At 39.6% G+C, this 108,326-nt stretch overlaps 3 protein-coding genes and 1 pseudogene across 4 annotated transcripts; 3 read left to right on the plus strand and 1 right to left on the minus strand.

The window, feature by feature from the left end:
- Positions 1-236: 236 nt before the first annotated feature.
- RPL37 (ribosomal protein L37) lies at positions 237-2,989 on the minus strand. The gene is made up of 4 exons (XM_082382577.1): positions 2,832-2,989; positions 1,956-2,091; positions 1,627-1,711; positions 237-354 (listed from the first exon to the last, which is right to left on the minus strand). Exons 1-4 carry the CDS (start codon positions 2,832-2,834, stop codon positions 285-287), a joined length of 294 nt encoding a protein of 97 aa, XP_082238703.1. The 5' UTR covers positions 2,835-2,989; the 3' UTR covers positions 237-284.
- A 2,111-nt stretch (positions 2,990-5,100) lies between these two features.
- Positions 5,101-32,415, plus strand: CARD6 (caspase recruitment domain family member 6; the record flags this gene model as incomplete). The annotated part of the gene is given in 12 exon segments (XM_082379622.1): positions 5,101-5,158; positions 10,945-11,195; positions 11,199-11,445; positions 13,153-13,214; positions 13,216-13,718; positions 19,108-19,481; positions 19,484-19,597; positions 19,600-19,881; positions 19,884-20,356; positions 20,360-20,603; positions 20,606-22,470; positions 28,202-32,415. Coding segments are annotated over 11 exon segments (2,928 nt in total). The 3' UTR covers positions 20,926-22,470; positions 28,202-32,415.
- A 533-nt stretch (positions 32,416-32,948) lies between these two features.
- On the plus strand, positions 32,949-33,892 carry LOC309623980 (large ribosomal subunit protein eL21 pseudogene; annotated as a pseudogene). Its single transcript has one exon. The product of its transcript is annotated as a large ribosomal subunit protein eL21 pseudogene (transcript).
- Positions 33,893-41,631: 7,739 nt separating this feature from the next.
- C7 (complement C7) lies at positions 41,632-97,934 on the plus strand. Its single transcript, XM_082382252.1, has 18 exons — positions 41,632-46,323; positions 51,713-51,768; positions 53,567-53,642; positions 56,607-56,748; positions 58,629-58,776; positions 59,778-59,916; positions 66,295-66,465; positions 67,752-67,995; positions 70,059-70,169; positions 73,276-73,442; positions 75,744-75,972; positions 78,564-78,735; positions 81,852-81,939; positions 84,148-84,280; positions 87,802-87,993; positions 92,276-92,366; positions 95,046-95,230; positions 96,710-97,934. The coding sequence occupies exons 1-18, from the start codon at positions 46,318-46,320 to the stop codon at positions 96,889-96,891; spliced, it is 2,532 nt and encodes an 843-aa protein (XP_082238378.1). The 5' UTR covers positions 41,632-46,317; the 3' UTR covers positions 96,892-97,934.
- Positions 97,935-108,326: the final 10,392 nt, after the last annotated feature.

A 108,326-nucleotide genomic window follows, 5' to 3' on the forward strand; every position in this document is an offset into this window, starting at 1 on the left:
AATTGTACTACGTAAATTCACTATATTCTTCACATCATCTGCCAGTGTTGTCTGCTTGAAGGAATCCTGGAATTCTGCTTGTTCCTTGTCCTCTTAAGCAGTATCACAACCCAGTTCAAAAGTTACTGTTCCAAAACAGCCACTTAACAAGTAAATCTGATTTTAAGCTGTCCCATTCGCAAACCTATATAAATCATCGATACAAGCCTATTAAAAATACCTTAGCACACCAGACACTCTTTTTAAAACCGGAACATTTATTGCGTGACTAATAACTGAAATCCTTAAGATGAACTGGATGCTGCAACAGCTGCCCTCTTGGGTTTAGGTGTTGTTCCTTCACGGAATCCATGCCTGCACCGTGTTAAAAACAAGAACAGTTACTTCAGCAATGCCAACACATACATTTTAATTTTCGCTAAAACAGATTTTTATGAGCTTATCTCAGTTAAATCTGAAATCAATATTGAATTCATATGTTCAGACATTTATTTTTACAACATCACTGATAAGCTGCAGTATTTACTTCCTTCTGCTTCAAGATAGCCATTTCAGGAATACAGATAACTTTAATTGGGAAAAAAAAAAAAAAAAGGGCAACATATTTGGTTGTACTGATCACTGGGCCAGCATTTCCCCACCCCTTAAGATTCCTAAGGCATTTGTGAAAACGGGTTCTTAAATTACGAGCCAGAGATCCTACTTTCCTTTAGCCAAGGAAAAACAATGTGTTTAATGGTAGACATTTTCTCAACTGCTTAACTACTCTATATCCTAACTCATTTAATATTAACACCTACTTGAAGTGTACCGTTATCCCTCTTTTGAGGGACAGACAGGTTAAAGTTGGCTTCAATTCATGCTCTTAACTCTTACATTGAACAAGCAGACCGCTGAATCCTAAGCCTATACTACTGTATAACAGTCTTATACATTAGGAAGTGCAAAGCGCAAAGAAAGGTCACTTCAGCACATGAACACAAGCACATCTAAAGGTGTTGTATTTACAAACGCCCAAACTGTCTTGAGGTCTTTTAACATTTGAAAACCTGGAATTGAGCGGTAGAGATCAGAAATTCTGCTAAATATCCTACACTGCACAGGACAACCGCCCTCCCCAACAAAGAAATCACCTCAGCTGAGACCTTACATGGGTTAACCCCTCAAAAGCTACCACTAAAATGCAGTTTCTCTGTTTAGTCTAGATGGGGGCTGAAATTAAAACTCTAAGGCCTGTCTTTAAGTAATAAAAGATATAAAATTTCTTTCTACACAAACGCAATAGCAACTGACAGTTTTCTAAGGCAGACTTGCCCAAAGCCACAAAACCCGAAAGTCTCCTTTATGCACGATTATCTTGACAAATTTTGGTAGGAAGGTGAAATGTAGGTATGCTAACAAATGTCATCACATTTTCTGGAGTCTAGCTCCAACTAAGCCCCAGCATGTATAGCTCATACTACTGTTTACTGAGAGATTCACAAGATCTAAACTAACTGATCTGAAGGTTATGGTGGCAGAAGAGAAAAGTTCCTTGCTAATACCTCATCCCACCAACCAGGGAAGTTGAGAGGATAATTATGCAAGCTCACAGAACCAACTACAACTGAAACATAAAAACTGTACCTGAATCTGCGGTATACAATTTTTAGGTGCCTCATTCGACCAGTCCCGGTGGTATTTCGTCTTTTAGCTTTAGCACTCCAGTTATCTAAAACACACATTCAGGTGAAGGTTCTATAAGGTTTTTCCCCACACACCTTGTAAGCACAGTCGGTCAATATACTTAAAAATGCCTGCCCTGGGTTTTAACCCCACTTCAACGCTATAGAGATGCCCCATTCTGCTAGGGACCGCCTAATGCTCAGTCATGCCCCACTGAGGTACAAAACAAACACGGGACAATTCTCAACGCCAGGATACACTCTACCAGAGTCCCGTAAACATGCACTTACACTTCCTCTTCCGCTTGGCAGGGTAGCCACATTTACCACAGGTCGACTTCTGCAGGTGGTAGGCCTTAGAGCCACAGCGGCGGCACAACGTGTGCGTCTTATTCCGACGCTTTCCAAACGAGGACGTTCCCTTCGTCTACAAGTTAAGGGGACAGACGATTCTTCAATCTGGCAATTTCTACACACGTTCTTACGTTTTCAGTTAAAGAAACACCATGACAACCACAGGGTCTCCAACTGTGGGAGTCTGACTTTTCTTTTTTTTTTTAAATGTGGTTTATTTATTTTATTTACATGTTTTCAAATCGACTGCAATGTATTAAGAATTCAAATGCTATAAACACAGCAAAGTCTGACTTTTCTTTAACGCTAAATCAGAAACCTCTACCGGAATTTCACGTCATCTAAAGCCCCCTGCAAGAGTTGCTGTGTTTTGAAATCCGCTACGTTATTAAAAAGAAGAAAAAAAGATATAATGCAAAAGACGAGATAACGTGGTTTTCCTACCCAACCCTACTCCAAAAACTAAGAGCTCCTGCCCAGGGACCACCGCCAACGATTCCTTGGCTTACAGAGCCCAACACTCTCAAACTATGCTTCTTCTGTCCTTTCCCATAGCAGAGCAGGGCTGTGCGGGCTCCCCAAAGGTCAGACAGAAGCAAGGCGCCTAGACCAGCTGCAGCTCCACGACTGCAAGCCCCGCACTCCTAGACAGATAGGGACCATTCTTCTGCCTCTCGAGGGCCACCGCATGTCCCTTTCCTGCCCACCGGCTCCCATTATCGGAAACCTTGCCGGGCCCCCACGGACAGCAAGGAACGCGGCGCAGGGCGCTAGGATGGAAGCCGATTCCGAGAGCCCTTGCAGACCACTCACCATCTCGCTTCTGCCGCCGAGACCAAAGAGACCGAAAGAGAAGTCACTTCCGCTATATCGCGCTCAGAAGCTTCCGCCCAGGAAAGTACTTCCGGCGGGGCGCGGTGCACCGCTCTCAAGCGTCCGTCGCTGCAGCGTGGGTGGGGCCGAGAGGAGGATCCCGAGCCAGGCGGGGCCAATAGAAGGTTCAGAGGGGCGGGGCTCACAGCTTTCTGGGTCCGGGGTGGGCGTCTGTGTAGGGTTCGGGGTGGGACTGGGGTTCTTCGCCAGGTTCTTCCTCAGTCCCGCCGGAAGCTTTCGGCTGACGCTGATCATCGCTGAGAGGTCGCTAGGAGGACGGAGCTGGGCTCAGAATATGAAGAGAAAGGCAAATAATGTTTTTTCTAACTGTAGTACTTTAGAGGCAAATGATTTGATCCCCAATCTTGTTATGCCAAGGAATCAGACGTGGAACTTGTTAAATATTGTTTCCTAAACTCTAACGTGAGGAAATCTGGTTCAGCAGCTTTGGATGGGGCTTGGACATCTGTACTTCAAAACACTATAGTGTTAATGTTGGTGGTTCCCAGGCCTTCTTGATAAACGCTAATCCACTTGTAACCTTCTTGCCTAGGAAAGCCCCCACCCTCGCAAAAGGATAAAATATCCAAACATTTAAGAGTTAGGGAAAAACGATCCTAAATGTGCGTGCTTTCTAAAGGAAACAGAATTCGTGACTTATCACTTGTGAAATACTGGCAAAGTTTATTAACTAACTACCAGCAGAACAAGGTGACGTCTAGGAATTAGAGGTTTAATTTTGACAGGTTAACAGTTGATTAGTGCCTAGTCAGTACTAGGCTCTTCTAGAAACTGGGAATAGAAACATTAACAGGACATAGTCCCTGTCTTCATGGAAGTGGTAGGTGGGGAGTAGGGGGTTCAGGGGGAGGTGCAGCCAGGAGAGAGAGAGAGAAGGCCAACATTTGGGTGTTTGGACCATATGGACCATACTGCAGTTCAGGGGAGACTTAACTGGATTAGGTGTTGTATTAGTTCCCCATTGCCATTCTAGCAATTTACCACAAACGTAACGGCTTAATACTAAACATTTAATCAACAAGTATAAAGTTTCAGTTACGCAAGATGAATACATTCTAGAGATCTGCAGTACAATACTGCATCTACAGTTGACAATACTGTATCTTACACTTAAGGACGATAATCACAAACCACCAGCTAGTCTTTAAGCTACAGTCAATCAAATAATTTCCTTTCTTTGCTTCACACTTTATATAGTCTTTCCCCTGGCTCATAGAATGTTACTAACCACTTCTGGTTTGGTGCTGCCCTTTTTGGATCGATTTTTGCTAAAATACACTTAAATTTTAACTATGCCTGTTTATCTTTTAATAGGCCCTTCTAAGTACTCTGGCCCCACCCAGATAATTCTCTCATCTCCATGTCAGCTGATTAGCAGCCTTAATTGTCCTTTGCCTTGTAACGGTATTCACAGGTTGTGTCATCTTTGGGGAAGATGATTATTCTGCTTAGCACAAGTGTTATGACAAATGAGATCAGTGTAGACTGTTGTTGAACCCAAGTTAGTGTGCCTGAGGCACAGTGAGGCCAAACAAACTGAAACATTGGAGTTTGGAGCAGAGAAAGGACCAAACAAGGAGGACAGCGCAGCGCATGCTCAAAAGACCTGAACTCTCTAGTGGTTTTGGGGGAAGAATTTTTTGGGTTTTTTAAAAAATCATTTATTTATTTTTTGGCCCTGTGGTGCGGCTTGCAGGATCTTATTTTCCGGACTAGAGATTGAACCTGGCCCTCTGCAGTGAAAGCCCAAAGTCCTAACCATTGGACCACCAGGGAATTCCTTCAGGGAAGAGTTTTTAAAGGCAAAATAAGGGCTGCAGGGCATGTGACTTTCTTCTGATTGGTTGGTGGTGAGGTAAGAGAGTGGTGTTCCAGGTTCTGATTGGTTGGTGGTGAGGTAAGAGAGTGGTGTTCCAGCAATCTTGTGCTCAGCCACCCTCCACCTCCACCTGGGGGCCTTAGTTCCCATAGCAGAACTCAAAAATTTGTATCAGATTACTATGTATATCCACTGGGGAGTAACTAGGACTCTGCTTTATCGCTGCACTGTTGGTTCTTGACTGCCTTTCTTTTGTTTCTGCATTCCCTCACTTCCCTAATTAGTAACTGTTCGAATCTACCCTTTGGAACACAGCAGCGAAGATCTAGGAGGCTGAAGCCTTTTTCCTACAGACAAGAAAAGGGGGACATGGAAAGGCTTTTGTACCCAGGAGGGCCCCACAGGGTGCTGCTCGGTTTCAGGAAGGGTAGGACAGGTAGCAACCACTGAGGACACAAATTGTGTGACAGGCACTGTGTCCGAGTCTCTTTTACCCCAGACATTCCCCAAACTGTAAACATCAGAGTGAAATATTTTTCCTCCTCTCCCTTTTTGGTGTGCTTGAAATCACACCATTCTGGCCCTGGTCAGGTAGGCCCTTGGCTCTATAGAGGCCTATGAAGCCAGTTTAGAATTTCCAGATTTCTATCCAAATGCCAGGTTTAGGTCGGGAGTAGAATGACTTCTGAAACAGATGATCCTGTTACAGAGTCCAAGCTCTCTGCTTGCCGCACGGCAGGCCAATAAACTGGGAGACGAGGTGTTGAGGCAAAGAATACGACTTTATTTGGAAAGCCGGCGGACTGAAAAGATGGCGGACTAGGGTCCCCAAAAAACCATCTTAGCGGGGTCTGGATGCCAGTTTCTTTCATAGAATCAGAGAGGGGAGTAAAGTAAAAAGGCAAAAGAGAGAGGGAGATTCGGGGAGGAAGTAAAGTAAAAAGGGTAAACATCTTCTGGAATGACCAGCCTCGGGGAGGGATTGGTTAATTTCTTCTTTCTTGCAGCCGTTCACAGGTGGGTAGGGTTCCCTGAGGCAGTCCATTATGTATGATTATAATAACAAAAGCTATGAAAAGCAAATGCTAAAGTCAAAGAAACAGATCCAACATGGAGTCAAAATTGGCTCTTCCCTGTTGCAATCTCTGCTGTTACTTATGGTGTTTTGCCTTTTAGCAGAGAGTGATAGAGACTTCATAAATCTTGCATTTATTGTTCTGATATAGTTCAGGTCTCTTGACTTGACCTGCCTTTTTTTCCTACAATAGATGAAATTAGTGCTGACCTTTCTCTTTAAAAAAAATCATATTATTTAAACTCCTAGGTGCAAGCAAAATTTTTACACCTGTTTCACTGTATTTGATGTGAGGGATATATTTTCAAATCTTTATCTCCTGGCCACCATTCCCCCAGCTCACTTCTGAAACCGTGTAACTCAGATTGGGGCTCGAACCTGCGGTGTTTTAACTGAAATCACACACCTGGTCTCAGGATTTAGACCCACGGTCTTTTCTTGATGTCTCATCACAGAAAGAATTCAGTGAGAGACAAAGTGATAGGTAAGAAGTGGATTTATTTAGAGAGAAACACGCTCCACAGACTGAGTGTGGGCCGTCTCAGAAGGCGAGAAAGGCACCAGGGTATGGGGTTGTCAGGTTTTTTATGGGTGGGTAATTTCATAGGCTAATGAGTAGGAGGAGTATTCCACATATTTGGGGGAAGGGGTGGGGATTTCCAGGAATTGGGCCTACTTTTTTTTAGAAAAAATAAATGTATTTATTTATTTTTGGTTGCTTTGGTCGTTGCCGCGTGCGGGCTTTCTCTAGTTGCGGCAAGCAGGGGCTACTCTTCGTTGTGGTGCGCCGGCTTCTCACTGCGGTGGCTTCTCTTGTTGCCGAGCACAGGCTCTAGGTGCACGGGCTTCAGTAGTTGCAGCACACGGGCTCAGTAGTTGTGGCTCACGGGCTCTAGAGCACAGGCTCAGTAGTTGTGGTGCATGGGGTTAGTTGCTCCGCGGCCTGTGAATCTTCCCGGACCAGGGCTCGGACCTGTGTCCTCTGCATTGGCAGGCGGATTCTTAACCACTGAGCCACCAGGGAAGCCCAGGCCTACTTTTTGACCTTTATGGTTGGCCTTGGAACTGTCATGGCGCCTATGGGTGTGTCATTTAGCTTGCAGATGTGTTACAGTGAGCATATACTGAGGCTCAAGGTCTAGTGGAATTAGACTGGTCTACCATCTTGGACCTATTTGGTTCTAATTAGTTTATATCATGTCCTCAGGCTATGTCATTCTTTTAAAGGTTTTGCCCTGCCCCCTTCCCTCCTGTTCACTTCCATTTGCATTCTAAGTGTGTGCAATGCAGATTTCCTGTTACCAAGGAACTGAATTTAAACTTCCTCCCCTAAATTTAAATTTTACTGTGAAATATGTAACTTCAAATAAACACTTTTCTTCCCATCAGCTTTGAGATCTCCTGGAGCAAGTTCTTGTGGGAGAGGAGGGTATTTAGGGGGAGCAGTGGGGAGGAGATGGGGTTTGAGAAGCTGGTTATTAGAATACCTTACCAACCAAGTTGAATTAAAAGAAAAGATTGGCAAACCTACTAACATTGCCAATCAAATTGTTAGTATTAGGTGGGATACATCTCTTGAAACCCATACCTTTGTGACACATTTTAAAACTCTCAACCTAAAGTTAATTTTTAATGTCATGTATGGATTCTCTTATTCTTTTTCAACCTTAGGGACACCAGAATTTAATGAATCATTATCCTTGGTTATGCTCAGCATTGGTCCATGCATGGCCTGCTTTCACTTACATGTTTAACTATTTACCTTTAATAATTTAATAAACACCTATAAACTCATTCCCAGATGATATCCTATGTCTAACTCCATGACTTCCCTGTCCTCCAATCCCATCCCATCCCTAGCCTCCCCTAACCAAGGTAGCCATCCTTCTGAAGTTCATTTCCTTACTTCTCATTTTATATAATTATATTGATTCCATGTGTATTCCTAAAATGTGTGTGTATGTGTCTGTATTTACATTATTTTGAGCTTTTTAAAAAGGGTTTCATGCAGCATATAATATTTGGGGACTTAAAATTTCCCCTTAATATTGTTATGATTTATTTATATATACTGTGGGTCACTGAAGTTCATTCTTTTTCAATGCTGTATATTACATTATATGAGATACCACAGTTTACTCATCCAGTATCCTGTTGATAGTTATTTAGATTGTTTTCAGGTTCTTGTGAACTATAAATGAAAATAAAAACCAACTAGATAGTTTTTTAAAAAATTAAAGTCAGCTAACAAGACAAAAAATGTAAACTATTAAAATAAATAGAAATGTTTAAAGTAGAAGGTATGAATACCACTGTAATCATATCACCAGAGATACCAGTGTTACAATTGGAGTATCTCTTTCCTGGCTGTCTTCTTTAAAATATAATGTATATGTATATACACATATTGTATACATACACTATACACATATTAACTTTTTAAATAAAAATGGGATCTAGGGCTTCCCTGGTGGCGCAGTGGTTGAGAGTCTGCCTGCCAATGCAGGGAACACGGGTTCGAGGCCTGGTCCGGGAAGATCCCACATGCCGCGGAGCAACTGGGCCCGTGAGCCACAGCTACTGAGCCTGCGCGTCTGGAGCCTGTGCTCCGCAGCCGGAGAGGCCGCGATAGTGAGAGGCCCGCGCACCGGGATGAAGAGTGGCCCCGGCTTGCCACGACTGGAGAGAGCCCTCGCACAGAAACAAAGACCCAACACAGCCATAAATAAATAAATATTAAAAAAAAAAAAAAAAAAAACATCCTGTTCCTTGTTTCAGTTCTAGTTAAAAAAAAAAAAAATGGGATCTATAACTTGCTGTTTTCCATAATATATCATGGATATCACTACTTGTCAATATGTGTAGATTTACTTTATCCTTTTTTTTTTCTTTTTTTTTTTTTGTGGTATATGGGATGAGGGCAGAATGGTTTTGTAGCTTTTGCACTTTATTTAATTTATGTATTCATTTAAAGTCTTTATTGAATTTGTTACAATACTGCTTCTCTTTTATGTTTTGGTTTTTTGGCCGTGAGGCATGTGGGGTCTTAGCTCCCCGACCAGGGATCGAACTCGCACCCCCTGCTTCGGAAGGTGAAGTCTTAACCACTGGACCACCAGGGAAGTCCCTACTTCATCACTTTTAACTTCATTTTGGTATTGCATTGGAACTGAGCAGAACTCTGCACCCCACTCCCACCCCACCCCAAGCACAAAGGCTCCTTCATGTCTCCTGCCTCTTGTTTATAGAAAAGCTGAAGTCTCCCAGGCCTCCCTGAGTCGCAAAACAGCAAGCTCAAGCCGTTAATGATTAGGACAATAGAGTCACAGACTCAGTGTCTGATGCACATTCCTGAGTTGTTTTACAGGTACTATAACTGCCACCAGAGGGGAAAAGCTAACTGCATGATGACTAGACTGTAGCCATGACATAAGCTGCTCCACCTTGAGCAGTACTGAATCTATGGCTAGTACAATTCCAAGAACTGGCCTTAAGAGAATGGGATTAACACTATTGCTCATAATAATGTATATCTTGGTGGGCATCAAAATAATTGTAGCTTGTTCTGCCTGCATATGTAAGTGGGCAACTAAAATTGTCAGCAAAGAGATACTGCAAACCCATGCTGACATCTTCCACTCTAAGAATACGGTGCCCTTTGTCAGAATGAAGAAGTTACAGAAGACAGACCTTCGCCCATGATCCCGTAGAAATGGAATGACGTTCTGACAAGTGGGGATTTGTAAGCAGCTTTTGGCAGGAGAAAGCTTTTTGCAGGAAAGAGCTCTCTGCAGGAGGCCCTTTTGCCTTGTCACTAACCTTAAACCAGCCGCCCCCCATGCTCTACTCATCTCCAGCCCTAGCGTGCCTTTCAAATCTTGATCACACAATACCTTGTGTAATCTGTTGGTTCTTTCTATAGATCAAAGAAGTTGAAATGAAGAATAAGTAATTAACAGATGACCAGTTCTCTTCCCTAGCTTCCCCTTCAGTAATCTTGCGAACAAACTGTGTGAACAAGATAGCATCTAAAGAAAAATCACAGGAAGTTGACAAGCCTGCATACAAGTCTGCACACAGTGGGGGATGGCGATGACTCCCACCCCCTATCTCAGTGATTAACTGAGATTACTTCCCTTTTTCCCTATAAAAACTTTCATGGCCAAGCATAAGTTTCAGAGGTGGGTTTTGGGGACACTGAGTCCACCATCTCCCCAGATTGCCAGCATTCTGATTAAAAGCAACTTTCCTTTCTACCAACATTTGTCTCTCTCTCTCGAGTATTTTTTTTTGATTTTTTATTTACATTTATTTATTTATTTATTTTTGGCTGTGTTGGGTCTTCGTTGCTGCGCACGGGCTTTCTCTAGTTGCAGCGAGCAGGGGCTACTCTTCGTTGCAGTGTGCGGGCTTCTTATTGCGGTGGCTTCTCTTGTTGTGGAGCATGGGCTCTAGGCGTGCAGGCTTCAGCAGTTGTGGCACGCGGGCTCAGTAGTTGTGGCTCGTGGGCTCTAGAGCGCAGGCTCAGTAGTTGTGGCGCACGGGCATGTGGGCTCTTCCCGGACCAGGGATCGAACCCAGGTCCCCTTCATTGACAGGCGGATTCTTAACCACTGCGCAGCCAGGGAAGTCCCTCAAGTATTGATTTTTTGAGTGGTGAACAGCCAGACCTGATTAGGTAACACCATTGTTGATGTATCAACATTTGTTCCATAAACCCGCAATTTGTGGATATTTGAGTTATTTTCAATTTTCTGCTATTATAAAAATGTTGTAATGCAGATTCTTGCACATACATCTTTGGGCATTTGTCTGATTATTTCCATAAGATAATTTCCTATTCAGTGCAGTGGGATTGCTGCACTGAATGGTATGAATTTTGATTTTTATCTGTCACATTTATTTATTTATTGCTGCATATTGACAGATTTCTCTCCAAAAGGGTTAATCAATTCACATTCTTATTATCGCAGATAGAGCTCAGAGTAGAGAATACCTAGTCCAATCTGAAGTTCAAGAGAGGCTTCTCAGAGGAGTTGACTCAGAGGAGTTCTCAGGGGCTAAGTCATATGAAACTGAGTCAAGTCGTCAAAAAACGATAAATAATCTACAGGGAGCCAGGGTCCGTGGGGGCTGAGGGCTGGGTTCCCCCGCTACTTTGGCTTGTTTCTATCCACCCTCTTCAACACTAGGCGTCATTGACATAGTTATTCTTTGCCAAATAGAATTACTCTTTGCCTTAAAAAAAACAAAACCAAAACCAAAACCAAAAAACCCCCCCAAAACTTGTATTCATGCATTGGAACTATTTCATAGTTCATTTCCTACTCTGCAGAAAACAGGAACATTGGCTACTGGGAGTGTTCCCTCAGAAATCATAGAAAAAGAATGAAAAAAGTTACTTGAAATCCTCCAACAAGTTCCTGATTGTATCTTAGATACATTAACCTCTCAGAGGCTAATTTCTGAGGAAGAGTATGAGATTCTGGAGAATATTACAGATCCCATGAAGAAAAGTTGGAAGCTGTTAATTTTGGTACAGAAAAAGGGAGAAGTGAGCGGTCAACTTTTTCTCAACTGTTTACTTAGTACTTTTTCAGAGTCAGCTACCATTTGGGACTTAAATCACTTAAATCATGGTAAGTTAAATTTCTACACTTTTTTGGGCTGAGAGGGAGGAGGTAGATTTCCTGAAAAAAAAGAAAATTTTTACTTTTTATTTTCCTTTGTCATTCTCCTGCAGATAATTTTCACTGAAATATGATAAAAGGGAAAAGTGTCCAAGATTTAAAATGCAGGGAATGATGTATCTTATTGTTTTAGGGGATTTATAATTTTTTGTTCAAACTCAATCCAAAAGCTGCAATTGTTTTTTTTTTTTTAATATTTATTTATTTTATTTGGTTGTGCTGGGTCTTAGTTGTGGCAGGTGGGCTCCTTAGTTGTGGCATGCTAACTCTTAGTTGCATCATGAATGTGGGATCTAGTTCCCTGACCAGGGATCAAACCCGGGCCCCCTGCATTGGGAGCATGGAGTCTTACACGCTGCACCACCAGGGATGTCCCCAAAACCTGCACTTGTTTTAGTGCTAGTATAAACTTATTATTCTGGCAGTGACATTCTGAAATACTCATAGTTGGAAAGAGACTACTGTTAGTGGCACATCAGGATTTCCTTATAAAGTAAGTGAATTCATGGGTATTAACAACCTCAAGACCAAAAGCTGCATCTTTCACTTAGTATAGCCATTTTGAAAATATAGGAAAAATAATTTTTAACACACATATGTGGTAGATTAGCAACTTCTTTTTTTTTTTAATTTATTTTTGGCTGCGTTGGGTCTTCGTTGCTGTGTGTGGGTTTTCTCTAGTTGCGTCAAGCGGGGGCTACTCTTCATTGAGGTGCATGGGCTTCTCACTGCAGTGGCTTCTCTTGTTGAGGAGCACAGGCTCTATACATGCGGGCTTCAGTAGTTGTGGCTCGCGGGCTCTAGAGTGCAGGCTCAGTAGTTGTGGCACACGGGCTTAGTTGCTCTGCGGCATGTGGGATCTTCCCGGACCAGTGATCAAACCTGTGTCCCCTGTATTAGTAGGCGGATTCTTAACCACTGCACCACCAGGAGAGTCCACAACTTCGTTTTCTCTGTGAGAAGAATGCCAGCAGAACCTTAGTTTTCTGGAGCAAATCAAATTCTAATTTTTCAACGTTCAAAGATAATTAGTGGCAAATGAGGGCGCACTTCATCCAGAATGAATTGTTTAGCAGTTCTGTAAATTACTACCAGAGACAGATGTAGCTCCTTTTCTAAAAAATAGTGAAGATTATTTTAAGAGATGTTAGAGAGGCAGAGGCTCAGATAAAAAGATTAATGTTAATGGTCTCTAATGTAGTACAGGACCTGTATGCTTAGAGAAACAGGTCTTGTTATTTCCAGGACTTATTCCAAATCAGAGTTATTTGCTTCTTGATTAGAAATGATTAGGATCAGATTTTGTTAGCAATGGCCTTATGTAGTCTGAGCTGGTTTGGGGTCACAGTAAATCCACAAGTAAACACAGGATTCAAGTTTTCTATTTCACTCATTTACCCTTTGAGTTTGCTGTGAAAGACTCGAACTTTTGAGCAAGGCAGGAGTGTGATCTGATATTTTTCAGTGGGAGAAAGTTCTGACAGTTGAGTCGTTGCCATTTATGTAGGAGGTGGTAGGTATTCCTGTTATCCAGTGAAATAAAGGAGATGATGCTTTGAGGTCATGGAAAGTCAAGTTATTATAACATTTGTTAATTTCAAAAAAAAAAAAAAAAAAAGAAAAGAAAAATCCCCCAACCTTTCCTATTCTTTCCAGAACTTTTAAAACATGAGTATATGGAGCCAGCGCAACCTTTGGGGGTAAGCAGGGAAGGTGTTTTTTATTCCTGGAGAGAAAGAGCCTGAGGATCCTGAGATCACCATGTCCTTCAAAGAGAAAGAACACTTGGATTTGGAAACCTCTGAGTCTTTCACGGACAAGAAGGCTGGTTATCAGGAAACTGCTTGGTCCTCAAGGGAAAATGAGAAGGAATACAACACACCAAAATTCACATCTCTGCAACTGGTTGAGAATGTTGAATATGAATTTCTAGCAACTATTGAGTATTTACAGGATGAACAGAGATATGAGGAGTCAGATGATTTTTTACACTTAGGAAAAGAGGAATATCTAGAATCTGTTGGGTACTCTGAAGATGGAGACAGCCCCGTGGAAGAGGATGCTTATGATGACCCAGAGTGCATTATCTATGACAGCAAAGAGGACTCCTTGTATTCTGAAACCATGGAGTTCTCTGATGAAGAACAGAATTATGGGGATTCAGAAACTGGCATGTCATTGGAGGAGGAAGAGGAGAAAAGTATGGAAGGTATGGGAATGATGTGTGTGTAGTTACTTAGGCAACAACTTATTTTTAGGTTGCCATGACATAATGGGGAGAGGGGCTGAGGAAAGGCACCAGATGGCAGCAGAAAAGCAGCTACACAAAAATTTCTTGGACCTCTCTAACTCGGAATTGCCTCAGAGGTGAGTGTTGACAGGGAGGAAAACCCAGGACCTAGGAACAGTGGACAGTATAAGCTAAAGTAAATATTGACTATCAACTTAAAGGTTTCTGCAGTCACCTCCATCATACATATAACCACTGATTTTAGCTGTTCCCTTCTGTTCCTCAGATTAAGCCTTTTTAATCATTTTAGCTCCTTTGTGACCAATGGAATATGGGGATTATAAACCTAACTATTGAAGTGGAAACAGGAGAGGAATTTGTGATAAATGGATAAAATCCCAAAATAAAGCTTGTCTTGATCCAGTCCAAATATTGCCATTTTGATGAGGAAATCTTGAATTTGAATATTTCTCAATGAAAATTCAAAATATGAGAAATGCTTAATTTGGAGCGATACTGTCTGGGAAAATAAACATCACCAAGTTCTGAGTACAGAAGGAGAAGGTAACTACCAACTCACATTCAGTCCAAATCCTGGGAATTCATAATCCAGTTATGGGTCAGAAAAGAGTAATTTCCAAAAAAAAAAAAAAAAAGAAAAGAGTAATTTCCTCCTCAGCACACCTTGACATAGCTACTAGGGCTGCTGTAACAAAATAGCACCACAAACTCGGTAGCTTAAACAATAACAATTGAAACGTATTGTCCTACAGTTTGGAGGCTGGAAGTCTGAAATCAAGGTGTCTCTAGGGTTGGTTCCTTTGGAAAGCTGTAAAGAAGAATCTGTTCCTAGCTTCTGGTAGTTTGCTGGAAATCTTTGGGCTTCTTTGGCTTGTAGAAGCATCCGCTCCACCCTCGCCCTCCTCACCCTACCCCCGCAACCTGCCTTCATCTTCACATGGTTGTCTTCCTGGGTTCACACCTCTATGTTCAAATTTCCCCTTTTTATAAGAATACCAGTCATATTAGGTTAGGGCTCACCATAATGACCTCATCTTAACTAATTACATCTACCATGTGATGCCATTTCCAAATACCATTACCTTCTGAGGTACTGGGGCTTAGGATTTCAACATACGAATTTGAGGGGTACATAATTCAACCCATAACACAGCTCTTGTCCCACCCCCATACCTTCCCAATATATAGTTGCTTTTAGACCTCATTCTTAATTTTTTGAATATATTACAGTTGTTGCATAGGGTTGAATTAATTAATTAGTCATTGCATACTACCCTCATTATTCTGCAAAAAGCCCCTTTTGTTTATCTATTTCATTTTTTTCTCTATTTCCCATTCACCTTCCTCCATAGGTAACATTCTAATATTATGTGTTTCTTGCATGATATTGTTTTGTTTTGCATGATTTTTCTGTATCATTTATTTATCACAATAGTAATATCTCAACATAGCATCTCAAAATTAGGGTCACTTAAAACCATAAGAGTGTATAATTGTTCATGTGTCTGTAGTTGGCTGAGCAGTTCTTCTGGTCTGCGCTGGGTTTACTCCTATATCTGTGGTCAGCTGGCATAGGCTCATCTCTCATCTAGCAAGCTAGTCTGGACTTGTTCTCAGACTCCGCGAGGCATATTCTTATGGTGAGGGAGAGTAGTCAGAGAGACAGAGAGAGAGAGTAATGAAGGCATTTTTAGGCTTAGGCTCAGAACTATCACGCCATCTGTATGATAGGTTTCCTAGGGCTGCCACAATAAAGTACTACAAAATGGTGGCTTAGAACAACGGTAAATATATTGTTTCACAGATATGGAGACCAGAAGACTGAAACCAAGGTGTTGGTAGGGTCATACTCTCTCTGAAGTCACTAGGGAAGGAGCTGTTCCAGCCCTCTCTCGCAGCTTCTGGTAGCCTGAGGTGTTCTTTGGCTTGTAGACCATCTTCTTGGTGCATGTCTCTGTTTTCAAGTTTCCTCTTTTTATAAGGACACTGATCAGATTGCATTAGGGCCCACCCTAATGATCTCATTTTAGCTTGATCTCCGCTGTAAAGACCTTATTCACAAGTAAGGCCACATTCTGAAGTACTGGGAGCATCAACATATCTTTTGGGGGGGGGGATACAATTCAACCCATAATGCATACAATTCTGCCACACCCTGTTGGCAAAAGCAAGTCGCAAAGCTAATTCGAATTCAAGGGTTGGGGAAAAATAGACTCCACCTCTTGCGAGGTAGTATTGCAAAAAGTATGGATGCCAGAAAGCCATTAATTGGGGCTATTTTTGCAATCAATTTAACACCTTTAAGAAAATAGGTCAAGAAAAGTCTCAATAATAATGTAGTTATGACCTGCAATATAGTTCTAATGGTTACCAATCCACTCTAGTTGACTGGAGGCCTGTGGCTATCCTCTGTCTCTTTCCTTTGTAATATTTGTCTATGCAGCTGGGAACCGGGGGTGGGGGGGGGGGGGGGGAATCCAAATGCATCTGATTCAAAGGAGAAGGATCTTCACGCTTTTTGTCATGTTAAATTTTATGCCCCCCATGCCCAACATTGTGTCTCAAATCAAAGTCTCAGGAAGACTTGCCTATGTGCTCTGCAATGTATAAGGTCAACTTGTATATGGACTATATCAATCAACTCCCTTCCCTTCTAGCTTATACTAGTTGGGGTCAGTCGATGGTAGGAACCCATATATTTACCATTTCCTCTGCCCTTTCTTCTTCCTGAAGATCAAAGTTTTAATTTGATGTTATTTCCTGTTATCCTGAAGAATTTTATTTATTTTTTGTTTATTGAAACGTCTTTATTTTGCCTTCAATCCAGAATATTTTTGCTGTGATGAATTTCAGATTGGAGATTTTTTGCCTTCAGTATTTTATGGATGTCGTTCCTGTCATTTGGCTTGCATTCTTTCTGATGCTAAGTCTTGTCATTTTATCATTGCTCCCCCTTAAGTGTTGTGTTACTTTTCTTCTGATTGATTTCAAGATTTTTTTCTTAAAATTTTTTTCTGCGGTTAACTCTGACGTGTCTAGGTGTGCTTTTCTTTGTTTTCATTTTCTGTAGGGTTTGTGAATCTATAAATTTGGAATTTTTTTTCCAAATTTGGAAAATTCTCAGCCATTATTTATCCAACTATTTTTCTGTCCCACTTGCTCCCTCCTCTCTTTTTGAGACTCCAAGTACATGTGTGTTAGAGTTTCTGATATCTTTCCTGAGGTCCCTGAGGCTCCATTCATTTTTTTAAAAAATTTTTTTCTCTTTATTCTTTAGATTGGGTCATTTCTACTGCTATACCTTTAAGTACACTGAATTTTTCTTCTGTCATTTCCAATCTTCTTTTAAGTCCATTTACTGATTTTTGAAAAAATTCAGGTATTGTTACTTTTAATTCTAGAATTTCAATTTTTAAATGCTTTCTGTTTTTTTTTCCTGAGAATTGCTATTTAATCATTCATTATGGGTTTATTTTATTGTACATTCTTGAAAATAGTTAAGATAGCTGCTTTAAAATTCTTATATGCTAAATCCAACATCTGGGTCATCCTGGAGTGGGTCTCCATTGATCAAGTGTGCGTTACATTTCCTGTTTCTTCCTATGTCTTGTAACTTTGGATTTTGTCCTATGCATTGTGTATGATCAGTTATAGAGACTCTGGATTGTGAAACTTCTCCAAAGAATCTTGGGTTTTTTTCGTTGGTTTAGTTCCTAATTAACCTGACTGGACTCAAATTCAAAACTCAGTCTCCTTTCAGTGGGTGGTAGCTAAAATCTCTGATCATTTTTTTTTTGCCTTACATGGGCTATTTTCATGAGTTTTTAATTTACATAAATGGTATTGGGTTCTAGAAATTACTGCTTCTTAATTTTTCATCCATCTCTATGCTTATTAGGTATATCACTGTACTGCTCCACAGTAGCCTGTTATTACCTTGTCAATGTTAGGCATCTGGCTTGGGCTGTGTGAGTACTGATTTCTGTGCTGAAGAAGCAGAGGATGGTTGTCCAAAGGAAAAGCAGGGGATAGACAAGAGCAGAAATTAAATGCTTTCTGCAACCCATCTTCTTAGTGCCTCCTCTGGGAATCCTTCATGCTGGCCTTAACTCCTCCCTCACCTTTTTATCCATGTATACCAGTTCAAGCAACTTTCAGACCATCCAAGGATTTCTTAGAGTTACTTTTGTTAATTCTTTTTTTTTAATCATTTTATTTATTTTTTTGGCTGTGTTGGGTCTTTGTTGCTGTGCGTGGGCTTTCTCTAGTTGCAGCCAGCGGGGGCTTCTCTCCGTTGCAGTGCGTGGGCTTATCATTGTGGTGGCTTCTCTTGTTTGTGGAGCATGGGCTCTAGGCACATGGGCTCAGTAGTTGTGGTGCACGGGCTTAGTTGCTCCGCGGCATGTGGTATCTTCCTGGACCAGGGCTCGAACCCGTGTTCTCTGCATTGGCAGGTGGATTCTTAACCACTGCGCCACCAGGGAAGCCTTACTTTTGTTAATTCTTGAAATCCATACTTTCTCTCACTTCTACTGTTTCTTCTAGGCTATTTTTATAGGGGATCCAAGAATCTTATGCTAATTTGCTATCCATCAGGAGCAGAAAATGCTCTCTGATTTTCTTTCTCTACTAAGCACTGTCTCCGTATTCCCAAGAAGTGGCTAGAAGATAAATTAGAAAATAACATCAGGAGAAATTAGGTACAACATGTAAATTCTGAGAAAACTTCAATGATAACAAAAAGTTCCATTTCTCCAAACTTTAGCAAGAGTTAACATTTAAGAAATAAATTGGTATCAACCTAGAGAATTCCTCATACATGTGTATAATGAAGCTTTAACAGGGTTTTTCATTGCTGCATACAAACATTAGCCAAAAAAATTGGAAAACCTAAATGATCACCAGTAGACAATTGTTAAATAAATAATGGTTCTTCCAAACCATGAAGTACAATGGATTAGCTAAAATGAATTAAGTAGGTCTCTATATATACTTACCTGGAAGAATTTGCAAGGAATAGCACTGAGTAAAAAGAAGTTTTATACCGAAGAAGAATCATTCAGTATAATATCATTTATAAAATAAAATAGCATCCATTAAACCAAACAGTGTATTTCTACATATGCAAACATACTTATGTACTTGCATAGAAAAAGGATGGGAAGGAAATGTACCATACTATATTGACATATCTCTTAGAAGGAAATAGAATTGACAGAGCAATGAAAGAGAACTTAACTTGTATTGTTTCATCTTTTTTTTTTCCAATGAAAATGTCAATAACTTATTTAATTAAAAAAGTCATTGAAGGAAGCTTAGATGCTGAACACGACATTCACTGACTATCTTCTTTCCTACAGAAAGAAAAAAGTGTTTAAAGATGTCCTGTCCTGTTTAAACCCAGATACAAGCAGAAAGCTTCTGCCAGATTTCGTTAAACAATTCTTCTTAGACCGAGGATGTAGGTGGGTGACTGAGACTCCAGGTGACTTAGCCTGGAACTTCCTGATGAAACTTCAAGCACTGGATATGACAGTCAGAGATTCAATCCTCAGGCACAAGGTTCTGGGTGAAGATAGCAAAGGGGAATTTTTGACTGAAGTAGAGAATTTGGAAATTAGAGAAACAGAAACCATTAATCCCCTTGATGTCCTTTGTGCCTCTATGCTGTATTCAGATAGCTCTTTGCAACGTGAAGTCATGTCAAACATGTATCAGTGCCAGTTTGCCCTTCCCTGCTACTGCCAGATGCAGAAAAGAACAAAAGCATTTTAATGCTGGGGGCCATGAAGGACATTGTGAAGGAGCAGTCAACGCAGTCTTCAGGAAGGCCTACAGGGGATACAGAAAATTTCTGACTCTCATGAAGATGCCTGTCATCTCTTTTGTGCGTCTCGGATACTGTAGCTTCTCCAAGTCCAGAATCCTCAACACACTGCTCAGCCCTGCCCACCTGAAATCACACAAAATCTTTCTCCATCAGGATTTGCCTGTTCTGGTGCTTCCCCAGCAGATCTCTGATGGCCTGGTTGAGGTAACATGGAGTTTTCCTGATAGTGATGGTCTAAAGGAAAACCCCAGTTTTTTCCAGAAAGCTGTTGCTGTGGCCAACCTTCGTGGGGATCTAGAAAGTTTTTGACACAGTTTGGTTTCTTGATGGAAGTTTCCTCAGCTGTGTTTTTTTTCATTGACTGCCTAGGTGAGAAGGAATGGGACTTGCTAATGTTTTTAGGGGAAGCTGCCATTGAAAGATGCTACTTTGTCCTCAGTCCCCAGGCCAGGGAGAATGAGGAGGCTCAGATTTTCCAGAGGATCCTGAAGTTGAAGCCATCACAACTACTGTTTTGGGAGGAGGAGGAAGCTGGAGAGAGAGGGAGGAACATGGAGGGTCTTCAAGCTGCCCTGAAAGAAGTGATGTCCTCTTCACTCAGATGTGTGTCTGTGGAGGACATTGCACCCCTGGCCAGGGAGTTGGGGATACAGATAGACCACAACTTTGAGAACATGCAGGGGATTCAAGTTTCCCCTACTGAAAACTTGGCTGGAACAGCTGACGATGAGGGACCACAAAGACACAGTCAGCCAAACAACTCATCTGAAAGCCCCGCTTAGATGTCAGTAAGAGAGGCTGAGGCTAGATGTGAGATCAGCCAAAATCTTCAGAATTTCCATCTCACCCCAGTATTCATGCCTCTTCTGAAAAACTGCCGTCCTTTACCAACCAGAATTGGAGGTAATTTTTACCATGTTTCTTTGACAGCCCCATGGGTTATGGTCTCCCAGTTTTGGTTAGAGCGGAGGTCTCAGAGTTTCCATCCTTCACCCTTTCAGAATACAAGGACCCATAGTCCAGATAAAGTTTTGGGATTCAGTACTTCCAACCTCAGAGATTTTACTCAGGTGAAAGATTTATGAAATTTTCAAGAACTGCTCAGGGACGTCACATGGATAAAACTTTTGGGAGACCATCAAGACCCATTTCTCAGCATGTACAGGCCTGGTCTGAGAGACCACAGAAAATGGGAGCCCTTGAAAAGTCTGGGGAAGTGGACTCCCAGGGAGCTCACCTCCGTTCCCTGGGTTCACAGGCAGCAAGAGCGGTTGGGAAGTCACAGCCTAGGCAAGTCTGTGCCTGGGGAACACGGGAGACAACTTTACTAGTGATTAATGCACTATAATTTTTGGCTCGGGTCCTGATTTGACAGCCCTGCATCTCTAAGCCTCGCAGACCAGATCAGTTTCTCTGGGATGCAGAGGCAGAGAGAAAGGAGAATAGATGAAGATACTGAGACATGCATATCGTCCAGAGGGCCCCTGCCCCTTATCCCCAGTTCTGGGTAAACCCCCAACCCTACCCCTAGGCCCCAGGTGAGCAATAAAACCCAAAGAGAGATTCGAATACTGCATGTCTTTAGTATCTGTCACACTTCCCATAATCGGATGGGTGAAGGGATCATGCAAGAGAGGAGGAAATATTATTAATAAAAAACTGCATCAGTTAATACTTCAAATATCATTCCATCACAGCAGTAACCCAGGTAGTGTGGACAGAGTGACAGGCGCAACTTGAGGAAGGGCAGAACTTAAGGGACAGGCAGAGGATCAGTGATGTATGCAGAGGAGGACTGGATGGGGAAGAAGAGCCGAGACGGGCTCCTGGAAGCTCTGGGTGGGGTGTTTCAGGAAGTCAGCAGAGACTGTCCTATCAAATTAGGGCCAATTTCCTTACCTTTAGACTAGACCTACTTTTGGTGTTTTTAAGATAAGGAATGAGATGAAAGTTTCAGAAACGAAGAGATAGAACTGTCAAAGGATTATTCTGTTGCCTCTTTATTCTGCCCAAACCATATTAAAATTATTCAAATAGTAACCAGCCGAGTTCAGTCCTGGGCAGCCTGGGAGTGTGCTGTTGGGGATCCTGCTGTGAGGAGAGTCGCCGGCCAAGAGCCCTCTGTAGGGACCCACTGCGGTGGTCCAGAAACCGCACCCTGGGCAGGCTGCTCCGAGTCAGGGACTCAGCATGGTGAGGGTCCCGGAGCCGGGCCAGTCCTTCCCACGTGTGGGGACCCTGCCAGGCAGTCTTGGCTCTGGGGCTCCTTGTTGGCCTGGCTGAGACTTTCTCTGAGCTGCGGTGTAGTCCGATGCTCTTCCTCACCAGTCCCCCCTCCCTTCTTTCTTGCCTTGTCTGACCTGCAGGCAGTATGAGCTCTCCCCACTTCTGCTCCCTCCTCCCTTTCTGTGTCACAGACTTTTCACAGACTTGAATTCTATCTTAGCATCTGCTTCCTGGAGGACCTGAAGTGGCACAAGTTATTTGTGAAAAATGTTTCTTCTTCTTGCAGTGTCTGAGCAATCTTGGACACACCTACTTCTCCCCCTACCCCTTTGTGAGAAAACAGACCCAGGGAAGCTTTGCTATAATTCTTGAGAGTCTGCTTCAAAAAGGGAGAAATGTTTTGACTCTTTTAGTTCCTTTAGGATGGACATTAATTTTGGATGTGGAGAGATTTTTTTAACAAGAGCTTTGCATGCATGCATATTTCATCTGTTGCCAGGTGTCAGCACTGTTCCTTGCTTAATAACAACACGGAATCATTCATAATTTACTATTCTCATTTGTAGCCCACAAGAAAGAAGAAAAAATTCATTAATGATATGGTGTGTGCTGGGATATTGCTTTAGGTTCCTGGGACCTCTTGCAACATTGGCCAAAGATCAGTAAGGTAAGAACTGAGATGTGACCCCTTGCGTTGTGTGGTTATTGTCAATACAGCTTTAGGGAGAAAAGAGCACAGAAGCCAGACTGGGGAGGGTTGAGATGTGAATGGAAAGTGAGGAAGTGGACACTTTAAGAAATTTGATTGAAAAGGAAAGTGCTGTACCTACTGGATCAAGAAAATTTTTTCTTCCTCCCCGTCCCCCCTTTTTTCTTCTCTTCTTCCTTCATTTTCCTTCTCCTCCTCATTCTTCTTCGTCTTCTTCTTCTTCTTCTTTTTTTTTTTTTGGCTGTGCTGCATGGCATATGGGATCTTAGTTCCCTGACCAGGGATCCAACCCATGTCCCCTACAGTGGAAGCACTGGAAGTGTGGAGTCTTAACCACTGGCCCGCCAGGCAAGTCCCATCCTCATTCTTCTAATTCATCTTTTTTAAGTCCAAGGTAACATAATATTTGGCAAAAAGTTCAAACACTATAGAAATATATGGTGTAGAAAGTCCCTCATAATTCTACCCTCTGGATAGCAGGAGTTCTCAATATTGTCTGCACATTAGAATCATCAGGGGAGATTTTTAAAAATCCCGATGCCGAGCCCACAGCCTGTGTCAAAGATATAGAGATCCCTGGGAGTGGCAGCCAGATATCCGCATTCTTTAAAGCTCTCTAGGTGATAACGACACACAGTCAAGGTTGGGAACCACTGCTCGAAGTGTGGCCTGTGGGCCAGTGGCGTCAGCATCAGCATTCAGCAGAAGCTCAACTCTGTAGCCCTTCTACCTAGTGAATCGTAATCTGCGTGCTAACAATATCCCTTGATACTTCATATGCACAATAAATTTGTTTTTACATTTATGGTCAGTTGGTTTTTTTTAAATTGAAATATAGTTGACTTACAATGTTGTGTTAGTTTCTGGTGTACAGCAAAGTGATATATATATATATATATTATATATATATATATATATATATTATATATATATAATATATATATATATATATATATATTCTTTTCAGATTCTTTTCCATTATAGGTTATTACAAAATATTGAGTATAGTTCTCTGTGCTATGCACTAGGTCCTTGTTATTTATCTATTTTATGTATAGTAGTATATGTATATGTTAATCCCAACCTCCTAATTTATCCCTCTCCCCCTTTCCCCTTTGGGTAACCATAAGTTTGTTTTCTATGCCTGTGGGTCTATTTCTGTTTTGTAAATAAGTTCATTTGTATCTCATATGCACAATAAAAATCGAGCAGCACTTTTTAGAGAAAAATCACTAAAAGAAATAAGGAAGCCTTTTTTTTTTTTTAAGATGGAATGAACTCATGCTTACAGAGTTACTGAGAGGAAGAATCTGTAAAGGGGAAAGAATAGAAAGTATAAGACAGAATGTCATAATTGGTAGGGCAATGTCCTACAAGAGGTAGGAGGGATAGAATTGGCAGCTGGGAAAAATGAACTTTGAAGAGAAAAGGGAATTTGTCTTTTTGGGACACTGGAAGGAAGAGGGAATGAATGATAGACTTGCAGGTAGGTTTGAATTGTGGGGAAACTGGAAGTTGATGGTATTGCCTCGTGATGGCCTTTGTTTTCTGCTTTCCCCAGGGAAGTAGGAGGAGAGGCGCTCTGTGAAAAATGAATGGGGCAAAGAGGAATAATGGCTATTGAAGCCCTACTATGTGCCACAAGGAGTGTTACATACAAAAAGCCTATATACTCCTTCCAATAGCCCTAAGACAGTCCTATTATTCAGATGGGGAGATCAATCCTCTGCTGGCTTCTCCTTTGCTCAGTCTCTGCACATCTATCCTGAGGTTCCCTCTCTATTTCTTCATTCCTTTGGTGACATCACTCAGTCCCCTGACTGTGAGTGTTATCTACATGACTTTGCCTGCAAACCCCGCCCCCCCACCCAATCTACATTTCTAGTCCTGACCTGTGTTGTGAACTCCATCCAATTGTTTACTCAACATTTCCATAGCATGCCTGATAGAAATCTCAAACTTATCATGGGCAAAAGAGAACCCTTCCCAAACCTGCAACCCTCCTCCATAGCCCACTCCCTTAATTATAATAATGCCCAAACCCAGGACTTCTGGCAGTGCCTTCCCTCACCTCCCTCCATCCCAAATCACCAAGAAGTCTTGTCAATTTTATCTCCATAGCATTCTGAGTCCATCCACTTCTCTAAGATCTCCACTCCCACCAGTCCCATCTAAGCCACCATCACCTCCTACGTGGACCGCTGCAGTAGCGTTCTACCTGCCCTCGCTGCGTCCGCTGCTGCCGCCCTGCAGCCCAGTCTCTGAATCTCAGCCAGACTGAGGTATACACATGGTGTATACACATGGCAATTTAAAAACATATAAACAGAATAGTATCACGAATCCCCTTAATCTTACCATAGCAACTCCAAAAATTATCAATAACTTGTCAATCTTTTTTTAATCTCAACATTTTTCTTTTTTAAAAAAAAGCATTTAAAAGCAAATTTAAGATGCCTATTATTTCAACCATACATATTTCAGTAGCTGTCTCTAACAGAGGAGGATTTTAAAAATTAAAACCAGAATGCTCATTACATTCTCAGTGCTGCACAGGTTTATATATTTTATCTCATTTAGTCTTTGTAATAGTCTTGAGGGGAGGGTGTTGCTAGATGATTTCACCTACAGGAAAGTGTAGATTTAGAGTGTCCTGGCCCAAAGGGCTGAAATTTGAAGCGGGAGTCCTCAAGTTCCCTGTCTGCTCTGCGTTCCACCCATTATGACTTCTCTTTCCTGTAAGTGTGAGGTCTCCTCTGCACATTCCTTAGTGCCTTACATCTAGTGATCTTGCATCATTTTAAGAAAAGAGAAAATAAAAATGGGAAAAATCTATATTTTCAGATTTTCCTGCTTAAATTTTTCTCTAAAATTTAGGGACAACATCATTATACTGCCATCTTCTGGATCTTTTGAATGCTAACACATCAATGACAATATAGATATTTAAAACCACGTCTGTCCAACTCTCTAATCTAGGGCTGACATATTAAACTTTGCATAATTAAAATTATTTCTTTAGTTAATTGGAAAAGTTTTCTTTAAACAACTTAATACATATTAAATATAGAGGCTAAAAAGTAGATGTATTTAGAGGTCAGTTATTTTTGTTTGTAGGGGATGGAGGCAAACATACATAGTTAAAATTTACAAGTAATTCAACCTCCACCTTTTGGCCATTAATTTTAACCTCTTCCAATGACAGTTTTTAAAATTAATGTTAATAGAGTTGTTGGCTAGAAAAGCATTTCCACTGCTGGTGAGAGTATAAATTATCACAGTCCTTTAGGAAGGCAATTTGATTGCTTATTTAAAAAGTAAAAATAAACTATCTATAACTTTTGACCCAGTAAATTTACTTTAGGAACTCATCCTACATATATTCTTGTTAATGTATGCAAAGATGTATATATCTTTGAATAAGATGTATAATCTCACCTTGTTTATAAAGGGCTAGAAAAACCCAGCATGCTTCAGTAAACGATGTTACTACATCTATGCAATGTGGTTCTATGAAGGTGCTTAAAAATAATGGTGTAGTTCTAAGTACACTGGTAATAATAACTAATAATGACTGATATTCTAAGAGGTTTGTTTAAAATATTTTGGCCTAGAACTGGAAGATGCTATGCAAATTAAATACTCTTTCATATTTTTTACTAACAGATATTTATGTAGCAAAAAACTACATTTGGATTTCTGCCTCTAAAAGAGTGATAAACTCAGCTTTTAAAAAATAGAACGTGAGGCAATAAAGTCCTCAATCTTAGCTTCATAATCAATGGTACAATAAATAAGATAAAGATAATTTGAGTGTAAGTTATATTTTGTGGTTTCTACTCAAGAAAAGTTTAAACTAACGGGGAGAAAAACTTAGTACTCCGTGAAATCCATGCCATGAAGCCAAATTTACAGTGCAATGTCTTTTTACTTACCTTTATTATTTAATAATAAAAGATTGACTAGGCACAGTAATCATGACTGGTATTTGTCAAGCCTTTTCTATGTGCTAAGTCCTATCCTAAGTGCTTAGCATGTGAGAAGTCAGTTGATCTTCTCCATGACTTTGGAAAGACAGTATATAGACAATATTTCTATTTAATGAAATTGAGAGTGAGGAAGGTTAAGTGAGGAAAGTTAAGCACATGGTCAAATCAGGAAACGAGTCCAAAAATTCTGAATTCGGATGCAGTGCTTTTTTTTTTTTATTACACCCAAATGCGTCAAAAGGGAAAAACGTACAGGTGTAAATGCCTATATTAGAATGCTTGGTAATATATATGAAGTGCCAAGTACACTGCCTGGCATATTATATTGATAAATACTCAAAAAAGGTTGACTATAACTCTTGTTATTTTTATTATGTTGAGAGGACAATAAGGGTAGGTCTTTGACCAAGTGACACAGGCAAGCATACTTCCCACTCAACACTTGCATTGAAAATTCTCAATTGCATTGTAATGTCTTCACACTCAAATGAAGCATAAGCCCCACGAGGGCAGGAGTTTTCTCTCTTCTGTTCACTGTTATCTCCTGAGGCCTGTAAGACAGCTCATATTAACTTCTCAGCAAACATTTGACACCTAGATTGAGAGACCAGAAGATTTTCTTGCTCCTTTTTTCTTCTTTTTGACTGTGCCATTTTAGCTTACTATTGTTTTGCTCTTCTGTATAATTTGTATACTTCAGAGTAGTGCTTCCCAAGTTTTAGGGGTTATGAAACTTCCTGGGATCTTGCTAAACATGTAGATACCCGCAAAAAAGTAGATCCTCAGAAAGCTCCATTATGTATTTTTATACCCTCCACCCAAAATTTTGGTTTGGACGTCAACACTGATGATGCATACACATATCAAGAGAGTATCAGAATACATAATGAAGCTTTCTGGGGGAAAAAGACCTGGGCAAGCTTTCCAGCTGGTCCAAAAATGGCTTGAGAGAGCAGGGAAAGAGGCTTGGGGTTTTGTTGTGTTTAGGGGGAGGGGCTGGAATAGGTCTCTTCCAGGAAGTTGCACACACCACCTTTGCTAATATCACTTTGGCCAGAAGTTAGCAATATGGCCTCACCTAACTACAAGGGAGATTATAACATGTAGTCTTTATTTCAAGTCATAGTGTGTCCAGTTCAACATCAGAGTTCCATTGCTATATAACAAGGGGAGAATGAACATAAAGGGACCAGAAACAGTCTCTGATCCAGTTACGAAATAGACATTTTTTTTTTAAATCAATTTATTTATTTATTTGTTTATTTTTGGCTGCGTTAGGTCTTCGTTGCTGTGCGCGGGCTTTCTCTAGTTGTGGTGAGCGGGGGCTACTCTTCCTTGCGGTGCGCGGGCTTCCCATTGTCGTGGGTTCTCTTGTTGCAGAGCACAGGCTCTAGGCGCGAGGGCTTCAGTAGTTGTGGCTTGCGGGCCCTAGAGCGCAGGCTCAGTAGTTGTGGCGCACGGGCTTAGTTGCTCCGCGGCATGTGGGATCCTCCCGTGCCAGGGCTCGAACCCGTGTCCCCTGCATTGGTAGGCAGACTCTTAACCACTGTGCCACCAGGGAAGCCCCGAAATAGACATTAGGTGGAGTAACATCAATTATTTCAAGTCATCTGTGTATGGTTTACTACTCATAATTTCTAGTTAGTGTTCCAAAGGTTGCTATTTTTGTAACTTACTCTGGGTTTTATTATGTTCCATAGCAATGCTTGGTGAGCTGAGGAGATAAAACTTAATGGAAAAGAGTATTTATTTATTTCTGGCAATGTGCCAGGCACCTGATTGGATACTTTCACATATATTTTCTCATTTGGAAGAGCCAAGAGAGAAATAAGAAAGAGTTCTCTCATCCAAGGTCAACTATAGGCAAAATGGTAAGTAAAGTAATGTTTCTTTTCTTTTTTCTTTTTCTCCTTTTGCATTTAATAATATTTTATTTATTTATTGAAGTATAGTTAATTTATAATATTGTGTTAGTTTCAGGTATACAGCAAAGTGATTCATATATATATACATATATATTCAGATTATTTTCCATTATAGGTTATTATAAGATATTGAATATAGTTTCCTGTGTTATACAGTAAACCCTTGTAGCTTATCTATTATATGTACAGTAGTTTGTATCTGTTAATACCATACTCCTAATTCATCCCTCTTTCCTTTTCCCTTTTAGTAACCATAAGTTTGTTTCCTATGTCTGTGAGTCTGTTTTTGTTTTGTATATAGATTCATTTGTACTATTTTTTAGATTCCACATATAAGTGACATCATGTAATGTTTGTCTTTCTCTGTCTGACTTACTTCACTTAGTGTGATATTCTCTAAGTCCATCCATGTTGCTGCATATGGCAATACTTCATTTTTTTATGGTTGAGTAATATTCCATGGTATATATATATATATATATACCACATCTTCTTTATCCATTCATCTGTTGGTGGACACTTAGGTTGCATGTCTTGGCTATTGTAAATACTGCTGTTATGAACATTGGGGTGAATGTATCTTTTCGAATTAGAGTTTTCATCTTTTCCGGATATATGCCTAGGAGTGGGATTGCTGGATCATAAGGTAGCTCTATTTTTAGTTTTTAAAGGAATTTTCCATACTGTTCTTCATAGTGGCTGCACCAATTTTTTCCACATCCTCACCAGCACCTGTTATTTCTTGTCTTTTTGAGAATAGCCATTCTGACCAGTGTGAGGTGATAAGTAAGGTAGCTTTTCTTTCATAACTTGTGCTTTCCTTTTCAATAGATCTTTTCTAAAGTGTGTTCTGTGTATTTATTTTTCTACAACAGAATGTCCAATGTAGAGCATAACTGAAAATATTCAATTGTGCAAAATGGTACGTAGGACTTAAGTTCAAATGGAAAACATAATTTGTCAAGATAAATACTTGAAAGTAATTTGAGGTCTTACAGAATAGTATTTCAATTAGATGATCTTTAAATCCAATTGGCTGAGCTGCCTTATCTCTAGACCCCAAATTACAGTTATTCTTTCCCTGCCCAAACTGAAATAGTCATTATGTGGAAGCATCAGAGCCAGTGGTTGGGTGTGATCATAATTGATTCTTGTTCCTAGAGCTTTCCCTAGCAACCTGCAAATATAACCTGCCTTGGATAAAAAGACACCAGAAATTTCTCAAAGGCCAGTGGTTCATATGGTAAGTATGATGAGTACTCTACATGATTCCCTTGGTTTCCATTTCTAGTTAGACAGCATCTAGATGGCTTTCTTCAATTTATCGTACAGGACAAACACAGGGACTCCATGCAGCCCCTAAGAATTTTGAATAAAGCGCCTAGAAAAAGGCTTATGTGCCTGCATTTTTTAAAAAAAGAATTTATTATTTATTTACTTATTTATTGACTGCATTGGGTCTTCGTTGCTGCACGTGGGCTGTCTCTAGTTGCAGCAAGCAGGGGCTACTCTTCGTTGCCGTGCGCGGGCTTCTCTTGTTGCAGAGCACAGGCTCTAGGCACGTGGCCTTCAGTAGTTGTGGCACGCGGGCTCAGTAGTTGTGGCTCGCGGACTTTAGAGTGCAGGTGCTCAGTAGTTGTGGCGCACGGGCTTAGTTGCTCTGCGGCATGTGGGATCTTCCCGGACCAAGGCTCGAACCCGTGTCCCCTGCATTGGCAGGCAGATTCTTAACTACTGCACCACCAGGGAAGTCCCCGCCTGCATTTTTGACTTATACAGTGCCTTATGTCAATTATGTCTCAATAAAACTGGAATAAAAAAAGGTTAAAAGTTGGGACTTCCCTGGTGGTTCAGTGGTTAAGAGTCCATGCTTCCACTGCAGGGGGCACGGGTTCGATCTCTGGACATAGAACTACTTTCCGCATAGAACTAAGATTCCGCGTGCCACACAGCACGGCCGGAAAAAAAAAAAAGGTTAAAACTTGAAAGGTCATCTACTTTACAAGGGGTTTATTGACTGCAGCATCACCGCTGCCATCTCCAAGGCTGCAGTGGTCCAATCAAGTGGGCGAAGCTGCAGCATGGGAGCAGAGAGGTTACAGCATAATTATTTGACTTATATACATTATGAAATGATTATCACAAGTTTAGCAAACATCCGTCATCTCCTATAGATACAAAATAAAAGAATAAGAAAAAACCTGTTTTTTTTCTTGTGATGAGAACTCTTAGAATTTACTCTTTTAACGACTTTCATATATGACATACAGCAGTGTTAATTATATTAATCACATTGTACATCACATGCCTCATACTTATTTATCTTATAACTCGAAGTTTGTACCTTTTGACTGCCTTCATTCAATTTCTCCTCCCCCATCCCCTGACTCTGGTAACCATAAATCTGATCTCTTTTTCTGAGTTCTTTTGTTTGTTTGTTCTTGAAGTATAATTGACCTATAACACTATGTTAGTTCCTGGTATACAACATAGTGATTCGATATTCTATACATTTCAAAATCATCACCATGATAAGTCTAGTTACCATCTGTCACTATACAAAGACAGTAGATGACCTATTTTCTCATGGCGGCAGAATGGGCTGGAGGAGGATGCAAGGCCAGAGTGGGAGCTTTGAGATCCAGGAATGTTGGTATCACTGGCTCAGCCCTGACACAGACTGAAAGGCTAATACGCTTAATTTCTTTCTTATATCTTTTCCTTACCTTTCTTTTCTCTTTCCCTCTACATAGTCATTATTCTCTTCAAGTAGGACTTTTAAGTTGTCCAGCCTGGGGGAGGATGGTTTGAAGCAAAGAATAAATTGTTAAAGCTGTAATTTCAGGTGTCATGGGAGATAAATATTGGGGTTAAGGATATCTGGAAAATATGCCTGAAAATTGACATGGGGGAATTTTTTTTTGGTTGAAAGAGAAGTGAAAAAAGAGAGGGCAGATGCCAGAGGCTGGGACACATGGAAAAGTTTTTGCAATGACCTAATGTTGCCACTAATTCATGAGAAACACTGCTTTAATGTCTTGAATTTATCCTAGAAGAATTAAGCAATAGCTCCTTTCATTACCTGGGAGCTTAAATCGTCAGTGGCATTTTTTTCCCATATATTTTTGAAAGATGCTTTCATATAGAATATAAAATGTTTTAGAAATTCAATTTTATTTATGGGCAGCATCATATTTTTTATACTCTTGCTGAAGAAACTTAGGGTAAGTAGAGGTTCAATTTTATCTTTTCTTTTTTAAACCAAAGGGGCATATCACTCAACAGAGTGCTTAGTTGTTATGAGAGTGAAAAAAAATTCCTCTGGTATAAGGTGTGGGGAACCTATTGGATTTAAAAGGATAGTAAGCTTTCTTCTTGAAATAGGCCTAATCAACATACTTTATTGTACTTTATTGGGGGCATTCATCAGTAATGAATCAAACACTAGGCAAAACTTTTCCTGAGAGAGTTAGAAACTCTCTGGCTGGAGTTGAACCCTGGGATCTGGGGTTGTGTCTGTGAATGTTATTCATTCTGCAAAATGCTCTGAGTACCTACCTTGGGCCCAAATGCAGAGAATCATTGGGTCTTGGAAATGTACTTGTTTGGGGAAACATTGAAATATCTCTGCTGGAACAAGGGTCACATAATCACTCCACCATGCAATGCTTAATTGTAAAAGGGAGTGGGGATGTGATCTCACTGAGTGCAGGACTGTTTCTAAACAGAGTTTTTTATTTTTTTAATTTTTTAAATTTTTTTTTTATTTTTTGGCTGAGTTGGGTTTTCATTGCTGCTCACAGGCTTTCTCTAGTTGTGGCGAGCAGGGGCTACTCTTCATTGCGGTGCGCGGGCTTCTCAGTGCGGTGGCTTCTCTTGTTGCGGGGCACAGGCTCTAGGCGCGCAGGCTTCAGTAGTTGTGGCACGCGGGCTCAGTAGTTGCGGCTTGCGGGCTCTAGAGCGCAGGCTCAGTAGTTGTGGCACACGGGCTTAGTTGCTCCGTGGCATGTGGGATCTTCCCACACCAGGGCTCAAACCCATATCCCCTGCATTGGCAGGCGGATTCTTAACCACTGCACCACCAGGGAAGCCCCAAAACAGAGTTTTTAAGGATAATGAACGCTGGCTTTGCAGGTTCTAAATGTGAGTGAACAAGATGGAACTTGGTCAACAGTTGGAGGAGTTGGCCTCAGTTAGTAACACGTGGAGTTCACCTGTGGTAACACAGGGTAAGGCAGAGTATTCGGTCTTAGATGCTGGTAGTTGCATGGATGCACAGTGGGAGTGTGTGGAAGTCCTTTACAATGGATTCCATTTTTTCAATGAAATAAGAAAGCCATTGATTAAGAACAAATGTGAGATAGTAGATCTTGACAGTATGAGGGGGAAAGTAAGTATGAAATAGTTATCAACAAGTCTTTCAGTGTAAGAATTCTTGGATGTTTTCAGTCTAAGTTATAGGCACCAGCTTTCCCCATTGCACCCCCTACCTATCCCTAGCATCCCAATTATCAATATTAAGTAAAAACCAGTAAAGAAAGGTTCATGACAAGACAAATAAGAGAGGAATGTCATAGGGCATAGACAGGCAAGACAAACACTGGTTAAGCCCAGTATTGATTCTACTAAGCCTTATGGGGCTAAGAGAGAGCTCTGTTCCTGCCACTTAAAATCTTGTTAAGCTTTTTGGCTGGAACCGCCATCTTCCAGTAATTCGCCAAAATGACCAACACAAAGGGAAAGAGGAGGGGCACCCACTACATGTTCTCTAGGCCTTTTAGAAAACATGGAGTTTTTCCTTTGGCCACATAACGTGCGAATCTAAAAGAAAGATGATATTGTAGATATCAAGGGAATGGGCGCTGTTCAAAAAGGAATGCCCCACAAATGTTACCATGGCAAAACTGGGAGAGTCTACAATGTTACCCAGCATGCTGTTGGCATCATTGTAAACAAACAAGTTAAGGGCAAGATTCTTGCCAAGAAGAGTAATGTGCGTATCAAGCATATTAAGCACTCTAAGAGCCGAGATAGCTTCCTGAAACGGGTGAAGGAAAATAATCAGAAAAAGAAGGAAGCCAAAGAGAAAGGTACTTGGGTTCAACTGAAGCAGCAGCCTGCTCCACCCAGAGAAGCACACTTCTTGAGAACCAGTGGAAAGGAGCCTGAACTGTTGGAGCCCATTCTCTATGAATTCATGGCATGATGGGTGTAAAGAAAACAAAAGACCTGGACTGTATAAATGTTTCTCTTAATTGAGTAGAAGTGTGTGACCCCCTTCCCCAAACAAATATTTAAAGCACACACAAAAAAAAAAAAAAAAAAGAAAAAGAAAAATCTTGTTAGCATCAACTCACCCATCTTCACATCCATCCCAGTGCCCCAGAAGACACCAGTTTAGTTTCAGGGCTGAGGTTGGGGCAGAGGCTCCTTTCTTGTTTAGAATGCCTGCCTGAGAGTATTCTGAACCAATGTTCTCTGATAGGCATCCCAGGGATTCTAGAGATCAAAAAAAGACTCAGTATGAGTCCAAAGTTATCTTTCTTTTCTTCAGGACTCTAGTAGAGAAACGTGAGGTAGAATTTCTAGCTACTGAGTTAGGAGTATAAAGAAGCAACGTACTAACCAGAGAGAAAATACATAGGTTCAGTGAGGGTATGTGGAAGCTCTCTCTTTTGGTTCAGTTTTCTCAGGGAGGTAGAGAAGAAGGTTATTACCAGAGAGTGAGTTTGTGGAGAACGGTTTAGAGAAAGAAGTGTGAAATAGTCAGGATGAACAACTGAATGGACTAGGCAAAGTAGTGTGATTACCATTTAAAGGCCCACTTGAGGTTCATAATCATCACTTTAAAGTAAGACCAATCACAAGGTACAGGAAGAGAACAGGCAGACTGAATTTAATAAGCGTTGCGGTTTTGACATATATATTAGGGATAATTGACAGGGTGGAATGGGGAGAATTGGCAAGGGTAGTTTTGACTGTAAGAATCCAAGATTTCTTACACTGAACGACTTGTGGATAACTGTTTCATCCTTCTTCTCTCTTTTCATCCGTCCAATCATAAGAACATATATTTGTATTTCTTATATTTGCATGAAAGAAATACTGGAAAGACACCCCAAACAAACACAAATGGTTACTTATACAAATGTTTACTAATAGTAGGGTAAGGTGACAGAGATGGAGTCCTCCCAATCCTTCACAAACTTTTCCCAAAAATAGAAGAGGAGGGAACATGTTCCAACTCACTCTAAGAGGCCAGTATTACTCTGACATGAAAACCAGAGAAAGATATAACAAGAAAAGAAAGCTACAGAACAATATCCCTTATTAGTATAGACACAAAGTTCCTCAAGAAAATACTAGTAAACTGAATCTGACAACATATAAAAAGGAGTACATACCATGGCCAAATGAGGGTTTATTCCAGGAATGCAAGGTTGGTTCAACATATGAACATCAGTTAAGGTAATACATCATATTAAAGCAATAAAGGACAGAAAGCCCACAATCATCTCTGTAGATGCAGATGAGATGCACCATTTCATGATATAAATACTTAACAAAATAGGAGTAGAAGGGAACTTCTCCAACATGATAAAGAGAATTTATGAAAAACCCACAACAAACATCACATGTAATGGTAAAGGATTTAAAAAGTTTTCCTCCTAAGATGGGGATTTTCAACAAGGATGTTGAGACAATTCAATAGGTAAATAAAAGTCTCTAACAAATGGTACTAGGACAAATGTATATCCATAGGCGAAATAATGAAGTTGTACTCCTACCTCAGACCATATACAAAATTAACTCAAAATGAATGAAGACCTAAAAAGAGCTATGAAACTCTTTGATAAAATATAGGGCTAAATATTCATGACCTTGGATTTGACAGTGGATTCTTAGCTATGACACCAAAAGCAAGGGAAGAACAAAAAAATTAGATAAATTGGACTTCATCTAAACTAAAAACTTTTGTCCATGAAAGGACACTATTAAGAAAGTGAAAAGACGACCTATAGAATGGGAGAAAATATTTGTAAATTATATGCCTGATAAGGGTCTAGTAACTAAAATATGTAAAGAACTCTTACAACTCAATAACAAAAAAACAAGAAACCAAATTAAGAAAATGTGTAAAGGACATTACTCCAAAGAAGAAATACACATGGCCAAAAGGCACATGAAAAGATGATCAGGGCTTCCCTGGTGGCGCAGTGGTTGAGAGTCTGCCTGCCAATGCAGGGGACACGGGTTTGAGCCCTGGTCTGGGAGGATCCCACATGCCGCGGAGCGACTAGGCCCGTGAGCCACAATTGCTGAGCCTGTGCGTCTGGAGCCTGTGCACCGCAACAAGAGAGGCCTCGATAGTGAGAAGGCCCACGCACCGCGATGAAGAGTGGCCCCCACTTGCCGCAACTAGAGAAAGCCCTAGCACAGAAACGAAGACCCAACACAGCCATAAATAAATAAATAAATAAATAAAATTAAAAAAAAAAAAAAAGAAAAGATGATCAATATTATTAGTTATTAGAGAAATAAAAATCAAAGCCACAATGAGATACCATTTTGTACCCTCTCAGATGGCTGTAATTAAAAAGTTGGACAGTAAGAAGTGTTGCTGAGGATGTGGAGAAATAAAAACTTTCATACATTGTTGGTGGGAATGTAAAATAGTGCAGCTGTTTTTGAAAACAGTTTGGTAGTTCCCCAAAATGTTAAGCAAAGAGTTACCATATGACTCAGTAATTCTGCTCTTAGGTATAGTCTTAAAAGACATGGAGACATGTGTCCATATAAAAACTTCTATATGAATGTTCATAGCAGCAGCATTTATAATAGCCCCAAAGTGAAACAACTCAAATGTCCATCAACTGATGAATGGATAAACAAAATGCAGTACAGCCATAGAATATTATTCATCCATAAAAAGGAATAAAGTACTGATACATGCCACAACATGGGTGAACCTTGAAAACATTGGGCTAAGTGAAGAAGTCAGACACAAAAAGCCACTTGTTGTATGATTCTATTTATATAAAGTGTCTAGAAGAGGCAAATTCACAGAGACAGAAAGTAGATTAGTGGTTTCCAGGACCTACAAGGCTGTGGAAAATAGGGAGTGACTGCTAAGGGTTACAGGATTTCTGTAGATAGTGGTGATGGCTTCACACTCATGTGAGTATTTTTTAAATCACTGAATTATACATTTTAAAAGGGTGAGTTTTATGCTGTGTGAATTATATCCCAATAAGCAAATAAACCAGACAGAAGATAGGGAGTAAAAGATATGGAGGGCTTGGCTCTACACTGACAGTAGAACAGAGTGAAGGGGTGTATAACTCAGAAGTATGTTCTACAGAACTTGTTGACTAATTGGGTGTGGGAGGTAGTGAGAAGGAAGAAAAAGTCAAGAATGATTCTGAGGTGCCTCATCACCTTGTATTGCACTGATTCATTTATGTATGTGCCCATCCTGTTAAAATATGTGTTTCTCAACCTGCTACCTAAAATCATAGGGTCTATTCTGGGGGAGAAGTAAGTGGCAGTTTTAGACACACTTCAGAGCAAACATTAACAAGTACGTCCATTTTCATGGGTCTGTTTTATACAATTCAAGAGTGTTGCTCAATTTCCCCTGTGAACTGAGAGGTTACTTCCTGTGTTTGGACAGTGTTGAAAGGCTACTTCCCATTTTGAGGTTTCCCCACTTTAGTCTTGATGGGAGAAGCCACTAACCTCTACTGACTCTAAGTGCTAAATGTTCCGCCAAGTTCTTCCTGATGTTTTCACAAATGAGGTGCCCTCTTCATTTCACCCTGCATTGGACCACAGGTTTTGAAAGATTTTTTGACAATAAAAGCATTTATTAACATAACTGGTTTCACTGTTTGCCTAATCAAAGTTATAGTAATGCAACTGTCAACTGGCCTTTCCCATTGCGTGAACTGTACCATCACTATCGCAATGCTAGTTGATATAATTTCAGTCTAAAGAAAAGGGTCTTGATACTTTGATAAGCCTGTACATTCTCATTTTAGATCATATAAACTTAGACCAGTAAAATAGCCCTAGGTTCCCCAGTAACTATCTTCACAGACTCATAAGAATCTAATGTCAGATAGTTGGTAATCTCCCTGGTAATTATTAATCAGGTTCCTTCTGGACTGAATGTTTATAAGTTGGTTTGATTATTCTCAGGAAGACTGACACCCAAACTGTGTATCACTGGAGGAATATCTTTGGATAAACTGCTAAAAATATTTGCTAAAATTTTTCTTTGGCTCATATTTGCTTATGCATATATTTTAAAAACTCACTTATTGCCCATGGGTGGGGAGGGTGTGGAAGCCTATATGTGTTCAAGATGCTGCAGTGTGTATTTTATATATCTTGATTTCATCGACCCTATAAAGAAGGTTTCATTATCCTTTAAGTAAGAAAATTGAAGCTTAAGAGGATAACTCAGATAGCAAACAGTAAAGCCTACGTTTGAGACAAGATTTGTCTGATGGTTTTCTGGCAAGCCACATTTTCTCCCAAGAAGCAGGTTCATACTAGTAGAAGCTGAAGAAGGAGCAAGAAGAGAGTGAAACTAATTTCTTTACGAGTACAAGTAACTTATTACATCTATATGTATATTTAAATACATACCATCAGTGCACGTCACTCATATGCTCACTTTTTTTTTTTTAACATCTTTATTGGAGGATAATTGCTTTACAGTGGTGTGTTAGTTTCTGCTTTTAACAAAGTGATTCAGCTATACATATACATATATCCCCATCACTGTTTTTTTAATAAATTTACTTATTTATTTATTTATATTTGGCTGCATTGGGTCTTCGCTGCTGCCCGCGGGCTTTCTTTAGTTGAGGTGAGAGGGGACTACTCTTCGTTGCCGTGCGTGGGCTTCTCATCATGGTGGCTTGTCTTGTTGTGGAGCACAGGCTCTAGGCGCGTGGGCTTCAGTAATTGTGGCATGCAGGCTCAGTAGTTGTGGCGCACGGACTTTGTTGCTCCAGGGCATGTGGGATCTTCCCGGACCAGGGCTCGAAACCATATCCCATGCATTAGCAGGCGAATTCTCAACCATTGCGCCACCAGGGAAGTCCCACATGCTCGCTGTTAAAGAGCATACATTGGAAACACGGTCACGTAAATATCAAGGAACTATACCAGCAGTGCATTAAAGTGAAGATCTATGAATCACCAGATCTACCTTGCATCCAGACCATCCTTTTGTCCCTGGTGCCCATGAAGCATTTCAGTAAGATTCCTGTTTCTATCACGGCTCTGTGTATCATCACAATATTCTCCGGTTCCTTCAAACAAAAGAACCAACAAACAAGCAGACATACAAAAGACAGAGCATCTTTAGGATGCTCATCTTATTGCACTGTGAATAAAAAAGTAATAGCAGCTAACAAAATAAAATTAAATAATTTAAAATTTCTTTTGTGAATAAGTAATGCATTCATTAACATATTAAAAATATAAGCTATATGACAAAAAGCAAAGTGAAAATATAAGCACCTTCCCCGAGAGGGAGATCATGAAAGTGTCTAGGCATCAAAAGATATATTATCAGCTCGGTGGTTTGTGACCACCTAGAGGGGTGGGATAGGGAGGGTGGGAGGGAGGGAGACGCAAGAGGGAAGAGATATGGGAACATATGTATATGTATAACTGATTCACTTTGTTATAAAACAGAAACTAACACACCATTGTAAAGCAATTATACTCCAATAAAGATGTTAAAAAAAATAAGCTAGTATAAGGTATAAAGTCTTAGTTCCATCTCTTTTTCCATCTAACCTGTTTCCATCTTTTCACCTGGTGGGTGAAAAATGTTATCAGTAAACAAAGGATGTTGCAGCCACCAAGCCTGCAGCCACTGCAATCACCCCCAACTGTGCACCCTGAGGGGATTCAGGATGGAGAAAAGCAGGATACTGGCCCTAGATAGCTAAGGTGCATGACAAAGGAATGATTTCAGTGAGCCCAGACTCTTGCATCTTCCCATACACAGAACAGCGCTAAATTCAATAACTTGAGATGTCTGGTTTTCTTCGTTAACAGTGATCTTTTGATGTTTCAGCTCTCTGGCTTCTGTTGCAAAACTCCTGTGTATCCTGGCTCCCGCCTGCCTCCTTGGAGCGGTGCCTGAGAGTGCTCTGGGAGGCTGTCTTCCAGGCTTAAGCCCTTGGAAGATCCTCTGAATGAAACACAATTCTCCACTTCTAGGTTGTGCGTTTTTTTTTTCAGTCGACAACCTAGTCCCCTTCTCCATGTATCCCCTGTCAGATAATAATTTTTATTAGTTTCTCATGTATCCTTTCAGAGTTTCTTCATGCAAATACAAAGAAGTATGAAAGTATTCTTTTTGAATCAATTGTTTAAACTTTTTTTCTTTTGTTTTATTAAGATATAATTGATACACAGCACTGTATAGGTTTGAGGTGTACAGCATAATGATTTGACTTACGTACATCATGAAATAATTATCACAAGAAGTTTAGTGAACATCCCTCATCTCATATAGATACAAAATTAAAGAAACAGAAAAAAATTTTTTTTCCTTGTGATGAGAACTCTTAGAATGGACTTTCTTAACAACTTTCATATATAACATATAGCAGTGCTGATTATCAAAGGGGATAACTACCCAAGGTGGATGAAAATCATCTGGGTACATAGACCAAACTGAAGTGCAGCCCACTTCCACAGCTGGTGGCGAGCTCTGCTCCTGACTTTCCCTGGGCACCCAGTGAGCCCCACAAACCCAGAGAAGCACCATCGCACCTGGGGATGGTGCAGAGAACCCCTCCCCCCCCAAATACCCCCAAATGTATTCTTATTCTCCTTCATCCTTTTAACTCCAAAGTAACTTATTGTTCTGTATCTTTCTTTTTCTTAACAGTGTATTTTGTAGATCTTTCCATATCAGTGCATAGAAAACTTCTTCAGTTTTTTTTAATAACTGCAAAATATTTCTTTTAATGTGTATACTGTACAAGTTACTTAACCAATCCACTGCTGATGAATATCTGGGTTGTCTCTAATCTTTTGTATGCTAGCTCACATTTATTGGACTAAGCTTACTATATTCCAGGTGCTGTGCTAATTGCTTTACTCGGGTTCATTAATATAACAACCCTTTGAGTTAGATAGTATTATTTCCACTTTTCAGATGAGGAAACAAGAGGATCAAAGAGGCTAAGCAACTTGCTCAAGATTTGAACAAAGACTGTCAACCTTTAGAGCACATATTTGTACTAGTGAAACACAAATTAGTACCCTTTATTGCTTTGGGGGAAAGTCCTACTTTTAAGGAAAAGTCTCTAGTTATGTGTTTATAACTGTTTTCCATTGGTTTCTAAGATTTTATCACAAACATTTGAAAAATTTGTACAATTCAGGATTTTACTCCTTTCCACCATTCATTCTTTACTCTTTTTTTTTTTTTTAAATTAATTAATTAATTTATTTTTGGCTGTGTTGGGTCTTCGTTGCTGTGCGAGGGCTATCTCCAGTTGTGGCGAGTGGGGGCCACTCTTCATCGCGTTTACTCTTTCTTGACCTGTGAAGTATGTAATGATGAATCTGATATCAAAATATATCTGTTTAAAGACAGTTTAAGGAGGTAATGTTTAAAATTATGGGGCAGACTGACATTTTTCTGAAAGTGATTGATTTTTTCATTTTAGTATAATATGCTGAAGTCTTAGTCTGAGGAAAAAAAAAAAAAAACCCACCTTTTTTTACTTGGGCACCACAAGTTTAAAGTGAAGATCAAATAAATGACCTTGCCCTTTGATATTCACACTTCCTCTGCAGGATTTTACCCAATACAGTTATAGAGCCACGGAAATCTTTGCATTTCTTATCTGCTTTCTCAGAGCTGTTTGACTTCATTCAAATATAAACCAAATGAAATGTTTCTTAGACTTGCAGGCTCCTGCCACATACTGCAAAGAACTGAAAAACCCAGATGATAGCTAGAAACCCAAAAATATCCAGGTCCTCTCCTAAATTTAGCAAGTGCCTGCCACTATTGAAAACCATCATGACAAAATGTCTCATCGCCTCCTGATTGTCATTTGATCCTTGCCATCTGCAGCCATCAGGACCACCAGGGCAAAGGTGTGTCCAGTGTTGTAAAGGGCAAGGACAGCTTGCCTAAAAGGGAAGTGTGAAGCCCTGTTCATACGTCTTAATCTATTTAAACCTAAAACAACATTCTTAAGAAGAACTTGATGCCAGCAGAGGATACTCATCTAGTGACCTCACTCTAAATTAATGCACAAATCACAGTATTTAGGGGTAATGATAAAGCATTAACAATAATTATTTTGCTGAAATCTTCCTTTAGCTAAGTCATTGCCTAGCAGCCATTTTTCTTTCTCAAACTATTCACACAGTGACAATTTAATGGAAAAAGAGATACCATCTGGAGTACTTATTAGCTTAACAAGCCCTTGACTGGGAGCCTAAGAAGATTCCATGTTTCTCATTCCCTCTGAGTGGTTTAACTCCAGAGCGTAGTGCTATTGTTTAACTCAAGTGACTGGAGCATACTTGCCACTAGGGGGTGCTGTTGCTTCTTTACTCCAACCTCTGGCGGTTTCAATTCTGACCTTATCAGACTTTACAGAAAAAAGGAGGATTTATCCTTCCCCAGTGTGTGCCTCGGATGTCCCCAGAATAAGTGGAATCTGTTGGAACAATTCAGAACAAAACAAAATAACTAGTAAATGAGATAGGCTTGTTAAAATGTTTTCTAGTATCTCTCCGAGATGGACCAGAACAGCTTCTTGATATCATCAGTGGTCTAACAGTTTCATTACGGTCTGGGGACAGTAACAGTCTTTGAAGTGCTACTTCAGGAAGTGGGGACTAGTGGGGAACCGGGAGTGTGTCTCTGCAGGAGAAGGGGAGAGGGCTGGGTCCTTGCAGACTCTTCCACAGTCTGGCAGAAATCTGCTTCCCCTTCTACTGATTCAGTGTTGGCTCAGACACAATTTGCCAAAGCCTGGCACATGTACCAGTTTTGGGGGTTGTTAAAAATACAAGTTCTGGGACTTCCCTGGTGGCACAGTGGTTAAGAATCTTCCTCCCAATGCAGGGGATACAGGTTTGAACCCTGGTCTGGGAAGAGCCTACATGCCACGGAGCAACTGACCCCGTGCGCCACTACTACTGAGCCTGCGCTCCAGAGCCCGCGAGCCACAACTACTGAGCCCACGTGTCACAATACTGAAACCCGTGCGCCTAGAGCCCATGCTTTGCAACAAGAGAAGCCACCGCAATGAGAAGCCCGTGCACCGCAAGGAAGAGTAGCCCCCGCTCGCTGCAACTAGAGAAAGCCTGCGCGCAGCAACAAAGACCCAATGCAGCCAAAAATAAAAAATTAATTAAAAAAAAAAAAAGAAAGAAAAAGAAAAAAAAATACAAGCTCTGTGGTCACATGAATTTGGGAAATTCTGGTTTGAAAAAGTTTAAAAAAGTTTTACTTGCTGTAGAACTTTCAGAACATTTAATTGACATTACCCTGCCTTGCGCTTTGTGAATCTAAGGCTGGGCATTTGCTAGGGGTAGATACTCTAACAGTGGTTCTCAGTGGAGGGTGGTGATTTTGCCTCCAGGGGACATTTGACATCGTCTGGAGACATTTTTGATTGTCCTGACTGGGGAAGGGTGTTATAGCCATCGAATGGGTAGACACCAGTGATGCTGCTGACCGTCTTCCAACGCACAGAACAGCGCCCTGCACCCCCCCACTCCACCAACAAAGACTGATCAAGCCCAAAGGGTCAGCAATTCAGAGATTGAGAAACCCTGCTCTATAACATACACAGCTTGTTACACTCATTCAACCACGAAATTAATTATTTCTTCTTGAATTGTCTTGTAGGACTAGAGTGGAAAATCTGTGGGGAAACTTTGCCTTCAGTTTATCCACAATGTTCTAATTGCTGCGTGGTGTGGTCTTCCCTTAATACTTCTCTTTGACCTCCATGTGGCACTTGTCTTTGTTGACTGGCCTTTCCTTGAAATTCCCCTCAATTGGCTTGACGATTAGTTGTTTTGGTTTTCCTTCTTCTGTAAACTCTCTCCCTCATGCCAAGATATTTTGTCCCAAAGAGATCTACGTTTCCAGTTATGTGTTGGATATTTTCTTCAAAATAAAAATGTCCCTTTTCTAAAACTACCTCTTTCTCATCAATTTCCTATTTCCCTCCTTCATTAATTTGTTCTTAAATTCTTCCAATTTTCTCAGTCAATCTGATATGTGATTATGTTTAATCACTAAGTCTGGTGAATCCTCTGGTCCTTCGTCTTTCTTTTCTCAAATGAGGCCTTGATTGCCCCTTGTCTGATTACTGAAATAAATTCCAATCACACTTCCTGTTTCCCCTCCTTATCCTTTCCATGTAGCCTGCACACTCCCAGTGTTTAAATCATCCTAAAACATCACTTTGATTCTTTCCTTAAAACTTCCAGTGAGCGAGTTCCCATTGTCCTTTGAATAAAGTCTACACAACTTTTTCCGGCAGTCAAATTTCCCACAGTGTGGCTCCCACCTATATTTGAAACCTTTGTTCCAATGGCTCCTCCATTGAAATTCCCGAAAGAAAAAACACTGTTCATATGAGAGCAAAGCTGTGGAGAGGGGCAAGTGCAAAGCACTTCGTGAAAGGAAGTTTTTGTAAACTTTTTAGATTTAATTTCTGGCATACAATCTCTGGAAGCCAAACAATGCAAGTTCTTAATTATCGCAGATACATCTGTATGTGTGTGACTCATCCTCTAGACTAAGGAAACTCTATAAATGGGCTACTATGATCTTTATAGCATGTAAATGATGAAAATAAAGAAGGATGTTGCTCAAGCCTCCCATCTGTCAAAGCCCCTAGCCTATCATATTATGCAACCTTTGTCAATATTTGTTGAATTTAGAATGAACAAATTAATGAGTGCATGCATGAATGAATGGAAAAACTACTGTGGCAGGTGCTGGTGGTGTCCTGCCTATATCTTGCAAATACTGAAAATACCAGCAACTTTCTACTGGAAGTCTTTTTTTTCTTTCTTTCCTGGCTACAGATGTGTTCTCAACTTACCTCCAGTTCAAGCTGGAAGTGTCAGAGAGTTGATGAGTCCAGAAGCCACCCTTAACCAATGATAAACAGGGTGCTGGTAAATATAGCCTTACCCCCTCGTTGGAATAACTCTGTGACGTGCTCTTCAATGTCTCCCAGATTTCCTCATTGGGACTGAGCTATAATTGCCTCAGTATCTTGCATATTAAAGTACCTTTTATTGACTTCCTTTCCTTCCCAGTCTCACTTTCTTATCCCTCAGCAGTGCTTTCTAGGATCACTTCACTTCACAAAACAACCCCCAAAACACAAGAAACCCCCAAACCAAAAAAACTGAAAAAAAAACCCACTTGCAATTGAATTCTTGTCTCAGATCTGCTTCTGGGGGAACCCAAACTAAGACAGCCACTGAATGTGGAATTGTACATTGAGTGCTTAAGGAGAGTCCATGACATCTGGAATTCATGCAACTGGAGTCGAATTAAAAAAAAGAACTCTTTCAGGAATCAGACATCATCTTCTCTGTGGCAAATTTTTTTCCCACACAAAGCACTAACAGTTTGCACAAAAGATGTGGAAGTTTTGCCTCTGGAAGACCACCATTAATTTATAAATGGAGGGTGGGGGTCTTTCTTTATTATTCAAATTTTTTGGATATAAAAAGAAAAAATGTTAAAACTGGTAAATATTCACGAATGGAATGTTTAGTTATAAAATTACTCTCAGTTCAAATTTCCTTTCCTACTTCACACTTATGTCACTCCTACCCATAATGCCCTAACAGCAAGTTTCAGAATATTTGGCCAAACCATGCAAATAAAACTGTAGCTCACAAAAAACCAAAACCAAAACCAAAAAAAAACCCAAAAAACTGTAGCTCAACTTTAATAGAAAATCTGAAATCTTGCAAAAATGCAACCTTTCGTGAAATCTATGAAAATGATGTTGGAGAAGTGCTAGAATCAATGCAAAGCCATGGAAAGTGAGGATCTGGCAGAATAAGACAAGGCAACTGAAGAAGAGAACATAGACATGGTTGATGACCGTGACAAGAACTTTCCAACAGAGTGATCTGAATATCATAGGATTAAGGGCTGTTCTTGGGGAAATTAGTGATGCCTTTAAATATGTTTGCAAAAAAACATGCTCTTTTTGATCATTCTTTGAACGTCAAGCATGAAGGGATGTGCATTATATTGTGTTAGGATATTATATATTTTGGGGGGATTCCACTCCAGAATGTTCCATTTATATTTTGAGTGACAGAATTGCATTTACATTTTTTCTTCCACAAAGTGTTTAATCTCAAAGTCTGTTGTATAACACCCTTTTAGAGAATCATGAAAACATCTGCTTAGCGTGGTAGATTGAAACAGGAAGGAGGCTTATCCCTTGCCTTACACAGAGTCTCCTTTGGTTGAAAATCACTTAAACACTGAAGTGAGAACATTTGCTGCTTTTCTTGATTTACAGATGTTTTCTCAGAACTACACTTCCAAACAGTCCCAGCTGACTGTAGCTAAGGCCTGGGTAAATTGACAAGATGCATCTGGTTTCAAGGCACAGACTAAGTACAGGGCAGGCTCTCCGTGTCCCCAGAGAACCTGGTTGGGGTCACAGCTAAGTCTTGGAACCACTTGCTCTATATATGAGTGCCAAGTGAATCCCCAGCAGGGAGAGACAGGCGGGGAGTAGACTGCTGGGCTCTTCCTCCTGTTGAAAATTCACTGGGCACTGGAGGAGGAAATTTTCCTTCTGTCTTCTGCCCTGAATGTTTTCCCAAACATGAAGGTAAGATAACTTCATTATTTTTGTGAACGAAGCTAACTCAAAAGGGAGTAAGGCTTAACTTAAATAACTCAAAAAAACCCCAAAAAACAAAAAAAATGAGAATACATGGGAAAATAGGAAAGAGAAGTCTCTGAGGGTGACTTTAAAAAAATCCTTAATTAAATATAGTTAACAATTCAGCCAAAGTGAATTTGTTTTTCTTTTCTTGCAGTTAATTTATTGGTTTAGAGGTCTGGGAATCAGAGATTGGAGACAATGTTTATGAAAGTCCCAAGAAAGCCATTAAGAAATAAAATACAATAATACAATTGTTGTTCCTTAGGGAAAAATGCTGTCCCATGGATTTTGTTTGTTTGATTTGGAGTCACGCAGTGAACCCCCTTGATCTGACTTATCTAGGAGCTTTATAGAAAAGTGAATTTGGAGACTTGAAACTTTAGAGTTTGGAATCTGGATGAGAAGATAAGGCTTGTGAGAGTAGAAGATACAGATAAATGGAATGAAACTAAAGGTTTACCAAAAACACATATTGGTCTAATGGAAAATGGCCAAATGTTAAGAAAAAAAATGCAGGACTGAAGACAGAAATCACTATCATAGACTAGAATTCTGGGATGCAAAAATAAGTTGAACCTGCTATTACAATTTTATTATTGCAGACGTTTGTATTTAAACTTTAAAAATTTTACATTACAATGCTGGAACAATAATTTCTCAGCCCTGTCAGCTGCTAGATTGCTTTTGTCATCACTATGCCACCGATTTGCAATACTGAGTCTACGCTCACTTTCCAGGGGCTTTGGAGGCGGAGTGAGAGGTGGGTCTCGAGTAACTCATGGGTGAAATTACATGTAATTAAGTTATTGAAAATTACACACAAATCATAAAGTTAATTTGTTTAATGTTATGATGCTAGAACGTCAAGTAACCATACAAAGTTAGAATTATGATATAATCTAATCTCTAGCACTCTGTCTTTTATTTTTACTTAAAAATTTAAAATGTTTGTTAGCTCAAAAAGAATAGGATACATTTCCTAGAGTCATCTAGCTAGTATACTTTCTCCTAATATTTGTATTAACCATCAATCAATTTCCTTACTTATTTTATGATGAGACAACTTAATAATTGTTTTGTGCTTAAAGATGGATCATTGATTATTATGACATTTTTCTGCTGGGGTAACATATTTACTTTTATCTTTCAGTTGGTTGATAAAATATCAACAAATAAAGAAATGATTTCTTTGTGAGTTGCATGCAGAGTTCTCACCTATATTTGAAAGTAGAGATTCATATTTTTACAGTAAATCTGAAGGGTATGCTTTTGTGATACGTTTCGGAGAAGGTAAACTTAGGCTATGAAGACACCACTAGAAATGGTTTTCAGGTCTGGCCTTTTAAGAGGGAGTATTCTTTTTTCTACCCCGCGCCCCCCACCCCCCATTCATGTGAACTAAGTTCAGAGAGGTGGTCCCAGAATTCTTTTCATTCTCTTTGTATGCCTTGGATAGGAGATAATTGGGTCTGAAGTGTTTCAGGGCTTTAGAGCAAAAAGTGTTTCCCTCTGAGCTGGCTGTGGTCCAGACCTTCACTTTCTCTTCCGTGGAGTGAGATGAACCTGGGGTTTGTAAACCTAAAGCATGATTCACATGGTGCTGGGGTGTGGTCAGGCACAGTGATGTCTCAGATGAGGGCTTTTCTGCTTCCTCGCCACACCCAGAGCTGATCTGATGTTATCAGCTGTCTTCTGTCAATTATACTGTGATGGTGTTTGTGCCTTTAAAAAAATGTCTTTTTCCAGATTATAATACTACCATCTTGGCAAAACTAAGTTCAAAGAGAAGATAATATCGATTATTTCTCCACTCAGAGATAACCACTATTAACATTTTAATCTATTTCTCTTCAGACTTTTATATGAACATGTACAAAATATATTTTATGAAATTGCTATCAATCTGGATCTGAATCTTTTTACTCACTATATCATAAGCATGTTCTCCTGTCATTGTCCAATCTATAACGTGCTTCTAATGACTACAAAGTACTCAAATCATATTATTGTGCCATTTTGCATTTCTTTATCATTAGAAGTGTTGCAAATTGATGTCTATTTCTGATAAAGATGTAAGTAAATTGATTTTAAAATCTACCTTCTTCTTCATCTGTTTGGTGCCCTATGTTCTAAATTTATGGATCAAGATATTAATTAGGGCATGTTAAGAAATTAGATTTGATTTTTCCATACTTTTTTCTCTTGGAATTTGGATATTTGGAACCCAGTGTATGCTACAGAAATTAATATTTTATTTTTTACCTCAAATGGGCTCATGATTCAACAGACAAATGTAAAGGACCAGATGTGGAGAAATTAGAAGCATAGGGACAATGGTTGTAGCTGGAACACTTTAGAGGAAGGAGGTAGAGCTAATGCTCATTCAGTCATAAGAAAGAAGAGAAGAGAATTCTGGGAAATGTAGTCCCAGCTTAGCAACATTACACACTGCAAAGATATGATATCTTTTCAACGAAGCAATTTTTTTATAGAGATAACTCAGTTGTATGTCTATGTCTGTCATTAATTTGTTTATTAATTTGTAATTGTTCTCTCTTGTCCATTTGATGAGATACTCTTTCCAAAGGCAAGGAATGATAACTGCTTCATTTTCAGGTACCCAGCTAGCAAATTTTCAAGACATTCTTTTGGTTAAGAGATTCAGCTTGTATAACTCATGAACTTGTGATAAACACATCTTCATGGGTTATAATATGTATACAAGGAGGATGGTGGCAAAGTTATCTTTTCTGATGAAAAAGTATATCCCTTAAAACTTTGTTGACATTTAAAAAAGTATGTAATAGAATGTTAAAATGGATTTTTTCATGATGCCTGTTTTGCCTGAGAGTCAAAGGCCAATAATAATAGGTGCTCAGTACCCTCACATTTTAAAGTGAGATATTATGCATTCAATGCAGTATTATTGCAATGCCAAAAGAGTAGCCCTAAATTTGTTTGGTGACCCTTTGGCCATCTCCATCCTCAAAAGTATGCAATATTGTGTCCCTTGGAGCATGAGGATGTATAGGGAATGATACCCTACTCATGTTTGAGAAAATCTAAAGGCATAGGCTGGTTCACTGCCCTGTGGTTAGCAAGTAAGTCAACACAGCAGTATTGGTTACATCCTGACATCCAGAGTTAGACAGGACAAGGATGTGTGCAGGTATCCCATGGACCAGATGTGGACCTTTAGAAAGGGGCCAGACTTGGGTTGTCAGGGACTCTGCCTGGGAGACGCCTGCAGGATGAAGCAACCCCAGCAGACAGCATCAGGAAGCAGGCACTGGTGAGACTCAAGAGAGCTGAACAAAGAGACGAATCATTTGTGCCAGAGAACAGTGGTTGTAGATTTCCAAAGGAGGGATATCCAAACAATGACAAAAACACCATGAGAGATAAAGAATTGGCATTCAAACATCTAACACACCCTGATTTACCATTACTAGACTCCAGCTGTATCGGGCAAGCAAGATCCTTTTGGCTCTTACCCCTCTCACTCCTGCTGCTCTGACTCTGAAGAAGACAGGCATCTTGGGAAGGTGGGGAAGAGAAGAAGGAGAATAAAGCAGAGGAATTTCGAAGTGGACCCCACCCCTCCCGCAGGACCTGGGAGTAGGATAGACATTTAAAATTGGATGATACATTGCAATTTGACTGTTAGATTGTTCCAGGACGCCTGGGAGTGACTAATAAAGCTATGGGATAGGCTGGCCCAAGGGCAGGAAAAATGAGTTGACATACTACAAAAAAAGACATATTGTTGAAAAGAAACAACCCACTGCAGTTTATAATTTAAAAAAAACAAAAAACAACGTTTAAAAGGTGTTGCTTTCCATTATGTGCTTCACGTGTTTGTTGAAAAATCAGAAAAGTATCCATAGCCTCTCCCACCATTGTTCACATTTCCAGCGTGCCCACAGCTGTTGGTACCTCTCTGCCCTTTTGGTTATGTTAATCAGATTATAGGCTAAAAAATCTGTAAGGCTGTAAAAGGCAGAAGGCAACTAGGATTTTACAACTGAAAAAAAGATACCTAATAAGAGGATGGGTGATCTAGGAAGGCGAGTAGAAGGGTCTGGAAAAAATGTTGGGAAGCCATTCCACAGCTACCCTGAGAGAAAAGAGGTTTGGGGAGATCAAGAGAAGAGAAAGAACATTGGCCTGGTAAAATGTGAGGTAAGATGATTTAAGGACTTTTTTTACTGGGTTATGAATTGAATGTGTTTGATATTCTTAAAGAGTCTCCATTACAGATTTGAATTGTATTTCCTTTCACCTTCAGTTGTCAAAGTAGGAAAATACATAGAAATGAAAATAAAATAATAAAAGTCACCTATGATTTCGCAACCAGAAACGAACTATTCTCCTTTGTTATGTTTCTTTCTAGATTTGTTTTCAATACACATTTGATTTTCAAACAAAATGTAATCACATTTCACATACAATTTCATAACCTGTCAGATGCTCAATATTTAGGCTGCTGCTATCACGTGAATGTGATTATAAAAGGCCTCTGTGGTGTTTTAAAGGCTGAAAACCACGTGCAGAACTAAGGATTGTGATGAGCATCACGGCACCTCTGGCTAGGAATGTACCTCCACTTTTGATTTTTCCATCTAGGAAGCTATTTCTCTTTTAGCTTCTCAGCCCTTGGAACTGTTCTTCTTTCCAGGCTTTCTCTTCTCTGGTGTCCTCATGGGTACCAAAGTTAGAGAGGAGAGTGGAGTAAGGAATTAAAAGATGATGGGACCCTAAAGAAATGTTTGTGAACATTTAACTCTAGGGAGTCTTTTCAATTTATTTGTCAATGACATCACCTAGCCCCTAGTTATCTTTCCAGAAGTGAACAGTGTGAGGTGAACTCAAGAGAAATGTATTAGAGACTCTCCTGGTGGCGCAGTAGTTGAAAATCTGCCTGCCGATGCAGGGGACACGGGTTCGAGCCCTGGTCCGGGAAGATCCCACGTGCCACAACTGAAGCCCGCGTGCCTAGAGCCCGCACTCCATAGCAAGAGAAGTCACCGCAATGAGAAGCCCGCGCACCACAACGAAGAGTAGCCCCTGCTCTCCACAACTAGAGAAAGCCCATGCGCAGCAACAAAAGACCCAATGCGGCCAAAAAATTTTAAAGAGAATTGCATTAAATTTTTATTTAAAATGAAAACTTAAAAGTCAAGCAGAATCATCGAGGCTTCTCCATGGTTCTTTCACTCTTTCTATTCCCAACTCACAAATCTTGACTTGTACAAATGTATTCACTTTTGACTCATTAAAGCAATGCTCTAACTAAAATACTGCTTTATTGTTTTTTTTTCCCCCCTCCTAGGCAATAAGTTTATTCTTCTTGGTGGGATTTATAGGAGAGTTCCAAGTTTTTTCAAGGTGAGAATTTTTTGGATTATGTGTGGAAATCATTAACAATTATTTCTTTTATTTTAAGGAAATTCTTAAGTATGGTCTGATTTTTACATTGCAGCCTGAGCTTGTTTAACCCTTCAACACTTTTTTTTCCCCTTTTTTAGAAAAGGCAATTATAGAGAAAGTGTGTTTTATTCTTATTCTTATTTTACTTTATTTTATTCCCTGTAAGGAAGAAACCTGAAGACTATAAACACCTCAAGGTTTCCCTGCTTCTCCCAGTATCATGGTTTTACCTGCAATTCAGGGAATGGCAGCTGACTTACACATCTTAGAGCAGAATTTGATTTTTAAATGTAATCTTTGCAAAATAGTCTTTGGGATTTTAAAAGTTGAGAGTTTTTTTTTAAGAAAATAGGTTTATCGGCTCTTGAGACCTGGAAAAAAGCCAGCGTCATTTACTCACGGCCTTGCTTTGCTTTCACTGTCTGATGGGAGAGGACCAGGTCGGTTTACCTCATCGAACTGTCAGAACATGTGTCTGGAGTTGTGCCAGTGACTGGGACACAGAGGAGCCAGACGGTACTGAGAGTAGAGGGGGTGATTGAGATCTTGAAAGAGTTGATTTCAATGCAGGTGTGGTAAGGGCTCTGTGAGGGGACTGGACAGGGGGCACAGAGGAGGTGAGGCCAAGCAAGCTTCCCTTCCTAAGCCTCGGTGTTTGGGGAAGGCCTCTGCCTGTCTCTGGGAGACAAAATAGACACAGCATTAAGTTCAGATTGTTTAAAGGTCAAAAACACTAAGGCATTTGGATCACTGATGCCATATCAAGACTACAGGTTAGCAAGATTAGCCCCATGAGGGCACCTGAGCCCCAAACGGGACTCCTTATCTGCAGCACCTGGCAGTGCTATGCTTAACTAAGCAGGAATCACCTTGACTTGAGATGTCTCCCAGATTAGGAATGTACTCAAAGTCCAGAAATCAGGAGTCCTGGTTCCTCTACCCCTTGTGAAGTGTGGTTTTAGGTAAGGCTTCCTTAATCTCTTTGGACTAAGCAACATGACCTCTTGGACACAGCCAGAGTTAAGCATTGTAAGAGAGTCAACTTGCCATTTTCCACATGTATTTTATTTGGGTGGAATTCTTTGAGCTCAACTTGACCCTACTGTACTTGGGTGTGTGCTTGAGAAGTGACCTAAATAAACAGGGGGAGCATGTAAAACTAAATTCTCGTCCATTTAGCCTTTGCCAGATTTTGGTTTCCTACTTCTCATACGGTCGTTTTAGAGCTTGTTGTCTCTCAGTTAAATTTCTGTATAGCTCTTCAATTCATCGTCCAAAATCCCGTCAAAGGCCATAATACCTTCCTTCTATATGTTCTCACTTAGCCTCCCAACTTTGGACACTCTCTTATGTGTATTTCCACAATGCATTATACTGTACACATTTCTGTTAGGAAATCTATCTCATTAGCTATACTGTATAAGGGATCATGATTATATTATTGTCTTATGATTATTTGTTTACACATCTGTGTCTTCATCCTCCCCTCTACCAATTGTCAGTATCCTATCTCTTTTATGTTTATAGCTCTAGTGTCTAAATAGTGCCTGGTACATTCTAGATATTTCATAAATGATATTTAATAAATCTCTGAAAAAGTGAGTCCTTCCCACATATATTTTTATATATTTTGGGATCCTCTTGGTGCCTCTTAGGAAAAAAATCGTGAAGCAATTTTTGACCATTCTTGCCAATTTTTTGTCTTCTCTCCTACCTTTCTGTCGGCTTTATGATGGACAATTTGACACTATGACAGTGCCTCCTCGCCAGTCAATTGCCAGTGGGCTTCCTATGCCCCTTGGTCAGAATGCAATGGTTGTACCAAGACTCAGGTAGGACCATGTGAAAACTTTGTATTTACTATTTATATGTAGAAATAGCTTAGGTGTGGACACAATGGCATTAACTTTTGAATGTTGTTTTATTTTTTGAAAATGTAACTGGTAAGTTTGAAGGGAAAAAGTATGACTTATTTCATACTTAATATTGTAATAAAAAAATTTCTGCATTCTCATTTTTCTTGCAGGACTTTTCTAAATCTTACATTTGAGCCTAGAAATATACATAGGAGAGACGCTAAAAGCAACTCATTAACTCACTATCAGAGAAATAAGAATAGCGTGAAATGAAGTTAGTAGATAATTCAAAATTTCATATTTACTGGATTCAAATTTTCTTTTCATTTGAAACAAACACTAAAGACTAGCAAAATAGCTGCTTCATTTTACCTAACTAATAGTGAATGACCATGGAAAGTCAAACATTTTTCAATGTTTTAAAGTTTAATACAAAAGTAATATAAATAAAATACCAGACTTAACTGGGAGATTATAGAGTACTTCTAAAAATGTCTGTTTTTTTTCCTTATTATAAATTAATCATTCGAGAAAATGATTTATTGTTTTATAAATGAAATAAAATGTTTATTTCTATATAAATAAAGAAAACACTACTTATAATTCTACCATTTAGAAGAAACCAATATGTCAGCATTTTAGTATTTATTCTTTCAATTTCTTTTCTTTTCTTTTTTTTTTCCATGTAAGCACAGATCTGCTTTATTCTTTTTGAATAGCTACATGGCATTTTATTGTATGAATGTACATTTAAAAAATTTAATTAGAGTTCTATTGACTGGTATTTGGGTGTTTCCTCAATTTATTTTCTTTCTATGTGCTTATGAATTTTAAAATAGGATTATTTGATCATGATTTTGTATTCTATTTTAACTTAACATTATACTATCAGCATGAATTTTAACAGCTGAATTATGTTCCATTATATGTATATACCAATCTTATTTATCCACTTCCTATTGTTTGAGATTTAGGTTATTTATATATTTTGTGATTATGAGTAAAACTTTAGTGAACATTTTTGCACATAGATATGTCTTTTTTCTGATAATCATCTTAGGATAAATTTCAAAAATATAATGTTGGTTTCAAAGGTTCTGAACATTTGAATGGCTAAATTTTTTTTTTTTATTGAGATACAATTGACATATAACATTATATTAGTTTCAGGTGTACAACATGATTTGATATTTGTAAAATATTTTAAAGGTGGTTCAGTTTAGATAAAAATGTGCATTTAAAATCATTTTAAAATAATTAAAGTAACAGAACCATATTATAGAAGATAACTTGTGTTTTGAAGCATCATCATTATCCTCATTTTCCAGCATTTATTTAGTATCTACATGAGGGGTATTTACAAAACAAGTTACACAAGTAACTAGGATTTGGTTTCTGGCAAATATAATATTAGATGACAACTCTGATTACAGGCAAACAGGTAAATGAATAACAAAACAAAAGTCAAACAAACACCAACTTCAGAAAAAATTTTTATAATTTAAAAACAAGTTAAGAAAGAACATTAAATAGAGGTAGATAGAAGGTATTTTTCATATGAGTAATTTTTCTGAGTGAAGGTCATCATGCTTAGATTATAAAAACAGAATTTTCATCCAGAAGAAGACAAGTGAAAATGAAAAAGGGGTCATAAGATCAGAATTTGACAGGTGAGAATGAGACCCTGAGAGCAGACAGCCATCAAGGTCATCCTGGTGTCTATGGAGAAGGAAAACATTACTTATACGACAACGCAATCTATGCTTTGGAACTTCCGAAAAGCATGATGTTACTAAGCCACATATAAGAGGTGTCTTCATCAATTAAATACATAAACTAAAAACTTACTAAGAAACTGTACTGAGTTCCATTCCTCACTCATACTCCTCTATGACTCCTCTGCTTAGACGCAATGAAAGCACGAGGCTGTTGCAAACCTGCTCAGAGTTCAAATTACATATCTGTGACCCTTTGTCCCAATTTAGGATGAATGAATAGATTCAACTTTGGTTTGTATATCTAGTCTTCCCTGTTGCTCAAGGTTTAAATTCTCTGGAATCTCAGATTTTGTCCATTTTTATTAACTGGTAAGAGTTGAGTATAGGAAGAGGCTTAAAAGATGCACCTTTGATTGCCTTTGGGGAGGAAACGGATTTTGCAGATCTTTCTTTTTGTTTAAACATAAGATACATGTCTTCATACTGAGTAAATGAATTTTAGGATGAATTAGTTTTCTCATTTGCCTTAGGGATTTCCTCAAATTTTTTTCTACCCCCTCCTACCCCACCCCACCCTAAGATAGGCCTTTGACATCTTTCCCATTTCAGAGGTCAGTAATTTTGGTTGTCCAGTAAAGTATCATTGTAGATGTGCCTTCACCTGTGGACCACTTAGGCTTCTGTTTTGTAAATTTGACTTCCATGTTAGCATATATGTCTCTCTGGATTGTTTTGCCTCACCTTGCCTTCTTGAAGAAGGCTTAAGGTTCAGCTCAAATTAATTACTACCACTTTTCTAAAGATTTCCCTTACTCCTGTTCATCTTAACTTCCCTTCTCAATATGCTTACCCTTTCTCCAGCAAAATTCACTTCACCTTTTCTAATTAGCTCTTGGTACATTGCTTTGGCAAAAAATTAGTCGTTCTGTATTGTGATCTGGTCTATCCAGCATACTTTCTTAAAGATTCACTAATTTTTTTTTTTCATTCAACCCTAAGAGCAAATATATAACTGAGAGTGCTGTATAAATAATAACCCAAGTGTCACTGGACTCAAAGACAAGTGGGTTTTTGGGCGCATTGATTTTGTAGGCTTTACTTCTGTAGTACACCAGAACAATTTTACAAACATCATTTCTCCAATTGTATTAATTTATCCCAGATTTTATTTCTCAAATAAAGGAAACTGGAGATATTGAAAAGCTATTTGGTTTGTATTTAGACTCGCAAGCGATCAGTTGCTGTTTATGGTCAGTATGGCGGCCATCCCTGTGTTGGAAGTGCTTTTGAACCACAATCGTGTGAACCTACACGAGGATGTCCAACAGAAGAGGGATGTGGAGAACGTTTCAGGTGTTTTTCAGGTATTTGCTTCCCATAGGTTCGGCATGCAGAGTGTAAATTCAAATGCTATTTGTTTAATTTGCTCAGTATGTATTTGTTGAATTGTACTGCATTTATATTAGCCTATAAATTAATTTTCCCCCAAATCAGTTGGATTTTTATTGGCATATTAGTTGCACACTCAACTATCATTCTTTTAAATGCATGGGTGTCATCTGGTAATAAAGGTGGGGATACTCTTTGCTTCTTTGAAAAAGAAATATGGCTATTGACAGACCCAAGCAGTTCTTGACATTGCATTTTTGGTGAAGATGTAGAATGAGTCTGGAATGAAGACTGAAATTGGGCAAAAACAATATTACTGCCCAAATTATTTTTATGTTTACAAGAAAAGCAACTCTAATTAGTTAATCAAGGAGCAATACGGGTCATCTCTATGCATGGGGGAATGAAACAGCTTTGGATTGAATAATATTTGACCTATTGTCTATGTTGCGTTTGTGCAGAAAGGTTAATTCAACAACTTTTAGCAAACATTTATTATTCTTTTTATGTTCCAGATACAGAAATGAGGGTTGTGGATGTAGAATGAAACACATAGCCTCTTCCCTCAAAATTCTTAAAATTTTATGGGCAAAATAGTACATAAATATTTCCTGTGTTAGACATGTTTTTCAACAATACTTGTCAAACTCCTATTGTACTTTCAAAACCCAAATCAGATGATGCCGCCTTAGGGAGACCTTCCCTAAATGCCCAACTGATAGAGCTATTTAACAGATCACTTTTCTGTGTTCTCTATGTGCATTGTATCATCTGTAATCTGAAGTATTTGTTGCCCTGGATATCTTTTGGTAGACTGAACTCCTTGAAGGTGTGGATTATATTTCTTTTATTTTTGCATCTGGAGTGTGTGGTACATAGTAGACTCTCAACAAATGTTTGCTGCATTGGATCAAGTGACAGCATAGTGGGATGTGCTATCAGGACAGTTTTGTGCCATGCATACTATAAGGGCACAGATGAAGGACATACATTGTAGCTTGTGGGGCAAGGGTGGTTTCTGAGAGGAGGTAATGTGTGATTTGATTTTTGAAGAATTGTAGGTGCAAAGTCAGTGGAGATGGCAAAAAAAGTTGGTCTTTGACTTATGTAAATGATCCAGTATGACTAGGGCATAGGAAGCTAGTAAGAGAATGGTTGGATATAATGCTGAGGAGGGAGGCCGGGGCTAGATCATCTGGGACCCTCTAGTGCTTCCTTGTGCTTCTGGTACCCTGGGCTTATATCTATCACAACAATTACATTGCTGAATTGTAATGATCTAACTTCATACTCTTTCCAATTAGATTGTAAAGTATATGAAAACCCTGGTGAATACCCTTTTTATTCATATTTGTATCCCAACACCCAAGAGTGTCCTAAACAGAGAAGGTGCTAAAGAAATGTTGAATTGTAATCTTTTAATCCAGTTCCCATGCTCTCAAAGCATATATATCTAAATCACCAAGAAAGACAGCACTTTGGCATCTTGGTCAGTGATTACAGAAGAGAAATGGAAAGTTGAAGGGCAGGAGGTCAATCTGTCTTCCCAATGACTGGCATTGTGTGATTTTGGAGAATTCAGACAAAGTGCTTGATGTTTATGGGTGAGAGCCTGGAATTTGAATTCAGGTTCTATTTTCAATCTTGTGTCCAGCCAAGGTCAGAATCAATTTGCATGTTGAAAAATGAAGACCAAAATAATCAGCAGTCCTTCCCTGGGTGCTGAGGGTTTATCTCGAACTCACATTAGAGTATCAGTGTTGTGTTGGGGGTCCAGGGTGAAATCTTTTGATCCCAGGTAGTGTTTTCCTTTTCACCTCTTTTATTTTTGTGTGGTGGCTTTTCTTGTGTTCAGGTCAGTGCATCAGCAGATCTTTGGTTTGCAACGGGGATTCTGACTGTGAAGAGGACGGTGCTGATGAGGACAAATGTGAGGACTCAGAAAGCAGGCCTTCCTGTGACCTCGATAAACCTCCTCCCAACATAGAACTTACTGGACATGGGTAAGGTGTTGGGTGTCTTCCTGCACCCATCGATGGGTTGTAGTTTTTATTTTGTTGTATTTTATTTTGTGGTTTGGTAAGTCTAATAACAAATCACCTAATAGTCAAGACTTTGCTTAGAGCTCTTTTCCACATCCTGAAACAATTTAAAAATTCCTATCTATATACCTGTAAATATATGTGGTAAAGCACAGAGGGACCAGTTGTCCCTGGACTGTTGGTTTTGGCACTGAAAGTCCTGCATCTAAGGAAACCCCTCAGACCTGGGAAAACCTGGCCAGTCAGTCCCGCTATGGGAGGGAAGGGGGGAGAACTAATTCAATGATGTGGGGCTACTTAAGGGAATGAAGAGACAACAGAATGAGAGCAGCGGAAGGAGAGAGAAAGTGTGTTGGAACACTCAGACTGAAAAGTAATCACCTAAACTTTCAAGTGAAGTTGAGGCAATCCTCTTAACCTTTTTAAAAAGAATTCTGAAAAACTTTTATGGTCAGACCCAAGTTAAAGTTTCAAGGTTTTAAAATAATCTCTTTGAGAGTGATAGTTAGATGTGATTTTTCTATACTACTATAAAATTCATTAACAGAAAAATGGTAAAATTAAAGAGTATACCAGTTAGCATGCTAAGAGGCCAACTAGTTGTAAATCGTTGTAGAGAGTTCTCTGTCTTCAAGAGTAATCTTAATTGTTTGGTTTTATCTATAGATTCAATTCAAAACCAGCTGTTGCCATAGATACAAAAGGGCTGTGTGTTTCCTAAATACGTTCTTAGGCTAAAAGGATGTTGGGTTTCCCCAGCTATTAGTTTTAACCATTATAGCAAGCAGGGGGAGTAGGGTAATGCATAGTGTGCTTTAGGAGGCTTTTTATTTGAGCTCTCGCAGAGATGTTAAACTGTAATGTATTTCAAGAATATCTAGAGTTCTCTAATGATGCCTGTTTCAGCAAGTGGTATTTCTGGTTTTTAACAGCCTTTTCTTCTTTCATTTTTTAAAAAACAGTTACAATGCGCTCACGGGCCAGTTTAGGAACAAAATCCTCAACACTAAAAGTTTTGGTGGTCAATGCAGAAAGGTGTTTAGCGGGGATGGGAGAGATTTCTACAGACTGAGTGGAAATATCCTCTCCTATACATTCCAGGTACTTAATGACATTGATTTGATTTCTTTCTAATATGTGAATTGTTGCCAGAGATCATTATTCATATGATATTGATTTTTTTGGTATTTTGTTGAGAATTTACTTGTGGCCTCATATGTGGTCAATTCTTAGAAATGTCTTATATAGGCTTTAAAAAATACATTTTCTTTTTTTAAAAAATGATTTATTTATTCTTAAAATTTTTTTTATACAATTTTTAAAGTTTACTTTCCATTTACAGTTACTGCAAAATATTGGCTCTATTCCCCGTGTTGTACAATACATCCTTGAGCCTATCTTACACACAGTAGTGTGTACCTCCCACTCCCTCACCCCTATATTGCCCCCCAGTTCCACCAGTTTGTTCTCTATATCTGTGAGTCTTCTTCTTTTATGTTACATTCACTATTTAAGAATATATATTCTTTAAATCTGGGTTATAGGGCAATGATACTTTTAATTTGTGTCATTCAAGCTGAAATATCCATTGTCTCATTTTCAACTCCATACTCCATGTGGGTCCAGAACCTGATGGTCTGTCCCTGTTTGGGTGCTAAAACCCAAGGCCCTGCTCATGACTGGTTGTGATAGTCTCCTAACCACTGCCACAGTGTCACCTTACTTAAAAATGCTTTTTTTAAAATTATGAAATATTTCATATGTACAAAAGGCTGTGAATAACATATACTTGCAGTTTGGAGAAAACTAATAATACAAACAGGACTATATATGCCCACCACCCACCTCAAGAAATAGAATATTACCAGTGATTTAAAGGCTCCTATCTACCTCTCTCTGTCACATCTTCTCTACCTGTACTGCCCATGCAACCACTATCTTATATTTTGTATTAATCATTTCCTTGTTTTTCTGTATATGTTTATCCCATAAGTCTTTGTCCCTAAAGAAAAATTTGTGATTTAGTTTTGCTTGTTCTTTGCCACTTATATAGACAAATCATATAGTATATATTCTTCTATGAATCGTTCTTTCACTCAAAATTAGAGTTTTAAAGTTTATTCATGCTGATGTAGATGGCATTTTTACTGCTGTTTCTATTTTTTTCTTATGAAAATGCCTTGAACATTCTTGTGCATGAGTTCCATACAAATGAGCTAGAGCTTCTCTAGTGCAGACACCTGGAACTCGAATTGCTGCTTTGTAGGCTATGTTTAGGTTACACTTTACTAAAGTTTCCAAAACCTATATATGACCAATCTATACCCCAGCAGCAGTGTGGAAGAGTGGCCTGTGCTCCACATCCTTGCCAGCAACCAGATTGCCAGACTTTAAAATTTTGTTTATGGTCTCAAGGTTTCCTCTGCAGGCTTCTGCTTCTTGCAGGCTGTTTCTGTCCTACACGCCTAAACTCATCCTGTTTATTGATTTCAACACGAAATCTACTCACACAAAACAGTAATGGCTTTAGGGGAAATTCCTGAAGATTTAGAGGGAACATAGAGGAGGGATTATCTACCTCATAGTGCCAATGCCGCCGACAAAAACAGTTGAGATCCTCTATCTTAAATTGTCTGTCTTTCCACAACCTAAGCCGAAAGAAGTTTCTAGTCTCATCCTGTTTTAGCCTCTTTCTTGCTCATCTCTTCCAAGATCTCCTCTCTCATGCCTTTCCTCCCATCTTCCCAGAGCTCAAAAATTTCCCGTTCAGCCCTCCTTACTGATTACTCCCAAATTTGTAAACCAAAACTATTAGGATATTCAGAAGGAAGGGGCTTTAGTTTACCAAAATTAGTCATCTTCAGAAAGCAGTTCTGATTATAAGGAGCAAACCCACCAACCTCCAACTTATAATGGAATTAAATTACATTTAAGAGTTATTGAATCATGAAAGTAGAAAGTGGAACTGACTTGAAAAATAATCATAGCTACCAATTTTTGAATATTTCCTGTGGCATCTGCACTATTTTAGGCAATTTGTGTAATTTTAGTCCTCACGACATCTGTGGAAGGTAAGTAATATTTTACTGTTTTATATATATAGAAATCGAGGCTCAGAGGACCTCAGCAGACTTGCTTCAAGTCACCACATTAATAAGCAGTAGAGTTTGGATCCAGTCTGTCAGACTTCACAGCCCTTCATTTTTCTAGTATATTTTACTCTCCCAATGTATTGTATTAACCGCTTTTTTGACTCTAAATTCTACTTGGTGAAAAACATATATTGTAATTTACCCTTTGGCCAGAAGGGAGAATGTGAGATAGGCGTATAAAGAGAATTTTTTCTTCTCGTATTACTAAGAGGATGTGTTGATAATTCTTTCATAATTATAAGGGGGAGAATTGCATATATGCATATATATGTGTATATGTGTGTGTGTGTGTGTGTGTATATGTGTAGTCAAATTTAGAAAGTTACAGAACAGAGGAATAATAAGGGAGAGAATTTCTGACATGGTTGGAAAGGAGACATGCTGGAAACCTGCAGCTTCTGAAGAAGAAAAATAACTTAATAACAGCATAATCCTGACATTCATTTTCTACAGCATGGCTTGGTTTTTGGATTGACATCTGAAATGCCTTGCCAGTCACTGAATTTGAAGGTGTTTGTCAGAGGCAGAGGGAAATTATAGCCTGTTATTTAGGATCCAGCTGGAGGGAAGTGAGGTGGAAGCAATAGGCAGTGAGTCAATCACTGCCGCGGGAAACTCAACGTCCTCCTCAGTTCAAATAGAGGGGGAGCCACTGGGGATTCAGGCCTCTACAGGTGGAACATGACTTTTGGCTTGTTGGAACATAAATGTTAGTAAATAAACATAAAACAGAATCAGTCAATCTCTCTTCTAATCTCTGTTTTGGAAATCAGCATGGTAGTTTATCCAGGACAAACCCAGTTTCTTATTGAGTAAGCCACTTACTTTGATGCTATGCACATTCTCTGTTTGCTCATATTTTTCATACCACAAGGAAGCCTTTGAAACATAAGCACATTCCAGCTCCACGGTCACTTTGGGAAGGTGCCACCCTGCTTAGCTTAGCCTGGGAGATGCTGAAAGACTGTCTTGTTTATTCTCAGCATGTAATGAGTTGCAGATGGGAGTGAGCAAAGATTAAGGTGGAGAAAATAACTTCCTGGATCCTCCTGTTTTGCTCTTGAATGTAATTCATTATATTAAAAAAATTTTTTTATTGAAGTATAGTTGATTTACAATGTTGCGTTAGTTTCTGATGTACAGCAAAGTGATTCAGATATATATATTCTTTTTCAGAGTCTTTTCCATTACAGTTTATTCCAAGATATTGAATATAGTTCCCTGTGCTATACAGTAGGACCTTGTTGTTTATCTGTTTTATACGTAATAGTTTGTATCTGCTAATCCCAAACTCCTAATTTATCCCTCCCTCTCCTTCCCCTTTGGTAACCATAAGTTTGTTTTCTGTGTCTGTGAGTCTGTTTCTGTTTTGTAAACAAGTTCATTTGTATCCTTTTTTTAGATTCCACATATAAGTGATATATGATGTTTGTCTTTCTCTGATTTAGTTCACTTAGTATACTTCATTATATTTTTTAAAGCAAGATCCTATATGTATATCAAATGAATAACAAAAATGTATTCTAAAGGCAATTTTAACTAATGCTTAGTTATCTGATCCTCTGCTTCCTCTGTTGGTATGTGTCTAGATATCTGAGATTTCTAAATCTACTTTGTTAACAGAAAATAATCTGAATGATAATAAAAGTAGCTCACATATATTAAGAACCTTTTATATACTAAGCACCATTTCAAGTGCTTTAAATAGAACTTTTTTTTATAATAACCTAAGTATGTAGGTACTGTCATCTACTGTTTTTACAGATGAGGAAACTGAGACAAAGAGTGCTGAGTAATTTACCTACAATCACAGAGGTAGCAGATGACAACTATGGGGTCTGAACCCTAGAAGTGTGGCTCAGAGCCCTTGCAGCGCACTGTACTTAGGTGGGGTTAGAATATGTATAAGCGTTGATAGGAATGAGCCAGTAGAGAAAGAAAAGTTGAAGCTGTAAGACAGGGAATAATCAATCAATTTAATTAGTCCTTTGAAGAGGTGAGAGGGAATGCAGTACAGAAAAAAGACAGAGAAATTAGCCTTAGACAGGAGGAGGAACACCTGCACAGGAAAGGAAGCGAAGACATTCGTAAGTCTGTAAATTTGTTAGCCAGAAGTGTAAGAAGTCTCTGTCTGATAGTGGGAGTGTTTGTAAAGAAAGAGGTTAAGTTTATCTTCTGAGACTGAAGGAAATGATTGTAAGAGTGGGGGATTGAGATGGGTGCAGAACTTTTGAAATAGACACTGTAGGGAATGAGAGAAAGAATTGGCTAGAGATTTAGGGTTGCTGGAATGTATTGAGGATTCCACTGAGGTTGGAGATTGTGAATGGACTTACAGTAACACCAATCGATAGTTGTGTGATTTTTCTATAGCAGTGCTAAGGTGCTTGGCTGCGAGCAACTGAACAAAGGTTGAATTTTTGCCTGGCAAATATGGTGGCAGAACATACCTAGGCAAGGTTCATTGGCAGGAGTTAGGTTCATTGGCAAGAGAATAATAAGTCATGAACCATGAAACTTAACTACAACATGAAGGAAGTGACAAAATGAAGGTGCTGATAGGGAAAGAGAAGGGAAAGTAAGTTGAAAGGCTGTCTCTATGAGGTTGAATAATAGATATGGCAATAATAGAATGAGTTTCAAAAGAGTAAGAGATGTCAGAGTGTAGGATGTTTGAATTTGTGACTTCAGAGGAAGACTCAGTCTGGGGAAATTTCAGGATCTTAGCTGGAAGGAAGAGGGTATTAAAGAAAATTTAAGATCACACTACCTTGAGAAAGGATTCTTGTGGCTATGTGTAGAGTACATGGGAGTGAGGAGACGCTGAACTGAAGTTCGTAAGAGGCTTATCTGCATAAATCATGAATCAAGTATTTGAATTGTACATCTGAAGAAGAGAAAAAAATAGGCTAATTTTTTTTTTTTTTTACATTGAAAGGAAGGTAGGTAACTTTTCTTTCTCGAGAGAAAAAACTAAATTCTGTGTCTGTCCAAAACCAAATAGGACTGAGACACTATCTAGTGACTCTAGAAATCTCTAGTACATTTTTAAATAATGTCCTCTTTGTATTCAATAATAATAATAATAATAATAATAATAATGTCCTCTTTGTAGTTAAGAATAATAATATATTCTTTATTTTGACTTGAGCTGAATTTTTGCATTTGACTTTTAAACAAACCAATTTCATAATATCATGAAAATAATGTTGGAATAAAAGGTATGGTTAAATCTATTTTTTCTTCTCTTCTGTCATGCTTCTAGCATGAATGCCTGATTTTTAACATGGGTAGTGATGAAAGTATATTTAATATTTTCTGGCATTTTGTTGAATTTCCTTCTAGTCTTTTTTTGACTGGGCATATACTTGCATATTTGTGGTTAATAGAATTTGTAAATATCACATTTATACTTGCTTTTTCATTTAACATGAACAATTTGTCCTCACACTCATCCTTTATGATGGCTGCATAATATTCTATTTTCTGTTTAGCTTTTGTTTTTTTTTAATTTTTATTGGGGTATAGTTGATTTACAATGTTGTGTTAATTTCAGGTGTACAGCAAAGTGAATCTGTTATACATATATCCACTCTTTTTTAGATTTTAGCTTTATTTTTAAAATGTATCATATTCATCATTTTAATTTTCTCTGTGTTTATTTATACTTTGATCTCAAATACAGATGTGTATGGACATATAATAAAAACACAAATACTTGTGAAAGGAGAGTTACTGATTTGAATATTTATATAGAACAGACTGAGAGTCATATTTCATGTTGTTTTATTCTCATGGTGACTGACATTTTTAGCAAGATAGTTGCCTATGATTTAAAAGAAAACTAAAGATTTTTTCATGAAGATTCAGATATATCTCTTTTCTTGAAAAATCAGATATCTGTCAGTGCTAGAACCTGTAGTAATGTATAGGACTGTCGGATGGATTTGAGTGTTGGGTACCTTTTAGACCCTTTTAGACAGGGTGTGTGCTCACTTCTTCATTACCCCGCCTTCCACTGGATGCTTCCAACATTTATATTACTTGCCCCTCTGTGGGCATTTCATTTTGACACTTGATCTAGGACAAAATAAAGGATAAAGAAATAGTAGTCTTCATGAATACTGGAGCTGTCCCTTCTCAACCACATGTGACTATCCTGTTGTCTGTTTTTAAATTTGTTTGGAATGACTTTTTCTTCTACTGTCTAGCATAGGAAAAACAATTCCAATCTTAACATTTGTTCAAGTCGAACAGAATTACTGGATCACATAGAACATTTCAAAAACAAAGCCCCAGAGATCTAACTTTTTCATTTTCTTTATAGGTGAAAATAAATAATGATTTTAATTATGAATTTTACAATAGTACCTGGTCTTATGTAAAACATACATCAACAGAACATTCATCATCTAGTAAAGGACGCTTCCTCTTTTTTAGTTCTTCATCTTCTTCGTACAGTTACTCTTCAAATATTGAAGAAATCCATAAGGAAAAGGTTAGTATGAAATATTAGTTAACTTTTCCATATTTTACTGGTTTAGGTATTTCTAACATTAACAGAAGTGCATTTACTAAAAGAATCAGCTTTCATTTTTTAATTAGGGCACAGTATCTTCTTCAAAGAGATAATCCAATATATTTCTTTAAAAGATATGGTTTTTGTCTTGTTAATTCTCTTTGATAATACATTTATTTACACTTTTTATTTTCTCATTGAAGTATTTGTTCTTATTTAAAAATCTAAACAAAAAACTTATTACTTTCAAATCTTCTAGTTAAAACTAGCCTAAATTTCTAATTCATGATTACTGATGCTACTATTTTAAGTATTATATACAATTTCAAAAATCCAATGAAATGTGCTTCCCAAACACTAATACTAGTTTTTTAAAGAAGGTGCATGAAAATAAAAGATGTTAAAATACTTTACTACTTTGGAGATACCAACATTTTCATCCGAGGAGGTTAAAAGACTTAATTTTAGATACTCTGTTGTATTGAGATACTAAAACTTTCATCATGGGCAACCTGAACAGTTGAAATGAATTGTTCTAATTGATTCACACTTACTGCTGAAGAATTTTTCAGGCTGATCATCATTCATAATATACATAATTCATCTCATTCTTAAAGTCAGTAACGATTAATAAATCACATAAGCGAGGTATAAAGGAATATAATTTTGTTTGTTTTATGACTAAGAAGTTGATTGTGGAAATATGAGCTATAAAAACATTTATTATACCCATATTGTATTGTTCACATAAGTGAGGATTTGGTGTAAGGTAGCTCTGTCTTGGACATCATGAAAAGATGCTTAGGAAGGGTTTAAAAGACCTCATTATAAAGTAGCTTACCCTGTAAATACTCCAGTATGGGAGATAAATTATATGGTCACCTTACCTATAAGTCATTGTTATGATGTGGACTCTAGGGATATTATATCCCTGTTTGTGAGATTATTTAGCAGTTAACAATGTTGAATCTTTTTTTCTAGTTGAGGAAGGCATAACCACTTGGTCTTGGGGGTTTTAAAAGTCGTGTATAAAACCAGTTACCATGTCATCACTCAGATGTTATTTCTGTTTGGGATTCCGAAAATTCCTTAGATTGCTTCAAGTGGGTGGGCCCAGAAGAGACCTCATTATGCATCAAAAATAAAAATTCATTTAGTCTGCATTGATGGAGGTGGCTATTGATGGAGACATTGGATAAGGAACTATTTCCATTGCCTTTTACTCTTCATCCTAAAACTCCTTTTACTCTTTCTTCTTCCTATAGAGTTATCAGTTGTTGGTTCTTCAGAACACTGTTGAAGTGGCTCAGTTTATCAATAACAACCCGGACTTTTTACAACTTGCTGAGTCATTCTGGAAGGAACTCTCCTACCTTCCCTCTCTGTATGACTACAGCGCCTATCGAAGACTGATCGACCAGTATGGGACACATTATCTTCAGTCTGGGTCCTTAGGAGGAGAATACAAAGTTATCTTTTATTTGGACTCAGAAAAAATCAAACAAAGCGGTAGAGTATTAAAAATATTGTTATATACAAACATCGCAGGGATTTTAATGAGTAGTTAAACTTTAGAGCTTTAAAATATGACAAATGGAGATTAAATTGCAAAAGAATCCAAAATTGCAAGAATCTATTATACTCTACTCAAAATCTTCCAGGGTTTAAGAAAAAGCCTGCCTACTCTTTTGGATAGTACCCTAAAGTGAGAGTTAAGCCATTATCATTATTGCTATCTCTAGAAGGTGTTGACTGGATTTTTAGAATACTTTTTAATCTTCCCCGTTTCTCAGATTAAGTAATATTCCTCGAGGAAAAGTAATGAGGAGTTTACTGATATTGCAGAAATCAAAACGTTTCAATGAAGTCTTTTCTTATTTACCTCTGTTCTTTACCACTCACATTCCTTTAAAAAAAATCTGCTCTGGATATCATGAGTTTGCTTACTACCTAAAACTTGTAACAATAGCTTAAATTTATTGGATGCCTTCTTCTAGACAGGCAGGTTGCCTATGTTAGCAATAATCCTCACTGCTACCGAGTGAAATCCAGGGGCATACTGATTGTAAGCAGGTCTAATTGGCTCCAGCGTCAACTTAGCTTTTTCCTTACGCTATGTTGCTGCTGGAATTGCCTGCTTTTTGTTAGACTCAGGGCACACCACTGAGTTCATACTTGGTTGACTTCACAGTGAGAGGATGTTCCTCACCAGCTGCTGCCATGTTGGAGAAGAGTGTGTGTCCTGGTATCCATTCCTCCTTTCCAGAGACCTTTTGGCTTATTTACGTTCCAAGTCCAACCTGCTCCTTTCCAACTTTGTCCTGAAGCTCGTGGCCACACTTGCTTCTCTATCCCAAATCGTCTCGTTAGCATCTTACTCTTCAGTCAAGACTCTTACCACCTTGGAGGAGAGTAAGACTGCTTACCTGAGATTCGGAGGAGGTCCTGTAGCCTTCTCTTGTGAGTGAACTACAATATTTTTCTGTGTTTCCATTGACTATTTTTTTTTTTTTCTATTGGGCTTAATTTTTACCAATTAAGATTTAATTAGAGTGTGAGCTTTTCCAACCTCAGCAGGTTGGAAATGAATGCACAAGCACAGGTTTTTGTAGCAACAACAGAGGTAATATTTCTTTGGGGAATTAATCCGGAAAGGGACTTGATCTAAACTCAGTTTCATGACCATTTTTTTTTTCTTTAACACTTAAAAAGAAACGAAGAGGATTTTTTTTTTAAAGCTTTCTGAGTTGGTAAAAAAATTTTGAGTAAAAATTTTACTCTTGAGCAGTTTTTGTTCTTAAAAGTTTTAAGTGAAATTAATCAAGGATTCTGGGATATGTTATATGCCCCCAATTGTTCTTTAAGAAATTCTGAGTTTATTATAATATAGTTAGTAAAATTATATAAAAATATATTTCTACCCTTTATTATTTTCTATCCTCTTTTAAAAAAATGCATTGGCAAAAGTCCATTTGATAATGAGTAGAAATTGTAACCATCTAAGATTATGTGTCATAGGAAGAAAATGTAGAAACCAGAGATGTTAAAGATAGAGAGACTGAGGCACTAGAACTAGGATTTTAGGAATTAATTACTGTAGAACCAGAACCTAGCTTTTGGGGTCTCCAGTGGGTGGGCTGGAGGCCATTGCACGTCTACTTTTACCTATTTGCCTTATGCCTGAGAAGCTGACTGCAGTTGGGTAAAAGGTATCAATCTGTGAAGTGCTCAGTTTTTTCTCCCTTCACTGTTTCACCCACCCCCACCCTCTGGTCAAAGTTAATAGAAGCCAAGAGCGGCTGAACCATTTGAAAGTAAGTTTCAGACATGTGATGCTTTACCCCTAAATATAATGCATGTATCTTATTTTGTTTATAACAAACATCAAATATTGCTTTTTCTGACCCTTGACCCTTCTAGAGCACTTGAAAATGTACGTATAGTATATTTTTGATTATATGGCCCCAGTGGTAGGAAACAACCTCTTATCCCACTCTCACACCTGGCCAGCATCTCAAAGGAGATTTTCAACAAATGTGGAAACTAAGCACCTTTAAAATTTTTCCCCCCAGGTCTTAGTTCAGAGGAGAAGAAGAAATGTGCTTCCTCACATATCAATTTTTTGTTTAAATTATCAGAGCACACATGCAAGCAGATGGAAGAGACCTTAAAATTGGTTTCAGGTAAATGAGAAGGGGGTAATTTTCATTACAAACTTACCTCCATCCCTCTTTCTTGTGGTTAATTCCTGGTCTCCAAGGGCCTTTGAAATTCTAGCGGGTGTTCTGTTTTGTGTTTTTGAAATACTTGGTTATTTTTACCTCTGATCTCTCTGTCATATGTCATGGCAGTGAGCCATCATACAGAGTGGAAATTTCACTGGGTATCTCTGTGTACTGTAACTATGTCCTCAGTGAACACCATCTTTGTTTCCTGTGAGGAAGGTTGACAAACAAGCCTAGAAAAATGACAGCAAGAGGAGAAGCTTCAGTTTCACTCTGTGACATGGATACTCAGTGCAGTTAAAAGTTTTTGGTGCATGGTGGTGGTGGTGACGGTGGTGGCAGAGTGCGGGAGGTGGAGTGTTAGTCTTTGAGTGATTGAAGAAGGAACTGGAAGGGTAAGCTGATTTAGACTGTGTCTAGATGCTGTGTTAGGGAGTTTGGGTTTCATCCTGATGGCAAGGGATGCCGTTAAAGGATTTAATACAGAGAGTGATTAAATGAAAGATGACAAATATAAAGTTGTAGCGAAAGAAGAGGGACTGAAAAGAAATAATCTGATAGGGTAAGAACCAGAAAAGATGAGTAACATGGAAGGTAAAAGAGAAGAAATCGACAGCGAGAAATGCTACAGCGAAGTGACGTAAGAGAAGGTCTGAAGACTTCATTGGATTTGGTGATTAAGGCTTAATTGCCTTAAAATGAAGAGATTCTTAGTGTAGTAGGGATGGAAATGAGACTGTGGTGCATTGTGTGAGGCCATGGAGCAGCATTAGAGCTCAAGTTCTCTCGGGGTGATGGCAGAAATTGGGATGAAGGAGAAGACTGACCCAGGTTCTGAAGTCCTCATCAAGGAAGTGAGAATCATTTAGTAGATGACTGCAATAAGGAGGGAGACAAAGTGTTAAGCCAGGCTTAATTCCTCATTCACTTACTTTATTGATCAACTATTTACGGAACCTATAGTGCCTGCAGAAATTGTTCTAGGCACTGGTGATACAGCAGTGAACATGCCAGAAAAAGTGCCTGTCTTCTTGGACCTGACATGACGAAGGAGGAGGACAAGTTTTTGAACAACATGGAAATACACTGATCTGGAAATAGAAATGAAAGTGGGAGCTTTGAGAAGTTGTTGACATCAGTTATCAGTTGGGCTGGTGATTGGAAGCTACTTACTGATTTTATTTTATTTTATTTTAATTTTGCTTTGTTTTATCTTATTTTATTTTATGTTTAACAAACATGTAGCACTTATGATGTGCCCAGCACAATTTTAAGTGATTTACAAAAATTAACCAATGTACTCCTACCTAAGAACTGGGTATTATTCATATTTCCATTTTACCGACAGGGACACTGAGGCACAGAAAGGTTGCCCAAGACCACAGTTGGGGTCAGGCACAAGATTCCAATGTCTGGCTTCACAATCTGGGCCCTTCACTGTTGCCCCAGGCTGATTGTCTAGGGGAAGAGGGCCAGCTGGAGCACAGAGCTCACTGAGGTGTAGAGAGAGAGGCTACAGGCTTAGAAATAAATATAAAAGCTGATTTCTTAGACTCTGTAGTTTGTAAACAAGCATGTCAGTTTAGGTGGTGATTCTCAAACTTTGGTATGCAAGAGGATTACCTGGGGCAGCCTGTTCAAATGCTGAGTACTTGACTTTTCTCTCAGCTACGTCCTTCTGTGTCTTGGCTGGAGCTCAGAAATCTGCAGTCATTCTAGGTGATTCTGATTCCAGTAGTTCAGGGACTGAACTTGGCAATACACTGCATTAAAAGTGTGACTATTTGCATTTTAAAACGTAGCTAACAAGGAAGATGAGGAAGCACTCAGGCATTTCTTTAAAAATATGAGACTTTAATAACTTCTGATGATAAAAGTGTAATTTTTGAATTTGCAAAATTTTATGAAAATGTTATGAAATTGCAAAATTTAATTAAAAAAAGGAAATGAAAATCAACATAAGTCTGATCAGCAAGTTAGGAACTTCCAGTCATGACCAGTGTGGAAATCAATTATACATGGAGATGAAAATATTTCTGAAATTATAAGGCACAGAAATGAGAAAAAGGATTTGATTAGTATTCAAACTTTTTAGAACACTTTTTATGTGTTAATATATGCCTGTTAATAGCATTTTGGTTACTGTTAGTATTCCAGATGCAATGAACTTTTTCCTCCCAACATTTTCTTATGAAAATTTTCAAACATACAGAAAAGTTGAAAAAACATAGTAAAAAACGCCAACGTACCCACCTCATACGTGCAATAATTATTATTTTGATGTTTTGATATATATATCTACATATAGTATTTATAATGTTGACTGTTTAGCAATGCATAAATATATATTTAAAATATTTGTGATATTTGCTGAACCATTTGGAAGTTTCAGATGTCATGATGTTTCATCCTTAAATACATGCATGTATCTTCTAAGAAACAAGATAGTCACCTGTATAACAAATTTTCTTCTTACACTAAGAACATTAAGAATATGAAAAATAATTTCTTAATAATCATCTACTGTTAGGTAATGGTTGTGTCTCTTTACTCTCCTAATAGATATTATTTTTTAAAGTAGTTTTAGATTCACAAAACAATTGAGCAAAAAGTACAGAGAATCCCTATATCCCCGCTGTCCCCGTGGGCACAGCCTCTTCCATTATCAGCATCCAGGCCTTAGTGGTCCATTTGTTACAACTGATGAAACTACATTGACACATAATAATCACTCAAAGTCCATAGTTTACATGAGGGTTCACTCTTGTACATTCTGTGGGTTCGGAGAAATGCATAATGACGTGTATCCATTATAGTATACAGAGCAATTTCACTGCCCTAAAAGTCCTCTAAAGATCCTAAAAATCCACTAAAAATACTAAAAATCCCTCCTACCCCACTTCCTGGCAACCACAGGTATTTTTACTCTCTCCATAGTTTTGCCTTTTCCAGAATGTCATACAGTTGAATGGGTTGTGTTACTTCATTGACTTTCAATTTCATATTCTCATTCTCATTTCATTTGTGCATCCAGACTTATTTCGTTTGATTTCTCCTTGAGTAGGAGCTCAGGGCAATGTGTTACGAGGGGACCCATTTGTCAGAGGGGGACGTCCTGGCCTTGTGTCTGGCCTTAGTTACCTGGAACTGGACAATCCTGCTGGAAACAAATGGAGATATTCTCGCTGGGCAGGATCTGTGACTGAACTTCCCCAAGTCATAAAACAAAAGGTATGTGACACTCTGTTGAAAGCACCAGAAAGCAGTCATGTTTATTTGCACTGGGAAAACGAGATTAAATTAAGGTGGTTAAACAGAGAAGGCTGTAATTAGCGTTTTCTGTATCTCAGTTATGTTTTGTATAGTAAAATGAATGCATACATAATAGGAAACAAGTTTCATTATCTTGTATGTCCATATTTCAGTTGTAAAGGTTAAATGTCTTGTAAATCCCAAGAGAAATTAATGCTAAAATTTGCATTTCGAGCTTTTGACCTAAATTTGATTATGTTTTCCTTGGTCCCTGATTCAGAGGAGCTATAGATTCTTGCAAGAGGAAGGCATTTAGGGGCTTGTCTAGTGTTACATTTGTCAGGTCACCTTTCTTCCTGTGGCCATGGCTTGTAGGCTCCTGGTCATGCAAATTAGTTCTAAAAAGATAGAATCAATTTGGCTGGCAGAATTTTAGGATGTTTTATTGGCACAGTCAGTTCTTTTATAACACAACGTATGTGTTCTTCAAAATCAGAGAGCTAGGCAAAATTACACAATAAAGACCACAGGGCTTATGGGAAAAAAGGTGTTAGGAAAACAACACTCAAAAACTTTTGTGACACTCATTAAAAAAAAAAAGAGAGGCACCAATAAAAACAGTAGCAGTTTTATACATGTTAAATTGTTAAGAAATGCACGGACTACAATAAAGGTGGCACATTACCTAGAAGAGGATCTGAAGCTTGCTGGGTGATGGGAGGGTTACAGATTGTGAATTATTGTGAAGTGGTAGAAGGAGCGCTATCAGAAATGACAGACAGTCGTAACACCATTTGTGGTTGGTGTGGTTTATTATACAGGTGGTGAACTAGATGGGTGTTTGAGATGTGCACTTGTGTGTGAGTGTTTTGTGTGTTCTTATGCAGCTTGGTTCAGTTGTGTGCAGTTTTCTGTGTTCACCCCGTGTTTCTTATGGACAAAATTGTACATAAGAAAACACAATATTTGTGATATGCTCATTTTATTTTTTAATATCTCAATCTCAGTGGAGCAAATTCACATTTTCAAAACACATGTTATAGCAGAAGTGATTCTATGATCTATTCCCTGCCACAGGAGTCAGGCAGTGTCCCAGGTCCAACCTGACTTTTGAGATTAAGAAACTTGGACACTTTTATGAACTCAAAAATTACGAGTGCTCCTCAGGTACCCTCCTAACACCATACTGAGCCCAGTTGCCTCCCAATAACAGTGACAGTGGGAGGGGGAGTTTTTCCTGGGAAGTCTTACCTTAAAGTGTCATTCATTAATATTCAAAATGACCTATTTTCATTGTCAGTATCTCATACAAATCTTTAAAAATCCTAAACTGTTGTTTAGGGTAAAAAACAGACATTCTTTTCTATTCTCAACTATGTGCTTTCCCACATAGGACTGTGACTATTGTAGCTATGCTAACTTATTAGCTGGACAGGAAAGGGACAGAGAAAGAAGAGACATTTTACAGGTAGATAACCATGCAATGCTGTTCAGTTCAGAAGAGCTTGGGCAGAGACGGAGGGCAATGTGACTCTCTGAGCTGATCTCCATACTCGCAGTGGTGCTCTAGCCAGCTCACTCAGACTCTCTCAAGAGCCAATGGTGCAGATCTCTTCCCAGCTCCGTGCTCAGTGACATCATGGTGGCAGCCGGAAACTGGCCATGGTGAGAGTAGTTACACTGCAGAAATCGGCAAAGACTACAAATGAGAGCCTTTTTGTTTCTGGGAGAGCAGATTGTTAGAGCTTAGCCAATCCATCTCCGGTCTTGAAGTTGCTCTTCATCAGAACTATCCAGCACAGAGCGATAATGCCTACCTGTTTTAAATTTCTTCAGGGAGAGAGAATCATAGTCTCCATTAGAGAGATATGTTAAGTATCTCAGAGTCAGGATATTTAATCTCAAATTTAATTGCATTTGCTTCTTTACTGTAATTTAAGTGCATTTCCTTTTCTTCTATCCTCTGCAGAGGTGGAAATTTGTTGTCTTCAAAATAATCTTTCAGTAACTAGAAAATGAACATCCTGTTGGTTTTTTAAAATTTTATGTATGCACACAAAATACAAAAAATATTCCCTCCCTATCTCTTTCTAATTTTCCCTAGGTTTGTCTTGTAAAGGTAGTGAATTGCTTTCTCTTTTTATTTGAACAAGAAATAGTTGGAATTAAGATAAGAGTGGCTTTTGATTTTGTTTTAGTGGAGATTGAGCCAAAATGCTGAAAGGAAAATATTCTCGCCCAAAACCCTGATTACTGACCGTGATGTCTTTATCCGTGTAGCTGACACCTTTGTATGAGCTGGTAAAGGAAGTACCCTGTGCCTCTGTGAAAAGGCTGTACCTGAAACGGGCCATTGAGGAATATCTGGATGAATTTGACCCCTGTCATTGCCGGCCTTGTCAAAATGGTGGCATGGCCACTGTTAAGGGGACCCAGTGTCAGTGCCATTGCAAACCATACACGTTTGGTGTGGCGTGTGAACAAGGAGCCCTCGTAGGGGATCAAGCAGGTCAGTGTGCTGCATTCTCTCAAGTTATGCTGGACACAATGAAAAGGGAATTACCCTTTCCCTCTGGCCTCTGAGATTGTGCTTCTTCGTGTATGGAGAAGGGGAAGTCTCATAGGGCTTTGAATTTGTCTCTCCCTCCCTATTCCACCTCCGGGTTGTAGCTACTGAGGTAGGGCCCTTTGCTATCTCTCTATTTTCCCATCTGAACTAACAGAACTGCATCTATTCTGCATCTATTCTGCATCTATTCTCCACTCTCCATTAGAACAGATTTATGCCTGAAACACCTTCCATCCTTCCATAGTCATCTCAGTAAGGTTTTGTTATAACTTAGGTCTACAGAGCTTGTGTCTGCACTGACTAACCTTTCTGGTGGCAAGCTCTTGGAAACACCTCTATTTCTATTTTGTGTTATGTCCCACCAATCAATCATTCACAAATATTTGTTGAACATTGGCTGTGTGCTCAACAGTGCATTTGGTGTTTTAAGTATTTAGTATGTGACGTTCACTTTATGAGTAGGCAAAGTATGAGATGATTTGTGTATATTTATTTTTATATTTATTTGTGTGTCTCTCTCCTCTAGAAAGCTTACTTCTTAAATTTGGAACTGTTTGATTCCTTTCTTTATTCCCACAGCCTGACATAGTTCTTGATTCATAAAGTCACTTAATAAATGTTTGATCAATGAATAAGTACATGACTAAACCACGGTTGCTTATAGACAAGCATCAGGAAAGCATCCTTGCCTCCAAATGTCTCCCCAAGTGGCCTGTCCTGGTAAACTAAAATGCCACCACTGTGATTCATTCCTTTGAGGCTTAGATTTACAGCTATTTGATAAAATGGAAGCTCCCCCTGCTGGTGAGGAGTGGAGTAGCAATCATAATACATCAAGCTCTTATTACCTACTATTAACATACTCAGGGGACTATATTATTAACTCAATTTCTAATTGTGGAAGAAAGGGTAAGGGTAAGGAATATCATGGGCAAAATTATACAAATTATTTTAGTTTTTTTGTGTGTGATACTGAGGAGTGGCTGTGGAGGGAGTGGAGGAAAGAGGGATGTAGGTCACACAGTAGAAATAGCTAAGGAGCAGTAAACACAGCCATCTATTATCAGAAGTCATGCTTTGGGAGAATGGTTCCTGAGATCAGTTTCTAACTAGGAAAGCAAAGCTCTTAGAATATGCTTCAAATTCTCTCTTACCTCCTCCAAGGAATATGATGGGAAAAATACTAAAAACTGTGAGCCATGAACCAGCCCTGAGGTAGAAGGTGGCCAGAGTGAGTTGAGGAGGTGCCTGTAGATTGGAGAAGGATGCTGACAGGGGGTAGAAGCATTTTTCCTACTTACATATTTCCTCATTTTGTACAGCACCAGCCCTGGGGTTGCCAGCCTGGAGTACCCAATAGACCAGGGGTCCCCAACCCCCGGGCCACGGACCGGTACTGGTCCATGGCCTGTTAGGAACCGGGCTGCACAGCAGGAGGTGAGCGGCGGGCGAGGGAGCAAAGCTTCATCTGTATTTACAGCCGCTCCCCATCACTCGCATTACCACCTGAGCTCCACCACCTGTCAGATCAGCAGCGGCATTAGATTCTCATAGGAGCACAGACCCTCACAGCGTGAACTGTGCATGTGAGGGATCTAGACTGTGCGCTCCTTATGAGAATCTAATGCCTGATGATCTCAGGTGGAGCTGAGGTGGTGATGCTAGAGCTGGGGAGTGGCTGCAGATACAGATTATCATTAGCAGAGAAGTTCGACTGCACAGAGACCATAATAAATCAATTGCTTGCAGACTCATATCAAAACCCTATCAGTGAGGGGCAAGTGAAAACAAGCTCAGGGCTCCCACTGACTCTGCATTATGGTGAGTTGTATAATTATTTCATTATATATTACAATGTAATAATAATAGAAATAAAGTGCACAATAAATGTAATGCGCTTGAATCATCCCCAAACCGTCCCCTCCTCCCCAGTCCGTGGAAACATTGTCTTCCATGAAACCGGTCCCTGGTGGCAAAAAGGTTGGGGACCGCTGCAATAGACTATGCTCTTCTCATGCCCAATCACTGCTTTAACATTAGGAACTTATTTGCCTTACTAAGAGACTGTGGGGTGATAAAAAGAGCCTGGACTCAGCCATAAGACCAGGTTACAGTCTGGATGTGGCTCTTGCCCACCAGTACAGCATTGCGCATATCATTTAACCACTTTGTCTTGGATTCCACACCTATCAAATGAGAATGTTAACAGACCTCTTGGCCACCTCCATTCGTTCTTATGAGAAGTAAATGAATTATAAAATGCATGTGAAAGTGCTTTGAAACAGTTGTAAAATAATAAACAAATTTAAGATAGTATTGCAAGAAGTTCGTTAATGCAGCCTTAATACGGACAATCCTAGTCAGCGTGCAGAGACAGTCTGGCCATTGTGGAGACCTCAGTGAACAGAGTGAAGGTAATAAACCCCAGATCGTCCCCTCCCCCAATAACCACATAGTAGGAAGCTTAGCTTACCGAGCTCTGAAATCTTCCTCTCCAAGTACTCTCTGAACAACGTCTCTCTTATTTACAGGAGGGATTGATGGAGGGTGGAGCTGCTGGTCCTCTTGGGGCCCCTGTGTTCAAGGGAAGAAAACAAGGAGCCGAGAATGCAATAACCCACCTCCCAGTGAGGGTGGGAAATCCTGCATTGGAGAAACGTCAGAAACCAGACAATGCGAAGACGAGGAGTTGGAGCACTTGCGGTAATAGAGACCAGACCTCCTGGCAGTTATGTAAAACTCAGTGCCCTCTGCAGTAAGCACAGAATACACGATTGCTGCTATTGAAAGATTTAAACCTTAAATGGTGATTTTTATCAGGGAGTGCTTTGCTCTTAGCATTGGGGTCAGTTGAAGGAGAGAGGCATATTGTGGCCAATTTGCACTTGTGTGCTTCAAGTTTTCCTGACCCAGGTGTTACAAAAGGCTGGGGAACTGGAAGGCAGTCTGGCTCAGTGCATGCGAGCAGCAGCTTTGGCATCAGGCAGATCTGCCACCTACTTGCTCTGTGAACTTGGGCAAGTTAGGATAAAAATAGTAGATACAATGCTAATAGGATATTGCCTGAGGTTAAGAATATAAAGTGATTTGTACTGTGCCTGGCATATAGTAGGCATTCACTAATAGTTGCATTATTTTTCAGATATACCACTCCCTCTTATTTATTTACTTTGGACTAAGCATGAAGCATACATTTGAGACGGCTAACATCTTCACTGATTAGCCCAGGTGTCTGATACCAACTTCCTGTTTGCCAGGATCTTGCAAAAGCTATCTTCAAAAATGCTTCGTTGCTGGACTTCCCTGGTGGTCCAGTGGTTGAGAATCCACCTTCCAATGAAGGGGATGCGGGTTCCATCCCTGGTCGGCAATTAAGATCCCACGTGCCATAGGGCAACTGAGACCCGACGCAGCCAAAAATCAATCAATCAATCAATATTAAAAAAAAAAACGCTTCAATATTAAAAAAAAAAAACCGCTTCGTTGCTGAATCATACCCCTGGGTTAGAGTTCTTTATGCCACACCCCACTCTTTAATACTGTCCTTATTAACCTTTCCTGATCAGGTATTGGCAAAAATTCTAGAAGGATAATTTGAAGGTCATGTGAGTTGAGGAAACGTGTAAGATGCTTGGGTATCTGGTATTAGCATAGGGAGGTGAGATTCCTTATTCCTTATTCCTTGGGTGCTTCGTAATCCAACAATAACCAATATCTCTTGGCCGAGGAAGCTGGCAAGCATATGAGATTCTGGTAGGAGGGACCAGAGGAGCTCATCAAGATTAGGAGCCTGACCACCAGAGACAAGGGAGGGCAAGCCCTGCACACACCCTGATCTTGTCAGAAACCCCACCCTTGGACTGTTGTTATAAACCCCTCATCACATCCTCTGGGGTGGGGACACATAGTTTTTCAAGGCAGGAGCCCGCTGTGTTCCCCTTTGCCTGGCAAAGTAATAAAGCTAGCCTTTTCTACTTCACCCAAAACTCTGTCTCTGAGATTTGATTCGGCATTGGTGTACAGAGAGGCCGAGATTTCGGCATCATAATCATGATAACAATGACATCTATCATTAAACAATGATTTTCAGCAGTGCCTCTGAGGTCACTCTACACCAGTATTATCTCCACTCCAGAAACACGAAATCTGAGGGGAAGCCTTACAAATAGCCTGTGAATGTCGCCTCCTTCTGAGCTGAGTTCCTTATATGCTTGCCACACACTGAGGAAACTCAGAGATGTGAAGTATTAAGCATAATTTTCCTTTTTTATACTAAGGAGGAAGAGGATATTTCCTCTCCTCTGAGCACCAAGAAGAGTGAGAATTCTCTCAGTGCTTCCCTTAGGATGCTCCTGTCCATCCAGCTTTATGTCTACAGGCAGAGGAAATATGCCCACGGAGGGAGAGGTCTCCTCAGAGACCCTCATCTCCCCAGAGATCTGTGCCCTTGAAGACAACATTGTTCTCCTACCAGAATCTCACATGTTCGCCAGCTTCCTCAGCCAAGAGATATTGGTTATTGTTGGATTACGAGGCACCCAAGACCCAGGAATAAGGCATCTCACCTCCCTATGTTAATACCAGACACCCAAGCATCTTACACATTTCCTCAACTCACATGACCTTCAAATTATCTTTCTAGAATTTTTGCCAATACCTGATCAGAAAAGGTTAATAAGGACAGTATTTAAGAGTGGGGTGTGGCATAAAGAACTCTAACCCAGGGGTATGATTCAGCAATGAAACATTTAAAAAAATTTTTTTAAAACATCTATTTTTAACTTTTACTAATTTAATTTCTCCTTGTTGCACCAGGTCTTAGTTGCAGCATGTGTGTCCTTAGTTGCAGCATGCAGGATCTAGTTCCCTGACCAGGGATCGAACCCAAGTTCCCTGTGTTGGAGGGTGAATTCTTAACCACTGTACCACCAGGGAAGTCACTCTGGCCTCTTTAATCTTGCCTCAGGTGGTTACTTGGATGCTCCTCCCTTGATTAGCAACTGTTCAAATCTGCCCTTTGGAACTCAGGGAAGGTCATGGAGGCTGGAGTCTTGCCTACAAGAAATGGGGAACAAAAAAAGGCCTCTGTGCCTTGGAGCCCCACAGGGCCCTGCTCGGTTTCAGTTACTGTGAGCTCCCCTAGAGATTGCCTTGTGAGAGGTAGAAATAGCATGATTTTAGGAGCTTAACTAACTAGACATGAATCCAGCCCTGGTATTTTTTACTCTATAACCTTGGACAAGTTATTCAAACTTCCTGAGCCTTTCTCCACATATCTCATGGGGTTACTGTGAGTGTGAATTGAGCTGAGGCACATTTGTCGAACATCTGCCAAGGTGCCTAAGCACATAGTAAGCACTCAGTCAAAAACAGTTATTATTTTGTGTTACCTCTCTCGCAGGATCACGAACTTGAATTACCTTATTTTCAATACAGAATTGATTTTGTGTTAAAGGTATTTAAGAACCAAAGAGCAGGAGAAAAAGTGGGTGTGAGACAGGTGACCTCTAGGAATCCCATAAAGCATATGTGTTGTCCAATGGCTTTATTTCTTTTTCTTTTCTTTGTTTGTTTTCCATACTACTGATCTGGTAGTTACCTTTTGGAAGCTTGAGTTGATATTTGTGTTTTCTATTATGGGATGTGATCAGACATTTTATTCTGAGAATGACAAAAACATCACATCACATCACAGTGTCCACTACTCACTTGATGGAGTCCCTTCAGATGCAAATGAAAAATTCACTGTGCTGTAAAATATTTGTTAAACTGTGGAAAATCCATCATGTTAATTATGTTTTGTTTCCTTTTCCTTTCAGATTGGTTGAACCACATTGCTTTCCTTTGTCTTTGGTTCCAACAGAATTCTGTCCATCACCTCCTGCCTTGAAAGACGGATATGTTCAAGTTGGTTATAAAAGATACTTTTTTCCTTTACATACACTGTTTGTTCCAAGTTCTAGCTCTCTACTGATGTCATAACCTATTTCCTCCTTCCGTGATGAAACAGTACTAAAAACATTTTATGTGTGCGTTTTAGTTTAGCAGTGAGGGTTTTAGTTTGTGAGTTTTCTTCTTTGGCCCAAGGTGGTTAGAATTCTTCAGGAGGTAATATATCTCCTGCGGTAAAGGAAATCAATATCGCCACCCAATGAATTAGAAATGTAATCATGCCAGAGGGTTGCTAAACATTTCCATTCTGAACACAAAAGTAGGAATCTATAAGCAAGTTTTTCAGCATAGAGAACTTACCCTGTTCTTTTCACTGCAAGGAGTCTTTTTAAATTTTTCATAAATACAAGGGTTGGGGTAAAGCATTAGTTTTATTCCAGGGGCCAGTAAGACATTTAGCCAGTGTCTGGTGAGATATGGGTCATTGTATTATACTTTGAGCAATTTTCTTGTTCAGGAAGGAACACAAGTCATCTGCCATTTGTCATTCTGGGAAATTAATATGGCTTTGGGGCCATATTAATTCATGTGCTCTTCTCACTCCTTCTTATGATGAGGCTTTGCCTCCAAACCCCAGGAAGTATCTCTTCATGGTACATAGGAGCTATTGTTCATCAGGATTTTCTCAATGCCACCAGCCTTGGTTTCTGGGTGAGGAATTTGCCTCTCAAATGCCAGGCCCTTGAACATATACTCACTGAGTGTTTGCTGAAATGTCCCCAAATGTAGGTACTGTTGGGAGAAGTGTGTGTGTGTGTGTGTGTGTGTGTGTGTGTGTGGAGAGAGAGAGAAAGTGAACCTAGAATCTCTAACACTCATATTGTCCCACCACAACCCATGAAGTTCCTGAAGGAAACATGCTTATAGAATGAGGCCAGGCAGACTCATATACTTCAGCAAACCACGAAGCTGCTGTCTTCAACTGTAGTGCATGTGGTGTCCTGTAGGAGCTGGGGGTTCCAAACACTGACCCGTGGACTGGCTACATCATAGGCACCCAGGAAACTTAACAATAGATTGCTGCTTGCCCCTTGTTCTCCATTTTTTTTTTTCCTCATTTTGTAAGTTTAGTGTAGAGCCTGAGAGTTTTGTTTTTTTTTTAATTGTTACTAATGGTTTTGACAGAGAGGTCAGGTTTAGACACTGTGGAGTTAGACTTTCTCACATAGAAGTCCCTTCTGCAAGGCAGAGGAAGGCCTAGGGGCTAGAACCAAGGCAGATCAAATATCTTTCCCCATTTTCTTCAAATCACAATGCCAATCTGGGTGCTCTTTTTCCTACCAACTCTCATGATGGAGCCAGACTGGGCCAGGAGGAACAAGACTGTCTGTGAGAAGAAGGCGCCACAGAATTTTGTTCTATTATTGCCTACAGCAGAGCTGGTCCAGCTCCACGCCCTCTCCCAGGCCAGTTTTCTTCCGCATCTTCTTGAGTAGCTGAGAACTAGATGGATAAGGAAAGGAACCAAGAGAGACACCAAACAAGAATGATGACTCCCTCTAGGCTCAGACTTCAGATTCTTCCTTGCTTCACAGTGAAATCTCACCTCCTGGCATTATGGGCTAATGGCACGTCCTTGAATCTGACCCAGCCTCAGCATCACTTCCCTTACAGGATGGGGCTGGGGAGGGTAGTGGGTGGAGATCAACATCATGCTTCCCCTGAAAGTCATCCGTGGGAACCTCAAACTTCCGTGAACATGTTGATAGGACATTTGAACATTTCTGCCTGTTCCTAATGACATTTATTGGGCAGTATTGCCAACGGACAGCCCATAACACCTCACTAGGAAGAGTTGACTGACAAGGACATTTCCAAAATCCTATACTTTCCTGAAAGTGTAATAGAAGTTATTTGAGCAGTGTCCACTAAAGTAATTTTAGTAAAATGTTTAGTACAATGCTTGGTTTTGGGGAGCTGCCAATAAATTATAGAACAGTGGCATTAATAGCTTTATTTCAATTAATGGTGGTACCAGTGTTGTTGGCTAGGACTCTACAGGAAAAAATAATTTTACAGACAATTTTCAAAATGAGTTATTTGAATGTAGGCTGCCTGACGATTAAAGAAGTCATGATTTATAGGCTGAATATATCTAAAGAAACATTTTGTTAATGCAAAAGAGATACATTCTTCCTTTCTCCATCTTTTATTTCTGTTTAGGATGAAGGTGCCATGTTTCCTGTTGGGAAAAACATAGTGTATACTTGCCATGAAGGATACTCTCTTGTTGGAGACCCTGTTGCCAGATGTGGAGAAAATTTACAGTGGCTTGTCGGGAAAATGCATTGTCAGAGTGAGTGGCCTTGATTATAGTACATAATTTAAGATGAAAGAATAGTGTGGAAAGGAATAAATCAGGATAAATAACAGCTTACCATATGCCCATGTCTTGATCTCCTTTTCCTGAAAAGCTTATATGATCCTGTCCAAATTTCAGGAATATCTTGAAAAACCCCTCAGCTTTCTCTAGTTGCTAGTGCTCCTGTTAGGTGAGGCACATTTTATTGCAATTTTAAAGTTTCTGGTGCAAATTAGAATAGGTCAGGGAGCTCAGTTCTGGTTAAGACCATCAGGACATTCTTTAGAGTTTAATCACCAGGGATTTACCACAATCGACTTCCTTAAATGCTTTTGATCCTATTTTGTTTAGATGTAGGCATCTGAGTAAGTGCTTCTGCATGTTGTATCACCCTAACGCTATTTTCTGGTTTCTATCTCAGCTGTACTACAATATAAGATTCTTCAGCAGATGGATAGACAGAGCTACAGGGATGTATTTGTCCTATATCAGTTGGTCTAGGCTATGTGAGGAAAGTCCTAGTGCACACAGGCACATTTTATTCTCTTGGGTATATACATATTAGTAAAAGTTCTGAGCTGTCAGGTATACATACATTTAGAGTTGGTAGCTGCTACCAGTCTTCCAAGTGGTTGTACCAGTTTACATCCCGGACAGAATCTGAGACGTCAAGATTGCTCTGTATCCTCACCTACACTTGATATTGTCTATCTTAAATTTTTTTTTTTTAAGCTATACTGGTGAGTGTGTAGCAATATCTTATTTTTTAATTTGTATTTTTAAATTTGCATTTCTTCTGATGACTAATGATGTTAAGCCTGTTTTCATATATTTATTGGGTATTTGGATACTTTTTTTGGTGAAGTGGCTGTCTAATCTTTTGGGCATTTTTTCTGTTGGTTTGTTAGTCTTTTTCTTACTGATTTGTAAGGTCTCCTCTTGTTCTCTCTGTTTCTGTCTGTCTTTCTGTCTCTCTGCCCTAGAGTCCTTGGGAAGAAATAAACTATCAATATTGCTGAAATAGAATATAAATATTCCCTAGCTAAGAGTATTAAAGCCAAAATTTAGTTCTTTTAAAAGATTAATAAGATACTTCTGCTTGAAGAGCTTCTTTTTCTTTATTGTGTATCTACTGGTGAAAAGTTGTCCCAGTATTTGTTCATCTAAAACGTTTTTATTTTATCTTTACTTTTGAAGGATAGTTTTACTGGATAAGGAATTCTAAGTTAGCAGTTATTTTCTTTAAAGCCTTTAAGGATTTTATTACATTGCCTTCTGACTTCATTGTTTTTTAGTGAGAAGTCAACTTTCAAGTTTATTGTTTCTCCTTTGGAAATCATATTTTTTTGGTCTGGCTGCTTTTAAGATTTTTTTTTTTTTTTTTTTCTTTTCCAGAAGCAACTCTACTCTGATGTGCCTAGGTGTGATTTTCTTTGTCTTTGTCCTGGTTGATCTTCAAAGCACTCTTGAACCTATGCTTTAATGTCTTTTGTCAGTTTTAGAAAATTCTTCACCTTTGTCCTCAAATATTGCTCTGTCTCATTCTTGCTCACGTCTCCTCATGAGACACAAATTATACATTTTTTAGAATGTATATACATATACATACGTGTGTGTGTGTGCGTATATCTATCTATCTATCTATCTATCTATCTATCCATCTATCTATCTATCTATCTATCTTTATTTTGGTTTGGTTTTTTTTGCCATGCCCTGTGTCTTGCAGGATCTTAGTTCCCCGACCAGGGATCGAACCCAGGCCCAAGACAGTGAAAGTGCCGAGTCCTCACCACTGGATCGCCAGGGAATTCCCTACATTTTTTTGTTTTACATCGATTTTTCTCTCTCTGTTTCATTTTAAATATTTTCTATTGATCTATGTTCCAGTTTATTAATTCTCTGTACAGTTGTGACAATCTGCTTTCAAGAACTCTACTGAGTTCTTAATTTCATTTTCCAATTCTAGATATTCCATTTGTCTACTTTTCTATACTTTCTAATTCTCTGTTGATATTCTCCATCTTCTAATTTCATTTTTCCAACATATTAATCATAGTTATTTCATGGTCCATGTCTGTTAACCCCATCATCTGGATCTGCTGTAGATGTTTCTATTGTATTTTTGAATGTTGGATTAGTTTTGGTTGAATGCCAGATTTATATGTAAAAAAAATACATATGGATGATGTTATCTTCCTCTAGAAAAGATTTAGGTTTGTTTCTGGCAAGAACAAGGCTTGTTTATGTCTGGTTTACCTTTATCTCAGGTTGTATCCATTAAGGGATCATAAGGGAAAGTATGGGATTTCTACTGAGGCTCCTCCTTTGTAACAGGACTGGACTCTAATTTTTGGTCTCCTAGCCCTGTGAGACTGCTAAAAACTCCATGCAGCTATTCAGCCTCTGAGCTGCAGCTTTCTCCTTAGTTTAGCAGCCCTTCAGCACATTAAAAAAAAAATGTTTTTTTTCAAATTTACAAATAACCTCAAGGGCAAAAGCATTATCAAACGTTGTAATCACTACTTTAGACTTCCCTTTTTCTAGAGTCTTGGGCCTTCAAATTTCCACTGCTCTGATTGTTGTCTGATGCTCTCAGAAATACTTTTTCTTTTAACTTTGTACAGCCTTTCTATATGTCTTAGTGGGAGCATTAGTGTGAAACCAGCAAATGTGTCATGGCCAGAAATAAACAAATCTGATGCTAAATTATTAGCTTTTTGAAGGCAGATTATGTGACTAGTGTTTTGTGTCCCTAGTAGCACACAACGTATTTGGCAAAATATAGACACTCAATGAATGCTGATTTTGAATGAATGAATGGGTTTTCTGATTAAAATGGTGCAAAAATAAAGCAGTACTTTGTAGAATATTGTCCAAAGTCCACTAGAGAGATTGGCAAGATTTTTTTTTTTAAATCATGAATTCTGACTCGCTTTCCATGACTATGCATGTTTCTCATTTTTCTCCTTGTTGTTTTTTCAAGTAGAAGATTTGAGCTAATGAATGTAATGGAATAAGAAAAGATAGAACTGGGAAACCAAAAATGATTTAACACTTTTATGGTTGCAAGGTTAAAGGTGGTTCTTTAAAGATTTCAGATAGCAAAATATCTAATTGGGTATATGCTAATGATATGCAAATGAACACAACTCTTGGGAAAATTCTAGTGGGGCTTCACCAGACAAGAAGTAGCAGCTGTAAAAAGTCTGGTTTTAAGAGCAGGCTGGACTTCAGGACTCCAAAAGGCTTATTCATTTTAAGTTGTCACATGGCTTTGAGGGCAGGGGTGAGAGAGTGGGAACTGTTTTGGCCTTCAGTCATTCATGTCATTAACATGCCAGGCATGTTGGGATATGTCTTTCAGAGCATCCTAAGAGTGAACTCACCTCTTCCTCCTTGTCCTCTAATTAGAAAAAGCAGAACAAGTGTATCAGCACCATTTGAGGCTGTCACTTTTTTTTTAAAAGATGGTGTAGGAAAGCAGTGACCCTTGTATTCTTCTCTCTTCTCTTTAGAAATTGCCTGCGTTCTGCCTGCACTGATGGATGGCATACAGAGTCATCCCCACAAACCTTTCTACACCGTTGGTGAGAAGGTGACCTTTTCCTGTTCAGGTGGCAGGTCCTTAGAAGGTCCTTCGACATTTCTCTGCGGATCCAGCCTTAAGTGGAGCCCTGAGATGAAGAACGTCCAGTGTGTGCAAAAAGGTGAGTGGCTCTTGGGTCTGTCCAAGGACACATACACTCAGGGAATGAGAGTCCTTGCGGCAGTTCCTCAAGGCACTGAACCTCCATAACGGAGTCATTCCCTCCATGCCTGCCCTGCTACAAGAAGGAGGTCAGTTCATAGAGTGGGTAACAGAGTTTTCTGCACATGGCACAGATAGACTCACAGAATTCAAGGAAAGGCAAGAATTGCCCTGGGGATTCTGAAATTTTAACTTAAATCCTTCATATCAAAGATTAGCTTTATATTTGTTAAGGTGCCAAGAAAATAAAGAATTTCTAAAAGCTGATTTCTGGTTTCCTCCTGATTTTTAAAAATGTACTTTTATGAAGTACAGAGTTGAGATCATAATTTATATAAAATTCTGTATGTTTCGTTTTTGGACTCTTAGAGTTTATTAGTGCTATTGAAATTGAAAATTTAAAAGCACTTACATATAACCCTGAAAAGCAGAGTTATTGAAGGAAAAGTATTGTGGTTTGTGAAGTTGTTCTTAATAGTAGAAATCCAAATATCCAGTATTTTGAACACATGGCAAATTAAAATAGTTTTTTAAAATATTTTTTATTGGAGTATAGTTGGTTTACAATGTTGTGTTAGTTTCGGGTGTACAGCAAAGTGAATCAGTTATACATATACATATATCCACTCTTTTTTGGATTCTTTTCCCATATAAGCCATTACAGAGTATTAAGTAGAGTTCCCGGTGCTGTACAGTAGGTCCTTATTAGTTATCTATTTTATACATAGTAGTGTGTATATGTCAATCCCAATCTCCCAATTTATCCCTCTCCCCCCTTTCCCCCTGATAACCATAAGTTAGTTTTCTACATCTGTGACTCTATTTCTGTTTTGTAAATAAGTCCATTGGTATAAAATGGTCTTTTAAGAAGCTAAGGCAGGAAGAGATTTAGAAAGCCAATTAGAGATACTTAAAATGGGATAGATTTGTTTTCAAAATAACCTCCTCTTTCTTCTTTGTTTACTTTTTTTTTAAGAAATGGAAAATATTATGTTTGTAACAATTAAAAACAAGAAAGAAGAAAATCGCACTTGCATTCTATTTTATATGATATTCTTATTTGTTGAGTATATAATTTTTAATTCAATGCTGAAATTTATCTTCTATGGTGAAGATGAAGGAGTTGATTCCGTGAGTAGTAATATTAGGTGAATTCGATCTTCACAGCTGAAAAGAGAGCAGGCTGTGACTGATGGAGCAGTCTGTGACTGATTGTGTTAAACAGATCACAGAGGACAGAATGGGAGGGCTGCGTGTCCAGTGGAGTGGCTGCCCTACCTGTTCTCACGTGCTCTGTAGCTGTCACAGCAGAGGCGGCTGCTTTGTTTTCTACATGCACTGAAGCAAAGCTATGAGTTTATTTGGGATAAAGTAATGGACCTGTACCGATAATGCTAAAATTAAGGAGAACAGTGTACAGTTGATGAGGTTGCTCTTTTCTTCCAAATGAGATTATATACTTTATATACTTGTTTTTTTCTGAAATGTCTTTTTCAGTCACTTTATAACACATTTGGTAGGAATTTTCTCCCACTCAGTAGCAAATCCTATTAAGGTTTTAATTAAGGATGTTTTTCAGAAGACTTAGATAACAATAATAACTACCCTTAAAATAAGCCTATAACAAACCAAAAGTTCCAGGTTTGTCAGCCTCCAGAGTTTTAAAATACCTGATGTACAAGTATTTAGTCTTTTTTATATTGTGGTAAAATATACACAACATACAATTTACCATTTTAACCATTTAAAAATGTGCAATTCAGTAGCATTAAGTACATTCCCATTATTGTTCAACCATCACTGTCATCCGTCTCCAGAGCTTTTCCATCTTCCCAAACTGAAACTCTGTATCCGTTAAACACTAGCCCGTTATTTATCCGCACCTGCATCAGTACTTAGTCTTGATGTGAAGATAGTTGATTTTAAAATAGTAAACGTATATACTGTAGGTGGGTCCTAAGAGTGTGTTTACTTGGTTAGTCAAGCCATGAAGATAACAAAGCTATATTCTTTTTAAATGCAAAAGTCTTTGGTCTAGGTAATTCTACAAGCGATTTTCCGCAAAGAAATTATAATAACTTTTAGAAAATATTTAAAATTTGAAATTCTATCCTTATGAACGGTTAGCAAATAAACTGCTAATAATAATGCAGAACTAATGTACATGACTTAATCACTGAACTTCAGTTTTGGTCCATTTAGATCAGACTTTCCCAACCCCAGCACTACTGGAATTTGGGGCCTGATAATTCTTTTTTTTTTTTTTTTAAAGCTCAAATTTTTTTTTTTTTTTTTAAACTTTGGGTTTATTTTTATTTATTTATTTATGGCTGTGTTGGGTCTTCGTTTCCGTGCGAGGGCTTTCTCTAGTTGTGGCAAGTGGGGGCCACTCTTCATCGCGGTGCGCGGGCCTCTCACTATCGCAGCCTCTCTTGTTGCGGAGCACAGGCTCCAGACGCGCAGGCTCAGTAACTGTGGCTCACGGGCCTAGTTGCTCTGCGGCATGTGGGATCTTCCCAGACCAGGGCTTGAACCCGTGTCCCCTGCATTGGCAGGCGGATTCTCAACCACTGCACCACCAGGGAAGCCCAAGGGCCTGATAATTCTTTGTTGTGGGAGCCTGTCCTGTGCCTTATCAGATGTTTGGCAGAATCCCTGGTCTCTGCTCACTAGATGCCAATAGCGTCTCACAGGGGTGACAACCAAAAATGTCTGTTGACATTGCCAAATGTCCCCTGGGGAGCAAACATTTGCCCCTGGTTGAGAAGCATTGATCTAGATAATACCATTAAAATATTTTATTTTGGAGTTACTTAGGATTTCAGAAAATTTGCAAGTATAGTTTCCATATACCCTTTACCCATCTTCACATAATATTAACACATTACATACCTTGACACAATTTAGTTGGTCAAAACCAAGACATTAATATTAAACAGTACCATACTATTGACTACCCTACAGACTCTATTCATACATCACCAGTTTTTCCACCGATATCCTTTTCATGGTCTAGGATCCAACTCAGGATACTACGTTGCATTTCAAATTGGGCGATTGGGATTGACGTGTATACACTGATGTGTATAAAATTGATGACTAATAAGAACCTGCTGTATAAAAAAAAAAAGATAATACCATTTCAAAGAAAATGTTTAAAGAATAAGTACTTGCTAGAGACTTTGCTGGACACGGCAGGCATACTTCACCTTGCTACCATTTTTACAAGTTTATGCCTTCCTTGTTCATGAGATTTTCCTGTCATGTCTAAAGCTCTTATGTTTTCTGAAGTAAGGAAGTATTCCATAGTTTGTGTACCCATAAAAACACATCCTTCAGGCAAATGACCTTTATAGATATATCCAGCAGGTAGCTAGTTTTATGATGCAAAAGTATATGCCACTGAATTCCATTGTAATGAAGCTGGCAGGAGGTGGAAATTGCAGGGTGGTATAGACTGTTCATGTTGTAGGCAGGGTGGTATAGACTGTTCATGTTGTAGGCAGGCATAGCCTAGACCGTAGCAAATTATGCTCTTGTAAGTTGGACCAAAGTGTTTTCCTGTCAAAACTGGAATGATGATTGGCTTTCTATCAGTTTGTAGGAAACATAAAATAAAGGAAAGGGTTTTATTAACGTAAGTACCTCCAGACATTTAGTCACTGTTGAGGGGAGACCACTTGGACATTTACATGTAAGAGGTTATTATAGTTATCCTTGAGATACTGAGAGCTCTTCTTGTATAGGTCAAGTGATGGTATGCTTTCTGTCTCATTATAGGCACAGTGGGCAAAATGCGTCCACATAACAAACAGTTTTTAAACCCCCATGTACTTGATGAAAGGGAACCTACTCTGTGGGCCTTCAATTCAGACAAACATGGACTTCAATCCTGGCTTGGCCAATTTATTAACTAGCATGAATTTCCTAACTTTTCTGTCTCTTAGTTTCCTCATCTCTTAAACGGGCATTTATTAAGGGGATTAAATACCACAATGTATAAAAAGGGCAGGGCCAAGAGTAAATGCTCAAGAAATGGCGGCTATTATGACCAATGAAATTGGTTGGTCCTAGGAATGCTCTAGCTCTTGTAAAATGCTTTATAGCTTTATTTTTTACTGTACAAACTTGTTGCAGTTGAGACTATTACAGAGCCTGGTTCAACAATTAAAATAATACCTTGTTTGCTATAAAGAAGCTTTTCACCTAATGATCGCCTCTCCATTATCGTTTTCTTTTAGATGCCCCTTTGGCACCGGAAGTGCCTGAATGTCAGCGCTGGGAGAAACTGCAGAATTCAAGATGTGTTTGTAAAATGCCTTATGAATGTGGGTAAGCTCTGTCTTCTTCTCTGTTTTATTTTATTTAAAATAGATGGGATGATTTCTTAATGCCATTTGAAGCAACATGGATGGACCTAGAGATTGTCATACTAACTGAAGTAAGTCAGACAGAGAAAGAAAGACAAATATCGTATGATATCACTTATATGCGGAATCTAAAAAAAAAATTGGTACAAATGAACTTATTTACAAAATAGAAACAGACTCACGGACTTAGAGAACGAACTTATGGTTACCGGGGGGGAAAGGGTGCAGAGGAAGGATAGTTAGGGAGTTTGGGATTGACATGTACACACTGCTGTATTTAAAATAGGTAACCAACAGGGACCTTCTGTATAGCACAGGGAACTCTGCTCAGTATTATTTAATAACCTAAATGGGAAAAGAATTTGAAAAAGAATAGATACATGTATATGTATAACTGAATCAGTTTGCTGTACACCTGAAACTAACACAACATTGTTAATAAACTATACTCCAATATAAAATAAAAAGTTAAAAAAATAATAATTAAGTTAAAAAAAATAGATGGGATGATTTCTTAGATGCTAGTCTCTGTTAGCTCAAAGATGTTACTTACCACGGGTTAAGGGTCTTTGCATTTCAATCCAGCCCATTTGCTGCTTGTTATTTGCCTGGGTCACCAGGGCTGACCATTGGTGACATTAAGCAGTGTTCTAATCTGGCTGGTGAGAAAGGCTGAAGGACTGCTTGAGATTGCTTGTTCTCTACATAAAATGGGGCAAAATGACAAAACTGTCACCTGAGGATTTAGAGCTTGAGGAGATTAGGGCTGAAATTCCCATGAGACATAAACTCTTAAAGATACCAAGAGAAACAAAAGCAGCTGCTTTTCTGATTCTTGAAATATGTTTATTTCTAGATTTGCATTCTAAGAACACCACCACACTTGAAATCACTCCATTGTAGAAAGATATCTGAAGTAATTACTGTATGTTGGATACAGATGGCATGATTAAGTTGGGACAAGAGGAGGTTTACTGGTGGTACTACTTACAGAAATGTGGGCAGAGTAAAGAAAACTGCAAGCCACAGGGCAGTACTCCTGGGCTGGTAGCAGTTCAGGTTTATAGTATCTCCATGCCCAAACCAGAAGGTGTGAGAGAGGAGCACTTAGGAAAACCTGTTGACAGAGGGCTAGTCGAGGAGGAGTTGAGTCCCTCATTTGGGGACCTCAGAGATCCCCAGCAGTGAGCCAGGGGAATAAAACCCCCCATTGTACCCTCTTCTCTCCCTCCAGTCTCTTGCCAGACTCCCCCATTGATCAAACACCCCTGAAGCTAGAGGACAAGGAAGTCTATTGATGTGGTCCATACGTGTCAGCCTCCCAGGCAGGGTGGAGAAGAGTGGAGGGTGGATCGGGAGAGGCAAATGGAAGATATCCAGTCCCCAGGACTTACTGGCCATCTTTAAGGTTAAGAATCAAAACACAAATTATTAGCCAATTACTTGGCTTTCAATTAGTATGGTCATCAAAACACATCTTGAACACCTACATTGGGTAATGATGACTATGGTGGTATCTTATAAGAAGTAACTTCTCATGTGAAGGAGAACATAAAACTGAATAGCATAAATGGAGATGGTCAGCCCAAAATCTTCTGACTGTGCTGTTATTCTCTATTAATCATTGTTTACTTTGACTCACTTTCATCCTCTTTCCAACTTCTCTGATTCATTGAGTTTATCTGCAACCTGTTTATAAATACGGTAAGAGTTTTAATATCAGATACTGATAACAATCAGATAGATGGCCTTGTAAGTTCTCTGCCCTTTAAGGTGTCCTGAGTACTTCTATTTAAAGTTTAAATAAACAGATAAAAAAGAGATACTAGGATTTGTTTCTGTTATGTAAATATCCAAATAAATTTAACTCTTGGTCAGAGAAGTAAGCATTAGAGCTAAATATATATAAGTAAATATAGATTCTGTTTACTATTCAAAAATGCCTTGTTGTCTAGGGTTTCACTACAGTAATTGTTTCCTTACCCATCAGCATTCAGAAATGTGGTTGTTTTTATTAGTGACATTTCAAATAGTTAGCACTATTTTAACGCCAATGCATACGAAAAAAAAGTAACCCATTTTATGGAGATATTTCTAAACTATTTTGTAAACGTAGATACTCTAAAAATAGCATTGAAAAATAGAGTTCATTTTCCCTTGAGGATTCAGTCATCAGCTGTGGATAATGCTATAATATGGACCTGAACTCTCAGGGCTGCTGGCCTGGGAGGAGGTGCTTTCTTCTGCAGTCAGTGGTCCCATTTGACTACCATTCCTCTGAGTGTTTTGATCTTTGCTAATTTTCTGTCTCCTTCTTTGTCATCAGTCTACCAGCTGTGGCTAGCAGACGTTGCCTTCTCTTCTAATTTGCTGTATCTGATCTGTTCTAGATGAAACTACATTGACACTAGATATCTAAGCTTGTAAAATTTGTGAGTAAATAAAGAACAAAATATGTTCATTTTGAAGATTGGAGGGGGTTGGCCCTAGTAATGGGGGGCATTTGCATTTCTGTTCCATCTTTTTGCTGTAGGTGACAACATCTGAGGCACTGAACCCAGAGCCTCACCTTTCACTTCTCATTCTCAGCTTTGAAGAAAGAAAATCTTGTAAATAAAGTAATTAAAAAAATTTGTTTCAGATCCTCCTTGGATGTATGTGCTCGAGATGAGAGAAGCAAAAGGATACTGCCTCTGACAGTTTGCAAGATGCATGTTCTCCAATGTCAGGGTAGAAATTACACTGTTGCTGGTAGGGAGAGCTGTACTCTACCTGCCTCAGCTGAGAAAGCTTGCGGTGTGTGTCCACTATGGGGAAAATGTGATGGTAAGGGGCATTTCATATTTGTAACTATAAAAATGCTAAAGTAATAGGAGTGAAGTTTTCAAACATGTAGTTTTCTAGTTTAGCAGCAGATCAAAGCACATCCCTGAGGGTGTCAAAGACCCCGACTGGTCTGAGCATGAACTGTCCTCCCCCACTGCCTTCCCCGGGGAGGGGGTGGATCAAGAACTCTCCCTGATGGTCTGAATGTCCTCCCAAACATCACATTCCACCTTCACGATCTTTGCTCTGTCCTTGTATTATCCATACTATGTACTCATTGAGAAAGAAACAGACTCCCATAAAAATAACAATTTTTAGAAGAAGAAACTTTATATCACATCTTTAATAGGAAATGTCCCTTGCCTTAAATATTAGGTAACCATGAAAATACATACAGTGAAACAAAACAAGGTAGGAGATTCCAGCCAGATGCTGCTCAAAGCTTGGAGGTTGATGCTTCCTGGTGATAAAGGGTGTTTAGCAAGTGTCAGGGGCGTGCTGAAAGCGCACCCGTGCCAAGCTGACACTTTCTCCTAGAAGCAGTCAGAAGGATGTGAAGAGAATAGGAAAGGAGGTACTACATTCTCAGGCTGTGATTCCATACTTGCTGGTGCCGTGTCCAGGGAGCACTTAACAGTGATCTTGACAACCAGCACCGGCCAGCGCTCCTCCGCGGGGGCAAGAGTTGGGTCGCCAGAGCCAAGTCACCGTCCTCAGTTTCCCCATCTGTCAATTTGGGAGCCGGACTGTGCGATCTTGATCTGTAAGGTCTCTGCTAGCTCCTCAGGCCCTCCTTTTCCTGGCCGGTACCCACTGGGCACCTTTCCCCTCACTCCCGTCCCATGTGCAGCAGAGACGATGACACATATAGCCGCGTCTGGGTCACTTTCGGCTTGGCAGTCACCACAGTGGTCTGGCAGACCTGGTTACCCTCCTTCTGGGGACGCCCGGCTGGTGCGTTCCAGCCTCGCACCTTCAGCGCACACACTGCTTTCCTCCCCGACTCGTTTCTGATGGGTCTTTACGGGACATGAGGCCTTTTGCATCCCATGCCCTCTCTCTCTCAAAGCAAGTTAATTCTTTTGTCTCCCTCTGTTTGAGCCTTGCCGCCCGGCTCTTTGCTGAGGTCTCTGTATTTGGTCTGGGCGTTGAGGGATCCCACCGGGGGTTTGGGCCCCCCCCCCTCCCCCCGTGCAGCACGTGGAGGAGAGAACCGCTCCGCGGGGGTCCCATCGATAGGAAGCCTGGCAGCAGCCTCAAAACCTGCTTATTCTGTCGGAGTGGAGCGAAATGCCTCCCTTGCCCAATCCTGCGGCTTTTCCTGGGGATCCGGGAGAGGGGAGGGTAGTTGATTACATCACGCGAGGCAGGAGCGTCTATAGCTCTCCAATCACCAAACATCACGACTTTGGACGTGATGCGCCTTGTCTTCCCCACGTCCACCATGGGCCACCAAGCCTCTCTTGCCTCTTTTTCCAGCCCAGAGCAGCAAATGTGTCTGCAGAGCCGCCTCGGAGTGCGAGGAAACAGGGTTCAGCGTCTGCGTGGAGGCGAATGGCAGGGAGCGGACGATGACAGAGTGTGAGGCCGGCGTCCTGAGATGCCGAGGACAGAGCATCTCCGTCACCAGCATCCGGCCCTGCGCCGCCGGAGCCCCGTAGCTCCCGGCGCCGGTGGGCCTGCTCGCGATCCTGCAGCCGCGTGGCCGAGTTAGAACCTCTGCACGCCCGGCCCTGTAGACAGCTTCTCAGCACGCGGGCCCATTCTTTCTCCTTCCACTCCGTGTCCACTTCTCGCAGTCCCCAGGCCCTGCATAATTACACAACCCTTTGTTCTCCCAAACCTGAATCCAGATCCTCTTTTTCTTCTCTTTAAATGTCAGTCAGGCTGAAGGCTATTGATGAACCTTTGAAGGAGCTGTTATGTTCTTGGAAAAATTGCTGACTTCTCTGGACCTTGACTTTTTTTTAATCTGAAAATTAGAGGGTTGGACTAGAGAAATCTGAATGCTCTATGATTCTTTTAAGTATGATTAAAAGAACCGACCAGAACACACTCTACAAATTGATTACAAAAAACAGAAAGATTGGAGAGGCTGGCTTCGCTCAGTGAAACCGAGTACAAAGGGGACCTTGAATGGAAAAAGGCAGATACAATTATTCCATCCCAGGCACCACACCTAGAGATCCCTAATCTTGTCAGGAGGTTGAATCACTGCTATCAGAGTGGAATCCATCACATTATGGTCACAGGGGCACCTTCTACTTTCCTGTCTGAGAACAAGTATTTACAATTGAGGCTTCTCTCTGGAGCTTTTCTTGTGTTTTCCAGACACAAGACCTGCAATCTGTCCCCTTCCTCCCCTTTCCTTTTGCAGGAAGCATCATTCGTGCCTGAGCCGTTGAGTGATTGTGTATTTGGGAGAACAGCGCTCTCTAATGTGGACACACACCTAGACTTTTCAGGGGGCTCTACAGGTAGATCCATGTGAGGCATTAGCCTTCTATTTAGTCCCTATTCATCTTTCATCAAAACAAAATAACAGCTGTAGGTGATGAAATGAGTGGGCTTCAATGGAATTTAAAATACGCTTTTATATACAAATAATATCTCTGTATTTTTCTGATACATTTCAATGAAACTTTAGTTTAAATGACAATGATTAAAAAACTCATTAAAGATACTATACTTTGGAATTTTAAAATCTGTGTTATGTTTAATTTTAAAGACTTTCCATGAAGGATGGCTAATGTGCTCTTTTTTATATTTTTAAAATTTTCAAAATACTTTATTGAGGTATGATTGACATGTAAAGATCTGTACATGAGTTTGGGGATAAGTGTACATCTGTGAAACCATCACCACCATCCAGACCATAAACATATCCAACATCTCCCAAAGTTTCCTCCCACCCTCATTATTATTATTATTATGGTAAGAACACTTAACATAAGATCTTCCCTGCTAGAAAATTTTAGGTGTACATTATAGCATTGATAGCTACAGGCACTGTGCTATATAGTAGATCGCTAGAACTCATTTATCTTGCATAACTGAAACTTGATATCTTTTGACCATCACTTCCCCATTTTTCCCTGCCCCTAGCCCCTGGCAACCACCATTCTACTCTTCGCTCCATGAGTTTGACTGTTTTAGATACCTCCTAAAAGTGAGATTATACAGTATTTATCTTTTTGTATTTAGCTTATTTCATTCAGCATCATGTCCTCCAGGTCTATCCAAGGGATGAGTGAATAGTTGGTGGAGAAGGAGGGGACCAGTGAATGAGGTTGCAGAGAGTTGCTGTCTTGAAATACGAAATTTCATGCCTTTTTAAGTTTTCCGAGCATCCTTATACTTGACTTTTCCTCTAGTTGGACAGAGACCTTCACAATTGTCTATGCGCGAATTAGGATCGTGGAAGCAGGGCTGCAAGAAGAAAGTAACTTTCAACATTAAGACTTCAAACACATTTTGAAACTTCCAAAATAAGTTCTTGAACATCTAAAGAGAAGCCTTTGAGGAAAGCTGGGAGGACTGTTTATGCCATGAAAATTGACAGCAGTGAGAGCAGAGGGAGTGTGAGAATGTCCCCATCTGCCCTTCCCTCTGCCTCAGACCAGGTGAGGGACACCTGGGCTGGGATGGGATCTAGCCTTGGAAGAGAAGGTAGAAAGTGCTGAAGTTAAAGTCATCTGGACCTAGCAGGGGACAGAGGGAGAGGAGGGAATCAGCTGGAGCATTGACCAGTTTCAGGGAGCTATATGGGAGCCCAGTCACATCCTACTGGCCATCACTCAACATTTTCAGTGGACACTGTAAGTCACCTGGGCAGAGACGCTGCTTTGGAAGGTCTCCTAATTGCGTCGGAGTGTGCCTTCTTGTGACACTCCACACATTTCCTAATAATTGACCAACAGGAGTGCTGCTTTATCAATGCCCTGAGATTTAGTGAGCGCCATCCTCACTGCTCTGTATGGAACCTCCCTCCCAACAGCAACGATCCAGGGTGCTTGTAAGTCCCTTGAAACAGAGGGAATATTCTTGGTATTCAGGTGGGGGTACGGTGGGGATGCGGAGTGGCAAGAGGAATATCTGACAAATGACTCCTGGAACTCTTGAGTTGCCTAGCAACAAGCCAGGTAACTGGCTCATTGGACTGAGAGCTCCCCCTCTCAGCTAGGCAGGTCACTGCTAATCTCAGCTTCATATGGGACTTGTGAGTCCCTCCTGTTGTTAAGTAGCCACGCAGGGCTGCAGGTGCTGAGCGGCTGGTTTACTCAACATTCCCCAAAACAGCTGCACATAAATTATTCATCACTTTTCCTTTTGGTTAAGATATGTGGATTCATCAATATGTTTGGACCGACCCCACAGTTTATCATTTGTTCTATATTTTTTTCTATACCTACCAACATTCCTTACACCCTCATACTCACACACATACTGACTCACCACAGGCGTTTGGATTATTTGTAAGATGAGCAGAATAGCTAGTGAAGGTGGTCATCATAAATTTGAAGATAAAGGAAGATGTTACAAACTTAGGGTGTTCAGGTGTATCTACGACTCTTTCTTTCTCTGAGGTAGGAGAGGAGGAGGAGACACAAGAGGAGAGAAAAGAAATGCAAAGAAGGGAGGGAGGGAAGGAGGGAGGGAGGGGGAGGAAAGATTGCAGCATCCTTAGTATAGGAGGGGCAGAATTGAGCCGCTGCATTAGTCCTGCTACCCACCAGTCCACTGAGACTTTTCCCCCTTGATGGACTAGTTAAAGTGTATTCAATACTTTCACTAGAAATGGAATGACCTGTTCTCTTTCAGAACACTGAGCCAGAAAGCAACCGCAGTAGGAGGCAATTTCCGTTAATATCTGAGAAACCCGAGGTATATGCATGCTTTTCAATTACCTTGGTCTTTCAGGCAGTTCACACATTTGGGGACAAGAAAGCTGATGGCATGATAGGAGTCCCTGCTGTGACCACCAAAGCACCTACAATTTGTCTTTTTATTTATTCCCGTCAGGCAAAGCTCCAGCTTTATCCTCAAAACATCAATCATGTAAAAAAATTTGCTTTTTTCATCCAAGGGTTAACAAGACTAGATGGGAAGATTGTCCTTTCAGAAGGGGTGGGCTGAAGGTGAAAAGGTGGGCACAAGAAAGAACAATAAAATGTTCTTTTTGATTCACAGGCTGAGGACAATTTCCTGTGAAAGGATAAACATTAAGAGCTACTCTGTTATCACTGTTATTTCTGTGCATCCCTATGAGAGGGGGCTGGTACTGAATCCCAGGGGAGGGGCCTCAAGTACATAACAGATCAATGATGCTCAAGACAGAGAAGCATTGATTGAAAGAATGAAGCAGATGTGCTGCTGGATGAGGGCCTGTTATGCAATAATGAGCTGACCAAGTGGGCTGGGAACACAGACAGGTCAAAGGAATTTTCTGTAATACTGAAGTGGAATTTTCTCATCAAAGGGAAGTTTTACCAGACACCCTCAGGAGAAAGTGATTAACATGAAAGTCTCAGGATTGGTGTATTATTAGATCATATGCAGCCCTAGTGTGTACCATAACAGTAGTTCATAAAGGGCCCCCACTGAACTCTAAGTCCAGAAGCTCTTCTCTGCACAGACACTGAGCACCGGGGTGTTGAGGGGGGAATTGCTGAAGTCAGGTGTGATGTAAACCTGGACAAGCTCTCCGATGGGATGATTGTGGCCCCATAGGATTAAATACTTTGGCAGGATGATGAGGAGATATCCTAAGTGTCTGGAGTCTCTTAAAAATGCAATGATTGGCTGTTTCCCATGGACGTGGTGCACAGATTCATTAAATGTGGGAGAAAGCCACCTTTGAGGAGATCTGGTCCCCAAGCCTCCTCTGGACTGGTGAGGGTAGGGACTTGACGATATGGTTCTGTGCCCGCTGTGACTCAGGACGCTGGCTGTATATATTCAATAAAACGGCCATTTTCCAGTTATTATCCATTGTGACACAGCTGGTTTACTCCAGAAATGGCTCTTCTGCCTCCCAGGGGGGTGCTCATCCCGTTTCACTATACCTGGCCCCTTTACTGTCCTGTGGACACGTGGCTGTTATGTTTGGGTTGTGTCTTGCCAGGCAGGGGCAGGTTCATGTGCAGTGTGGGAGTGTTCTCTTGAGACACCCACAGGGCAGGTATTCTGAAATACTAATCTTTTGTGCCATGGAAGTGTGGGCCTCTTAATTCTCTCCCTTTTTTTCTTTTGAATACAGTTAGGGGATTTTGTCTCATGTCCCCTGTGGAAGATTGACGGAGGGTGAGAATGCCCACTCTTGAGAACTGCAGTAGAGAATGAGGCAGAGGACTTAAGGGAGAAACAGAAATTCCTGAGATCCAAATGATATTGACAAGCAAGGCTAAGTTCTGGGAAAGTTGATCTTGGGATGCTGGCTTATTAAGAGATTGTTTTTCCTGCTTCTAACAGTGGGGGTGGCTGCAGCTGACGGTTCCCTGGAACGCAGACTGGGAATTCTAATCTGTGATCAACAGTCTTTCCCATGTTGGTGGGAGAGAGAACACGAATGTCTTAGTTCTGGCTGCTATAACAAAACACCACGGACTGGATGGCTTAAACAACATTTATTTCTCACAGTCCTGGAGGCTGGGAAGTCCAAGATCAAGGTCCCAGTAAATTGGGTGTCTGGTGAGGGCCTTCCTCCTGGTTTGCAGACAGCTGCTTTCTTGCTGTATCTTCACATGGTGGAAAGAGAGGGAGCTCTGGTCTCTTCCTCTTATAAGAGCACTAATCCTATCATGGGGGCGCTACCCTTATGACCTCTGACCTCATCTAAACGTAATTACCTCCCAAAGGTTCCATCTCCAAATACCATCACCTTGGGGATTAAGGCTTCAACATATGAATTTTGAGGGGACACATTTAGCCCATAGAAGGGACCATAAATTACTGTAATTTATTGGTCAAGCCTGTTGCTTCATCCACTGGGTTGGTGAGGAATCTTATCTCATGAGCTTGCCCTTTGGCAATCTTGGCAAATAATGGAAAGAGAGCAAAGTAAATTTATGGAATGTGATAATTCTCTCTACATATTCTAGGAGACATTTTTCTCTCACATTATAATGACAGTGTTTTAAATGCCTAATACAAGTCCCAAGCAACTCAGGCTAGGATATACCATCTCTTCTGAGAAGGAACATTGGAACACAGTCTTGGGCTGTGGATTGCAAAGACACAAATGCAGGAAAAGAGCAACATTAATATTTAAACCTAAACCTGCTGGGAGCACTTTACTTATGTTAACTCATTCAATCAGCTCAAGGACACTAGGAATAAGTACTATTATTAGCCTCGTTTTACAAATGAGGAAATGGAGGCATAGAGAAGCTAAGTAAGTGATTTACCCAACTTCACACAGATAACAAATGGAGGAAACAGGATTCAAATCCAAGCCCTTTGGTTCAGTAGATCATACTCTTAACCACTATTCTGATATGTTGAAGATGGTAATAGCACTTCTCATTGATACAGGACGTTAACAGGTTCTAAATTTTTTGCAATACTTTGTCCTATTCAAAATAAGCCAACATTCAAGATAAGATTTGGTTACTGAAATAAAAATACAGTAGTTAATTTCCATAACTTTTCAGAAAGATTCAGCTGTATAAATATGATGAATTTCTCAAACTGATATTTTAAAATGGATTGAAATAAATTTTTAAAGCTCTAATGCTCCATGAATCTAGTGTGTGTGTGTGTGTGTGTGTGTGTGTGTGTGTGTGTGTTGAATGGGTCTAGGGGTATATTCACCTAGGAATGGGACTGCCAAGATTTTGATCTTGAGGATATGGAGCTTTAATAAACACTGGCTTGTTCTTTATTGAATAACATTTAATTCTCTAAATATTTTGGAGATTTCAAGATATTTTCCTGTTATTGATTCAGTTCAATTGTTCAATTCTACTGTGATTAGAGAACATACTTTGTACGATTTCAATCCTTTTAAATTTGTAGAGATTTGTTTTATGGCCCAGAATATGGTCTATTTTGGTGAATGTTCCATGTGCACTTGCAAAGTAGTTGCTTTCTGTGGTTCAGTGGAGTGTTCCCACACGTCAATAAGTTCACGTTGGTAGTGTTGTTCAAGTCTTCTGTATCCTTATTGATCTTCAGACTGCTTGTTCTATCAGTTATTGAGAGTATTGAAATCTCTAACTTTTGTGTGGATTTAGGTGCATAAACTTTTAGGATTATCATGTCCTCTTGATAAATTGACCCATTTGTTGCCAGTCAAATGTATTTTTGATATATTCTTTGTTTTGAAGTCTACTTTGTCTGGTATTAATATAGCTACTTCAGTTTTCATTTGATTTTAGAAGTAGTGTATATAAATATTGTACATATAAGTAGAGTGTATTAGGATTCTTCAGAGAACCCTATAATTATATAATTATAATATATATAATATATAATTTATTATAAGGAATCGGCTCATGTGATTATGAAAGCTAAGAAGTCCTATGACCTCCCATTGCAAGCTACAGATCCAGAAAACCCCTGGTGTAAATTCCAGTTCAACTCTGAAGGCCTGAGAACCAGGAGTACCAATGGTTTAAGCTTCATTCCAAGGTCAGGAGGAGACCAGTCTCAGCTCAAGCAATTAGGTAGAGAGAGAGAGAGAATTCAAACTTCCTCTGCTTTTAGTTCTATTTGGGTCCTCGATGGATTGACTGATCCTCACCTACATTGGGGATGGCAATCTGCTTTACTCAGTCCACCAATTCAAATGTCAATCTCTTCTGGAAACACCCTCACAGACACACTCAGAAAAAATGTTTAACTAGATATCTGGGCATCCTACAGCCCAGGCAAGTTGACGCAGAAAATTAGTCATCTCAAGTCCACCCCTTATTAACTTGGCTTAACTTATTAACCTCCATACACATCTCTATAAACCATACTTAATCTCCAAATAAAGATAATAATAAGGTCAGAATTCCATCTCACATGATACAACTATCTTACATACAACTGAAAACATACTAACCCTTTGACCAGAAGAGGAGGTAGAGAACTTGAGGAATGTTTACACTTCCCCTTGATATCCTGTAACTTAAATACTAAGATGTAAAATGAACAATACTTAAATACTATGATGTAAAGTAAATAATCTTATGTTGCATGATACGGAAATAAGAGAGGAAAGAAAAAAATATTTGCTTAATATACACACACAATTTCATAACAAAATAAAGAGGAAATATTCAGGACAATTACAGTCCTCATTTCTACAGCTGGTCATGTGGTTGTAGCTGGTATTTTAACTCTCTTCTTCAGCTACCAAATCTGTATTCCCTTTGCCTTCAGCAAGCGCCTCAGCTAGTTGTGGTTCTTTACATGATGCAGTGACCCACACCTTCATTCCTGAATGGTCTGGGCCATTAGTAGTCCTGCCTGGATTGGGATGTTGTTGTTTTCCATTGACCTTAATCACAGGGCATGGTATCACTAAGAGAGGCCCTAAAGGATCTCCTGTACCCCAGACATGCTCTTCCTTACCTCCACTGTGGAGGAGTACTCCAATTTCTAGTGTCTAGTAGTCAGGATCAGTCACTCCAGTCAGCCCAGTTACTTCCTTCCTTGCCTGTTGATTCAGAGGCCTGAAGAGCCCAAAGCGGCCAGGTGGCAGTCTTAACTTCCCATTCAATGGAATCATTTTTGTGTCTCCTTGTGGAAGCATTCATCCTCTGGAACTAAGACTTCTAGGCCAGCAGAGCATAAGATCATGGGAGCAGAAAGCAAAAATTTTGCTAATGGATTACTAGGGATAATAACAGTGAGTGATGCCACTCCCATTTCCATCCCTTAGTTCTTGGATCTCTGAATAGTGGATGGGAGAAACAGCACTATACATTGGATGCTGATTCAGAGCATATACAATCTTCTGCAGATTCTTGCCCCAGCCCTGCAAGGTATTGCCACCTAGCTGGCACTGTAACTAAGTCTTCAAAAGGCCAGTCCACTATCCAGTCAAGCCAGCTCTCTCAGGATGGTGAGGAACATGGTAACACCAGTGAATTCCATGAGCATGTGCCCATTGCGGCACTTGCTGTGAAGTGAGTTCCTAGATTGGAAGCAATGATGTGTGGAATAGCACGACAGTGGATAAGACACTCTGTAAGTCCACAGATGGTAGTCTTAGCAGAAGCTTTGGATGCAGAGAAGGCAAATCCATATGCACGCTTAGTGTCAATTTCAGTGAGAACAAAACACTACCCCTTCCATAATAGATGTTTTGTTCAATGTAATCAATGTACCATCAGGTAGCTAGCTGATCACCCTGGGGAATGGTGCTATACTGAGGACTCAGTGTTAGTCTCTGCTGTTGGCAGACTGGTCACTCAGTGGTGGCCGTGGCCAGGTCAGCCTTAGTGAGTGGAACTCCACGTTGCTGAGTCTAAGCATGACCTCTATCCCTGCCACGATGGCCACTTTGTTCATGAGCCCATTGGGTTATGATGGGAATGGCTGGGGAAAGAGGCTGGCTGGTTCCACAGAACAAGTCATTCTCGCTACTTGATTATTAAAGCCCTCTGCTGCTGGGGTCACATTTTGGTGAATATTTACATGGGACACAAATATCTTCATATTTTTTGAAAATTCAGAGAGGTCTATCCATGTTCCTCTTCCCTATATTTTCTTGGCACCAATTTTCCAATCATGTCTTTCCAAGTCCCCGACCATCTAGCCAAATCATGGGACACAGCCCAGGAATCTGTATATAATCGCACGTCTGACCACTGCTCCTTCCAAGCAAAGTGGACAATGAGGTGCCCTGCTCAAAGTTCTGTCCACTGGGAGGATTTCCCTTCACTGCTGTTTTCAGAGAAGGGGCTGTAGTGTCACTGCTGTCTGCTCATGGGTGGTGGCTGCATGTTGTGCAGACCCGTCTGTAAGCCCGGCATGAGTTCCCTCTTCCTTTGTCAGCTGATCACGGTGCTCATCGTGTACCATGGGGCCATAGGTGAACATGGGTGAGAGAAGGCAGTGTAGCCGGAGTAAGGATTATGGGCATTTGCATCACTTCTTCACATAACTCAGGCCAATCACATATACATCACTTCCATTCGATGATGGAGTGCCGCTGTGCATGCCCAAATTTCTGGCATGGTGGGTCAGATAACACCCTGTTCATGATGGGCAGCTCAGCTCACATGGTAACTTGGTGGCCCACAATTAAGTGTTCAGTCTCTACTAAGGCCTAGTAGCAAGCCAAGTGTTGTTTCTTGAAAGAAGAGTAGTTATTTGCAGAGGATGGCAGGGCTTGGTTCCAAAATACTAAGGCCTGTTGCAGGACTTTTTTTTTTTTTTTTTTGCTGTGAAGTGAGAAGTCCACTAGGCATTGTGTTTTCTTGGTTGTAGGAGTGGCAGGATGCAACAACTTATCCTTCACTGTAGATGGGATGTCTCCACATGGCCCCACACCATTGGGCCCCTAGAAATTTCACTGAGATACTCTCAGTTTAGTCAGATTTTTTCCCAACCTCTAACATACAAATGTCTTACCAATAAGTCTAGAGTAGTTGCTATTTCTTGCTCACTATGTCCAATCAGCACGTCATCAATGCAATTGGTTGACATGATATTTCATAGAAGAGAAAGTTGATCTAGATTCCTATGAACTAAGTTATGCCATAAATCTCACTCAAGCATATCATGGTATATGATCCTTTTAATATAATGTTGATCTTGATTTGCTAATATTTTGCTGAGGAATTTTGCATCTATATTCGTCAGGGATATTAGTCTGTAACTTTCCTGTCTTGTAGCATCCTTGTCTGCTTTTGGTATCGGGGTGATGCGGGTCTCATAAAATCAGTTTGGAAGTGTTCTAGTTTTTGGAAGCTTTTGAGAAAGATTGGTATTGACTCTCCTTTAAATGTTTGGTAGCATTCACCGGAGAAGACATCTGGCCCTAGACTTTTGTTTGTTGGGAGGTTTTTGATTACTGATTCAATCTCCTTACTAGTAATTGACCACCCTGTCATTTCTTTTTATAATAGTTTCTGCGTCCAAAAGTCTATCACCTACTGTCTGACTTACCAGTTTATCTACTCTGGTAATTACATGCTGAAATACTAAGTTATTATTTTACTACCTTGCTCAAGAACTTCTTCTTCTGGCTACCCATTGTCTTCCAGATATAGTGTAACCTGATTTGTCATTCAATATCTGGCCCTTTGCTATTTAGCTGTCTTCATCTCTTAGTAACACCTTTCTGCTATTGTCACGGGGCTCCATTCCATCCTCTATGGAAGTTACAGACTGGATAATGGCCCCACAGGCCTGTCTACCTCCATCCACAGGTCTGGCACATTCTCACCATCCCAGCCCTAAGCAGAGTCACTGAGGGTTGGATGTGGGATAATTAATGACTTTCTTATAATTCCACTGGACTCAAGGTAAAGATAAATTTCAACTCCCCTATCTTTCCCAGAAAAATTTTAAAAGTCCTGGTTAAACTGTCCTGCAGACTAATAAGCAATTCTCCAGGTTTCCCATTTTTAAGATTGAGCTTCTTTTTGACCAATGTTCAATTGAGGTGTTAGGGCATTGGTCAATTTAATCGTCAAGATTTACCTCAGAATATTTGGAGGAAGTGGTAGGTAAGGTAGAAGGAAGGATTTCTTATCTTGTGTTTTTTGGTGGCTCCCAAATTGAAAAAGAAACTCTGAGTCACATATATTTAGAAAATCGTGCTCTCCAAATTTATCTTGCTTTCGGGATAACCACATAATTCAACAAATAAATCCAGGACAGTGTGTCCAGAAGGAATACAAATAAGTAAGATTGTTTTTTTTGTATAAATAAAGTTTGACAAAGTAGAGGTAAGAAGTAAATGCCATTTCTCAGGTAATGACTTGGTGATTTTTATATGTACGCAAACACACGTACATTTTTGTAATGAACCTCACTGTCTTTCCCTCATGTTGCTCCTGACTCTACCCATGTTTTCTACTGTCCCAGTCTTAGGGATACCTTCAGTAAATTAGAAAGAAAGAGAAATTCCAAGAAATGATAATTCCCAGACTGC

The sequence above is a fragment of the Balaenoptera borealis genome (genome assembly GCF_965194805.1).
Source record: "Balaenoptera borealis genome assembly, chromosome: 2".
Lineage (NCBI taxonomy): Eukaryota > Metazoa > Chordata > Mammalia > Artiodactyla > Balaenopteridae > Balaenoptera > Balaenoptera borealis.

Bases quoted from the DNA above. Each gene is read 5' to 3' on its own strand.
- RPL37 (XM_082382577.1), bottom strand. The intron at 1,712-1,955 runs GTAAGTGCATGT...TGTGTGTTTTAG, and splicing joins TGCCAAGCGGAAGAGGAAGT to ATAACTGGAGTGCTAAAGCT. The intron at 355-1,626 runs GTACAGTTTTTA...AACACGGTGCAG, and splicing joins ATTGTATACCGCAGATTCAG to GCATGGATTCCGTGAAGGAA.
- C7 (XM_082382252.1), top strand. The intron at 51,769-53,566 runs GTGAGAATTTTT...ACACTATGACAG, and splicing joins GAGTTCCAAGTTTTTTCAAG to TGCCTCCTCGCCAGTCAATT. The intron at 87,994-92,275 runs GTGAGTGGCTCT...GTTTTCTTTTAG, and splicing joins CGTCCAGTGTGTGCAAAAAG to ATGCCCCTTTGGCACCGGAA.